The sequence below is a fragment of the Ovis aries genome, chromosome 7 (genome assembly GCF_016772045.2).
Source record: "Ovis aries strain OAR_USU_Benz2616 breed Rambouillet chromosome 7, ARS-UI_Ramb_v3.0, whole genome shotgun sequence".
In the NCBI taxonomy this organism is placed as follows: domain Eukaryota; kingdom Metazoa; phylum Chordata; class Mammalia; order Artiodactyla; family Bovidae; genus Ovis; species Ovis aries.
This window is the reverse complement of record NC_056060.1, coordinates 24964671-25106995: the sequence shown is the minus strand read 5'-3', so window position 1 is coordinate 25106995 and position 142325 is coordinate 24964671. Positions and strand designations below refer to the sequence as shown.

Below are 142325 nucleotides of genomic sequence, written 5' to 3'. Positions count from 1 at the left end.
ACCACCTCTTAATTTTTCCCAAGAAAAGGAGTGACTGATGTAAAATTACTGTTGAAACTTTTGAAGGATGAATTTGTGGAACATTAATATTTTTCACCCTTACTTTTGTGCTGTCTTGGAGATACTTCTTAGATGCTGGATGTACAATTTTTGAGGATGGAAAATTGTGGAAAAAGATAAAACCTGTCACAGTGAGAATTCTCAATAACATTCCTCCTTTGTCATTTCTCCACTTTAGCTTTCTAAATTCTCTAAAACCTTAGCCCTACAAAATTTCCTTTTTCCATGTCTTTTTGTGACTTCTGTTCCATAGCCATTTGTGTTTTGCTACCTTCTGGTGGTCATTGTACTTCCATTGTATGACTAAGTATAAAACAAAAAACTTCAACCCACCCAAGCATTATATGTGAAGGAGGATAATGGTTAATTGAATCTTCTAGTTAATCAGAAAAATCCTTTTGATATTGAGTATTAAAATCTTTCTAAAATGTGTCTGCCCATTCTTAAACCTTGGTATGCTAAAAATTATTTAATCTTTCACCATACAAAAACACAGCAAGTGTAATATGTTGGGACAGGCAGTGAACAGGCAGACCACAGGCAATCCAATCCCATTCTATCACCAGCTAGCTATGTGTTATGTAAATCACTTCCCCTCTCTGGCCTCAGCTCCTCTATCTATAAGAAAGCTAAGGTGAGTGAACCTAGGATGGCCTACACTGATTTTTCTCTTGATATATGACAAGTCTCATAGTACTTACTCTGTAGGAAGACACAGATACGTGAACAGTGTGCTTTAATTTAGTGTGTGTGAAGCTCTATCCTGGAGTAAACACAGGGATCTATCAGAGCATATGAGAGGAGCACTGGGCCTAAGGGTATATGGGAGGTGGCAGGAAAATAAAAATTGAAGAGAGGGGACTGGTTATAAGGGTACTGTAATAATCTAGAGAAGATACTATGATGACCTGATCTAGGACAGTGCTTCTCAAAGTATGGTTCACAACAAGGAAACAACAGAAATTATCACAGATTATGTCCTTGTATCTGAGCAATTAGACATCCCTCGGAAGTGCTTTATTTGGATTAATGGATTAATACAGTTTTATCCTTAATTATACATTTTTCTATAAAACAGGCAAGTACAAACATTAAGTATGTGAAAAACTACAATTAAAAATTAAATCTAAGTGCCTAAGGAGAATGGGCACTGTACAAACTAACCTTAACTATTAGAATTTTAGTCTTTCCTGCATTCTCTTCATGGGTTTAATTAAAAACACATAATTCCTTTTGCTTTCTTACTTTGACATAAAGTGAAGTGAAGTCGCTCAGTCATGTCCGACTCTTTGAGGCCCCATGGACTGTAGCCTACCAGGCTCCTCTGTCCATGGGATTTTCCAGGCAAGAATACTGGAGTGGGTTGCCACTTCCTTCTCCAGGGGATCTTCCTGACCCAGGGATCGAACCCGGGTCTTCTGCATTGCAGGCAGATGCTTTACCCTCTAAGCCAGAGTAAACTCTTCTCCTTTGACATAAGAAACCCCATAAAACAGCCTGGTTCAGTGTCAAAAGCATCAGTGTGTACTCAGTCATGTCTGACTCTTTGTGGGTGGCCCCATGGACTGCAGCACACCAGGCTCCTCTGTCCATGGGATTTTCCAGGCAAAATACTGGAGTGGGTTGGCATTTCCTCCTCCAAGGGATCTTCCTGACCCAGGGATCAAACCTGTATCACCTGCATCCATGGGTGGACTCTTTACCACTAGTGCCACCTGGGAGTAGACCCAGATTAAGCCTGGATTACCACCTATTATATATGACTTATTATGTATTTTGTATGAATTATGTATGACCTTACTCATCTTAAATCTCTCATATTGCTATATCCAATGCGAGAGCAGGTATTCAGTCAACAGTCATGAATTTAATCAGGAACTGAGTCTAGGAGGAACCAGTAAGGTAGTAAAAGAGATCTCTTTACTTGCCAACTTATGAATTGGGCTACAGCAGTAGGCAAGTAAATAAAAGAAAAACTACAGTCCTCCAAAATGGCAACCCATTCCAGTATTCTTGCCTGGAGAATCCCATGGACAGAGGAGCCTGGTGGGCTACAATCCATGGGGTCACAAAGAGTCAGACATGACTGAGTGACTTCACTTTCTTTCACTTTCTTTCCTAAGTGGTCAACCACCTGGCACAGCATAGGAAATGGCCTGCACCAAGAAAGGAGCACAAAAGAGAAGCAATGCTGGACAGGGTGAAGACTGGTAGGCTGACACCCTGACTAAGATTCCTTATCTCTTGGGAAGCATGATTTTTCCTGACCCCACTGGTAAACCATCTACCATCTACTCTACCATCTAGTGGGGCCATACCCTCAGATTCCAGCACTCTCGATCTACTTCTGCATTCATCTGATGGGATTCTTGTTTACACCCTCTCTAGCCATCCTGGCCTGACTGTGTAGCCATTTTATTTACTTTCTCTATCCACATAAACATGTAAATACATGAAAAAACATGTGACAAACTGATTTCTAAATATAAGCAAGCATAAAAGTGTTCAGAGAATGGTAATCAACAATAGAATAATGTTTTCTTATTCAACATTTATTGAATGTGTACTATAAATAAACACCATGGTAGGGTTAGGGACACATTCTAGAAAGTCACTAGAAGAGATCTCTCTAGAAGAGATCACAATCTCGTGGGAGAGATATATATATAATAATTTACACATCACATATACTACATAGTGATATAATTATATACATATGTTTGCTTTATCTAGAATGCAGTTCTCAATGAACACTGATGAAACTATAGACAGATTTCTGTGTCTTTCTTGGTCTTGTCCTAAGATGTAGCCTTGTAAGCAAGTTTATCTGTAGGATAACAGCTACCCCCTCATTCAGTAAAAAAAGTCACAATTCAGCCCTCAACGAAGTGTTTCCTATCCTGGATGATGACTGTGGCCTGGCCAAAGGATGTTGGTAATAAATCTCTCAAAGTCAAGTCTACTACTATTGCATTGCTTCTCCAGAGGTGAGTTGGTACAAGGACAGTTTCCTTTAGCAGTATCCATTTGTTCAAAAAGAAGTCACACAAATTTGCTTATGTTTGCAGAGATATATGTATTCTCCATCATAGCTTTAAAACCATACTAAAAATAATTTTTAGATGTCATTTAAAACCATAATGCATGAAGCCAACCTGAAAAGGCTACATATTCTTATGACTCCAAGTATATGACTTTCTAGAAAAGGCAAAACTTATGGGGACAGTAAAAAAGATCAGTGGTCATCAGGGGCTAGGCAAGAAGAGAAGGATGAACAGGTGGAGCACACAGGATTTTTAGGGCACTAAAACTATTCTGTATGATACTATGATGGTAGAGACAAGTCACTATACATTTGTCAAAACCCATAGAATGTACAACATCGAGTGAACCCTAATGTAATCTGTGGACTTTCGGTGATAATGATATGTCAGTGTGAGTCCACGGACTGTAACAAATACACCCTTCTGATGCAGAATGTTGACGGTGGGAAGCACATGTGTGTGTCTGTGTCTGTGTGAGGGCAAAAGGTATATGAGAACTTTCCGTACTCTCCACTCAGTTTTGCTGAGAACCTAAACTGCTCTAAAAAAATAAAGTCTATTTGAAAATACTTATTAAAAATGTAACCCAATAATGATTATTGCAAAAACTGTGCAACTACTGTTTGTTTAGGCAGTGACAAACAAAAGCAGACAAAGTAAGTTTTCCACAAGGCTTTTTGCTATAGAGAAGCAATCTGTGAACCAAAATGGACTCACATTCCTCAAATGATCAATTTTTTCATCTACTCCCATCATTCCCCAGACCCATTTTAGACACCTCAACTAGAAATCTTCTCCCTCTCTGCCAGCAAGAACAAAAAACTTCAAGTCAAACACAGCAGTTGCCAAAATCTAGAAGAGTCTGGCACTGTTTAAGCTGCTTTGGTGAAAGGACTCCCCCAAGGAATCCTATACCCCCAGGCCTAATCCAAAGTTATTTTAATAGATTAAAAAGAAACTTGGAGAGTCATAACAGAAAAACCTAGAGTCCCCAAGGTCCCAGTTTTAGACTCTCTGCAGAAGCTATGCTTTGGTTGATTAAAGCAGAAGTTGGAGGCCCCTGAGAGCCAATTAGAAAAGGAAGTTAGGATGAGGGAGGGAGAAATGATTCTAGCAACTACCAATTAAAAGTGAATGGATCCCACAGTATCAAGGGACCATGATTCAAACTGTTGCATCATCCAAGTTCCAGCACCAACTCCCTGAACATGAAGAGAGAGCAAAGAGGAGGGGCAAGGGAGGGAAGCAAGGGTGCCCCACACTTTGGCAAGCTTCCACTTCTCATCTCAAGTGAGCACACACCTGACAACCAAGGCGCAGGAGCATCTCCTAATTAGCCACGCAGAGAACCCCAATACCAGGGACAGGACCTGCAGGCAGGGAAACACGCCCAAAAAGCTCAGCAGGACGCTGCTGATGCAACAGACCTGCCACCCACTCAGAGTTGCTCCTGTTAAATCAGGTCACACGTGATTCACCGTTCTTGCATAGACCAGTACTACTTCCACCACTACTCTCCCCTCCATCCTGTACTTGTAAAATACGTGATGATTTTCAAGTATATGCACAAATACTGCTTCACTGATGGTCACAAAATCCCTGTGGATTCTAGTGGCTATGTATTAGTATTTCCATCTAAGAATTTTTAAAAGTTGATGCTAAAATTCAAGAGATCTGCCTAAAAGCATAAAGGCAGTATTATTTTTATACTTTTAAATGATATACCACGAAGTTTATATACACATAGAATATCCCCAGAAAAAATGTAAGAAAATGGAGTGGTTACTACAGCAGAGGAAGGAGTCAGGAGTGGAAATGAAGCTTTCTATTCTCTATTTTTTGGTAATTTTACACCGTTGTATATACACTTTCCTAAAATTAAAAGAAAATAAAGTTACAATTAGGGAGCAGAAAACCACAATCCAGTTCTCTTTCCCACTGTATAGTGCTGTCTCCCACGCTGGGTAAAGAGAGAGGACAGTTCTCTTTCCTTTATATCTTCCCACTTATTCCCCATTCCATCCTCACCATCCACATGTTCATGTACATATACATAACACAACTTTCTATGAGAATTTTCCCATGATTGCCTGTTCTGTGCAAATCTGCCAAGGGCTGAGAGTATGCTGAAAGCCAACCAAGTGATAAAGAAATTGAATTCCAGCACACTTGAATGATCTTGCTTAGAGTGATTCTAACAATACATTTTATTGGGGGGTAAAATAGCATTTTTGTTCAAATATTTTGAGAGAATAGAAAAATAAGCTAGCACTTCAGTATGGAGGATCCGTTTTAGAAAGAATGAAGGCCATAATATCTGCCAGTTTTGGGAATACAATTCCCTAATACTCAACAGCCTGGCAAGTCACTGACAAAAAGGGGGAAAGCTTCCTTTCCTGAATATCAAGAGATACGACACAATGGGAAATGCAGCTACACACATTTAAAGATAATCTATATATTGATAGAGTATTGGAAGAAATTGCCTCTCAGGTCACTTTCAACAATGAAACACTGACTCTACAAATCACAGATGTATGTAGATCAGTAAATAGCCAAGGAAAATGTTAACAGAATCCTGGCACCCAGGGGCAGTCATTACCACGGACTAAAACAGGAGACTATCAAGGAGACAGCATAAACGCTCCCTTAGTAACTGATTTCATGAAGACTCATCAAGCACTTGTGTCAGGTACTGAGCCAGGATTTATGACTGCTGAGTACCTTCAGAAAGCTCACAGCCTGTAGGAAACTGGCAAATAATTAAAACACAAAACTGCTCTGAGAGTATAGCAACAAACACTTCAAAATTGAATATGCTCAGGAAGACTTCACAAAAGAGGTAATGTCTGAGCTGAATTTCAGAGGACAATTAGGAACTCTCCAGAAGCGATGACAGAAAGAATCACATGTGCAAAAGTACTGAGGTATGAAAGAGCATGGAAACAAACAGATACTAAACATGTGCTGGGGTTGCCATGCATTAGAATTATAGGAGGGCAGAAATGAGGTAATATAGGTAAGCCCACTGAAACAGGAAGGCTGTGGCCCATGTGAAGGGAGTATCGTATTGGAATTAAAGAATTGCTGAGGGCTTGCTTGAGGGGTGTGTGTGTGTGTGTGTGTGTGTGTGTGTGTGTGTGTGTGTGTGTGTACCATTTTTAAAGTCTTTATTGAATTTGTTACAAAATTGCTTCTGTTTTATGTTTTTTGGTCACCAGGCATGTGGGAACTTAGATCCTCAGACTAAACCTGCATCCCCTGCATTGGAAGGGGAAATCTTAACCACTGAACTGCCAGAAAAGTCCTTTGCTGAGAGTTTTTGAACAAGGAAATTAAATGATCAGGTTTGTCTTGAGAAGATGAAACTGTTGGCAACATTTCCCACTTCAGAAATAGCAGAAGAGCGTGTCAGCATAAGGGTAGAGTATAAATTTTAGACTCGGGAGAACTGGGTTCAAATCCCAGCTCTAATACAGCTGGAATTCTAGCATAAATGAGCCCTGCTTGTCTCTGTACCACGTGTAGGACATGTGTTAGTTCATTAATCCTCATAATAATCCTACAAGGTAGGTTGTAACATTACCTCCGTTTTACAGATGGAGACACTGAATCTCAGAGAGCTAAGAAACTCTCCCACAGTCTTAGAGCAGAATAATAGTTAAAATTTCAAACAATAGCTCTGTTAGTTACAAGCTTATAAACTTGGGACAATACTGCTATTATGATCATTATCACTAAAATAATACTAGATAAGCAAAAATAACATCTATTCTTGACTCCGAGATGGCAGAGGAGGAGGACATGCGCTCACCTTCTCCTGGGAGAACTCCAAAATTACAACTTGCTGCTGAACAACCATTGACAGGATGATGTTGGGTCCCACCAAAAAAGATACCCCACATCCAAAGGCAAAGGAGAAGCCCCAGCAAGAAGGTAGGAGGGGCAAAATTGCATTTAGAATCAAACCCCATACCTGCCAGAGATGCTCGGAGGGTTCAAACATACCGTGTGCACACCAGGACCCAGAGACCCCACAGAGACTGAGCCAGAACTGCGTTTGAGTGTCTCCTGAGAAGGTACGGGTCAGCAGTGGACTGCTGCAGGGGCAGGAGCCCTGGGTGCAGTAGATCTGGGTATGGCATAAGCCCTCTTGGAGGAGGTGGCCATTAACCCCACCATAGAGCCACCAGAACTTACACAGGACTGGGGAAAGATGCTTGGAGGGCACAAACAAAAGCTTGTGCACACGAGGACCCAGGAGAAAGGAGAAGAGACCCCACAAGAGACTGACCCCAAATTGCCCATGAGAGTCCAGGAGTCTCCAGGGGAGGTGTGGGTCGGCAGTGGCCGGCTGCAGGGCTGGGGGCACTGAGAGTAGCAGTGCACGCATGGGACCTCTTGAAGGAGGTCGCCAATATCATCATCACCTCCACCATAGCTTGGCAGAGGTCAAACAACAGGGAGGGAACACAGCCTCCTCCATCAACAGAACATTGGATTAAAGATTTACTGAGCATGCCCCATCCATTAGAACAGACCTAGTTTCCTCCACAGTCAGTCTCTGCCATCAGGAAGCTTCCATAAGCCTCTTATCCTTCTCCATCAGAGGGCAGACAGAACAAAAACCACAATCATAGAAAACTAACCAATCTGATCACATGGACCACAGCCTTGTCTAACTCAATGAAACTATGAGCCATGCCATGTAGGGCCACCCAAGATGGACAGGTCATGGTGGAGAGTTCTGACAAAATGTGGTCCACTGGAGAAGGGAATCGCAAACCACTTCAGTATTCTTGCCTTGAGAACCCCATGAACGGCATGAAAAGGAAAAAAGACAGGACACTGAAAGAGGAACTCCCCAGGTCAGTAGGTGCCCAATATGCTACTGGAGATCAGTGGAGAAATAACTCCAGAAAGAATGAAGAGACAGAGCCAAAGCAAAAACAACACCCAGTTGTGGATGTGACTGGTTATGGAAGTAAACTTCAAAGCTGTAAAGAGCAATTGCATAGGAACCTGGAACATTAGGTCCATTAACCAAGGCAAATTGGAAGTGGTCAAACAGGGGATGGCAAGAGTGAACATCAACATTTTAGGAACCAGTGAACTAAAATGGACTGGAATGGGTGAATTTAACTCAGATGATCATTATATCTACTACTGTAGGCAAGAATGCCTTAGGAGAAACGGAGCAGGCATCATAGTCAACAAGAGTCCAAAACGCAGTACTTGGATGCAATCTCAAAAACGACAAAATGATCTCCGTTTGTTTCCAAGGCAAACCATTCAATATTACAGTAATCCAAGTCTATGCTCCAATTAGTAATGCTGAAGAAGCTGAAGTTGAATGGTTCTATGAAGACCTACAAGGCCTAGAACTAACACCCAAAAAGATTTCCTTTTCACTATGGGGGACTGGAATGCAAAAGTGGGAAGTCAAGGAACAGGCATATTTGGCCTTGAAGTACAAAACAAAACAGGGCAGAAGCTAATAGAGTTTTGCCAAGAGAACCCAGTGGTCATAGCAAACACCGTCTTCCAACAACACAAGAGAAGACTCTATACATGGACATCAGCAGATGGTCAATACTGAAATCAGATTGATTATATTCTTTGCACCCAATAATGGAGAAGCTCTATACAGTCAGCAAAAACAAGACCGGGAGCTGACTATGGCTCAGATCATGAACTCCCTATTGCTGAATTCAGATTTAAGTTGAAGAAAGTAGGGAAAACCACTAGACCATTCAGATACGACCTAAATCAAATCCCTTATGATTGTACAACGGAAGTAACAAATAGATTTAAGGATTTATATATGACAGAGTGCCTGAAGAACTAGGGACAGAGGTTCATGACATTGTACAGGAGGCAGGGATCAAGATCATCCCCAAGAAAAAGAAATGCAAAAAGGCAAAATGGTTGTCTGAGGAGGCCTTACAAACATCTGAGAAAAGAAAAGAAGCAAAAGGCGAAGGAAAAAAGGAAAGAAATGCCCATGTGGATGTAGAGTTCCAAGGTATGGCAAGGAGAGATAAGAAAGACTTCCTCAGTGATCAACGCAAAGAAATAGAGGAAAACAACAGAATGGGAAAGACTAGAGATCTCTTCAAGAAAATGAGAGACACCAAAGGAATACTTCATGCAAAGATGGGCACAATAAAGGACAGATATGGTATGGAACTAACAGAAGCAGAAAATATTAAGAAGATGTGGCAAGAATACACAGAAGAACTATACAAAAAAAGATCTTCATGAGCCAGATAACCACAATGGTGTGATCACTCACCGAGAGCCAGACATCCTGGAATGAGAAGTCAAGTGGGCTTTAGGAAGCATCACTATGAACAAAGGTAATACAGGTGATGCAATTCCAGTTAAGCTACTTCAAATCCTAAAAGATGATGCTATGAAAGTGCTGCACTCAATATGAGAGCAAATTTGGAAGATATAGCAGTGGCCATAGGACTGGAAACTGTCAGTTTTCGTTGCAATCCCAAAGAATGCTCCAACTATTGCACAACTGCACTCATCTCACACACTAGTAAAGTAATGCTCAAAATTCTCCAAGCCAGGCTTCAACAGTACGTGAACTGTGAACTTCCAGATGTTCAAGCTGGATTTAGGAAAGGCAGAGGAACCAGAGATCAAATTGCCAACATCTGCTGGATCATTGAAAAAGCAAGAGAGTTCCAGAAAAACATCTACTTCTACTTTATTGACTATGCCAAAGCCTTTAACTGTGTGGATCACAACAAACTGGAAAAGTCTTAAAGAGATGGGAATACCATACCTGACCTGCCTCCTGAGAAATCTGTATGTAGGTCAAGAAGCAAGTTAGAACTGGACATGGAACAACAGACTGGTTCCAAATCAGGAAATGAGTACGTCAAGGCTGTATATTGTCACCCTGCTTATTTAACTTATATTCAGAGTACATCATGCAAAATGCCAGGCTGTATGAAGCACAAGGTGGAATCAAGATTGCCAGGAGAAATATCAATAACCTCAGATATGCAGATGACACCACCCTTATGGCAGAAAGTGAAGAACTAAAGAGCCTCTTGATGACAGTGAAAGAGGAGAGTGGAAAAGTTGGCTTAAAACTCAACATTCAGAAAACGAAGATCATGGCATCTGGTCCCATCACTTCATGGCAAATAGATGGGGAAACAGTACAAACAGTGACAGACTTTATTTTGAGGGGCTCCAAAATCACTGTAGATGGGGACCGCAGCCATGAAATTAAAAGATGCTTGCTCCTTGGAAGAAAAGCTATGAGCAACCTAGACAGCATATGAAAAAGCAGAGACATTACTTTGCCAACAAAGGTCTAGCTATTCAAAGCTATGGTTTTTCCAGTAGTCATATATGGATGTGAGAGCTGGACTATAAAGAAAGCTGAGTGCTGAAAAATTGATGCTTTTGAACTGTGGTGTTGGAGAAGACTCTTGAGAGTCCCTTGGACTGCAAGGAGATCCCACCAGTCCATCAAAAGAAAATCAGTCCTGAATATTCACTGGAAGGACTGATGTTGAAGCTGAAACTCCAATATTTGGCCACCTGACGCAAAGAACTGACTCACTGGAAAAGACTCTGATGCTGGGAAAGACTGAAGGCAGAAGAGGATGACAGAGGATGAGATGGTTACATGGCATCACCGACTCGATGGACATGAGTTTGAGTAAGCTCTGGGAGTTGGTTATGGACAGGGAAGCCTGGTGTGCTGCAGTCCATGAGGTCAGAGTTGGAAACAACTGAGCGACTGAACTGATTTTTTAAATGTGAAAAAAATTAGAGAAAGTAAGATTTCAACTATAGGGAAAAAACTACTGCCACAGTCAAGCAAGAAATGCAGAATTACTGAACTAAGACAATATGAACAGAAAGAAAATAAAGACATGTTAAAGAGATATGATCAACACAATACCCATATGACAGGCTGGAAATTACAAAGAATCAGAAGTGACTTCCCAAGTTTCTAGCCTGGATAATTGAATACATGGCGATGTCAGCTGCTCATACAGAGATAACAGGTGGCTGCTAGAGACAATGAGTTCTCCTTTAGATATGTTGGATTTTAAACATCTGTGCACATATTGCCTGGCAATCTGATGTAACTTGATCACTAGTTCTAAGGAAAGAGATCTGGAAATACAGATTTAGGAAAATTAGTAGTTTGGTAAGTGAATAACACATGGGTATGAGTGAAATGGTTCAATGAAAATGTTTTGAGGGAGGTAAGCAGCAAGCCATAAGTAGAACTCTTAAGGCCAGCATCATTTGAAGAGAAGATGAGAAGTGTCCCTAGTAGGTCTCAATAAGATTTTGACTTCACCAGGGCTATGCTCATCGTATCCACAGTTAGAAACAGTTTGTGCTTTGGCACTTACCTGGATTCACTATGTTAACGGTTACCTTCTCAGATTCGACACTCTGGGTGTTTTTCCCTCCAGTTCTTCCCCTAATCACTGTAATTAGGCCTCTTTTCCTCCCCTGTAGAAACTAGTTATTCATCTTCAACTTCTGCTCTATTCTTGGGAGTAGCTTCCTACAAGTCCTACATGCTGGTTTGTACTTTGCCAACCTGCTAAGCTGAACTGCACAAGGTCTTTTTTATATAATAAACATATTATTACATTTGTTGTTCAGTTGCCCAGTAATGTCCAAATCTCTGCGACACTGTGGATGGCAGCAATCCAGGCCTCCTTGCCCCTCACCATCTCCCAAAGTTTACCCAAGTTCATGTTCATTGCATCAGAGATGCCACCCAACCATCTCATTCTCTGACGCCCTCTTCTTCTACCCTCAATCTTTCCCAACATCAGGAACTTCTCCAATGATTTAGCTTTTCACATCAGGTGACCAAAATACTGGCGCTTCAGTTTCAGCATCAGCCCTTCCAGTGAGTATTCAGGGTTTATTACTACATAAAACGTACGTAAAATATTGTTACATAAGACTTTGCATAAGGTCTAATTTACATAATAAACCCCTTGTCCCATAACTCATAAAGGTTCTGCTCCCCTGACTGAACCATAACTGATACATTCCATCCTCCTATTTCCTAATTCTGACCTCCATACCCCTCATTTTCTGATAAAGAATAGCACAATTTCCACTGTCTCTCTGAATGGCTAGAGACCTATGGGAACTACAAGAAGACAATTACCAGAGCAGGAGCCCTGTTTCAAAGGCTCTTCAAGCCAAAAGAATAGTTTCAAAATCATTGTTATTCTGCATACAAGGCATTATCACCCTCTATATTAATCTTATTTGCCTAACCCACCATTAAATCATTATTATTCTGATACAAGGTGTTAACACCCTTTATATTAATCTTATTTGCCTAACCCACCATCCAGTCAGCCAGCCATTTGTTAATGAGTCAGGTAATGTCTAACACTCAGAATTGTATATAGTTATGTCTAGAACTTAAAGGTAAGTGTAAGTTAGTGGCTTTCCTTTTAAAAGTTCAACTCATATAATCAAGAAATCATAATACAATAAAATATGTGCCATATAATTATAGTTTGCACAAAGTGCTATATCATTTCCTAAACATATCTAAAATTTTTTAATACATTTTCTTCAGTCTTGGATGCTCTCTTTTACATTTTATATCAAATTTATAAGTAGCTAACAGTATTTTATTATAAGATGTTCAACATCACAAATAAAGGAATGCAAATTTAAAACAATGAAATGCCATGTTGCCTACTGAATATAAAAACTATATCCCAGCTCATGAATAGGCACTCTTGGGAGAAAAAAGGATATTATGACGATAAAAATAAAAACTAATGAAACAGAAAAAATATACAAAAAATGACAATAAACAAAATCAAATTCTTTGAAGACCTGTAAGAGACAAAAGGCTGAAGGAGAAATAAGTTAAAAATAAACAATACCAGTAGAGGAAGAGGAAATAAAATGACAGATACCACGGAGAATAAACAAATAAGGAACATATTACAAATATTTGGGAGAGTAGATTTGGAAACTTAAATAAAATAAACTACTAAAAAATATATCAAGACTAAATCAAGAGAAAGTTTGAATAATTCAAACATTAAAGAATTTAAATCAGAAGCTAATCTTTCCATGAAGAAAATGCCAGGTGCTGATGTCTTTACAGGCAAGCTCTACAAAGAAAAAGATAAACTGATTTTATATAAACTTTTCACATACAGGAGAAATATTCTTTACTCATTACATGAGGCTAGAGTAAATTTCATACCAAAACGAGACTAGAACAGATTAAGAACTAGTGTACTTATAAACTAATAACACTTGTGACCCTAAATATTACCCATGTGAATCCAGCAATGTTAAAAAAAAAAAAACAACATATCCTTACCAACTAAGGTTTGTACCAAGAAGGCAAGTTTGGTTCATTAATCAAAAGCAGAGAATGCTAATTCACCACACTAAGGGATTAAAAGAAAAAAAATCATTTGCTATCTCAATAAATGCAGAAAAAGTATTAGATAAAATATAATCTGGCATGCTGCAGTCCATGGGGTTGCAGTCAGACACAACTTAGCAACCAAACAGTAATAAAAATATAATACCTTTTCATGATAAAAACTCAAAATGATACCTTTTCATGATAGGCTCGAAATCTAAGATTAAGTATATGTAAAAACCATATAACAAACATTTAATATTGAAATTTTGAAAATATTCCCGTTAAGTATAAGACTGCTTGCAATCATCACTTGTATTCAACACAGAGATCCTAACTACTGCAGAAAACGGAACAAAATAAAAGGTAAAGGGACTGAAAAGGAAGACACAAAACAGGTGTTATTTATAGGAAAACCAAAGGAATCAACAAATTATTAGAATGAGAGAGTTCTCATATGTATATGAGAACCACAAACATATGTATATATAATATATATATAATAGTCAATTGTACATCTCTTCTCAAGTACAGTTAGAAAATGTCATTTTACAAATTATACCATTTATAATAGCATAAAAAACTATGAAGTATCTAGGAAAAAAATTCTAATAAAAGATATACAGGGCTTTCCCAGAGAAAGTATATAATTATATTGAAAGACACTGAAGAAGACTTAAATAAATGAACAAAATCATGGAAAAGAAGATTCAGTGTTCAAACATGTCTATTCTTCCTAAATTGATCTATAAATTCAATGCAATCCCAAGCAAAATCCCAGAGGAATTTTTCATGAAAATTTAGATCCTAAAATATAAATAGGCTCATTCGTTAAGGATAACATGGCTGTTACTCTGATTGGATACTGACTTTTCATAAAACTTTAACACAATATGGTACTGGTATAGAAATAAAGAAACAGATCAGAAAAGATAGAAAGAGAAAGCTCAGAAACAGACCTACATGCTATATATGAAACTTTAAGACAGACTGGGCTTTAAAGATCAGTGGGTAAAGGATTGATCTTTAATAAAAGGTGCTGGACCAATCAATTACTCATTGGGAAAAAAATTATATACTTACATCACAACATAAGGAAAGGTCATAATAAAAGAAAGGGACAAAATGTTAAAATTTCATAAAAACAATAGAGAGGAAATGTTTTGATGACTTCAGGATAGGGAAGCACTTATTAAAACACAAATAGCGCTAATCATAAAAGAAAATATTGAGGAATTCAATAATGCTGAAATTAAAAATTCTGTTCAACAAAAGATCCAACATAGACTTAAAAAAAAAAAAAGCTAAAAACTCTTAGATGTTTGCAGCATATTAAATGACAAAAGGTCAGTACAGGAGATAAGTAAATCCTACAAATCAATTTGAAATCCAATGCACAAGTGGGCAAAGACACAAATAGGCATTTTACCTTGAAAAAGTATATGAAAGGATGCTCAAAGCCATTAATAGTGAGAGAAATGCACATTAAGGCCACAGGGAAATATTCAAATTTCCTATATTTGTGAACCCTAAAACATAATGAGGGAGCCAAACAGAAATGGGGATACAGAAGACTCATTAGGAAGACTCATCCACTGATAGCAGAGATATAAACTGGTATATAACCACTCTGAAAACATTTGATATCTCTCAAAAAAGCTGAGTATATGTAACTCCATGACCCAGCAATTCTACCCTTGTGCCAGTACTCTGAAACAATGGTTCTCACATATTGGTATGCATCAGAACTCTTTGAGAACCACCGTTATAAAAGAAAGTCTTGTACTTACTCATCAGGACACATAAAGAATACTAATAATGTACTGCCTTAATAGCAAAAAAAAAAAAAGAAATCCAATATCCTTTAACAACAGAATGAATGTATTGTGGCATAATCAAACAATGAGATATTTATCTGTAAAAACAAGATGAGATCATGAGTGGACATTTCTAATTACTCTTTAAACTGTACATGTATATTTTGTATACTCAACTGTACATATATTTTGTCATTAAATCTTTTAAGTTCCACTGCTATCACCTACTGCCCATCTTTCTATTGTCTGGCCCAACCTTGTCTCAGGACTTGAATAAAAGGGGTAGTTACTGGATCTCCTCTCTTCCCAGATGGCTCGGCAGGTAAAGAATACACCTGCAATGCAGGAGACGCAGGAGACACGGGTTCAATCCTTGGGTCGGGAAGATCCCCTGGAGAAGGAAATGGCAACCCACTCCAGTATTCTTGCCTGGCAGATACCATAGACAGAGGAGCAGAGTGGCTATAGTCCATGGGATCGCAGAAGAGTCAGACACAACCTAGCAACTAAACAACAATTGGATCTCCTCTACTGACTTTAACATACACATCTTACCACCCTCCTCCTTCCCAATCGTTCAACCATTTCTCCAGATATTTTACATTCCCTCAAGTTCCTGATCACTGTTTCATGACTATACACCTCACAATCAACAATCAGAACTGGATACAAGATTTCACATGTGGTCTGCCAGACAATATATTAAAAACTCTCTCTGGCTTGCAGAGAAAGTACAGTATAGCATCGTCTAAATAAAAGTGTTTTGCAACTATATCATACTAGTTACTCCTACTGACTTTATCTTATCTACTAAAATTCTGAGTAATTTTTCATATATGATGTCAAAGATACACCTTAGAAAACTGCCCTTTTGGGACCAAATGAATGGACTTCAAATTTTTATTTTAGATTCAGCCCTTATAACTTCTTTAGAGTGACATTTATTCTATCATCCATTCTCTAAGGACTTCTCCATATTTTACATTCTTCATAAACTGAATGAGTCATCGACAATATTCAGGAAGCAAGGACAAAGACCAGAGGCACAGCACTAGAAGTCTTCCAAATTAATCTGTATCCATTAATGGGCTCTCTGGATGTAACCATTCAGCTGGTTAATAATCCTCCCACATATTTCCCTATTTTCCCACAAGGATATTAAATAAAACTATTGTAAAACATATCACTAGAACCTAAAGGAACTGAATATCTAACTCTGTCTTGTCTTTCAGCCTAATAACACTGTTAGAATAGTACTGCTGTCCTGTTGGACATAAGGACCCCTCCCGAGGATGACATAATAGGGAAATGGAAGAAAGTTGGTTCACAATGACTTCATGGAACTGTCATTCCTGCCCCGAGCTGCTTATTGCCAGATTTCTTTTAACTGAAAGAAAAATAAACTATTTTGAATAAAGAAAAAAGTGGGGGACGGGTACTGCGCCAATGGATTGACGTGATCCTAAAACCAAGAATTCAAGCCTGGAGAGAATCAAACAAGCCAAACTACACAGTATTTTTCTTCCAAACAAATTTAATTCTGTTCCAGCCCCAAAGAAGGGGAAGAATCTAAATTTTAAAATAAAAATAAAATAAAAATTGCTTAAAAACTAAGTCATTAAAAAATTAAGCCCCCTCCCTTACCAATAAATACTGAAATGATATATACACATGAGGCTCAGGAAGGAGGCATAAAGGGGAACCTTGGGGACTCTATCCCATGGCAAGGTCCCAACCCTTCTACCAATTCCACACTCTTTGCCAAAACATAGAAGAGCAAGCAAAGAGGCAGAAGAGATAGACCACAAACATGTGTGGCCCCAGAGAGAGCTGAAACATAATACAAGACACAAGCGTCTTACAGGGCAGAGGAAGGAAAGCTGTAATCTAAAACATCCTCCCAATTCCAGTTGCATTACTAGAAGTGGCTGATGGCGCTGCCAAGTGCCCTTGAGCTTATCTCCTTGCCTCCACTCTCTCTTCAGCATGCCATCCAAGGAGGGTCATTCACACTGTGGCCTCGATGCCACCGTGGCAGCAGCCTGGCTGCTGGAGCCCTGAGGCTTCCCGTTCACCACCAGCAGGAGGGGCGTCTCCACACGAACACTGGAAAAGGAATAGTCCTGGAAAAGACAGATATACAGAGACTAATTACAGGTCCTAGGATGGAAGAAACTCCTGCACAGGGATATACCATATTGACTTTCTTCCCCTCCTTTCTACCTTCTTCAGTAGATACACCCCTTACCTCCATCTCACATTAAACAAACCTGAGCTTACATAAGGAATGCAATTTTCCCAAAGTTTTCAATCTTCAAAAGGAATATCTGGGGCAGGTAGATTGCCAGTACTGTTATTACAAGAAAGGGACAACTGGATATATGTACATATATAACTGACAACACTTTGCTGTACACCCAAAACTAACATAACATTGTAAATCAACTGTACGCCAATAAAAATTTTTTTAAAAAAAGGGACAATTCTCTAATTCAAAAAGGACAGGATCCTGGCAATGCCCAACAAAAAGAGTCCCACTGGCTCTACAAAATCTGCCCTTCCCACAGTGTTTATCAACAATTATAACTAAATACACACAGTGGGCAATCCAGAGCCAATGGAAAGTCTGAGGAACTCTTAGATCAAGTGTTTGTTAGGCTATAAATTAATCTGCCAAATATAGATTGATTTCCCCGGTGGCTCAGACGGTAAAGTGTCTGTCTACAATGCCGGAGACCAGGGTTCAATCCCTGGTTTGGGAAGATCCCCTGGAGAAGGAAATGGCAATCCACTCCAGTACTATTGCCTAGAAAATCCCATGGACAGAGGAGCCTGGTAGGGTGCAGTCCATGGGGTGGCAAAGAGTCGGACACAACTGAGCGACTTCACTTTCACTTTCTCCTTTTATATAGGGAGGAATTAACAGAAGGTAGGTTTTAAACATTCTCCTAATAACAGAAAATACCAGCTCACTTTATCAGTTCAAATGTACTTTAAGTTGTAAAACATGTTGCTAAAAGATCTTTATCCAAAATATACTGTTCCACTTGGAGTGTAAAGGAGGTTCTTTTTAAGTCAAAGTAGAGATTCTCATAAAGCAATTTTTTGAAACATCCTGACAGGAACATGAGTAAGTGACCCCAAAAAAAACAATTATAAAGGATTATAGTCAATAAACATAATTTTCAACCTCACCAATAATCAAGAAACCAAAGCCAAAGAATACTGATGCTATCCTTTTCATGAAAAATCAGCAAATAGTTCAAAGATTTCTACACAGAATTGCAAAGAAATACAACTACATTCACTGTTGGTTAACTGGTAGAACCTTCCAAAAACTAGTTTGGCAGTATATATCAAAAGCCATAGACTGCATAAGCTTAGAAACTAAGATTTTACCTTAGAAACTCACTTTATTTCTTTAGTCAATTAATTAAACTTAAGTAATAATCATGGATATGGGCAGATAAAAATATTTACTATGGAACTTTCAGAATAAAGAAAAATTGTAAATAATCTAGATCTGGGATCAGCAATTTTTTTGTAAAAAGTCAAACAGTAAATATTTTAGGCTTTGTGGGTCATATGGTCTCTGTCCCAAACCGTTCAACACTGACACTATAGTGTAAAAGCAGCCACATGCATGCTCAGTCGTGTCTGACTCTGTGACCCCTCGGACTGGAGCCAGGCTCCTCTGTCCAAGGGATTTCCCTAGCAAGAATACTGGAGTGGGTTGCCATGCCCTCCTCAAGGGAATCTTCCAAACTCAGGGATCAAACTGAAACTCCTCCACCTCCTGCATTGGCAGGAAAGTTCTTTACCACTGAGCCACTTGGGAAACCCCCAAAGTAGCCACAGATAACAGTAAACAAATGAGCATACTTTGTTTCAAAAGAATTTAATTACAAACACTGAAATTTTAATTTCCTGTAATTTTCACATACCATAAATTATTAGTCTTTCCACTGTTTTTATTTAAACATATAGAAACCATTTTGGGCTCACAAGTCATATAGAAACAGGCAACGAGCCAGATTTGGTCAGTCAGCCATAATTTGCTGACCCTAGATCTAAATGGTTTGAAAAAGTGGTTAAACACCTGCTCTTTAGAGTTTTATGAGGATTAAATGAGCCAGTGCCGGCAGTAAAACTCTAAATACAGCGTCTAGAGTCAGTTAAGTGTTCAATAAATTTTTACTATCCTCATCATCATCAGCTCCTCGGTCTTAACTCAAAACAAAGTTGTAGAATATGGAAAGCCAAAGGAAATGTTCACAAACATCTGCATATAATATTCCACTCATAATTTAAAATATACATACAAATGTGTATATATTTTTCTGAAAAGAAGAGACTACAGGTTTACATTTCAAACTGTTAACAGCAATAACATGTGAATGAGAATATTTCAGTCTATTTTTAGAATTTTATTTTTATTGAAATAATTGGCATATAACATTATGTAAGTTGAAGGTATACAATACAATGTGTTTATATGATATATTGATATATTGCAATGTGATTGCCACCACTGTATTAGCTAACACTTCTATTACATCACATAATTACCATTTCTTTTTTATGGTGGGAACAGTTAAGATCTAGTCTCTTGGTAACTTTGAAGTTTATAATGCCATATTGTTGTCTAAAATCACTATGCTGTGCATTAGGTCTCCAGGACTTATTTATCTACTGGTTGCAAGTTTGTATCCTTAAACAAAACCTCCCTAATTCCACCATCTACTGTTTTCACAAGTTCAGTTTTCTTAGATTCCACATGTGATATCACATGTATTTTTCTTTGCTCTGTTCAGTCCATTTTTTAAATTCTCTTTGTTTACCAGTAGTTTTTAGTAAAGAAAAAACAAAATAATAATCATAATCATCTAGCTTTTAGTAAAAAATAATTATATATATGTGTGTAGATATAGGATATCATACAACACATACACACATATATATGCATTACCTTACATATATACTCCAGGAGTTGGTGATGGACAGGGAGGCCTGGCGTGCTGCGATTCATGGGATCACAAAGAGTTGGACATAACTGAGCAACTGAACTGAACTGAACATATATATTTTTATAAGAGGTAAACTTGGTCCCACTTTGAGAGCCTATGAGCTGAGAAAGAATCCTAGCCATCACTCACCTTTCCCTTGTGCTGAATTCGGTGAAGACGAAGGTTAGGCTCAGGGATGGCTACAGAGTCCCCAATGAGCACTCCCCAGCTCTGCACCATATTATACACCATAACTGCATAGCAAGGTCCATCTGAATCTACCAGGCCAAATGTACTGCCAGGTTAAGAGGGACGGGGGAAAAAAAAGTGAGCAGCAAAGAAAAGCAGAAACAGTGATTTTAATAATACCAGCAAAATAAACAAATGCTTTCATAGTTACTTCCTTATAAATCCTATGGCAGGTACCATCATTCACTATGTACACCTGAGGGCTCATTTGTCTTAGATATGTATCTTTAAAAAACATCCCTAAGACTCATCAATCTCTCACTTTCCCAAGAACCTGGGAAACATGCACACTGAAGCCTTCAATGAATATTAATAATGAATTAGCTCAAAATGTTACAGCAGAACAGTATTCCTGCTCTACCAGTTTAACTATCACAATATCAAACTCTCTAACCATCACTGCCAATTTACTTAATTCCACAAACTTTCACTGAATACCTATCAGGTGTCAGCCACTGTGCAGTGAGACATCAATCCAGCTATGACTGACTTTATTAGTTTAGTGGATGTCAGACAATTAAACCATCACTTACAATACAACTGCAAAAGGTTCCAGACTAGCTCTTTCCTTGTGCTGAATTCAGTGAAGCCAAAGGTTGGGCTGTGGAGGCCCAGAGAAATGTCTAAATCAATGGAAAGCCAGGAAGGCGGCCGTTTAGACAAGACCCGCAAACTGAATCTTAAGGAATGAAAAACTACTTGGGTTAAAACAGGAAAATTAATCCTCAGTGGAAATTAAAAAAACCTCTGCAGGGAAGGGAATAGGGCTTGACAAGAAAGGAACATGAGAAAACTTCCTGAGGTGGTGGTACTGTTCTCTAAAGGCATCTGGGTTATATGAGAATATCCATTTGTCCACTAAGATTTTCACATTTCATTGTATGTAAATTTTACATAAAAAAGAAGAAAACTATGAACAAATACTGAACTCTAGTTAATGATTACATGCTGAATACATACTAATGTCTGCAATTACTTTGAAATGCACCAAAAATAAGAGATCAACAGATGAATAAGGGAATAGACAGATGTGATAAACTAAGTATAATAAAATATGAATAGTAGAATATATAAGTACACAAATTTCACTGTAAAATTCTTTCAATTTTGCTGTACGTTTGAAAAATTTTATAATACAATGTTGGAGGAAAAAATGTAATCTATATCAAGAAGCAGCAAAAAGATTATCCAGGTACAATAATTGTGTGTAAAGACAGGCATGAAAATAGCTGTTCTAAAACCTACAAAATAATCCTAAGGTTGGAATAAAATGTACAAGAGGAAAAATGACAGAAGACAGTAGACAGGGGAAAAATCATAAAGGGCTTTGTGTATTAAACTAAGGAGTTAAAACTTCATCCTAAAAGTTACACAATACCAGTAAGACATTTTAAATACGAAATAGCAATGGTCAAATCTGTATCTGGGGCATATTTCTTCACACTGTGGAACACTGGAGGAAAAACAGGGAATAAGGAGGCTTGTCTGGAGAAGTGCTGAGGCTGAATTAAATTAGTAGACACAAAGAAGTAGGGACTGAAAGATATATCTATTGATCTTGGTGAATGCTTCAAGGCAAGAGAATGGAGAAGTTAGAACCTAGAAGTCTTAAGTGACTGACTATAGCTGATACCATTGATTGACAAAGAATTCAGGGAGGTGAAGGAAACTGACAAGAGAAAGATGACATAAGTAATTTTGAACATAATGAGTTAGAGATTTTATCAAAGCCCAGAGGCAGCTGAATACAGGAATCCAAAACTTGGAATTGAGGCTTGGGCTGGAGCTAGACCTGTGAGCATACAGGAGGCAGCCAAAGCCTTGGGTTTATATGACATCACCAAATGAGATGACCTACAAATGAGATGGTGAGGAATCAGTGCTCATGCTCACTTGGCACACTCGAATTCACAGCGAACACTGCAATCAAGCACAGCATCCTCTCCTGGTGAAAAAGCCTCAGAATCCTTCTAACCAGTAAGTCATGCAGCCACTGCCAAGTGATCAAAGTTGGCACTTATTTGCCATCCTGGTAGAGAAAGGAACAGAGAAGGCAATGGCACCCCACCCCAGTACTCCTGCCTGGGAAATCCCATGGACGGAGGAGCCTGGTGGGCTGCAGTCCATGGCGTCGCTGAGAGTTGGACACAACTGAGCAACTTCACTTTCACTTTTCACTTTCATGAATTGGAGAAGGAAATGGCAACCCAACTCCAGTGTTCTTGCCTGGATAATCTCAGGGACGGGGGCGCCTGGTGGGCTGCTGTCTATGGGGTCACACAGAGTTGGACACAACTGAAGCGACTTAGCAGCAGCAGCAGCAGAGAAAGAAAAGAAACAAAAACAGAGTCTACCTCGAACTTAACATTTAGAAATTAGGCAGAAAAAGAGAAACCAAAGAGTAGCAAAATATGTGTTCCGGAGCCCCTAAACCTATCTTTGTTTATACTTCCTCATTCCTCTTAACTCTGAGGTCTGCTCTAGTAACTGAACTTTTCTCAACTGTCTTCCTGTTCTTCAATTCTTCAAATACATACACCACGAAAAAGCCATGGAGGAAAATCAGGTACATAGTAGGAGCTATATTTTAGTTTGAATGAAGCAGAAGGAATTTGAAAGGCAATAGTGAGAGAGAAGTCAGAACGCTGTGGAGCCATGTAGCAGAAGCTACTGGGTCAAACACTGGTGACCCAGAAACAAGAAAGTTTCAACAGAAAAAGGAAACCAGTCAATGAGGGATTGGGAAGTGAGCAAAGGACCAAGGAATGATGGCACTGACTGAACCCTCATTTTTCAAAAGTTAGAATTTTCTAAATGAATATTATTAACTCATTTCCTCTGCTCAACTATTAGAACCGTTCACTTGGGTGTGTTATATTTTTTTTTAACTCCCTACAACACATATAGCAGATGCTCAATGAATATTTGTTGAATAACATCTGAGAGAATCTCTCCAACAGGCCTTAAATTCAAACTCAAAGCTCACCTCCCAGAACTGCTTAGGCATACCTAAGTTCAAACAGGATTTAGAATTCTTTCTCCTTTTACTTCTATGATCATGAAAACACAAAGAGGTAGGAGAATTTTAAGGTTTCCATCTTATAAAAATACTTCCTATCTTATTAAAAAAAAACGTAGCTGTCAAATTTCAGCTTCAGATGTAAGAGTCGACAGAACACCAAACTCAGAGAAAAACTGGGTGGTAACAGAATCTACAGAGAGACTGTCAGACATGACTTAGACAATACAGTGTCTCTTGGGACAGTCACAGGAGGGAAAGAGAACTCACTGATCTCTGACCACTAACAATTATCTTCACGTTTCAGAGAAAGGCCAGCAAATGAGAGCAACTAGTTTAAAAGGATGAAAAAGAGAAAAGGCAAGAGAAACTCACAAGGGGACTTTCTCCTCCATGGTGAGGCTGAACACCACCTTTCCCAGGACCACAGCTCCACTATTTACACCAGGGTGCAGAGCACTCAGGGGCTTGCGCTCCAGAGACACCTTCTGCCCCGAGGCTGACTGATAGCGCCCATCACCACAAGGGCCCAGGTGGGCTGGGCGCAAGTTTCCCAGCATGCTCTGTAACTTTTTGGCCTTCACCTTTCCCTGCAAAGAAAAAGGAAACAGGTAAGAAGCTGGAAACCAATCACTCTCCTTGAGAGTCTAGTCCTCCCCACCACCTACCCACTTCTGTAGGGTCACTACTACCGAGACCTACTATTTTATTGACCTACAGCAGAATAAAAAAGCAGGATTCAGTCTTCAGACATCTTTACCTTGCTCTCAAGGAGGCTGGTTAATCTAGTCAGGAAATCCAGGAGCTGTTGCTCTCGTTGCCGGGGCTCTGGCCAGGCAGGGTCCAGTGCTGCAGCCCGAGAGAAGCCCTCCAAAGCCTCACCATAATTCTCCTCATATTTATGTAACTGCACAAGAAGTAACAAAAACCCTCCCAATTAAAGTATGTTTAACACAACCTATGCAGAAGTGGGCTAGCACAGTGGGCTAGGAATCTTGAGAAATAAACTGTTTTCCTATTCCCAATTGTTTTCCTACTCTACAAACATTCCCAGTTTTTTTCCTGTTCTACAAATGAACTGCATGAAGAGCTGGTAATACCTTATATCCTTTTTCCTGGCCAAGGTGATCACAACCTCAAAGGTGAAATCATTTCAAAGAAGCTAACTTCCAAACTCTAAAACAGTTAAGCTGCATATATTGGGTGATTCCATTTTTATGTTTATAATGAAGATTTTAGGAAAGTCTTATAAACTGTGCCCCCATCCTCTATTCACCCTCACACCAACTCAGCCCCCTTTCCTTTCCCTTTGGATACTTTAGTCAAACTAAGCAAGCTTTTCCCAGAAATAATTTAGCTTTCCTCTAGCAGTTAGTACCTAACTTTGTCCCTGTGAGTACTGTTATCCCCACAGGCTAAGACCTAGATAGCTTATGTATTTGACTTTCAGGTGACCACTCCCCAATATAAATGATAATTTCTTTTTGTTTTTACCGTTGCCCTGTTCAGATGAAGATCAGGATTGCTGGAAGCTGTCCTGTCAACCTTCTCCTATAGTGGAATAAGAAGACCATCAGCGGCTCTTGTCTCAGTCTTAAGGATGGCCATATACAACATGTCCTAAACCTCGTCCGTCTCCTTGGAAAAATTTAAGTTTTTGCTTGTCAAATTGTTTCCTGTACCCACACTATTATACAGTAAATGCTTGTATGGAACATATTACACAGTCCCTGAAACCTCAAGGATGTAAGGGCTTTGTATGTACATGGAACTTTGAAATATGATTATAATCTACCCAAGTAATAGTATAAAGATTGAAGTAATATGTGACTAATATCTGATAAAAAATTTTAATTAATGAGATGCTAATATAAATGAAGAAAATCTAGAAAACAAGTGATGCTGATTTAACACATTTCCTCTGCCCCTGAGTCCAGCTTCAGACACAAACGGAATCATGTTACTACATCTAAGCCCCCTTAAAACACACAGAGAGAGCCAATTCTGATTCACTAATTTAAATAGCTGGCCAGGAACCATACAACAGTATAGACAAACATATCTGCAGCTATCTTCGTGGCTATGATCACTTTATTTTTTAATTCTATTCACTGCCTGGCACACTGCAAAAGCACAAACAACATGAATTAAAATTATTTAAATGACTGGCTGAAATATGTTTAAAAACGCAGGTCTGATGAAGAAATTAAGAGTTAAAAGCAATTATTTAGCAGAAGCCAAACATAAAATTTTAAACGAGTACATCATATTATACCTTAAAATGTAAGCAGTTACCAGATTAAGAAATCAGAGTAAAACAAAATACTTCTCCCTAAAAAGTTCCCTGATTGAATAAAAACCAAACCTGCTGACTACACAGGTTGGGTTGAGTTAAATGCCACTGTTAAGGCTACAGTGAGAAGCACAGTGTGTGAGGAAGTCGTCTCTGTCATTTTTTAAAAAGCCATCTTATTACTGCATGTTCCTCTGTCGTGAGTGTGAGTCCTACCAGGTGAGCTGCAGTCATCAGCACAGAGGCAAGAGAAAGAGCCTGGTATACACATCTGTCCCCACAGCTTCGGGGTATGGCTGCACCAGAGTATACCAGGGTAAAGCCAAACAAATAGTATGAGAAATGTACTTTTTAAGAAACTAACTTATTTGAGTTAAGATATGTTTGAAATACAAAAATTGGTTGTATATTTTAAAGCAATAATTCTTGGAGACATTCTGTGATTAAAAATTTGACTGTGCTTATTAAAAATGGTTATCTATGTTTCAGAATTCAGTTTTGTGAAAAATAAAGTTTCTGTGGGATGGTAAAAAAAGAAAAGAAAAAAGAACAGTCCCTAAACTGCAAACATGAATATAAGGTAGCTATATTCCTTATTCTGCCACTCAGAGCAAAATAAATTGAAAAGTGAGTCTCTATGTCAAGAGAAAACAAAAGAAGGTGAATACGAAGTCTAAATAAAAAGTACTCAGGAGGCCAAAGTAAACTTTGTTAACAATGAGCAGCCATGGACTCAAAGCCTGAAGGAAACCCCCCTACAAGTGGATATTAATATAAACAGCCCGAAAACCTAAAGCAAAGCATAAGCTCCAGTGAATTGATCCCTCGGATATAATGTAGAATGGACTACATGCTATTTTCTATTTTAGCCTGTGGGAAATCCAGATTCATACTATTTAATGATTAATCTGGGGATACTGCTTAATTTATACTTAAGTAGCAGAGTTTTAATTTTTTTAAAAACTGTGTGTATATATATATATATATAAATAAACATTATTTTTAACATATACTTTTTTCCCCATTCAAAAAGATGAACATATTGGGATGGGTTCTGTGATTTGGTTACACAAGCCTATATAAGAACTCTAGACAGCTCAAATAGCTACCTCGCACTGAAGCGCACACTGCAAGCAACTGCTAATACTCAAGTTATAGGAAGAAATACCTCACCTCTGCAGGACTTGCTTCATAAAACCACACCCATCAGATGCCAGCAAACACTCCCCATGCTCCTTGCTAAAACGTTACAAAGAAGACTGAACAACATTTTTGCTTCTGTTGCTGCCTCTACATATCCAGCCTGGGTGACCATAAATACTTACTGCTTGGGCATAAGCACTGAGGGCTTGCTGGGAGATCTTAGGGTTCTGGCCAGTATTGAAGTAAAGAGAAAGGTAGGCATTCCCCAGAATATCTGAAAGAAAAACACAGATTTCTGGTTCTGCATGTAAGGAGCTTAAAGTCACCACTCTATCCTAACAAGTAAAAAGCTGAACAGACTGAAAAATCCACAACTCCTCTTGGATGCATAATAAAGGGGACAATAGGGGTAAACCACTGCTCCAAAATTACACAGACAGAGCTGAATATAGGGAGTTATCACTTAGCAGAAACTCAGGAGCTACCACAGCAACAGTGCTGGGCTAGGAAAACCTAAACTGAAACTGATGAATTCTGGAGCCTCACTGTGGACAAACCTGGGAGTTAAAAACTCCAGGGGTACCAGTCATAAGGGACCCCCAACAATACTGTAAGATTTACCTCCAAGAGCTCAACCAGATTCCCATAGCAAATATCGAAGAATACCCTTGTACTTCTAGCAGAAGGAGGGGACAAAGAAACTTTTTTGAAATATGCCAAAGCACGCCATTCTTGTTGTTGTTTGCGTGGGTTTTTTTGGCCACACTACGTGGCTTGAGGGCTCTCAGTTCCCCAACGAGGGACTGAACCTGGGCTACAGCAGTAAAAGCCTGGGATCCTAACCACTAGGCCACCAGGGAACTCCTGAACATTCCATTCTTAACAAGTACCCCCAGGAGAAACTAGTTAACCAGAGCCTAACCTGCTAAGGTATTATCAGAAGGTAACTGACCTAAGGAAGGGAAATATCCAACTCCAACCAACTCTAGCCATCCTGTGCCTCCTAAGTGGGGCTGGAAGGGCAGAGAAAAAACTAAGAAACACAGTGATGGACCATCTCAGAGCCCAAGTGCTAAGTACAACTATTTTGGTCACCCTCAAAAGTCTGTATGAAAGGCCCCACATCTGAAACAAACCAGTAATGACACTATACTCAGGGTATACCCAAAATTCCTCTGGGATAAAGAGGCAAACATGAACCCAAAGGAAACAACAGGAGACTGCACAAAAGCCCCACTTTGCTTATAGGGAAACATAAGCCTCCTCTCTTCAATGAAAAGGTCCAAGAGGTACTAGAATAGTGGTTCATCAAAATACCTTTTGGGCTCCTTCAAAGCAAAGATGCCCTGGCTTCACACTTAAGAGTCAGACTCAACAGATGGGCTCCAGATGATCCTGGTGTGCAGCCACGGTTGAGAACCACTGCTCTAGAAACCTGCTGGAGATCTTTTGAAAGCACTCACACCAGGAGCGGCCATCAAGGATGTCCATCTGCACAGCCAACTTAGCCTGTCGGACACTGTCCATGACATGGCGAGAATGTTCATCTCCGGAGTCAGTCCGCAGCTGGCGAAGCACCATTGACAGGTTTTGAAGGGAGACTTTGTTCTTGCACTACAAATGGAGAAGCCACATACTTAACCTTCATGGTTCTCTTTCTCCTTTCCAGATCTATTTTATTTCAGGCTTCTAATTTTTCATCTTAACTCTTACTGCCATCTGTATCTAAGACTCCCATCTACAAGGATCAACTTGGTTACTTTTCACTTCTCATCTACCTCTGAACCTGGTCCCATCATCTTCTTCCTCATCCACCTCTGCTCCGCTATCCTTTCTCCCCTCTTCTGATTCTGTTCTCTTAGTTCCCATGCAGTTCTACTCTGGTATTCATGGCCTAGGGAAACTCACAAAACCAGAGAAATCCCATCCTCCCCATCTGTGTTTTCTGGGGGCACAGTGGGCAGCTCACATGGGTGAGGGCTCCTGAGAAGCAGGTGTGGGCAGCTGCAATATCCCCTTTCTTCCAGTACACCTCACCCAGCTGGTTCCAGGCTTCTACCAGCTTGGGCTCCAGCTTCACAGCCTTTGACAGAAGCTCCTCAGCCTTGGGGCTATAGTCAGGAGTCACATTCAGTGCCTTCCCGGTCAGCATCAGAACCTGGGCATTGCCCTGGACAGAACCTAGGAGGAGGGGAAAAGATAAAGGAAACCCAGACAGTTTTACAGGTGAGACCAGGGTACTTTCAAGGAATCATGCTATGCAAGTTCTAGCAATCAAATAATTAAGGAAAATCTTCATGAACAAACAATTTATTGAAAACCTATTATGTTAGAAAACAAGGTAACAAAGAAAGCATTATCTCTACCTTTGAGGGGCTTACAATCTAGTGGAGAGGACAATGTCTATCCATGGAAAATTAAAACACAATGAAAAAGAGCATACCGCATACACCCAATAAATGGACTTTACAAAGTGAAAGGGAGAAAAGACAAGACACTCCAGGGAGAAAAATGATGTAAACAAAGACAAAGTAGCAGAAAGGAGAAATACATGTGGCATGTTCATGGGAGGATGGATGGTTCAACCTGAATGAAACAAAAGGCTCCTCTGTAAGTAGGTAGTCAGACATAAGGGTAGAGGGAAAAAAGTCAGACAATGAAGACTTGAATAACAAAGGGCTGGTTTAGACCTCAACCAGTCAAGAGTAGGAATCTTTGAAAATACTTGAGCAAAGAGGCAGACAAGAGATGAGATTAAATTCATGAAGCAATTATTTAGAAAGATTATGGCCACGGTCATTATTTCAGTAGATTTGAAAGTAAAAGAAATTAAGAGACAGAAAGGTCAGTTAAGAAGATTACTGCAACAGTAATCAAGCAATGAGCATGCTCTTTTTCATTTCACAGCATTTGGAAATGGAGTTTAGGGAACGGAAAGGCTGCCATCCTGCACAGGCACCCTTAGAAGAAACATTCTGTTGTACTAACTTGTAGCAGCCACAAACAGGATACCAAAGAGTCTACAGAGAGAGCAAAGCTCCATCACATTTCAATGAGGAACAGCGGGTTGTGTGTTCTTTTGGGACTCATACCCACTACTTCCTCCATCTGCTGCAGGGTCTTCTCCATCTCTTCCCGCACATCTTGCTGCTTCCTCCCAGCATGCTCAACACTATGTGTCTCAAAATAGCACTCGCGAAATGAATACAGCTGATCCACCAGTTCCTAGGAAGATAAGAATGAGACCATTATAAGAACGGTCTCCATTAAGTGGAGAGGATACCAGACAAGTAAACTTTGAGACTGGCTAGCCATACCAACTTTTGGCCTAGAAATGCTGATCCTCTACCTCACCTAGGAATGACACAAGAGGCAGGTTGCAGACAGGGAAGGAAAGTTGTTCAGCCCCCTCTCACACTGTCCCAAGTCAATCTGTACCATGATGACAGTCTCTCCTCTTAGACCCAGGGGAGCTTCCAGTATGATTAAGCACTTCACATACCTTAGTCAGGAGAGAGGAAATGCTTTGCACCTTGAGATAAAGTTAATAAGATCATCCTATCTAGTACTGGTCCCTAAGTATAAAATTTTGAAATTTACCCTTAAAACTGGACTTCCTAACAATAAAAATCCCTTATCCCTGATATTTCCTATGCCAATATCTGAAAACATGTGACATTTGTGAGTATGACAAACGTGAGAGCCATTCTCTACGACAAACAGGCCAATTTAAGCTTGATAAATTTTGTATTTTTGCAGTTTTGTTTCTTTAGATATTTGTGTTGTTTGTTTGTTTAGTTTTTATCAAGTCATCCTTTGGCTCGCCTACATTCTTTCCAAGTAAATGTTCTCCTTCCTCTTTAAATATCTCTGTTTGAGTCTTCCTGGGACATCAGTCAAAGCTTTTCCATTATCTATTCTTTCCTAAAACAAAACAGCAGTAGAAAGGTATAATCCAATCCCACCAAGTCTTACCAACTACCTCTGCATCACATCCCAAATCCATCCACCAGTCTCCATGTCACTATAAGGACCCTCAACTAAATCAGCATCGTTACTTGCCTGAACTATTTCAACAGCTTCTTAACTGGTCGCTCTGCTTCTACTCTTTCCCATTCTCCTCATATAGCTGGAGTGGTCTTACAGAAATGTAGGTCATGTCACAAACACTCAGATAGTTTCCCACTGCAGACAGAATAAAATCCAACTCCTTATTATGACCTAGAAGACTGTGAGATCTGACCTCCCACCATTCATCCTGCCACAAACTTCACTTCTTATCACTCTCCTACACTATTCAAGCCACACTGGCTTTCATCCAGGTCCTCAAATCCACTCTCAATCCTGCCTACACACATGCTGTTCCCTCTGCCTGGACGTTCCTTTTCCAGACCTTTGCATGGCTCATTCCTCTTCATTATTTAGGTCTCAGTTCAAACACCAATTTCTCAGAGAGGCTTTCCCTGACTACCCAAACGAAAGTAATTCCTTCCTCCTCCACCCTACTGTTAAATCACACTCCTACTTCTCTTCACAGTATTTGAAATTAAAATTCTACCCAGAATGATGAAATTAGATTATCTCCTTCTATAACAGTGCTTTTTCAAGTTTTATTGTATTATTTCCAGGACCCAGCCTACAGAGATTCTGATGTTAGTGGTTTTAGCAGAACTCAAAATTCTGCATTTTAACAAGCACCCTGCATGACTTTAATAGAAATGACCTGTAAAATACACTTTGAGAAAAATCCTTAATATATTCCTTCTAGCCTAAAATGTCTATAACAATGAAATAAAGTTTACCACCATTCCCATGAATAGCAACATCACCATCCTTTTCCTCTCTCTACTCCATTCTCCCATTCCATCCTTGCGCCTTCCCCACCCACCCCCAAGATACCCCAGTATCCTCTACCTCGCTGCTTAGGGCATCTACCACAAATAAGAGCAGGAAAAGACAACTCTCAGCAAATATTACAACCCATTTCCTTTCATCATGCAGTCAGCAACAGCTACATATTAAGAATTATAGAGAAGGTCTTGGAGAAGGCAGTGGTACCCCACTCCAGTGTTCTTGCCTGGAAAATCCCATGGACAGAGGAGCCTGGTGGGCTGCTGTCTATGGGGTCGCCCAGAGTCGGACACGACTGAAGCAACTTAGCAGCAGAGAAGGTCTTACTGTTTGCTTCTACTTGTAATAGAAAACATACAAGAAATTGTTTGGCTTTGTTGGTTTGTTTTGCTACAGTGAACATTTCTAGTAACTTTTGTCCTGGCAAAAATCAATATATGTATGTTGTTAAAATTCAAATAGGTACATGTAAAATAAGCAGGGTAAAAAATTCTTCATGATCATCCCAATAACCCCAGAGATAACCATGGCTTAGTTTACCTTTTCAGGTTTTTTCTATACATATACAAACATACATACACAATGTTTGTAAATACAGTGCTAGATTTGAGAATCTCTGATTTCAGACAGTCACACTAGGGAAAAGAATTACATCCAAGTCAACCGGATGTGAGGTAAAGCTCACACTCTAAAAAGTGTTATTAGTCTAATCTACTAAAGAAACAAAGAAATCTCATCAATTTTGCTGTAGAAGCCTTTAAGAAAGTTACAAACCTGTCATAAGTCTAACATTTACATTTCAGGCTGCCTTAGAATACAAAAAACTCAGTTTCTGATATTTAAGAAAAGTCTTGGATTATTAAAAGAAAAGAGTCAAGCAATTAGTTAGCTCCTATCTACCAAGTACAAGACTGTCCCAGTTACCACAGTCAACTGTGGACTGAGTGCAGTCTGGAGCCTTCTGCATTAGACCCCAAACTGGAATTGTGGAGTACACAAAAAAATCAAAACTGTTAAATTCTAAGGAGAGTAACCAGAATGCAAGCGGTGCAAGCCATTACTGTGATTGTTGCCAATTTGAAAGCATGAAAGTACTGAAGAAGGGGTCTTATCAAAACTACAAGCAATAGGTAATAGCTCCTGCAGATGTGCCAAACTCACGTGTATACTATTTGTTATGGGTGAATCGGGAGGGGGGGGCGCGGGGGAAGGAATACAACCTCCCAACAATGTACAGGAATAAAGTTAGGAGCAATAAATCCTCTTCCCTACAGGACTGAAATTGACTGCAGTCGGGTCAGCACCACGGGATCCCAACAAACTGGCTGCGCCTGTCGCTTGGCCCCGAGGGGGTCCTCTAGCCCGTTGCGGCTGCACCTTTGGGAGTTGTTATAGTAACCACGGGGACACAAGTAGCGTCGGGTATGTGTCAAGAAATTCGCAGGCAGTGTATAAACTGGGCTCTCTACTTCTTCCCAAGTAACAAAAGCAGATATGTATTTTAATCTATGACCCCACCTGCAATTTCTGCAAGACCTCCTTGACTTCTTCCTCTTCAACAGCCATCATTTCCCAGCTTCTCCGCCCCCGACCTAAAACCACAGAGACGCATACCCGTCCCCAAGATAGAGCCACAGCGACATCTAGAGCTCTGGAGGCTTATGGCACCTGAGTGAAAGAGCTGGTTTTCTAGGAAGCGCGCCGCTCCAAACTTAACTGCTAAGTGGATTTACCTGGTGGCTCAGACTGTAAAGAATCCGCCTGCAATGCCTACAGCCCAGAGAAAACGGTCTGCAATCACTTTCAAATTCATAAATTTGTCTTTTCCAAGTCCTGCAAACAAAATATTCTCAGATTAAGTACCTGCGTATTATTGTTTTGTCTATTCCTATTTGTTTATACCAAGATTATAATACCCCAGGAGAAAAGCACTAAGAAAGTGGGTGCCTGTGTTATAACCTTAAAATTTTGAAGGAAGTGTAGTAGTGGTAAGGTAACTTGCCTGAATGTTTTCCAAACTTTACAGTGATTTTCTACATATGGGAGGAATTTTATAATTTTTAAAACACTATCCTAATAAATTGACTACACTTGGAATGGTATTAAGAAAGCCACCACTAATACACTAACAGTGTGTGTGTGCTATGTGCGGGCACACTGGATCCCTGGGTAGAGTGTGTGTGTGTGTTCATGCACGCTGGATCCCTGGGTAGTGTGTGTGTGTGCACATGCGTGTATGAAGAGCCTGGTAGGCTAGTCCAAGGGGTCACAAAGAGTTGGACACAGCACACACACATATGTATCAGTACACTAATAATGTTTATATATTGAAAACTATATCCCAAAGGGTATTTAACAAACAATTGACTGTGTCTGAAGAGGGAAATAGGGGGACTGAGAGCTGTCTAGGAAAATAACTTTCTTCTCATTGTGTACACTGTTGAATGTTTGTCATGTAAATGTATTACTTATTCAAAAACAACATAATTAAAAAAAAAAAAAGGATTTGCTTCCACCAAGACTATCTCTGTTGGAGAAGGAAATAGCAACCCACTCCAGTGTTCTTGCCTGGAGAATCCCAGGGATGGCAGAGCCTGTTGGGCTGCCGTCTATGGGGTCGCACAAAGTCGGCCATGACTGAAGTGACTTAGCAGCAGCAGCAGTAGACTATCCCTGCATGAGAAACAAGACACTACAAGACTAACTGCTTCCAGAAAGGAAAAGTGAGCAGTTCAGGAATAGGAGTGAAAGGCAAGAGTTTTCACTCTATGAATTTTTTGTACCTTTGGAATTTGTACCATGTGAATGTATTAAACTCTTATATTTTTTTAAAAGTAGAATGCAACCCAGCAATCCCACTGGGCATACACACCGAGGAAACCAGAATTGAGAGAGACACGTGTACCCCAATGTTCATAGCAGCACTGTTTATAATAGCCAGGACATGGAAGCAACCTAGATGCCCATCAGCAGACTAATGGATAAGAAACCTGTGGTACATATACACAACGGAGTATTCAGTTCAGTTCAGTCGCTCAGTCGTGTCCGACTCTTTGCGACCCCATGAATCGCAGCAGGCCAGGCCTCCCTGTCCATCACCAACTCCCGGAGTTCACTCAAACTCATGTCCATCGAGTCAGTGATGCCATCCAGCCATCTCATCCTGGGTCGTCCCCTTCTCCTCCTGCCCCCAATCCCTCCCAGCATCAGAGTCTTTTCCAATGAGTCAACTCTTCACAATGGAGTATTACTCAGCCATTAAGAATACATTTGAATCAGTTCTAATGAGGCAGATGAAACTGGAGCCAATTATACAGAGTGAAGTAAGCCAGAAAGAAAAACACCAATACAGTATACTAATGCATATATATGGAATTTAGAAAGATGGTAACGATAACCCTGTATGCAAGACAGCAAAAGAGACACAGATGTATACAAGTCTTTTGGACTCTGTGGGAGAGGGAGAGGGTGGGATGATTTGGGAGAAAGGCATTGAAACATGTATAATATCATATAAGAAGCGAATCGCCAGTCCAGGTTCAATGCAGGATACAGGATGCTTGGGGCTGGTGCACTGGGATAACCCAGAGAGATGGTACAGGGAGGGATGAGGAAGGGGGGTTCAGGACGGGGAACATGTGTACACCCATCGGATTCACGCTGATGTATGGCAAAACCAATACAATACTGTAAAGTAATTAGCCTCCAATTAAAATAAATAATTTTTTTAAAAAAATAAAGTAGAATGCAATCTTTAAAAAGTAGCATGTAATAGGGAGAAGGCAATGGCACCCCACTCCAGTACTCTTGCCTGGAAAATCCCATGGATGGAGGAGCCTGATAGGCTGCAGTCCATGGGGTCGCTAAGAGTCAGACACGACTGGGCGACTTCACTTTCACTTTTCACTTTCATGCATTGGAGAAGGAAATGGCAACCCATTCCAGTGTTCTTGCCTGGAGAATCCCAGGGATGGGGGAGCCTGGTGGGCTGCTGTCTATGGGGTCGCACCGAGTCAGACACGACTGAAGCGATTTAGCAGCAGCAGCAGCATGTAATAGTCCACCAGAGTTTTTCTTTAGTTTTAATTATAGCTTACTTATACTTCAAATTGATTCTGTGAATCTAACAAAGGAAGCAAAGGTTCAGGACAGAAATCATGAATGTACAAAAATTATTTCTTCACATCACTTTTCAACAAATTTTAAAACTTCATAGGGAAGAAAAAACCCTTCAACCTATAAAATCTGTGTAATTAGCAATGAAATAGAAAGGGGTGTTTTTGAGCTTTTAAGTAAAGATTTTTTCATCCTCTTTCTCAGATACCATTTTAACTTTGGGGTACTATAGTTGGCGATGGACAGGGAGACCTGGCGTGCTGCGATTCATGGGGTCGCAAAGAGTCGGACACGACTGAGCGACTGAACTGAACTATAAAATTTATTTTTTAAGAGATTTGATATTCTATACCCTTAAAGAAGAAAATGTTACTTGGTTGCTATTAAATTAGGTAAAGCAAGGGTATTTACTTGCCTTTCTACAATGACTAAATATAAAATACACTCAAATGATTTTATTATGACTTTTACTACCTAAAAAACAATGGAACTTGGAATTTAGGTAATTCCATGGCAGTTCTTCCCAAGCCAGTAACAATAAATCACAAAATCTAAGAATTAGAAAAGGCTGTAAGGATAATTTAATTCAACCCCTTACATCACAGACATAGAAACAAAGGCACCAAAAGTTTAAACTTAAACTTGTACAACTAATATATGGGGAAAAAAAATAACTAGAACCTTGATGTTCTGGCTCCTCAACCAGTATGATTTCAAGTCTTACCTCTAATAGGATGTAAAGTTACTGAAAGTATCCTAAAATTTCTTTATTGGTTCTATATTTTACTGTGATAGTAGTCATAAATGACCACTATTTAATAAAGAAAAACAAGGAATAAATCATTATAAGTATTTTAATTACTATAATCTTGAGATCAACAACATACTGGCAAGTTTTCTGCAGTAGAAGTGCATTCCTAAATAAGTAGATCCAGGGAAACAGCTAGCAAAAAAGAAGTAATTTTATCTTAAATGCCAAAAAGTTAGCTTTCAACATAGCTTTATCAATGTGAATTACTCTTAAACAGAAATAGGAACTAAACATACATGCATCAAACTGTACCTTCATTCAATGATATGATACCTCCAAACAAGTTCATACATGGGCAAATACATTAAGTATATACAAATAAATGTATGCTCCCAAATAACAAGCTACAGGCTCACTCACTAGTTCCTGAAACCAAAATTTTCACATAAACATACTGTCAAATGTGACAACAACAAAAAAAAATGTAAAGAAACATATATACACCAGAACCCAAACTGACATGTAACATAAAACAGAGGTGCTTATACAGTATACTTAAACATATGGCTCAGCCAGAAATGGCTCAAACATAAACAAATGGTGATCTACAAATACCCCAAAATATTGCAAGCTTTTTGCTACCAGTGAAAACTCAACAGTTCACCCTAAAATTGAGTTTAAAATGCTTATGCCTCAAATAAAAGAAAATGAAAAGGAAACCTGAAGCCACCCCCCGCCCACTGCCACTTAATCTCCTGTAAGTTGGAAATGTGAAGACACTTTTGAAGACTCAGTACAAACACAAAAGGCTGGTGACTCCTATATAAAACAAAGATTATTTACTAAGTGAAATCACTGAAAGAGAACAGAGAAAACTGTGTGAGGTCAACTAAATTCTTTTTACTTTAAAGGCCCTGCTAGAGACTGGCTGCTGCTCTAATTCATTATTTGGGGAGGCAAAACTAAAAAAGCTGTTGGCAGGTTCAGGTGCTGTGGGAGAACCCACAAAAAATGGTCTGAACTGAAAATCTCCATCTCCAACACCCCGATTTCGAACTGGTGTACTGTCCAAAGGAAACCTGGAGTTGTTCCCTAGAAGAAAAATACGGGAAGAACTTAAGTATCTATTTCCTTGGATCAAAAAACAAAGTCATTCAATAATATTTTAACAGAACTCAACACTTACGACATGCGTAAAACATAAACCTTGGATAAAGAAAAGATGGCCCCCTCCCCTTACCACAGTATATACACATATAACCTTCTTCTGTGTGCAGTTTCCAGTGATAGCCATTACCTCACCACCAAAAGTAATTTAACACAGTGAAATACTTTTGTCGAGCTAGAATCTACAGTATCATAATTTTATTCATTATCTATTCATCTACATCCAAGAAATAGCATATATATTCATGTGTGTGTGTATGCATGTGTATGTCTTTTGTCCCAGGTTCTTTAAGAACAAATTTCTTTGTTACAATTTCCGTAAGCACTCTGGAAAATATATGACTACCATGAAAACCTGGCACATATTCATGTCCCAAGATTAATTAGCACACCCTCAAGAAAAATTATACAATAGATCTGATATAATAAACATTTAACAGCTTCCACTGGGGCTTCCCTTGAGGCTTAGCTGGTAAAGAATCCGCCCGCAATGCAGGAGACCTGGATTCAATCCCTGGATTGGGAAGACCCCCTGGAGAAGGGAAAGGCTGGCTACCCACTCCAGTATTCTAGCCTAGATAATTCCATGAACTGTATAGTCCATGGAGTTGCCAAGAGTCGGACACAACTGAGCGACTTTCACTTTCACTGAACCCATCCTTGGCTTTAGTTATATAACTAAAGGAGAATGCTGACTATATCTACTTCAAGCCAACAATGGTGGCAAGAGGTGAAAGGAAAAGATATGTGTGTGCAAAAAAAGGAACAGGTAAGAACTGGTAAAAATGGAAGAAACTGAAATAAATGTGGATAGTCACAAGGAAAAAATAAGAATATATATAATGCCCATATACAATAATATTTTGATTGACTAAATCATATGATTAACTGAAAGCTAAGTTGAAACTTATTTTTGTTTCAGTTCTATCTGATATTCTTCATCTCACTACTTCATGCCTTTTCTAGGATATCATCTTCTCCTCAACAATAAAATTCAAAAAAAAGAGGTTTTATAAAAATCCAGCTCAAATAAAAGTTCATCTCAAGAATTTTCACTTTTTTGTGTGTCAAAAAAGTATATTAATAGCATAGTAAAAACTATTAGATTCTGTCATATCAAGAGTGGTATAAAGGAGAGAACTCAGGAAGAGATTCACTGCCATCTGCCAAGTAGAAAAAGCTAAACTGTATATTTCCAGGAGGCAGAAATCCTATCTGGATAATCCTTACATCCCCATTGCCCAAAATTTTTTCCAGCAGTCTGGCACATGAAACATGCTTGATAAATATTTGATAAATTTATGGATGAATAAACAGAAGAACAACCAATAATAACTTAAGAACTGTGCAATCAGTATTGTCATGTGAAAGAAACTAAAACATGGTCTTCTCACAGGATAGTATATAATTAAAAGAGTATGGCTCTGAAGATAGCTCTGTGACCTTGACCAAATTACTTAACCTCTCTGTTCCTCAGCTTTCTCATCTGTAATATAGGCATGAAAATAAACACCTACCTCATAAAGTTTTATAAATGACACAAATACATGTGAAATTATAATAGTTTCTAATACTTAGTAAGGAATTAATAAATGGCAGCTAATATTATTATTATTACTGCAACTAAATAGCTTTTCATTTGAAGTGGAAATTTGCCAGCTTTAATTTTGGAATTATTTACTCTGTTCAAATAAATTGAAGATGTAAATAAAAATGTAAGCAAATAAAACAGATAAAAGTAAGGATGTGCTAATCGAGACACAGATGAAGAACCTAGAGCCTACCACTAATACTACCACTCTAGGCCTCTGGAGTCTCCACTAACTGCATGGAACTATGCAGGGCACAGTGTGAAACATCACTAATTTAATTTAAAGAACTGATACTGGATATTACATGTCCTTTCTTACCTAATGGGAAGCCAAAAACACCAGACTGTGCAATCATAGATGGTTCAAGAGTACTATCTTGGTTAGCAATAGTAATATTTCGTAGCCTAAGGCTATCATAGAGGCCTTGGAGCTTTTGATACTGGCGATTTCGCTCCATAAGTTTCTCAGAAATGTCACTGAACTTTTTCTTATATTCTTCTAGCACTTTCTTCATGGAGGTGACCTCCCCTTTCATAGAGGTCAATTCTACATCCTTGCTCTGTATTTGCTGAGTATATATCTTCTCCATCTGTTTCAGATGGCCCTCTGCCTTGCTGAAATTGTATTCTTGATAGAGACGCTCCTGGTGTACCTGTCCCAAGAGAGAAAAGATTTAAGGTAATAAATGCAAAGTTGTTTATTTTAACTGTTTACAAACACAGAAAGAAAAGAAAGACACACATACCGGAATATTATTACTTTAAATTTTAGAACCAGATTAAGAAGAAATTAGGATGTACAAAAGAATAATTATGTCACTAAATGCAAAGAAAAAAAACTGGAGGAATACTCTCAAAGCATGACCATTACACCAACAAAAAATGTGAATATTTGTTTAACCTCAACAAGTGACATGTAGACCAAAGGTTTCCAAGAAATCTAACACTATGTTTCAAGTAATCCATAATGTGGAGAACATATTATAAAACAGTCCCCAATTATCCCTGCCTTCTGACACATATCCTCCTCTTGATCTAAACAGGACCTGTGACTAGATTACAGGAAAAAGGACAGGATATCGCTTCATCAGTACATTACATAAGAATATAGTTTCTCTTACTAGCATACTCTCTCTCTCTTGCTGGATTTGTGGAAGCAAGAGACCAAGTTGGAAAGCCCAACAGGCAAATGACTAAGAGCAGTCTCTGGGCAACAGCCAGCAAAATACTAAGGTCACAATGACTTTAAGGATAGACTTTACAATAATACCACATGTTCATGTTCAATCAATACTACCCCCCAAACTGGGATCTACTTTAAGATATACTGTCTATTCATTTCAGTCAGTAAGTATTTACTGACACTTAAGACCAATAACTATGATGGCCACTGAGGACCCAAAGATACACAGGAATCAAACATGACCTAAAGAACTCTCCTAACTAGAAAAGATGAGCAAATATATAAGTAATTATAATATAGTATAAATAATACAACAAAGTAAGCATAAGATGATATAGGAGCATATAAAAGGAATATTTTACCTAGAAAAATATAATGAAAATATTTACATGACAGATGACAGACATTTTAGAAGCATTATTATAATTGCATATATAACACTATTATACTCAAGGACCTGATTAAAGTTCTCCACAGATAAGCCTTTCTAAAAAGAAGCCAAAGGCAAAAATCAAAAAAGGAAATAAGGATATGAATTTGAAGATAAGAATGCTCATTATAGCATTTTTTTAAATAACCTACAATTTATGATATAATTCAATCATTAAAATTATGATTTCATCAAACACACAAAAATTTTAAACCTCTGTATGTCAAAAAAACTAATGAAGTCTAACAAAAGTGAAAAAAAATTCTCGCAACATCTGAGTTAAGTATATGTATAGAGAGAATTCTTATAAATCAGTGGGGGAAAAACTACAGCAACTGACATAAAACAGACAATAAAAGAAAAATATACTTAAAATACAGGAAAATGTATTCATCTAAAGGTCATCCAACAAATGCATATTTAGAGAGCAATGAGATTCTACTGTAACCATACCTAATTGGCAAGCAGAAAGTATGGTGAACAAGCACTCTCCTCCATTTCTTAAGGGAACACAAACTGACATAATCTAACTGGAAGGCAACTTTTAATACTACAATTTTTAAAACTTTGAAATGTTTCACTTTCAGGTATTTAAAGTTAGCAAAAAATTAGGATATGAATTTAATGAAAATAGTACTCATCCCAGCATTTTAATAACTTGGAAATAAATTATGATACATTATAACCATTAAAATTATGATTATAGAATGGCTAATTTTTAAATATTTAATAAAATAGTCATAACAGGCATAATCTACTGTCAATTTACCTGGCCACAAAAATGGTATCTGTGGTATTATCCTATGTTTGTATAGACAAAAATATATATAAGCATATATTTATACACAGGAAAATCTAGTAATATACAAACAAGTATCAAGAGTGGTTATCTCTGAGTGATGAAATTATGGATTATTTTTATTTTCTTCCTTTTGGATTTTCAACACTAAACATATTACTTTTGCAAAAAAGAAAATTAAAAAGAACATTTTTCCATACATTTATTAAAAAACAAATACAAACACAGTGAAGGAAAAATTTTAGGAGCACTCACATACACCTCAAAACATACTCTCCAGAAAAACTAGCCTAAGCACTAACCTGGTATGTCCAGAAGGCCAGCGCTCGGGAGCTGATGTCCAACACAATCTCTGGTCGAAGTCCCGCTAATACCATGGCTTTATATTCTTCTGATGGACTGAGTTCTGTGCGGACAATATCTAGCTTTCCAGAAAGAGTACTGTTGCAGGCAGGGCAGATAGCTGGTGAACGACTAAACTCACCACTACCATGCTGATCACAGAATATATGAGAGCAGGCAGTGACCCATGCATAACCAGAGAGTTTGACACGACACTTGCGATAATTACAAAGCAGCATGTCTTCACACAAAGACATAATAGATAATAAAGTCTCCAGATACTGAAAATAATCCTAAAAAAGGATAAATGAAAAAGTCAATTTGCAGTAAAATTAAATAAATAAATTAAAATAAACGAAACATGTTTTTATTTTACTAAGGCAAAATAATATACCTTTTATTATGCTTTCGTATTACAATCAATATATAATATTGATTTCAGCCACCCAACAATATTGTGCTCCTTCTTTTTGCAAACCACTGCTAAGGCCATGAAAAAAATTTTTAAGGAAAAAGTTAAAGACAAAGGTAGTTCCACATCTCACTTATAAGTTTAAAATAATATGTTCATGCAAAAAAAAAAAAAGGTTTAGGAATATTTACAAAGTACAGATAAAAATTAAATTCGTGCTTTTTGCCACTTCTCAATACCTAAACAAAAATCCAAATGTATTACCCTCATAGTTTGCTAGAATATTTTAGTATCACTTCCACACTTGGCAGATATAAAAAGTCCAGGCACTAATTTTAGCCATTTTTTAATGCAAAGTATTTTAAGTTACATTTTTAGGTTTTCATATATTCTGAGATTCCTCAGATTGTTTAACTGTGTTGCCTTGACTAAAAGACTAGTAGTAACCTATACTATTAAATAGAAACTAATTTAATTCATTCAAGTAGTTGACATTATAAAGCCTGAAAAATCTATATAAAAGCAAACTTTATCACCAATTAAACAACTCACCTATTAATGTAAATACTATTCAATGCTATGCTTCTATTCCATTATTTTTCAATATAGTGTCTACTGTCACTGGAGTTTAATCCAAACTAGGCAACAATATCCTGAACACATCAAAATTAGTCATTACTGTATAAAATTGGTCTTCTCTTGTGCCTCAGACAGTAAAGAATCTGCCTGCAATGCAGGAGACCTGCGTTTGACCCTGGGTGGGGAAGATCCCCTGGAAAAGGGAATGGCTACCCACTCCAGCATTCTTGCCTGGGGAATTCCACAGACACAGGAGCCGGGTGGGCTACTGTCCAAGGGGTTGCAGAGTCAGACACGACTGAGCGGCTAACAAATAAAATTATAGTGTCACTAATAAAATAAGTGACACACCAATTACACACCAAGGGAAGATGGTCACATTTAGAAACAGATAAATTCTGTCGAGACAGTTGCCTGGGTCACAGGGGTAGGACAAGGATGCTCCGACACTTTTTACCCCAAATGTCCCTGCTGAAGGAGTCTCCACAGGTACCCGGTGGCCGCAGTTACAAGGCCTGTGTCCCTCCGGCAGGATAGAGTGCAGACGGGAAGCAGAAGAGCTGGGAACAGTTTGGAATCTGAGTCCCTTACCAGGCAGAGCCAATGTTAGTTGCTCAGTCTTGTCCGACTCTTTGCAACCGCCAAGCTCCTCTGTCCACGGGATTTCCCAGACAAGAATACTTGAGTGGGTGGCCATTCCTTTCTCCAGGAGATCTGCACCAGGCAGAGCGAGAGGTACAGCTAGTTCAAAATTTTCCACAAGGTCGGGGAAAGAGTCAATTTAGTGAGCTGTCCAATTTAGCGAGGACCAAGTTTTGAAGATTAGACTCACGGAAACTTCAAACTAGCAGCGCTCTCAAAAGAAAATACTAACAAGATTAATACAAATTAAAAAAAAAAAAATCTAACCTGAGACTCCCAAGAAAAGCGCGGGAAAACACCGTTGCTTCCTTAACTCCACCACAACGACGACGACGACAAGCGAGGATTCTCCACTGGCGTCCCGCTACGTCTTGGGGCGCATGCGCGGGGTCGCCCCAGAGCCTGCCGGGTGGTGGGCGCCGAGTCACGCGGCTCAGGATCCTGGGACCCGAGGCCTTTGGCACCCAGACTATGGGCCTTGCACCCCCAGGCGCGCGAATCTTTGAGCGAATCTGACTGAGCCTGGTCTAGGTGTCCCACTTGGGAGCCTCGCAGATACTGTCATTGTGTGCCGTTTTCAGCCCTCGACTGGCTCAAGCTGTTAGTTACATGCTAGTCGTGTCTTTGTAGCCGCATGGACTGTAGCCCACCAAGCCCGTCTCTCCTAGCTGTCCTCAGCCTAACACTTGAGGTCAGAACAGAGTGGGGACAGTTGAGAAGCTAACAACAGGAGTGAGTCCATGCAGGTGTTTGTCCTGGGAAATTTTAGGGAGTACTGGCTGGTCAACAAGACTTTGTATTTCAGCAAAGTCCCCCAAATTGTGTGATATCTATAACTTGACACCTACCACCTCTGTTATATTTTCTGCCATTTTTTAATCCGTCTTGAGATAGACATCTTTCCAGTTTTTCACATCCTCTATATAAAGAACTCGATTTAGAATCTGCATATGAACGTTCATTACAGCTCTTAAGCAATAGGGTTAGGTGTCACAGCTTTTCTGAGATCATCTGCCTGTGTACATTCCTGGGCCTGCTTGAATTATTAATTGTTTAAATGTTTGCACCCATTTTATCCTAATACTTTTACCTATTACATTTTCTCTTCTGTACTTACTGTATGACTTTCTGCTCAATCTATGAGTCTATTAGAATTCATATTAGAAATTAAGCTGAGAGCTCCAGGGGTCCTCAGAATATAAGCCTATTTTGTAGCCACCTTTCCTGAAGATGTGACACTAGTATGAATTAGAAACAAACAATCCAATAATTCAGCAACACAACGAAGACACTAAGCCCTGAAAACCCCTTATAGGTTGTGAATCTGGATACTAAACCTTTCTCCTTCAGACAAAAACCTACCGTGATTAAACAACTTTCTCTAGTTTTTTGTCTATCTGTAACTGGTTCACAGTAATCAAGGTCATCTTGGCCTTTGTATACACTTCCTAAAATGTCTTCTGAGAGTTCAAAATGGAAATTCAATCTAGAGTTACAAAATGGGTTTGAAGAAAATAAGGGCTTCATATGTAAACCATGTAATCCCTAACATGTTTTGGTTATCTGAGCCTTTTGTGCATTTTCTGGTTTTAACTATGCCAAATGTAGAAAATATTGGAGTACAATAAAAAGGTACACTCTCATGTCAAGTTATAAAACACAAAACATTTACATTTGACCAGTACCTAACTTTGTGATTCTAGCCAAGTCACCTTTGTGCTACAATATGATCCCTTCCTGCTTCTTCAGCTTCACTGTTTCCCCAAAGCTTGGTGTAACTCACACCATTTTTAAAGTCAGTTTCCAATTTCCAACCCATTTGACTAAAAACCTATATGAATTGTGTGTGTGTGTATATATATATATACAGATAGATATACCTACACACACATACATTTGGTGCAGGGGGTCGGGGGCGACAGGGGACAACAGGGATATGTTTTGCCAGATAGGAAAAAGTGGGGGGAGCTACAAAGTCTTAATATAATATCCCACTGGTCTGGAATACCAGGAATTGACTTAACCTGTTTCTTGGTGGATTGCGTCCTGTTCTCTCATGGCATAGAAAAACCCTTCCGTGGCTCATTTCTAAGGTGCTCCTGAGGATGAAACCACTGAAATCAATCAAGGCTAGGATACAGAGACCTAACCACCAAAAAGAGCATTTTAAAATATTGGTTTTTTGAACTTATGGTTCCTGGGAGGAAGGGATAGTTATGGACTTTAGGAAGATCATGCACACAGTGCTACATTTTAAATGGATAACCAACAAAGATCAATTGTATAGCACATGGAACTCTGTTCAATGTTATGTGCCAGTCTGTATGGGAGGGAGTTTGGGGGAGAATGGATACATGTATATTTATGGCTGAGTCCCTTCACTGTTTACCTGAAACTACCACAACATTGTTAATCGGCTGTACCCCAATACAAAATGTTTTTGATGTTAAATGAATAAATAAACAAAACGCTAAAAAAAGACAGGTTTTTATTATTAAATATTAAACATAAAGAATATGTGGAGAATGACCATCACTCAATCTAATAAACCCAAACTTTTCTCAAGTTTGATGTTTTTTAATGAGGTAACAAGTTAACAGATATTCAATCCATTTTTCTTTTACCTCTCCAGAGGTAAACAAGCCAGGATTTGGGGGTTTATCATTCTCATACAGGTTTTTAACATGTATATACATCAAACTTTGTTTTCATGTTCTCAAACTACTAAATCTCACACAATACATATCAGTTGGCCATTTTTAAGTCTTTTTTTTTTTTTGAGGTGTAAAGTTAATACACATACCTTATATTAATTCATTTTTAACAGCCAAATTCTACAAACCACAATTTATTTATTCATTCCTCTAATGGACATTGGTTCCAGGCTTTTACAACTAAAAATATTTTACTGCAATAAACTTTCTGTGCCCATTTCCTTGAGTATACATGTCAAGAACTCCTTAAGAATACCCAAAGATTGGGTATAATCATCTTCCAAAAAAATGATGTTGCCAAACCGTCTCCAAAGTAATAAATTAATTTCACTGCAACCAGCAACTCCAGCCTTGACAACATGTTTAAGTGTCAGAGTTCGTCTGTTCTGTTTCAATTTTTGCCCATCTGATGGCAGTGAAATGGAATCTCAGTGTTGTTTTAATGTACAGTTATTTTATTAGTAGTTAGATTAAGCATCTTTTCATGTGACTACTCAGGGATCCTCATCTATGAATTGCCCATTCATATCCTTTGATCATCTTCTTAATTTAAATAGAGCCTTTGTCAGTTACATGGCATGCAAACAAAGTTTGAATTTTAGTGTATACAAAGTTATCAGTCTTTTCTTTTGCCTTATGGCTAATCCAATGTCACAGTGCCATATTCTTTGCTTTTATATAGGCTTGAAGTTTTGCTTTCAATTTACAGATCTTTAATCCATTCTTCCTAACATAAAGTCTGGATAAACTCTGACAGCACAATTTGTGCATTCATTATCATATACCATTTAACTGGAATTTTACCATGAAATTTGATTTTGATCTTGTTTAGATATTATAAGTACTTACTGGCTATATTATATGCCACATTTCTCTAAGAGCTTCAGAAATAATAATCTTCCTATTATGTTTGAATCTAAGACAGCATCATCTACTCTAAATCTAATTTGATATTTATATTTGCTTTAACAGAAGAATAGGTTTCATATTATAGGTTTCTAAAGAATAGGTTTCATATTATAAGAGAAGTTATTATTCAGACTCATTGCTATCCAGGTAGTTTATCAAGTCAAAATTTAAGTCCCAAGTATTCCATGTAGTCTTGTCGAAATGCCATTAAAATGGTTATCATTTCCAGAGATTCAAAAAAAAAAAAAATTCTACAGAGATTTTCATTAACTTCAAGTATTTCTTGAGTATCTATTCTGGGTCAGGCATTGTAGATAAGCAAGTTATCCTGCTTTCATGGAGTTTACAATCTAGCAAAGAATCAAACAATGATAGAAGAAAATATTTTACTCTTTTACTGCCTGTTAAATTTTTGCAAGTTGATTCTTATAAACCATTTCTGGTGAGAAAAGTCAGTGTCCACGTTTAATTTGAAGAATCATCCACCTTCATGCTGCGGAGAAAAAGATATTTTTAATATTTCCCTGAAAAGTGAATAACTACTCAATAGAAAATTGAGTAAACCATTTAAAATTTAAACATGAATGACTTCAGGTTATGTTTTAATAACTCCTAGAATCAACTAACTAGAGTGCTTCCTCTCATAGTGTTAGATCAGTGCTATTCAAATCTGTTACAATCAGGGTGTTCTCTATATATTAGATCCTCATGTTTTAGAATTAATGGAGTTGTTTAATCCCAAGTATAATTCTTAATCTAGAGTCACCACCTGCTTCACAATTGTTTGACTCCGCAAAAATCAGAAGGCACTAACGGACAGCCAACCCATCCCCATAGTGCCCTGAGTGAAGACAAGTCAGTTTAGCTATATGATGGACTAAAATCCCACTACTTAAGGCTCCAAGCAGTGAGAGGAACAGCCATCAAAGATTATCTCCAGTCACTTCAATAAATGTTTTAAGAAATATCACTATCACTTCTAAATTTTTTAAGGGTCAGTCGAGAACTATAAGAACCACTAAGTATCAACTGGTCCAGCTAGTAGACAGACAAAAAGAGGAATTAGATGATAAATAAATTAGTGTCAAAAAGAAGATTAATTAAGAAAATGCTATTGAAACAATGATATTGGGATATACACTATAGGCCTTATTACCGTACTTTGCCTAACTCTAGAACCAAACTGGAGAAGGCAATGGCAACCCACTCCAGTACTCTCGCCATGGACAGAGGAGCCTGGTAGACTGCAGTTCATGGGGTCGCTAAGAGTGGACACAGCTAAGCGACTTCACTTTCACTTTTCCTTTCATGCATTGGAGAAAGAAATGGCAACCCACTCCAGTGTTCTTGCCTGGAGAATCCCAGGGACGGAGGAGCCTGGTGGGCTGCCGTCTCTGGGGTCGCACAGAGTCGGACACAACTGAAGCGACTTAGTAGTGGTAGTAGTAGTAGCAGAACCAAATTAGACTCTGTGTGCTAAGGATAAAGATAATGAGCCATAGCCCAACTGCCAGAAAGATGCACATAAGCAATAAAAACAAGGAATTGCTCATAACTATTATGCATGTCAGAAATTGCTAGGTAGTACAAAGTCTAATATAAATATACACATGGACTCCAGTGATAAAATAGCTAACGTCTATTTAGCACTTAGCATATGTTAATAATGTTCTAAGCCCCACACATTTGTTATCTAATTTAATCTTCTAAGTCAAGTATTATTCCTTTGAGTTAGGTACTATTATTATCACCTTCTAAGATATAAAGACCCTAAGACATTGAAATATTAAGAAACTTGCCAGGGTTACATAGCTGCTTAAGTGATAGAGAGTGGGTTTGAACCAAGTCTGACTTCAGAGGCATGTATAGCTACTATGCTATGCCACCTTTCAACATTTTCAGTTGGCTTTTTAAAAAATAAAATTTGTAGCACCTTAAAAGCTAGCCATGAAGTCACTAAGCTGAGTTTTCACAGATTCATATGTATGTCAAAGCTTCTTAATTTCAACATAAGCCTTACCATAAAACAAAAACACCATTATTATCTACTGTATATCCAGGATTACAGCTCCCAAGAGTTCCGGGCTGGGAAAGAAGTGAGACTCCAGTCTAGTTTCCTGAAATTTCATTTCTACAAAAGATAAAACCGAAAGTTAAAAAGTTATTTCAAGTGCTGATGTTACTTTGAACATTGCTTTTAAATATTTGTATTTCCTATATTTCAAACTCATATGTTGCCCCATTCTCTGTTGAAACTTGCAAGTACAAGAATACAAGCCTGTCCTATCTAGACTGCTTTAAATAACTTAAAATTATAGACGAATGTAATAAAGTCAGAAAATATTGGTTAACAAGATCATCCATAGAACCCAATCTAAAGACAATAATCCCTGGTATTGGAATATATCCTTTCAAATGATTCCTCAAGTAAACATAAGCACATAAAACTGTTTAAACAGAAAAAGGATTATGCATGTTGCTCTGTAACTTGTTTTAAATTAATATATCATAAATACTCTTCCATTTCAAGAAAGATAAACTGGTATCATAATTTTTAGTGATTACATAGTATTGCATTTTATTATCTTGATTTTTAAATTGATTTAACTAACTCTGGGGTTCTCCTAATCTTATGTATAAACTAACAAAATAGTGACTCGTTTAATACTGTCAAGTCAAGTGGTTAACAGAATTATACCAGTCATCAGCGTTTTTTCTGTAGTGTTTGAATTTTTAGATTAAGGATTCTTGACCCAAGTTCTATCTCAAAGAGATACAACAAAAGATCAAAGCTCAACCAGGTATTGTAGTAGCAAACTCATAGTTCAAAGATTTAAGAATTACCTAACATCATGGGCTAGATCCTAGTAAGAATTTCAAGAAATAGAATTCAATTCCAAGTGTTTGCGCTAGCTATAGTCTGCTTAGAGCATGTGTTCAGTCAGGGCAAGCAGGACTTCTCTGCAGGCCAATGGTTAAGCCTCCACTCTACCAATGCAGGCAGCATGGGCTCAACCCCTGGTCTGGGAACTAAGACCCCACATGCCACATGTGCAGTCAAATGAAAAATAAATAAATGAAACAATCAGGGCAGCCAGCTGAAACATAGGCTCAGGATGTGTTTCATCACAGCAAACTGCAAATGACTGACTGCTGAAGAACAAACCATCACCAGGTCCTTATCCCCAAACCAGGGAAACTCTCAGCACTGAGCCCCTTCAACTACCAAATTTCAACCACTAAGAAAACTCAATCTCGAAACTTGCGAGGTGGTTAGAAACTCAAATGAGGTAAAAATGAAGGTTTTGTTTACACTTACTTCTGGTATCATATGAACAGCTTCTCTCTAGGAATCAAGTTGAACTACAGGATCTATCAAGCATCTGGCATCTCTGGAGAATAAAAAATTAAATAATAAACAAATACACAAAGGTTATGACTACAAGACTTGAATGTACACCAGCCTACTCCACACCAAGTCACACCCATAAAGCCTCAAGGAAAATTAACTCAAACAAAACTATTCATTCTTTATTTGAATCTCCATTCAGCAATATAAATGGACCCATCTACTTGGAGAATGTCGTCAAATGCCCAAACTCATTATCAGACTAGGACAAGACTTCTGTACAAGCTCTGCTATTTGTATAAATTTAAAAGTTTGGGTAAAACTATACAGTAAGTCTAACCAATCTCTGAAAGATTACATTAATAAAAGTCAACAGTCTAAAAAGAGAATAGGTATGCAAAGAGAAGAAGCTCCTTGATGGCTGCAACCAAAGTATGGCAGCCATGGGAACAAATTCAGGGAGATGGGGCATAAATGGTATGAGTTACTGCCAGTCTCTCCGAGTTCACAGGGTATGTGATGACGGAAAACACTTGTAACCACAGGGTGACCACAATCATTAAGTTCACAAAATCCTTTAAAGAAAAAATAAATAAATAAATGGAAGGAGCTAAGAACTGATAGGGCTTCCCTGATAGCTCAGTTCGTAAAGAATCCACCTGCAATGTGGGAGACCTGGGTTTGATCCCTGGGTTGGGAAGATCCCCTGGAGAAGGGAAAGGCTACCCATTCCAATATTCTGGCCTGGAAAACTCACAGTCCATGGGGTCGCAGACTCAGACACAACTGACCGACTTTCACTTTCAAGAACTGGTTAAGTGTCAGATAAATGAGAAGGCAATCTAAAATAGTTTTTTTTTTTTTTTCAAAGTATGTTTCACTTTCATTTGAGCCAGTGTCAGTTATATTTAACCTCTACTTCTGTTAAAGTATTTATCACAATAAACTAAAGAAAACCTTCCCTTGATGTAGCAAAATTGAATTAGCATCATTTGGAGCACAAGTTGGCCAAGAGATGGCAGTATAAGAAAGAAGCTTCAATTTGTTCTTCCAGAGGTTGAGTGTAATCTGAATTTTTAGTTGAAACAGACTAGACACAAAGCTCATCTGGAAAGTAATCTTTATATTATTCCCTACTCTTCACTTAATTACTAAGTAAAATTTCTATTATATTTAATGATCATATAAAATCATTAACTACAATATTACAATTATATTTTTTTCACGTTCCTTTTCATGAAGCAATGGGGAAATTTAAAACTCCATAATCTCAAATACAACCCTAGCTAGAAAGACAACACACGAGAAAATTAATGTCCATGGTAAGTACCAAACAAGTCGGAGAGAGAGCCAAGTTATATTTAGAAGAATCATTGGTCAAGGAAGGCTTCATGAAGAAAAAATAGGTCTTGAATGAGTCTCAAAACTGCACTTAGAAGAGTATTTGCTATGTATCTGAAGGTTGCTAAGAGAGTAATCTTGAAAGTTCTCATTACAAGAAGAAAAAATTTTAAACTAGATGTGATGATGGATCTTAACTAGATGTATTGTAGTAATCATGTCCTAATATCAATATATACAAATACTGAATCATTATGTTATACACCTGAGATTAATATAACATAATACATGAATTATATCTCTAAAAGAATAACTGCATTGTCCAATAGTTAACACCTATTACAGCCTAAACTTAAATTAAACTAAACTAAAAGTTAAATTCCTCAGTTACATTTTAATTGCTCAGTAATCTCATATGGCTGGCTATCGAACTGGACAGTACAAATATTCAACATTCAAGTTCTGTTGAAGAGCAGTGCCTTTAACAGTGGGTATGACTAAAAGTAAGCTGACAAAAAAGGAAGCAGTAGTTATCATTCTCAAAGTCCTACCTATAATCTGTCAAGAACTACTGAAATCATTTCAAACTTTACAACAGAAGTTTTCTCCCATATTTATAAGGAAATTTTGTGGCTCAGAGAAGTTAAATAAGTTTTCTAAGTTCACTTAGCTAATAAGACCCGGGATATGAGCCCAGTTCTGTCAAAATTCCATATTTTCACTTCACTATGCCCCTTACTACCTGAACTAAGAAGTAGAACTGCAAACGACAATTTGCTTTAAAACATATTAAGAATGGCATACTGGGGGGAAAAAAAAGAATGGAATACTGGTTCAGTAGGCCAGAAATAAACAGACCCACTCATTTTGTTTCCAAAGGCCATAACTTCTTCAAAAAACAAAAGGTACATTTTATACGTGAACAGATGATTCATAAGGCTTGATATAAACCACAAATTTTTAAGTAACTCAGAGATATAATCAAAGTGTTATTTTACTTGTTCTTGCCCTATACTTGAATAGTGCTTTAATTATTCCTAATGTTTTGGATATCAGCAACATGTGAGATTAACTAAGGGAACATAGGAAGCATTCAGACACTGCAAAATTTTACCATTTCTTATTGTAAGAGTTTTAACATTATCCACCTCAAAAGTCCACATCCAAGTACTTCTTATGGGAAAAATAATTATGGATTTAAAGGTATACCTTGCCTATTTGGCTTATCTCACAAAAATAAAACCCAGATTGCAAAGGGCCTGGTCTTTGTTTCCGTGGCACATAGCACAAAGCCTGCCTGGTATAGCACATGATGCCTTTCCCAATGTGTGATGCTCCGTGCAGGATTTTGGTTATGCTTCATAAAGTGTCATTTCACCACATGAAGACCACTGTACATTTACTGAGTTGCTTAGGGAGCTAAAGTAAATATTTTGTAAATATCCCATAGGCAATCAATGACCCACTCATTTTGCTTCCTGTGGAAATGGGTTCTTCAAAGGACAAAAGCTACATTTTACATGTGAACAGATGATTCATGAGGCTGGATACAAAACACATATTGATCATGCTGATGAGCTGAGGCTTCCATTTTAAGATCATACTATCACTCAGTTTTGCTCAGTCCCATTCCAATTTACTCAGTGCCTACTGTGTACCCCACACTACGGGATACAATGATAACTCAAGGAACCTCCTGTCTCTTTTGGATAGAAAAGACACTTAGACACATGTAAAACAGAACACTTTAAGGCGTCATATCTTAGTCAAAGTTCAAGTACTTGCCTCTATGGTCCCATTAGCCTTTAACCATTCCTACTAAGAATGTCCAAATCAAAGTCTTCTTCATTTTTAGGGGTCTGCAGATGTTATCGAGGTTTTCACACTGCCACTTCTGGGCTGGCACATGTGGTGCTGAAGACCTAGGCTTTCCTTCCTCAGTAGATTCCATCTTCAACCTGAAGCAAAAGGAAAACAATACAAAACTTTGTATATGAAGTAAATGCTAAACTAATTGCTTGGCAGAGTCATCTTTTAGCGACAGCTCTCTAAGGCTGAACAGACCCTCAAGTTTTATTTCCCACTTAGTGTCAGTTATTTTAGCTAAAAATTCTGATTGTTTTAAACTCTCAGGGCGGGAGGAATCTCTAATTTTCTCGAAGAGACCTCTAATCTTTCCCATTCTATTGTTTTCCTCTATTTATTTGCATTCATCACTGAGGAAGGCATTCTTATCTCTTCTTGCTATTCTTTGGAACTCTGCATTCAGATACATCTATCTTTCCTTTTCTCCTTTGCCTTTGAGCTATTTCAAAACCTAAAAGGTGATGCTGTTAAAGTGCTGCACTCCATATGCCAGCAAATTCGGAAAACTCAGCAGTGGCCACAGGACTGGAAAAGGTCAGTTTTCATTCCAATCCCTAAGAAAGGCAATACCAAAGAATGCTCAAACTATTGTACAATTGCACTCATCTCACACACTAGCAAAGTAATGCTCAAAATTCTCCAAGCCAGGCTTCAACAGTACGTGAACTGTGAGCTTCCAGATGTTCAAGCTGGTTTTAGAAAAGGCAGAGGAACCAGAGATCAAATTGCCAACATCCGTTGGATCATCAAATTAGCAAGAGAGTTACAGAAAAATATCTACTTCTGCTTTATTGACTATGCCAAAGCCTTTGACTGTGTGGATCACAACAAACTGGAAAATTCTTAAAAAGATTAGAATACCAGACCACCTGATCTGCCTCCTGACAAATCTGTATGCAAGTCAAGAAGCTACAGTTAGAACTGGACATGGAACAACAGAGTGGTTCCAAATAGGAAAAGGAGTACATCAAGGCTGTATATTGTAACCCTGCTTATTTAACTTATATGCAGAGTACCTCATGTGAAATGCCAGGCTGGGTGACACACAAGCTGGAATCAAGATTCTCAGGAGAAATATCTATAGCCTCAGATACGCAGATGACAGAAAGTGAGGAAGAACTAAAGGGCCTCTTGATGAAAGTGAAAGAAGAGAGTGAAAAGTTGGCTTAAACTCAACATTCAGAAAACTAAGATCATGGCATCTGGTCCCATCACTTCATGGCAAATAGATGGGGAAACAATGGAAACAGTTAAAGACTTATTTTTTGGGACTCCAAAATCAATGCAGATGGTTACTGCAGCCATGAAATTAAAAGATGCTTGATCCTTGGAAGAAAAGCTATGATCAACCTAGACAACATATTAAAAAGCAGAGACATTACTTTGCCAACAAAGGTCCGTCTAGTTAAAGCTATGGTTTTTCCAGTGTCATGTATGGATGTGGTAGTTTGACTATAAAGAAAGCTGAGCGCCAAAGAACTGATGCTTTTGAACTGTGGTATTGGAGGAGACTCTTGAGAGTCCCTTGGACTTCATGGAGATCCAACCAGTCTGTCCTAAAGGAAATCAGTCCTGAATATTCATTGGAAGGGCTGATACTGAAGCTGAAGCTCCAATACTTTGGCCACCTGATGCGAAGAACTGACTCAGAAAAGACCCTGATGCTGGGCAAGATCGAAGGCAGGAGAAAGGGACGACAGAGGATGAGATGGTTGGATGGCATCTCCAATTCGATGGCCAAGAGTTTGAGCAAGCTCTGGGAGTTGGTGATGGACAGGGAAACCTGGCATGCTGCAATCCAGGGGATCACAGAGAGTGGGACACAACTGAGTGACTGAACTGAACTCCAAGAGGAATCCACTCAGAGCATATATGAAATAAAAGTAGGAAGATCAGAAACAGTGAATAATCATGCAGTTCATCCCAAGAGAATACTATTTCACCCAATCCTAGTCCTATCACTGGTGGAGCAAAATAAAAATGAAATTAAAAAATACAGTACCTGAGGGCTTTGGCTCAAAACAGCAGTAAGGAATAACTTCATATTTTATCTATTTCATAATAACTCTGCCTTAAAATTTATAAAGCACTGTCCTTAGAGTAAATCATTTCACAAGTACTATGTTATCTTTTCCATTTTATAGGTATACAGTTCAGTTCAGTTCAGTTGCTCAGTCATGTCCAACTCTTTGTGACCCCATGAATTGCAGCACGCCAGGCCTCCCTGTCCATCACCAACTCCTGGAGTTCACTCAGACTCATGTCCATTGAGTCGGTGATACCACCCAGCCATCTCATCCTCTGTCATCCCCTTCTCCTCCTTCCCTCAATCCCTCCCAGCATCAGAGTCTTTTCCAATGAGTCAACTCTTCACATGAGGTGGCCAAACTACTGGAGTTTCAGCTTTAGCATCATTCCTTTCAAAGAACACCAAGGACTGATCTCCTTTAGGATGGACTGGTTGGATCTCCTTGCAATCCAAGGGACTCTCAGAAAGTCTTCTCCAACACCACAGGTCAAAAGCATTAATTCTCTGACGCTCAGCTTTCTTCACAGTCCAACTCTCACATCCATACATGACTACTGGAAAAACCATATCCTTGACTAGACAGAACTTTGTTGGCAAAGTAATATCTCTGCTTTTGAATATGCTATCTAGGTTGGTCATACTTTCCTTTCAAGGAGTAAGCGTTTTTTAATTTCATGGCTGCAATCACCATCTGCAGTGATTTTGGAGCCCAAAAAAATAAAGTCTGACACTGTTTCCACTGTTTCCCCATCTATTTCCCATGAAGTGATGGGACCAGATGCCATGATCTTCGTTTCCTGAATGTTGAGCTTTAAGCCAACTTTTTCACTCTCTTCTTTCACTTTCATCAAGAGGATTTTTAGTTCCTCTTCACTTTCTGCCATAAGGGTGGTGTCATCTGCATATCTGAGGTTATTGATATTTCTCCCGGCAATCTTGATTCTAGCTTGTGCTTCTGCCAGCCCAGCCTTTCTCATGATGTACTCTGCCTATAAGTTAAATAAGCAGGGTGACAATATACAGCCTTGACGTACTCCTTTTCCTATTTGGAACCAGTCTGTTGTTCCATGTCCAGTCCTAACTGTTGCTTCCTGACCTGCATATAGGTTTCTCAAGAGGCAGATCAGGTGGTCTGGTATTCCCATCTCTTTCAGAATTTTCCATTGTTTATTATGATCCAAGCAAGGTTTAAATAAGTGGCAGGCAACTTAGCTTAATGGTTAAGATAATGAAGTTGGACAGAGCTAGATTTGACTCCTAGCTCCATTGTTGTGACCTGGGGCAAGTTATGCAGCTTTTCTAAGCCTCAGATTTCCTTTCCTTTCCTTAACTCTGTTAAGATTAAATTATGTAAAATAGATATAAAATAAGATAAAGCATATCTCCATAGAAAACTAATTTTTCTCCCACTCAACGAAACCTCTAACTGAAAAACTAGTTGTTTCACAAGACATGATCTGGGACTTTTAAGACTTTTTAAAATAAATAGCTTTGGAGGAATTCAGTCTTCCTCTTTTATTTTGCATGTTTACAGTCCCCAGTACATTTCCATTTTTCCTAACAATGTAAAATACAAGTTTACTTGCTCAACACCCTCTACCTGTAAAGATAACTCATATATTAATGTATAATACTCAAGGTCACTGGGCAAAACTTTTTAGGAGAAAAATAATACACAAAATATATTTACTGCTTATTTCTAGAAGGTATGTAACATTTATTATACATCCACCAGTGCTTGGACTTCATATACTTTGATCTTCAAAAGCTAAGCCTCAGAATCGTTCACTGACTCACCTAAGATCACTGGAGGAGTAAACTGTGGTGATGGAATTTCATTTAGGCTTGCACTAAGCTCAGGCCCTCATCTTTTTCAGTACATCCTAAGCTTTTGAGGGTATCATCACCACAGTGCTGACATTAAAATTGGGAGCTCCTCCTGAAGCTTGTTAAAACCATGTGACTTCAGAGTTTGTAGTGTCTTTCCCAACAAGAAAGATGAACTGCTCTGAGCAAAGTGAAGTGAAGTGAAATGAAGTCGCTCAGTCATGTTCGACTCTTTGCAACCCTGTGGACTGTAGCCTACCAGGCTCCTCCATCCATGGGATTCTCCAGGCAAGAATAGTGGAGTGGATTGCCATTTCCTTCTCCAGGGGATCTTCCCGACCCAGGGATCGAACCCAGGTCTCCCGCATTGGAGGCAGACGCTTTAAACTCTGACCAGGGAAGCAGACCGGGGCAAAAACAACATCCAATGCAGCTCCCACACGCCCAGTAAAAACCTGAGCCCTGCAGACCCAGGAGAATTAAAGCTGACTGGTCTAAACTTCTCTTCCAAGATCTACCCTCTCGCTAAAAGACACAAGTCAAAACAGCATTGAGAAAATAACAGTACCTTTTCTTCCAAGCAAAATGAATCCAGGTATTTTGCAGAAACACTAAGCACATGAAGCAGAGTCTATTGTTCCCAGGTCACCCTGTCTCAGAAAAGGAAGGCAGACTGGGTCCTGCAGAGGCCCACGTGGAAAGAAGCCAGGCAGATCATTTCACTGCCTTCCTCCAATTTCCACACAGCCGAAATTAATCTCTTAGTAGCTCACAAACACTCCAAGGCTAGCTGGAAATTAAGGCTGTCACAAGGATACAGTGGCTCAAACTGACGAGAAATTCAAAACAATTAGGAATCAAGATTAAATGCACACTCACCAGCCCACCACCAAAATGAAAAGAGAGAAAGTGGAGAGACGGGAAGTGACTTTGAGAAGTGACCTCAGGGCCTGATTGGCTAATGATGATTCCCTCCCTCCTTTACCTTAAAAGGCTGGAAAGATGCAACCTGCCCCACCCCCACACCCTTCAGGTACCTGTCTCTTTAAGGACCAAAGATGCTACTTGCACTGTTCTTAAACTTTTTAAACCAAGCTTCCTTTTGAGTTAATATACTTAGCACGGACTAATTCAAGGTATTTACACACATTCTAGTTTAGATGGACTACTTCAATTTTCATTCTTTTGGGTTAGTATTCTAGATCTACTCAAGTTAGAACTTACCATCAGGGAAATATTCAAGTTAACAAGCTTAGTAAGAAAGATACCGGAAAAAGACAGTCACCTGCAATCCAAGAAGAAAGGCCTTAGGGAAACCAATGCTGCCATCACCTTTATCTTGGGCTTCTAGCCTTCAAAATTTTGAGGAAATAAATTTTTCTTGTTTGAGGAATCCAGTCTGTAGTTTTTAGTGATGGTAGCCCTAGCAAACCAATACACTGCGACTTTGAATAAATTACTCTTATTTTTCTAGAGTTCAATTTTCTCAACTGTAAAATACAGCCAATAATACCTACCTAACAACAGGGTTGTTGTGAGAATTAAATATGTGTAAAGCTCATAGCACTGTTGATGTTGTTTGGTCGCTAACTAGTGTCTCTTTTGCGACCCCACACGGCCCCCCCCCCCCCCCCCCCCCCCGCCCCGCCATGGACTGTAGCCTACCAGGCTCCTCTTGGCTTTCTGCCATTAGAGTGGTATCTTCTGCATATCTGAGGTTGTTGGTATTTCTCCCAGCAATCTTGATTCCAGGTTGTGAATCATCCAGCCCGACATTTCCTATGATGTACTCTGCATATAAGTTAAATAAGCAAGGTGACAATATAAAGTCCTGAAGTACTACTTTCCAATGGGTTCAACCGCTGGGTGCGGAAGATTCCTTGGAGAAGGGAATTGCAACCCAGTCCAGTATTCTTCAGAGAAGGCGATGGCACCCCACTCCAGTACTCTTGCCTGGAAAATCCCATGGACGGAGGAGCTTGGTAGGGTGCAGTCCATGGGGTCGCGAAGAGTCGAACACGACTGAGCGACTTGACTTTCACTTTTCACTTTCATGCATTGGAGAAGGAAATGGCACCCCACTCCAGTGTTCTTGCCTGGAGAATCCCAAGGACGGAGGAGCTTGGTAGGGTGCAGTCCATGGGGTCGCAAAGAGTCGAACACGACTGAGCGACTTCACTTTCACTTTTCACTTTCATGCATTGGAGAAGGAAATGGCACCCCACTCCAGTGTTCTTGCCTGGAGAATCCCAAGGACGGGGGAGCCTGGTGGGCTGCCGCCGTCTATGGGGTCGCACAGAGTCGGACACGACTGAAGCGACTTAGCAGCAGCAGCAGCAGCAGCCAGTATTCTTGCCTGGAAAAATCCCATGGACAGAGGAGCCTGGAGGGCTACAGTCCATGGGATAGCAGAGTCAGACAGGACTGAGCGACTAAGAGCTCACACAACTTCCGTAAATACTGTATACTTCTTATAGCACTGTTGCTGCTTTTGCTTGTGTAATTACTTGATTAATGTCTGTCCCCAAGACATGAAACATGTCTATTTTGGCTGAACTACCATATCCCCAGAACTCGCCACGGTGTCCAATAAATATGTGGCTTACAAACAGGGGGATAAAAATCTGTATGAAAGTCACCAATATTTAGTTGTTGTTAAAAACGCAGAATCCACCCATCCCCCACGGTGGCACCCACCCGTTCTAAAACTCACTTGGCCTCCTTAGTTCATTACCGTTCTCATTTCATTAAAAAAGGACGGGCGGGAGAGTAGTCTGAATTGGGTTATGAGACCCCCACGCGGGGTGGGGTACCTCACCTCAGCCATTGAACTCACTTCGCTGGCCGTGAGTCTGTTCCAAGCTCCGGCTAAGGAGGCATCCGCCAGGCCCCTCCGCAAGGGCGGGGTCCATAGCATCTCCTGCCCAGTCTGCCCTCGCGCGGAGCCCCGTTCTCTGGGAACTCACCTCCCCGAATCTCAGGGAGGGCCCTGTTAGGGCCGCCCGTGGCCCTAGTCTCAGACCTTCCCAAGGGACATCGGATAGAGTGACTAAGCGCACTCAGCTCGTAGCCCCACTGATGAGCTTCCCTCCGCCCTACGGCGAACAACGCGCGCAAACAGCATTTATAATGAGCTCATACCTAAAGCCACTTTACGGTTACGGTGACTTCCCACAAGACATTGCGGCATGCAAATATTTTAGTGCGTCCCGCCCCTGGTAGTTCCACGCTAGGACGCACACGCACTACGGTTCCCGCCTTTAGACTGCGCTGGCGATTCCAGGAGCGGACTGATGACGTCAGCGTTGGGGCTCCATGGCAGCTCGGCGGCGGGGGACTGCTGGCGGCAGAACGCGAGGTTCGGGTTGAACTATGGGGGCCAGAATACTGGGGGCGGGAATTCAGAAAAGGAACTGTGCCCTCTACTACAGCCCTTCCTATTTCCATCGCTCCCTGAACCAGCGCTTGTTTTGATGCCGAACTTTGAAAATTTCGGTTGTCATAGCTTTTGAGGGTTACAGAATTGTGTCTGACGGCCTGTTGACCTGTTACAACTTAGTGCCACCACGGTTTTACATACCTAATACAAAACAGTTTAAAAAATTAAGTGCAAGGTGCACCATTATTTTATGTACCATTGAGCAAGGAAAAACGCTTCCAGTTAAAACGTGATTCGGAGCTTCCAAGTCATCCCTTGTAAAATGCATCCCAGTTTCAAAAATGCAGCTCTTTTTTTTTTTTTTTTTTTATTATATAAAAATGCAGCTCTTAAAATTGACTTATGACAGACATATCATACTCTGTGTATTGTGTTCTTAAATGTGTTGTCTTCGTCTAGATTTTTCGGTTAGGGCAACTGAAGTACGAAGAGATGAAATAACTTCTACACTGATTCTCCAGTTAGAAGAGACAGGGCACAGTCTCCAGAGCACTCTATTAACCTATTTCATACCACCTTTAGTAGTTTGAGGATAGGTATTTGGAGGGTATCCGGGCACAAGTAAACAGAGAAGCAGTTTGAGACTGATGCCTGAGTCCATGAACTCACATGATCTGTGAGTTGCTTTCGTTTTGTTTGGCTGGAATAGCAGTTCAGGAACTCAGACTGTTTTCTGAGTGGTATGGCAGTTATTATTCCTTTGTAAATTTACAAAACCATCTCGATCTGTTTTAAAAAGATGTTTTTGCATAGTAGCATCACATTCAGTGTGTACTCATTCTTTTGCTTCTTTGCCCATTCTTCTTGCCTATTCTGAATGAAGCTGAAAGAGTTAATAATGGCAAAACAGTTGCAGAAGCCCCTCCTCCTGCAAAGAAAATTCGAAAATGTCACAGGGTGAAAAAGGAGCCTGTGGCTGAAGGAAAGGCAGATAATGACGGGACTGAAGACAAGCAAGGTCAGCCCCAGACATACCCCATGGAGAACGTGGACCAGCAAGAGGGTCCCTGGGAGGGCTGAGGGTGGGAGAGTATTTTGTTCTTTCAACTCTTATTTTTTCTTTCGTTGAAGATATAATTAACTTTCTATCTTTGGGGCATACCATAAGACTAACCTAATTTCTCAAAAGCTTTAGTTTCACATATTTTATTACAATAAACTGAGACTTGAGCAGATCAAGCTTGCTTGGGAAGGGCAGAGTGAATCGACAGGTTTCTATCTAACCATGGCAGCTATTTTTGTTTCCCATATGAGTAGATGTAGTACTTATCTGTCTTCCCTCAGAGTCTGTGAAGACCTTGCTGTTAAAGGGCAAAGCTCCTGTGGACCCAGAGTGCACAGCCAAGGTGGGGAAGGTAAGAGACTCCCACTAATTTCTCAAAGAACCATTGTTCTTATTGGGATTCTTGTCTGGAACATTGCTATTATCCATTTTAGGAATCCTCTCCAAAATTTTCTCCAAGGCTAAGGGATGAACAGCATGGGGTTTGGGAGTACTAATCATGATATTTTCTAGCATGGTTAACTTAGGAGTTGTCATCAGCTTTCCACACCTCTTTCCCAATTAGAAAATTGTATCATTATCAGTGTTCTAATGAGAAACTGTGCACTGGTATGTAAGAATACAGAAGAAAGGCTTCCTCTGGAGCAGGTTTCCTTTACTGAGTTAGACTCATTTGTGTTTCTGTAATTACATAAAAGCAACATGTTTTCATTATAGGATTGACAGGTTATGTTTAGAAGAACATATTTTTGCATTTTTTCCCCTGGAAGATGCATGTTGGTAATGTGGGAGAGTGATAGTTTGGGGCATACAAAATTTAGAACCTCACCTATGATCTCATCAGGGTTGGGAACCTACAAATGTCAGTTTTTTCTTTCTCTCTAGGCCCATGTGTACTGTGAAGGAAATGATGTCTATGATGTCATGCTAAATCAGGTAAGGGAAGAAACTGAGAATTTCTTCTTGATAATTATTGATGACAGTGTCCCAAAGCCCAGATCTTTAATTCTGAAGTCCCTTATATTAGCCCCATAATCCCAAATACTCAATTCTAGTGCACTCTGCCTAATAGTGGAGTCTCTATAAGAAGCAGATCCTTTAGCAGATTTTTATGTCTTTATTGAACCTGTGAATCCACTGTTCCTATGATTTTGCACATTTCCTGATAAGTTGTTGGTCATTTTTCTTATGGGCTTTGAGGAACTTTATATAATGTGGAGGATAGTCCTTCATCTATCATATAAATTGCTTATATATTTTCTAAATTTTTCATTTTCCTTTTGATTTTCTTTATAGTATACTTTTTGCCCATATTGAAGTTTTAAATTTTTATGTAGTTAAATTTATTTTTTTCTTTTTTAAATTTGTTTTTATTGAGGTAACATTGATTTATTACATTCTATAAGTTTCACATGTAAAACATTAGATTTCTACTATGTAGAAATACCTACTACAGGATGCTCACCACCAAAATTTTAGTTCCCATCCATCATCATACAGTTCTCCATGCCCATCAGAGTTATGGGCCTCTAATTTCCTTTTTGTGTGTTGTCCTTGTCTGGTTGTGGTATCAGGATAATGTGGGCCTTGTAAAATGAGTTAGGAAGGATTCCCTCCTCTTCAATTTTTTGGAAGACTTTGAGGAGAAGTATTGAATCCTCTTTGAATGCTTAATAGAATTCACCTGGGAAGCTGTCTTGCCCTGGGCTTTTGTTTGGGGGAGGTTTTTTATTACTGCTTCAATCTCTTTACTAGAGTTTGGTCTATTCACATTTTCTATTTCTTCATGATTTAGTCTTGGAACATTGTATGATTCTAAGATTTGTCCATTTCTTCTAGGTTGTCCAGTTGTTAGAATATAGATAATTATAATATTCTTTTATAATTCTTTGTGTTTCTTTGGTACCCATTCTTATTTCTCCTCTTTCGTCTCTGCCTATATCAAAGTCTTACCTCTTTTTTTCTGAGGCCAACTAAAAGTTTGTCAATTTTATTTATCTTTTCAAACAGCCAGCTCTTAGTTTCATTGATCTTTACTATTATCTTTTTAGTCTAGTTCATTTATTTCTACTCTGATCTTTGTTATTTCCTTCCTCTTACTGACTTCGGGCTGCATTTATTCTTTCCTGGTTCCTTTAGGTGTGAGGTCCGATTATTTATTTGAGATTTTCCTTGTTTCTTGAGGTAGGACTGTATTGCTTTAAACTCCCCTCTTAGTGATTCTTTCCCTGCATCCCGTAGATTGTGGCATGTCGTATTTTCATCTTCAGTATTTTTGATTTCTCCTTTGATTTCTGTGTTGACCTCATAGTTATCAGTTGCATATTGTTGAGTAGCGCATTGTCACTTTCCACACATTTGTGATTTTTCCAGCTTTCTTCTTGATTTCTCCATCATTGTAGAAGTTTCATGCCATGTTATCAGAAAAGACTTTTGATAAAATTTCAGTCTTCTTAAGTGTATTGAGACTTGTTTTGTATCTCAGCACATTTTTTGAGAAAGTTCCATATGCACTTGAGAAGAATGTTTATTCTGCTGCACTTGGATGAGATGTTCTGTACAAATCTGTGAAACATCTCATCTAACGTTTCATTTAAGGCTGCTGTTTCCTTGCTGACTTTCTAGCTGAATGATCTATCCATTGATGTAATTTGGGTGTTAAAAGTCCCCAACTATTATTGTGTTGCTGTCAGTTTCTTCCTTTAGGTCTGTTAATATTTGTTTTATATATTTTGGTGCTCCAAAGTTGCATGTGCATATATTGAAAAATGTCTTCTTAATGAATTGTTCCTTTTATCATTATATAATGTCCATCTTCGTCTCTTGTTACCTTTGTTTTTCTTTTTCTTTTTTTTAATTTATTTATTTGGCTGCAGCAGGTCTTAGTTGCAGCACTTCCATCTTCATTGCAGCACATGGGCTCTTTAGTTGTGACATGCCGGATCTAGTTTGCTGACAAGGGATCAAACCCAAGCCTCCTGCATTGAGATCTCGGAGTCTTAGCCGCTGGACCACCAGAAAAGTCCCACTGTTACCTTTTGTTCTTATCTCTATTTTGTCTGATAGATGAAATAGGCCTTTTAGGGCTTCCCTGATAGCTCAGTTGGTAAAGAATCCGCCTGCAATGCAGGAGACCACAGTTTGATTCCTGGGTCGGGAAGATCCACTGGAGAAAGGATAAGCTACCCACTCCAGTATTCTTGGGCTTCCTTTGTGGCTCAGCTGGTAAAGAATCTGCGTGCAGTGCGGAAGACCTGGCCTCAGTCCCTCGGTTGGGAAGATCCCCTGAAGAAGGAAAAGGCTACCCACTCCAATATTCTGGCCTGGAGAATTCCATGGACTGTATACGTACAGTCTGTGGGGTCACAAAGAGTCGGATGCAACAGAGCGCCTTTCGCTTTCACTTTGTCTGATAGGACTGTTGATTACACTCACTGTCTTTTGGCTGCCATTTGCTTGGAGTATCGTCTTTCATCCCTTCACTCTGAGCCTATGTTTTTCTTCAGAGCTGAGGTAAGTCTCCTGGAGGCAGCATATAGTTAGATCTTATTTTTTAATCCATCCAGCCACTCTGTGTCTTTTGATTGGTGAGCCATTTACATTTAGGATGATTATTGATAGATGAAGACTTATTGTTGCCATTTCATCTTTTGCTTTCTGGTTGTTTGATATCGCTGTTTTTTTCTTTTTCCTTGTGTTTCTATTTTCCAGTTTGGTTTGGTGGTTTTCTGGGACATTTTTCCGTTTCCTTTCTTTTTTTACTGTTTAGTATCTCTGCTCTAGGTGTATGTTTTGTGGTTGCCGTGAGGTTTGTATAAGCATCTCTTGGATAACTAGTCCTTTTTCTGCTGACACCATCTTGCCTTCATTTGCATGTACAGGTTCCATCCTCTTCCCCTCCTATGCTTTTGTTGTCTCAAATTATTCCTTTTTATGTTGTGAGTTTCTTTTTTTTAATTTATTTATATTTTAAGTGAAGGATAATTGCTTTACAGAATTTTGTTTGTTTCTGCCAGACATCATTATATTGTGAGTTTCTTACCAAATTGAAGTAGTTATAGTTGTTTTTTCTGTTTTTGTTTCCCCCCTTTAACCTTTATGCTATAATAAACTGTTTAAAATCTATTCTGATAGGGTTGCAGTTTTCTGATTCTGTTTATCACCTTACTCAAAGATTTGTGTACTTTTGCTCTTTTGTTACAGATAGAAGAGCTCCTTTCAACATTTCTTGTAAGGCAGGTGTAGTGGTGATGAACTCTCAACTTTTGTCTGGGAAAGCTTTTTTCTCCTTCATCTCTGAATGATGACTTTGGTGGATAGAGTATTCTTGGCTGATAGCTTTTATCTTTCAGTATTTTGAGTGTCATTCCAGTCGTTCTTGACCTGTAGAGTTTCTTCTGCGAAATATGCATATAGCCTAGTGGGGACTTCTTTGTAGGTGAGCATCCTTTTTTTCCCTGGCAGTCTTTAAAATTCCTATTCTATCATTGACGTTTGTCCTGGAGAAGATCTTTTTGTATCGAGGCAATTAGGTGTTCTGGTGGCTTCACAGAGTGGCAGCACCAGTTTTCTTCTCTAGGTTTGGGAAGTTCTCAGCTATTATTTCTGTAGATAAACCCTTTGCTCCCTTCTCCCTCTCTTCTTCTGAAATACCATTACCTAATGTCGCCCTTCCTAAAGAGTCAGATAGTTCTTATAGAATTTCCTCCTTCTTTTTTTACATCTTAATTCTCTTTCCTAATCTACCTGTGTCTTTTCTAGATTTCTGTATTTGGGCTCACTTATTCTGTCTTTTATATGGTCTTCCCTGTTTCCAATGCTTTCTAACACATTGTCTTGTTTATTGAGTTCTTCAGCTCCAAAATTTCGGCTTGGTTTTTTACAGAGTTTTGATCTCTTCAGTAAACATTCCTTCTGGTCATTAATGTTATTCCTGAACTCACTAAACTGCCTTTCTGAGTTTTCTCGTAGCTCACTGAGTTTCTTCATGACAGCTATTTCGTATTCTGTGTCATTTAGATCACAATATCCCGTGACATTGTTTCATTTCTGAAAAATTGTCCTTTTATTTTCACAGTACACTGTAACTAGGATTATTCCTAGTGTTTGATGAGGTGTTCTTCTGCCAGCACATTTGAAGTAATGAACACCTTTGTTCTTTAGGTAAAGCTTTTTTTTTTAATCTTAATTTTTAAGGATTCAATAGGTTAGAAATTAGAGGGCCTTCCTTTGTTTTCCAGTAGGTGGCGCTCTAGCACAAGTTTTTGGTTTCTCTTAGCTGATCTGCCCCTAGTGGTATTTGAGAGCACTTTCCACCCTCTGTCAGAGGGATCCCCTGGTGCCCGCCTTATCACAGTTGTGCCTCCAAGGCTGTTGGTGCTTCGCTGCTGCTACTGTCACTGGCATCACCGCCTGGAGCACCAGGGTGGTAGGAGCTTCCATGCATCTGGAATCTCCAAAGTCATAGGCTCCACCTCAGGAGGAAGGGGAGCAAGAAGCCAGGTTGCCTCGCCAGTGCCTCTGGGATCTCTGGTATTGCTGCTTTCAGCCAGGAGCTGCCAGGGAGGGTGAAGGTGAAGGAGCCAGTCATGGGCCCTCCGTGGCTCCCATCACTGCTGCCACTGCAGCCGAGAGGCCAGAGTCGTGGGCACTGTGACACCTGCTGCTGCCGGGTTCCCTGCCGGGACGGGATTGCAGGCAGCGCCTCCACTCCTCCCCTGGTCCCACTTCTCTGTTCCCGTCCACCCACCTTTAGATGTACAGATGTGTGGAATTTTCTGGTGTATGGGCACCTTTGCTGAGCTGTGGATTTTTTACTTTCATAGACTGAAGGGGAGAGATGAAGGGAGCATTTTTTTCTCCATCATGCCACTGACCTCCATTTTTTTTCTTTTCTGTCATTTCCTCTTTGCTTATTTTTGCTGTTTTGGATAGATACATGCTTGGTATTTCCTGAATATGTCTTCATATTTGAATTTATTGATCTATCATATATACTTCTAACAGCTACATTGAATTCCTCTGTTACCATTTTTTTCCTAAAATATCATAAGCAGATAGAAAAGGTCTTAAGGCCTTTTTGTTCTACCATTCAGCGAATTTATAATGTGAGCAGGCAGAACAAGTAACACGCTTAACAAAGCAGAGTGACTGGGTAACCAGGACTCGGCTTTATAGCACAAGCTGCCGTTCCCTATCATGGACTGCTCCCTGTCTTCACTGGAGTAGGTTACTCACAGGATACCTTTTTAGATACTGGTCATATTTTCTCTGAGTGTCTCCTGGTCATGTTAGGTATGGGGTAGGGGTGGCAGTGGTTTCTGCCTATCCTTTTTCCCCTCCTAACATTGTCCTACTCTCAACTCATGGTCAAATTGTCTCAGGTGACAAGCCAAAATTGTAAATAGTACTATTAAAGAATAAGTTGTCTAAACAAACAAGCATGATGGTTACAGATCTTAGGGGCATCAAAATTGTTTTCATTTGAAAAATAATGACTGCAAGTGCATTGGGAGCTGAAAAACACATACGGCCTCTGTAATATCTATGGAGGGAGGTAAGGCAGGAAGAAACAGAAGGAGCCAATCAATATAGGATATTTGAGGTTGGGTAGAGGTTTTAGGCCGGAGAAGGCAATGGCACCCTACTCCAGTACTCTTGCCTGGAAAATTCCATGGACGGAGGAGCCTGGTAGGCTGCAGTCCATGGGGTCACGAAGAGTCGGACACGACTGAGCGACTTCCCTTTCACTTTTCACTTTGATGCATTGGAGAAGGAAATGGCAACCCACTCCAGTGTTCTTGCCTGGAGAATCCCAGGGACGGGGGAATCTGGTGAGCTTCCGTCTATGGGGTGGCACAGAGTCGGACACGACTGAAGCAACTTAGCAGCAGCAGCAGAGGTTTTAGAAAGCCAGCCTTTAATTCCTAGGAATTCAAAGTATAATATAGAAACCCTTTTCTTCTTTTATTATATCCTTAATCTTAACTCAACCTGATTTTCTTGTCCCTTGCTGTCCTTTCCTCATGGCAATTACTGTAACCTTTGACCAAGAGTCATTGGTTTATGTGGCTTCCATTTGCAAACCTGTCCTTTTATGTTCATATTTCTCATATCATAGACCAATCTCCAGTTCAACAACAACAAGTATTACCTGATTCAGCTGTTAGAAGATGATGCCCGGAGAAACTTCAGTGTTTGGATGAGATGGGGCCGAGGTAATTGCTTTTATTGTGGATTTTGTGAGTTGTTATTTAGAAAGCCAGAAGCAGTTTAGTGAGTAGTCGAAGGTTTCTCTGGGTTTCAGTAGGTGTAGTGGAGTTTCTATAACCTGAGAGAGGCTTAGGAATCAAATTGTGCTGCTCGAAACTGGGGCATGGCAGGCATCCTCATTAGCACTGGAAAAACTAAGAGCAGCCTGTTACGGCTGAGAACTCTACAGCGATTGGGCTGCAAGTGCTGCTCAGAGGCAACGGGGTCGGTTCCCTAAGCCCTTTCATCTTTTCCTTCTTTCCTTCTTGCCCGTGTGTCAGATGCTAAGTGGAGAGACCTGAGAGATCTGGCTTGTTACTATCAGAGAACTCTTGTTGGGTTGAGGGGCAGGGAACCACCTTACATGTGGCATTTACTTTGCAGTTGGGAAGACAGGGCAGCACAGCTTGGTGGCTTGTTCCGGGGACCTCAACAAGGCCAAGGAAATCTTTCAAAAGAAGTGAGTGCTAAGAAATGAGTACAGAATAGTATCTTTCATCTTCTTGGATATATCGTCTTTAGGAATTTCATAATAAGTGTGAGTTGGCTTAAATGATAATGTCTTTCCACTGTAACATCTTTCCACTGGAACACCAAACTGATCCTTAGATAGTGATTAAATCACTTGGAACCAGAAATTGATTAAAATCAGAAGCTAACATATTCAGCACATGACCAACAATTTAGGAAATTTGGGGAGAATGAGATGAGACTATTCAGCTCCAATTTTAAAGCGTATGGGCCTTCCTTGGTGGTCCAGTGGCTACGACTCCATACTCCCAGTGCAGGGCGCCCTAGTTTGATCCCTGGTCAGGGAACTAGATCCCACATGTCACAACTAAGAGTTCGCATGCCGTAACTAAAGGTCCCACATGCATCAACCCAGCACAGCCAAATAAATAATTTTTTTTTTTAATTGTTTTACTGCTGCTTCTGCTGCTGCTAAGTCGCTTCAGTCGTGTCCGACTCTGTGCCACCCCATAGACGGAAGCCCACCAGATTCCCCCGTCCCTGGGATTCTCCAGGCAAGAACACTGGAGTGGGTTGCCATTTCCTTCTCCAATGCATCAAAGTGAAAAGTGAAAGGGAAGTCGCTCAGTCGTGTCCGACTCTTCGCGACCCCATGGACTGCAGCCTACCAGGCTCCTCCGTCCATGGGATTCATGAAAAACTTTCTGGAGTCCCTGGGAATGTTTCTTTCAGAGAAAAGGATTGGATAGTAATCTTTTGTCTTAAATCTTAATGACTTTAGTGATGATTGGAGCCTTTGAGAAAAGTTCAATGACCTTTTTTACCACTTTTTGTTTCCTTTTTCTCTAGAGCTTTTCTGTCGATTCAGGGTCCTAATTTAGAATCCAGATTTATGGAATATTGACGGTGTAAGACATAAACAGTTTTAGAGATATTCTTAGGGAAAAGCCCATCCCTAGTAGTAGACCCTTATTTGTAAGATTTTCTCATCAACTTAAATTCTACAGATTCCTTGACAAAACAAAAAATAATTGGGAGGATCGTGAGAAGTTTGAGAAGATGCCTGGAAAATATGATATGCTACAGATGGACTATGCTAGCAGCACACAGGTAAACTCTGTATGTTTAGGGAAAACCCTTTCCTCTTAACCAGAGTGAAGTCTAATAGAGTGGCTTGGATGAGGTCCTAGTCTCTATTATTTACTAAAGTCCTTATAAAATCTTAGGTCCTAAAATTAAAAAAAAAAGTTTTGTTTTTTGTTTATTTTAATTTTGAATGCTGAGGTACAACCAAGATGCTTTCCTAAAAGGATCTTTCCTGAAAACTGTCACAAATTTTTCAAATTTGAAAAATGGAAAAACCAATCTTTTTAAGGTGAGATTTGAGAAGTGAAGAGAAATTGAAAAGCCTCTTGATGAAAGTGAAAGAGGAGAGTGAAAAAGTTGGCTTAAAGCTCAACATTCAGAAAACGAAGATCCTGGCATCTGGTCCCATCACTTCATGGGAAATAGATGGGGAAACAGTGGAAACAGTGTCAGACTTTATTTTTTTGGGCTCCAAAATCACTGCAGATGGTGACTGCAGCCATGAAATTAAAAGACGCTTACTCCTTGGAAGAAAAGTTATGACCAACCTAGATAGCATATTCAAAAGCAGAGACATTACTTTGCCGACTAAGGTCCATCTAGTCAAGGCTGTGGTTTTTCCTGTGGTCATGTATGGATGTGAGAGTTGGACTGTGAAGAAGGCTGAGCGCTGTAGAATTGATGCTTTTGAACTGTGGTGTTGGAGAAGACTCTTGAGAGTCCCTTGGACTGCAAGGAGATCCAACCAGTCCATTCTGACGGAGATCAGCCCTGGGATTTCTTTGGAAGGAATGATGCTAAAGCTGAAACTCCAGTACTTCAGCCACCTCATGTGAAGAGTTGACTCATTGGAAAAGACTCTGATGCTGGGAGGGACTGGGGGCAGGAGGAGAAGGGGACGACCCAGGATGAGATGGCTGGATGGCATCACTGACTCGATGGATGTGAATCTGAGTGAACTCCTGGAGTTGGTGATGGACAGGGAGGCCTTGCGTGCTGCAGTTCATGGGGTCGCAAAGAGTCAGACACGACGGAGCAACTGAACTGAACTCAACTGAGCTGTCTTTACAAGCTTAATGTCATCATATTAGGAGGACCTTGTAGACGTATTCTGAGTGTTTAACTACGGGAAGCAGAAGTAAGACTAGAAGGTGGAAATCACGCTGAGTACTCTGACTAGGTTTATAATGGGATGGGCCTACTTTCTTTGTTTTTTTTAGCTAATCATTAGCTTTTATATATATGTGTGTATATATATATATATATATATATATATTTTTTTTTTTTTTTTACTTTATAATACTGTATTGGTTTTGCCATACATTGACATGAATCCACCATGGGTGTACAGGAGTTCCCAATCCTGAACCCCTCTCCCACCACCCTCCCCATATCATCTCTCTGGGTCATCCCAGTGCACCAAGTAAAAGCTGGTGTTCTTCTGCCAGGGATATTGTATAGCCAGTCCTTGCAAGGAACATATAATAAATCTTTTCAGAGTCTATGATTTTTTTCCTTTTTTTTTTTCTTTTGAGCTACAGAATGAAGAGGAAACAAAGAAAGAGGAATCTCTTAAATCCCCCTTGAAACTAGAGTCACAGCTAGATCTTCGTGTACAGGAGCTGATAAAGTTGATCTGTAATGTCCAGGCCATGGAAGAGATGATGGTAGAAATGAAATATGATACCAAGAAAGCTCCACTTGGTAGGGCTTCAGATTCTATCCTACATGCTCACTTCATATTCCTAGTTCATTTAACAGGATATTTTATCACCATCATGATTTAAAGCTTACTGATATTACTGAGTAAAGGAAGAGAGAATTGGGGTGAGAAGTTGTATGGCGGGGAGGGAGAGCAATTTTGAAAGTTGAAAGGTGAGAGTCTGTGTTGGGCAGGGTCACAAATACAGTTTCCAGGATGTACCTGTAGTTGTGGAGTCTGATCTCTCTCTGGGTCTGCAGGGAAGCTGACAGTGGCACAAATCAAGGCAGGTTACCAGTCTCTTAAGAAGATTGAGGATTGTATTCGGGCTGGCCAGCATGGACGAGCTCTCATCGAAGCATGCAATGAATTCTACACCCGAATCCCACATGACTTTGGGTATGCCCTGTGCTGTTACTTCACTTTGGTATTCTGCCCAACAATATCCCCTACGTCACTCAGCAGGAACTGTCATCTTTTTAATTTGTCATTTCCAAGGAAATGATCATCTTGAATAGATACAGAGCCAACATAATTTATAAATAAGCTATTTAATCAATTTACGAGTATGGGATGCAGTCTCCTGCCTTGACCTACAGCCATATTCTCTGACCAGGCGAGCTACCAACGCTAGGGAGAGTGGGTCTAGCCATCCAAGCAGCGTGTCAAACACCTCAGGCATGTCGCCCAGTTCTGTAAGGTGACTAACACACCAACGTGTCTGTGAACTCAAATGATGCTAGGTTTATAGAATATATTTCATCTTCGTTGATTCTGCATTCTGTTGCTTCCTTTACTTTTGTTCCTCTGTTGCTTTATAGAGGCCTGTGACCTAGAGATAACCCTGAGTGGTCAACAGGTACATTTCTACCTGTGTATTTCTAGATAGGACTTCATCCAAATTGTTCCTTATTGATGTTGGTACATGTCACAGGTCAAAGTCTATGTAGTTTGTTTTATCCTACTCAGAATATATGCATAATATCTCTTCATGTATTTGAAAGCTAAAAATCTCATACAGATCTCTTTGAAATGGAAAACTGCTGTTCTTATACCTGTTTTCTAAAGGACCTATATTAATCTGTGTTTTTGGTCATATGCCTTTTGGCCACACCTCAGAGAATTAATTATTGGCTATATCTCTGCCCTTAGACTCCGTACCCCTCCATTAATCCGGACAGAGAAAGAACTGTCAGATAAAGTACAACTACTAGAGGTGAGATACATGCGGATTGGAAAATATTAAATCCCTTGTCCCAAGTTTCTCCCACATTGATTCTCTGTCTCATCTTGTCAGGCTTTGGGAGACATTGAAATTGCAATTAAGCTGGTGAAGACAGAACTGCAAAGCCCAGAACACCCATTGGACCAACACTATAGAAAACTAAAGTGTGCCTTGCACCCTTTAGACCATGAGAGTTATGAGTTCAAAGTAAGAAAAATGATCATTTATTTTTACCATTAAGATCCACCCTCCCCATGCCACTGTTCTCTGACTGCATCTGGTTAAGAGAAAACTTTAGGGCAGAATTTCTATTTACTAAGAATTGGGAAGGTAAGACTCTTTCTGGCTGCCCTTGTGAGATCACTTAGGCCAATTTATACAAGAAGCCCAAGGTTCTTCAGTTCAGCCTGGTCTCTTACAGAGTCCACGTCAACTTTATCTTTCATTCTTTTTCACAGGTGATCTCCCAGTACCTACAGTCTACCCATGCTCCCACACACAGTGACTATACCATGACCTTGCTGGATGTCTTTGAAGTTGAGAAGGAGGGTGAAAAAGAAGCCTTTAGAGAGGACCTTCATAACAGGTCTCCATTTAACTTTCGGTTTGGGAAAACAGTCCCTTGCCTGAAGTGCAGTTAGGGAACTCATAAAAAAAGATAACCCAGACAGCTGTTGGCTTTTTGATGCTTATGGCCTGTGTCTGTAGGAGAGCAAGAGAGAGTACAGTAATACTGGCTTTTCCTTAGGATGCTACTCTGGCATGGCTCCAGGCTGAGTAACTGGGTAGGAATCCTAAGCCATGGGCTTCGAATTGCCCCACCTGAGGCTCCCATCACAGGTTACATGGTGAGTAGAAATTGGAACCCTTTTTTTTTTCTAGATTAGGATTAAGTGGTGACATTCCTGAGAATTAAACCAGCTCACTCACAACCCTGGCATTTACTGTGACCCTCCTTTCTTAAATTCCTAAAGGTATCTCACCTTCCCCCCAGAAAACAGATTTATCGATGCTTCTGCCTCCTCTTGGAACAGAATTGGGAGAGGAAATGGAAAAGGGTCTTTATTGTGTTTAAGATACTAGAACATAGGGTAGTGTCATGAGCCTTTCTTGTAACACACTGGGTTCGGCAGTTGACCTTGTTGTTTATTTATATATTTCAGTTCGGAAAAGGAATCTACTTTGCTGACATGTCTTCCAAGAGTGCCAATTACTGCTTTGCCACTCGCCTAAAGGATACTGGGCTGCTGCTCTTATCAGAGGTAAGGCAGGAACACATCTATGATCTCTAGTTAATTATTAGTTCCTATTTTTCCAGAGAAAGGACTGGCCACAGAACCAAGAGGTTCACCTGGGAGAACTTGAGAGGGAAGCCAAACACAGTTTGCATTGCGTTCGGTGCTTCTGCTGGAATAGGAGAAGGAAATACTGATGGGGTTTCTGTTTGGCTTTAGAGGATGTGGTCACTTAAAGATGTTTCGCTTTGCAGGTAGCTCTGGGTCAGTGTAATGAGCTACTCGGGGCCAATCCAGAGGCAGAAGGATTACTGCAAGGCAAACACAGCACCAAGGGGCTGGGCAAGATGGCTCCCAGTCCTGCGTGCGCCATCACCTTGTAAGTACTCGGAGGCTGGAGGGCAGAAAACTCCTTTTGGCCAGATAAGACTCCACTTTCTCTATTCCAGCCTTTGAACCAGAGGCAGATGTTGACACACTGTCTTCCATTTGGCAGGAATGGGAGTACAGTGCCATTAGGACCAGCAAGTGACACAGGAATTCTGAATCCAGAGGGTTACACCCTCAACTACAATGAATTTATCGTCTATAACCCCAACCAGGTCCGTATGCGGTACCTTCTGAAGGTTCAGTTTAATTTCCTGCAGCTGTGGTGACTGTTGATATTAAGATATGATAAGCCAGAGAAGATGTGACCTTCAAGCAAGAAACAGGCAATGTTGTACTTTTGATTTTTCTCATATTTTCTGTAATAAAGATTACAAGGCTTCTTGGGGCTTTACTTCTGCAAGCACGTGTTTCTTCTGATGTTAGGAGACAGAAAGTATAGCTTCTCTACATATCCTGCAGCTAGCTGCAGGATACTCAGGATTCTGTTCTTTCACAGAATAGCCTCCTCTGTGCAATGAGGGAGACAAATGGAGATTAAAGCTTTTCCTCATTTAGCACAGTTTTTCTGCAAACTAGAGTTTGTTGGGTAATATTATAGGAAGGGTAGAGGCAGCAAAGGCTGACTTGTTTCCCATGCAAATCTTCTCATTTGCCTTTTTCCCCTGTTTACCATCTGCAGACCCGGTCTCCCACCACTTGGCATCCTAGATCTCAGCAGATGTCCAAAATTTGGGAAGTACCTGGGGGACTGTCACTAAGCCTAAATAGATCTCAGGGAGCAAGAGAGAGAAGTAGAATGATTTTGATGTACCCCCCATCTAAGAAGTACCAAAGTCAAATCCACAGGCTTTGTAACTATTTGTAAACACATGTAACACAGATAAACACACACATCTAACATACTTCTGGTAACAGTGAAGGTTATTTAAATGAAAACAGTAGCTTGTAACTTTTTAGAGACCAGATTACCAATATCTATCAAAAATTTTAAATATACACACCCTTTGACCTAAATTACAGATATACAGGTTTACATAGATGATGTTACTGCAGAATTGTTATATACAAAAAGCCATAAAAAAGGAACTGGTTAAATGTATTCTCTCTTTAAGAAAACACGTGGAAATCTTGTGACCTTGGACTAGGCAATAGTTTCTGAAGATAGGACATCAACAGCACAATTAACCAAAGAAAATAATAGTCTTCACCAAAATTTGAAAATTTTATCAATAAATAACAAATATCATTTCTAGGAATATATGTCCCTTCTATGATTTATATTATCATAGTTCCCTTGATTCTGATATACTGTTTCCCCCCAGAGTTGAAGCTTTTGTTAATCAAAGGACAGTGTCAAGAAAGAGAAATGACAACCAAAAATAGGAGAAAATATTGGCAAGTCATAATCTGATGATCTAGTATCCAGAATATATAAAAAACTTAAAATTCAGCAGTAAAAAAGATAACTCAGTTAAAAATCAGAATTTGAAGAGAAATTTCTCCAAAGAAGAAACAACAAATGCCCAATAATAAACACTTGAAAAGATGCTCAACATTATTAAACATTAAGGAAACAAAACCATGAGATACCACTTGACACACACTAGAAGGGCTACAATTAAAATGACCAACAATAACAAGTAATGGTGGAGATGTGAACCAGTTAGAGCCCTCACATGTTACTGGTGAGAATGTAAAGTAGCACAGCTTCTTTGGAGAATAGTTTGGCAGTTCCTCAAATAGTTAAACATATAGTTACTATGTGATCTACCAGTTCCAATCCTGAGTATATAACTAAGAGAATTAAAAAGAAACATTTATATAGAAACTGGCACATGACTGTTGACAACAACATAGTAATAGCCAAAAAGTGGAAATAACCAGAATGCCTATCCACTGATGAGTGGATGAGAGATGTCTTGAATAGGCAAATCCATAGATATAAGAAGTAGATGAGCAGTCGCCAGTAGCTGAAGCAAGGAGTGGAAGGGGAGTGATTGCTAATGGGTACAATGCTGCTTTTGGGGGGTGAAGAAAATGTTCTGGAATTAGTGGTGATAGTTGCCGTGTTGGAATATACTAGAAAACATTGAATTGCACACTTTAAGGGGGTGAGAATGAATTATACCTCAAAAATGCTGTGCTGAATTTCTGTGATCTATATTTTTCTTTTATAAATAGTGGCCAGAAAAAGTTGCACTGATATATACATACTGTGGTGTTGGAGTAATAAAATACAGCAGGCCCCCCTAGATATTCATGAGTCCAGACTGATACGTGAATGACTCAACCAGTATATAAATAAGTAGGGAAGAAGGCATAAATATTTATTTCAGAAGAATTTCAATTAATACAGAAGGGGGAAATAGAAAATCATCACTAGAAAATCACAGTAATAATCGCTCATGGATGAATATAAAACAGTGAAACAGGATATTTGCATAGTCTTAAAAAAAAACTTACCTCAAAATGTATTGATTTTGTGGCAATTATCACATATTCTCTGATACATCTCCCTCTTAGTGGTTTAGTCCCCTTCCCCTTGAGTGTGAGCTAGACTTAATGACTTGCTTCTGACAAACAGATGAAAATGGTACAGTAAGAAAAACCTGGCAAATATCACCTGAGCTTTAAAAATGATCAAAGTTAACATCACCAGTAATAAATCATGTTGATATGATTGCTTTTGATATGATATAACAAGAAGGGCATATCATCTTTTGTATTCTTCCCTTAAATTCATAATTTTAATCTTTTCATGAGAAAACAGCAAAGCCAAACTGAGAGATTCTACAAAACACCTGACCAGAACTCTCCAAAAATGTCAAGATTATGGGAAGTCTGAGAAAGTGGCACAGTTGCAGGATTAGACTAAGGAGCCATGATGACTAAATGCAATGTAGTATTCTGGATTGGACCCTGGAACAAAATCATGATATTAGCGGAAAAATCCAAATCTGTACCCAAATTAATAATATATCAACGTTAATTTCTTGGTTATGTAAGATGCTAACAGAGGAAGCCGAGTGAAGAAAGGTATGTGAGAAGATTCTCTGTAAATCTTAAATGATTTTTTTTTAAGGACTACAAGCCATTCTACTGGAAAAAGCATCAACATGGTTTCTTTGGGGGATAACTGTGTATCTGGTTCCCAGTTCTCCTCCCAGGTGTGTGGTAGGATGATACTTCCCTCCCTTTTGATATTCGGTAGAGCCATGTGACTTGCTTTGCTCATGTATATAAAATATGAGTGGAAGCAATGTTTCGTTTCCAGGTAGAAGATTTAGCACTGACAAGTGGTTTTTTCCTTTTTTAATAAAATACTATCAGTTCCCCATATATATTATTTTTAACTGAAGAATGGAGTCCAGGTTTCATCTGACATTAAATATATACCAATAATCTTGCCTGGGAAATCCCATGGACAGGGGAGCCTGGCAGACCACAGTCCATGGGGGTCAGACATGACTGAAGCAACTTAGCACACATGCAGGAGAAGAGACTGTTCCAATGTGCTGCTATCCTATAATCCAGTGACTGTAATTGCAACTCATCACAATCCTGAAATTCTGTTTAGTGATAAGAACCCAGAAAATATTTAATGTGAGGACTTCCCTGCTGGTCCAGTGGTTGAGACTCTGGCTTTTCACTGCAGGGAGCCCAAGTTCAATCCCTGGTCAGGAAACTAAGGTCCCACAAGGCCAAAATATATAATAATAATTTTTTAATGTCCTCTTTAAAATAATTATTTTAAAATATTCAGTGTAAAACCTAAGCTGATTTTCCTTTCAACTCCCTTGGGTACATATTTACTGTTAACTAGAGTCTGTTCTTATCTTCACTCACAGCAATTATACTTTGGCCTCACTGTGTATCTTCAGGAAAGAACACACCCTTCATGTGGACCTGGCCAACAAGCCTGAGTCTTAAATGAGCAAGTAGACTTTACTTTCTCCAGCCCCACACCTCCAGATTCAGCTGGGGCACTTTGATAGAAGTTTTAGAACTCGGAAGACAGACATCTAGGGCTTCCTCCTGTCCTTGGCCCATGCTTTCAGGGGAACAAAAGGCAAATGAAACCATCGACTTTCTGGATGGTGCTGTGTCATGGTTCTCTGTAGCATTTCTGGATAGTATTATGAATCATAGGTTTCAAATTACCTTAACCTAGACTTCTAGTCACAAGGTACAAGTGGAACAGTTGGTCTATAAGGCATATTTAGAGCCCTTGCATGAGGCTCATGAGAAATGACAGAAGCATGGCCTATAATTAAGACATCAGCTGTTGGCATTCCTCATGTGTTTATCCTCAGGTTGAGGATGAATATGAGGCATCGATAAAAATAAGATAAAATTCTTCAGGTGATTTCAGAGCAAAGTAAGAACAAAACTGAGTACCCCTCGAATCCCTAAGTCCTGAAAACCCTACATCAGAGTGCAGTGGTATTTCTCTGAAAGAACCCTACAAACCCAGGATAAAATCCTGTAACAGCACTAGCTTATCATTTGTAAGTCCTCAAATTCTTGGACACAGAAGACCCTAAACCCTTCCTTAACCCTTAGAACGAAAGGGCCTCGGGTAACTTCCTCGCCCATAAAATAGATGATAAGAATATAAGGTTGGAGAACTTTTACTTAAGAGGGTCACAGTCCACAGCTAGTCCGTGTGTGTGCACTGTTTCATCTTTCAACTCATTTTAATCTTTGTGCAGTTTGAAAGATAACCCTTTTGTGATCTCTTCCGAGAACGCAAATTACGATACTGACTAATGCTTACAGGCCAGTGGCTGCCGCTGGTCCGTTAGTGTCTGAGAAAGCCAGAAGACTCCCTCTGCTCTCGGTATCCTGGCTTCTCAGCTTTCACCTGGACTGTTGGCTCTGAGTAGACAGGCTATTTCTGAGAGGAACCTAGTGATGTCCTGGTTCAATCCTAGTTCTTTCCCAGTGCCCTAGACAGGAGACAACTGACTCATTCTTCCTTCTCTTCCTCTTTGAACAAGTGAGAGGTCCTCAGATATGTGTTCAGACTAAGTGCTCGTCAACATCATTTTCATACCTCCTCCTGGGAGGAGTCATCCCTTAGGGTTCTGGGGCCAGCAAATGACACAAGAATTCTAAAGCCTAATTTCAAAGAATGTCTACCAAAGATCTGCTCCACTTTCTTACAGTTCTAGTAAGGATTAATGTTAATTCAGAAAAGAAACAAGAACATCCATATTCTTCCCTCTTGGTCCAAATCCACATGAGAACACAGACAGGACTACACTCTGAGATGTTCTGTCCCTTTATTTATATAATTATATTATGAAAGTAGCCACTGGTGTCTTCAGGCTTTGCCTCTCTAGCACCAGCATTCTCCTTGCCCTGAGTTGTGATCTTCATTCCCAGGAGAGGAAGTAGACATTGCCCTGTGTGTCTCCCACTGCGAGTCGCAGGGTAGAGTCAGGACCCAGCCATGGCTCCAGGCAGCTCACTGCCCCTTCACATCGGAACAGGCCCAGCTACAATGGAACAAAAACGGGAGATGAGGGCTACAAGCCTAGGGCCTCCTTACTAACTTATTTGTCTCCCACACCAATGACTTTTATTTAGAAACAAGTTAGTTACACATTATTGCAAGAAGGAGAGAAGAAAACAATTTTGATCTTCTGACTTTCCTTACCCCAAGTTTGGTCTCTGACATCCCTTTTGTCCTCCTTACACACACACACACACACACACACTTACCAGCTGCATACTGGGTCTCTCCCACAGTTTAACATCTCTGTCCTTTGAAGCTGTTACCAGCAACTCAGGCAGCACATGGAGGGCTGTGACAGGGCCTGAGTGAATCTTAGAGGAAGAGGAAGAGGTGTGGTGAGTTCTAGAAGGACCCTTCTCAGTCAAGGGAGCAGAGAAGTTTGCTGGATCAGACCTAGAGCCTCCTCCCCAATATCTTGTGACCTTTCCCTCAAACTCACCTTTCTACGTTGCTGCGTCTTTAGCTCTGTGACTGTTGACCAGCTGTAGGTGTCAGTACATATATGTGACTCTGTCTCTGAAGTTTGAGTTGCAGGCATTTCTGCTTTCTTCTGCCAGATATTATCTGTGATCCATTCTCCTTCATCGGTGCATCTGGCTAGGTTCCACAGCATCCCATCAGAGCTGGCACACAAAAATGAGGACTCTGCCATTTCAAGGGCAGAGTTTGAGCCAGGTCTTAGACTTTGAAGAATCCACCATCCTCCCCGAGGCCATCTCTGGATTCCTTGGGCCTTCCCAACACCACTCACCAGATCCAGGTTTGGCCTGGGTTACTGATATGAGGGTATTACTGGGATTCTCTAAATTCAGATCAAATCCCAGGCACTCTTCAAACTCTCCTGATTCCTTTTGCCCCTGTGAAAGGACAGAGCGTTTTGTTTAGCCTACTTGTATCACTGCTTCCCAGACAAAGTAACTGTTTTCTGCTCTGAGCTGGTCAAGACTTTTCAAAATTGTATCTGTGATACAGTAAAGTACACAGATCTTAAATGGACATCTTGATAAAATTTTACACATGTATCCATCCATGTAATTACTACCCAAATCAAGCCATAGTACATTCTACCATCCTGGAAAGTTGCCTCCATGCCCCTTATCCTATCACCACCCCCAGAGTCGACAATATTCTGACTTCTGTCACTATCAATTAGTTTTGCTTGTTCTTGAACTTCATTTAAGTGAAATTATATAATATGTACTCTTTTGTGTCAGGCTTCTTTCACCGGGTATAATGTCTACGAGATATGTCTGTATTGTTCCAGACTACTGCCCATAGTGACAAGAGACATGAAGATAGTGCAATCAAGAAAATGCCTAGGTCGATCACTTCTCAGCCTTTTGGCTAAGATGAAGTGTAGTTTAGGGGCTTCCCAGGTGGTGCAGTGGTAAGGAATCCAACTGCCAATGCAGGCTTGATCCCTGGGTCAGGAAGATCCTCTGGAGGGGGAAACAGCAACCAGCTCCAGTATTCTGGCTAGAAAAATTCCATGGACAGAGGAGCTTGGTGGGCTACAGTCCATGGAGTCTCAAAGAGTCAGATACGGCTGAGCTACTGAACACCCACCTAGGTTTATGATTTCCCACGATTCTTTTAAACAATAGAATCCTCTTTTGTATCAGTGAAAGCATACAAGGAAACCCAATATAAAACACTCTTCAGTAGAGTTCCAGTTGAAGGAGGAGAAGGGGATTTGGAACCAACTGAGAAGGCAATGGCACCCCACTCCAGTACTCTTGCCTGGAAAATCCCATGGGCTGTGGAGCCCGGTGGGCTGCAGTCCATGGGGTCACTAAGAGTTGGACAAGGCTGAATGACTTCACTTTCAGGGATGGATGAGCCTGGTTGGCTTCCATCTATGGGATCGCAGAGTCGGACACGACTGAAGCGACTTCGCAGCAGCAGCAGCAGCAGCTTTTCACTTCCTTCCTCTTTTACTCAGTCATGGCCTCAAGACTTTAAAATAGTAGTCCAGAGCAAATGGTTGTTTTAACACACACCCAAACAGAACTTACTGAGAAAGGAAGAACTTGAAGTTTCATGGACTGCAGGACAAACACACCATAGTCCTGGTGGGTGGACAACATCATAGGATCTTCTGAATAACTTTGCCTGGTTTATGAGAAAGGAAGAGGCTAAGCCCAGGAACACCCCTCCATAAGACCCGAATGTTTGTTTCAGTTAGACCCAACCTCAGGGTAACTGCTAACCCACTTTTCCTTTTTCTCCAGCCTAAGAGAAAACAGCACTTGGGGTCTTACCAGATTACAGCAGGCTCCTCACCGGGCTTCATGTGCAACAACTGCAAATCCGCTTTGGCCAAGATGAGGGAGTGAGCATCAGGGGCCAGGCCTACACTTGTCAGGAAACCTAAGTCCTCCTGAAGAACTCGGGTCAGGCAAAGACTGAAGTTCAAACAAGGCACATGGACAAGAAAGAGTCTACTTTAGTCCACATCTCTCGGGCTCCTCAGTTCCCCATGAATTCCTCAGGAGTATAGTACAAAACAAACTGTATCACCGTCCCTACAAATTGCCTTCTTTCTGATTCTCTCATATTAGTATTTATCATAGTATCACCTTAATCGCTCTAACGAGGAATCTCTAACATTTTTGTCCTTTCCTTCCCTCCTGACCTGATCGATAAGCACTGCAGAGTCAACTTTCAACATATGCCTAAATCTTTCTTTCCATCTCATCCCTGTTGCCCAGATTAGGGCCCATGTTATGTCTTCCTGGGACTATAGCATCATCTGTAAATGTGGTCGCCCTACCTTTAGTATCTCCCTACTACTATCCATCCTCCACATGGCCACTAGAGTTCTCTTTCTACGGTATTGTAAAGTAAAAAAATAAAAAATAAATAAATAAAAATTTTAATCAAAAATAAAATTCAGATAATTATTCTGCTCAAAATTCTTAGCCTGGCCCCAGTGTATTATTTCAATGCAATACCCCACGACCACTCGCACCAGGAACCCAAAGACTTAGCTATACTCAGAAAACATCATGTACTCTCACACCCCTGTGCCTTTTATTAATGCTACCTCCTCTTCCTAAAACACCATTCCCTGCCCTTACTTTAAGCCCAATCTCAAACAGCCACTCTTGTAAACAGTCAATTTCTTAAACTCTGCAACCCCAGGAATTTTATATAATTTATTGTAGCAGTGATTACTCCACATATTGTTGGCAGTTTACTTATATTCATATTCCTCTACTGTGAGCTCCCTTAAATACAAATTAATTTCAATCTGGTTCATGCTGCCTGGCCCAGAACTTAGCATACAGTAAAAACTTGATAATTATTTTAATTGACATAATGAGGAGCAGAAAACAATTTCCCAGGGACCTTTTCCCTGCTTACTAACTAATATCCTGTTGACCGAGTTCAGAAAGAAAGAGGAGAGATTTAAGCAAAATCCCAGGTTTAACCATGTCCATTAACCCAGCCGCCTCATTTCACCTGACATTTCTGGGTGTTGAACTCTTCTGCAGTTCCACGTGCCACTCGCTGACTTTTTCATTAGCACTGACAACAATCAAGGTGTTTACTGAGTACCAGAGCAGAGCACTGATGCAGCCCGGTGCCTGGAAAACAGTTCAGTGCAGTTCAGTCGCTCAGTCGTGTCCGACTCTTTGCAACCCCATGAACCACAGCATGCCAAGCCTCCCTGTCCATCACCACCTCCCAGAGTTCACCCCAACCCATGTCCATTGAGTTGGTGATGCCATCCAACCATCTTATCCTCTGTCAGCCCCTACTCCTCCTCCCCTCAGTCTTTCCCAGCATCAGGGTCTTTTCCAATGAGTCAGCTCTTCGCATCAGATGGCCAAAGTTTTGGAGTTTCAGCTTCAACATCAGTCCTTCCACTGAACACCCTTCTGAGGAACCAGGATTAATGTGTCCACACCCACCACCCTCTTCTACACAGAGGCTTCTACACAACCTCTGACCCTAGCACATGCCACCAGATACACAACCAGGGCAGAATTCACATAAAACTGAAGTTTACTCCACTCACCTGTACTGTGACCACAGCCTTAGCTTCCTGCCACAAGGTCAGTTCCCCAGCTTGATTCCCAGACACTGCTGCAGAACCGTCTGGGGCCCAGGCCACAGCAGTGATGGCTGCAGGACTCCTGGGTCTGTATGTGTCATCTGGAGAAGAAAGGAAGTGATTCATTAGGAGCTGGACCACTGCTGGGGTACAAGAGGAGAGAGCAGGCTACTCTTGAATTTCTTGGTCCCACTTACACACACCACCCCCCTTTCACACCTTGCCTCTCTCCACACCTCACTCACCTGCCTCTTCGGGCACCTGCCAGAGCCGTAGGGAGCCATCCTCTGAGGTGGTCAGCAGGAGGCCTGAGGTCTCTGAAACAGCAGCTGCACTGACTGGGCCACTGTGACCCAGCAGAGTGTGTGTTTGAAACACCTGAAAGAAAAGGATGGAGATAGAAGAGTGAAGAGTTGACACAACAGGAGGCTGTCCCACTACCCCCTCCCATGGCCCCCAGCCCAGTCCTTTCAGGGAACTCACCAAGAGTGGATGCCACAACCGTGTGGCCCCATCCAATCCAACAGTGACCACCAGAAGCTCCGACCCCGGCTGACCTGCTGGTAAGATGCAGAGGCTGAGTCAGAAGAAGGGGAGGAGGGAAGAGGCAGCAGGGACTGGAAAGTGGCTGATATCCCAGTACCTGCACGGGGCTCCAGAGCAGCCACACAGTGGCTGATGGGTGCTGAGTGAGCGGGGATGCTGGTCATCTCCACGCCCTGATGGTCCCACACTTTCAAGGTCCCATCTCGGCCCACAGATACCACGTGCTCCTCCTGCCCCAGGAAACAGGATCAGAGAAGAGTCACACTGAGCAGGATGTGGGAATTATGGTTCCCATCACAGAGGTGCGGGCTGAGCATTAAGAGCCTAGAAGCTGCTGTCAAAGAAAGAGGACAACATGGCAGTGGGGCCAGGGGGCTCAGGGCTGCCATCCCGCCGCAAGGCCGTGACACTACGGTACCGTGTCTTCATGCTCTCCCTCCCCTCACACCGAGCCTCAGCCTCAACACCCTAACCCTGCCCTCATTCAGGCCCATGCATCTCACTCTTGGTACTTCTTCTGACTTTAGGATTAGATACCCTGTGCATCCAGTCTCCCAAAGTCCCCTTAACCTTCCCAGGGACCCCCTGTGATCTCTCCACCGCCTTCTCACCACGGCCACCACGGCGCTCACAGCATGCTGATGACCCAGGAAGTGACCAAGCTGCTGTCTCGACTCTGGGTCCCACAGGGCCACGGAACCATCGCTGGAGCAAGAGAGCTGCAGAGCCAGAGGGTGGAGGAGCAGACTTAACCAGCACCCCTCAGGCATCTCTCTGTGCTTATAACGTAGGAGGCAGGGCAGTAAGCCTTGTGATTAAGAGCAATGGTAATCCTGCGTTCTCATCCTAGTTCCACCATTCATTACTTGGTGACCAGTTCATCTCTCTGGGCCTCAGATCTCTCATCTATTCAACCAAGATAAGGACAGAATACCTAGTGATATGGGGCTGAAGCATCTATATACAGGACTTAATACACTGCCTGGTACATAGTGAGCAGTGAATAAATAGTAGCTACTGTCCTTGTTATTAACATAGTGTCAGTCAACAGCTCTGTCGCATCCTGACAAAGGTGAAAAGTCTGCAACACCCAGGAGAGATCTGTGCCTAGAAGGCAGGGGCAGGACAGACTATGACAAGTCTATTCAACTGTTACTCATTTCTTTTTGAGAACAACAGTGATTGTGTGTTGGGAAACTAGGCTTTACCAACCCTGAGTGCATAAATTGAGACTGATTTTTCACTTAAGACCAAAGAAATCATAGCAATACACGTCTCCTGCAGGAACAGGGCATCCTAAGCCCTTAGAAAGACAGCTCCGTGTTCCTGTTAAGAGCATGGGCTTTCTTATCATAAAGTTTACTGGCTCACCTTCTTCATTTACATGACCTTGGAAATGGTCTTTAATCTATCTGAGCTCAATATCCTTGTCTATGAAATAGAAAGAACAGCAGTAACTTCTTTACAGGGTGTTGTAAAGACTACATGAGGCGACACATGCTAAGGCCTTAGTCCAATGTCTGACATATACTAAGTGCTCAAAAAGTGCTCTATTATATTGGGTGTTAGAAAACTATATTAATACTATATTATTATAAATGAGCGTTAGGAATAGAATGAGGTAGAAAGTGTTGACCTCCCTCTCCCAGGAATCCTGCTGAGCCCAATACCATCCCAACCCCTTCACTCACCAGGAGGCTGTCTTTGGTCCAGGCACAGCCAGTGACCCAGTCTCGGTGACAGGCAGAGAAGCAGCAAATCAGAACAGGGGCTTTAGGTGTTCTCACATCCCAGCAGAGCAGACTCTGGACACAGGTATCAAGAGAGGAAGTCGTCAGGATAGTAGGACAGAGGTAGGAATAGCAGGGCCATCTCAGGTAAGAAGTTTCAAGAAAAGAAGGAATAACAAAGGAGGGCGGGTGGGCAGATCCAGTACAGGAGGTTTAGGAAAGCAAAAAGCCAGAGGAAGCGGTAGGAAGAAAGCTACTAGGGAATCCAGGACCAGAGGGGCTGTGGGCCCCCAAGGGGCTGGAGGTCCATGGGGAGGGGCGTCCAGGGGTGCATCCTCCTGAGACTCACCCGATCCCTGCCCCCGGTGGCCAGCCTGCATCCCTCAGAGCTGAAGCTGCAGCAGCTTACAGGGCCCTCGTGCCCCCGGAGCTCAGTGCCGTGAGGAAAGTCTTCTGTCTTCTGCGGCAGCATCAGCAACTGCCTTGGCCACAATCGCACTGTGAAGTCCTCTGCATTGGAAATGGGCAGAGAGGAAGATTTCTTGAAAAGAGGAAGTGAGACAGGCTGGAAAGCCAAAGACAAAGGTGATCCTGGGGGCTGAGGGTGATGTCTCAAGGCACAGCTCCAATGGAGGGACTCTGTGAATCACACTGAGACCTGGGACACAGGTCTGTCCCACGGGAGGTCACAGGACAGGAATGGCAGGACACTCAGCTCCAGCCCTGCAGTTCTCTCTAACCACACCTCCACACTCTCCTCTGCTAAAGTGCCCAGTGTCACTCTGACCAAGCCTCCAACCTAGAAAGAACTAAGGCCATCCTGCATTTTCACCTCAACATTTCCTTCTCTTCTCCTAAGGGAAACTCTTCACATGGCAAAATCCCCACTGGGCAGAAACTCACAGGGTTACAGGGTTTACAAACGCATCCAAGAATCAGGGTTAGGGAACAAGAAGAAAACAGCCTAGACTGATTATGCAAGATAAATCCATTTAAAAACACTCTGAACACAGTCAAATATGGTTGAAATGGTATGTTTTACGTTATGTGATTTTTACCATATTAAAAGTAAAGTTTAAAAAATAAGTAAATAAAAGCACTTTGAAAGTTGGGAAAAAACAGTTATACAGGTGCATTTTCACACACACATATATACATATGAATTGAAGAAATGTATTCATATATTTAAAAGAAACAGTGACTCACAACCCTGCCCACTGTACCTGAGGCAACGGCCAAGAGTTCCTGGGAGGTGGCCAGTCCCAGCACAGGCTTCCGGTGTCTGGACAAGAGCCAGAGGGACTGAAGGGAGCCCCCCTGGAGCAGCCAGCCCTGCAGGGCCCCATCTTCTGCACCACTCACCAACAGCTTAGGGCTGAGCCAGGTCAGGGCAGACACTGCCACATCAAGCGCTTGACCCTGAGCCCCCTGGGAAGCTAGAGAATAAGAGACAAGAGAATAAGCCGCTTGCACAGGGGGCCAGAGTTGGGCAGGGGCAGAGGTGGGGGTTTCTTTCCAGGCTCAAAGACTCCAGCCCTCCTCCCTTCGGTACCTGAAGAAATTCTGTAGATCCGAATGCCATCTGCTCGGTACCCAACAGCCACCTGATCACCATCTGGGCTGAGAGCCACGGAGAGGGCAGGAGAGAGGTGTGGGGAACCAAGGCACCCACGGGGCCGACCCAGAGACCCGGACCACACCTGAACCTGCGGGCCGAGAAAGGGGCTTAAAGATAACCCACCCTCTTCTCCGCCCCTATTAAAGTCCTCCCTCCAGAAATTCATCTGGAGAGCTTCTGTGCACACACCCACAGCCCTCTCCATGTAGCTCTCCAGCCAAGCCCCTCTAGACTCCTCGACAAAGGCCCCACCCTCACACAAATATTTCCATTTGCTGCCCCCTCCTCATACCCCACCACCAGCTCTCGGTAACCTGACCTTGCCGTCCTCTCCAGCCGTCAGTAACTGGCACCCAGCTCGCAGGAAAAGGGCGGCAGCAACAAATCCTTGGTGGGCAGGGAAGGCAGCCAGCCGTGCCCCCTCCTGCCAGGCCCACAGCTCTACCATCCCGTCCAGCCGGCCCACAGCCACAACCCGCCCAGGCACACCAAAGGCCAAGGTACGGACAGAGGCTCCAGGGGCCCCCAGTTCCTACACAAAGAGATAGAAACTGGAATGGCAGGGCCTGCTCTCAGCCCAAACCCAGAGTGAGCCAGGATGCCAGTGCCTGCCATTCCCCACCTTCCACTCCACTCTCCCGTGCTTCCCGCCACAGGGCCACCTAGCTCCTCTCACCTTGATGACTCTGAGCCCATCCACATGGAAAAAGCTGAAACTACCATCCCAGCTGCCAACGGCTATCACCTGTCCTTCTGGGTGGAAAGCAACGCAGTTCAGGGGCTTGGGACAGGGGTGCTGGGAGGCCAGCTGCCCTCGGACTACGTCCCACAGCTGGAGGAGAGAGAAGGGGAAAAGGACACGGGATGCTGAATAGACGTCTGAGCTGCTGGGTCCCAGAGCTCCAGGGGCCACCTCGTCCACTCCCCAGCCCTCAGCAGGCCAAGCAGTCAGAGCCTCTGCCCCACTGAGAGAGCCACCTCATGGGGCTGACACCACGTTTAGGGCCCTTTTCACCACCACAGGCCCCTGGCTGTTACCTTCAGGCTTCCGCCCAGGCACACGGTGGCCAGCAGCCGGCGGTCTGGGCTCAGGCAGCAGCCAGTGATCTGGTACTGGTGAGCTTGGATCTGGAGCACCCTACCCCAGGGAGATAAGGTCAGAGTCCGCTGGCCACAGCCTCCCTCCTCATTCCCTTTCCCCTGGGCTTCCAACAAACAGGGAGGGCCCTCATGCCGAGCACGGGGACCCCTTACCGACAACCGTGCTGCAGGTCCCAGAGCTCCAGGAGCCCATCAAAGGCAGTTAGAAAGAGGGCGTCATCCGAGAGGAATGAACAAGAGGAAACCCCATCACCGCCACTCACCATCGACCTCTCCTCCTGTGAAAGTGAGCAGAGAAGTCACTCAGGGCACTCCCTTGACCACCCCATGTCCAGCTCCCCCAAGCCCCAACCAGCAATGAGGCAATGGCTAGAAGAGCTGAAGCCCTTGGCTCTCTACAGTCCCTGCTGAGTCTCAAATTATGGCCCTCTGGCCCCACAGCAGGGACACTTGTGAAAAGTGCAAAGCTCTGGGCCCCACTCCAGACCCAGGCCAAGCTCGAACAGGTTCAAGTGGGACCTCATGATCCAAGTGAGGTCACATCGTCTCCCCCATTTCAAACCCCATAAGCATCCCCAAGTCACAGAAGATTCTGACTGGTCTGAGTTGGGAATGACCTTATACACATACATATATTTGGGGGAGAAGGGTTGACACGGGTGGAAGAGGAGAGAATGACTGGCTGGGGGGCCCACCTCTCCAGCCTCATCTACTAGGACCCTCCCTTACCTGCACTCCATTGCAATCACTGCCAGCAGTTTAAGGACACATTCCCCCTGATGTTTGTGCCCAGGCTCCACACTCAACCTGGAACGCCTGCCCTTCTCATCCTGTGTCCTCTAGTACCTACACAGTTCACTTAGCTCTTATCTATGTCACATGGCTACATTCTGGTTCCCTTTTTAACCTTCTATGCCTTAAATTTCAACAAAACTGACCACTTGGTGGGCAAAGACAATGTCCTAAGTCCCGTGTTTCTTTCAGTGCTTAGTACACTGCCTTCAAAGCAAAGTCCAGAGCAAGCATTTGCTGTAGGATTGATTTTTTGACCAAGCCTTGGGATCTGATGTAAAAGTAAAGTTGCTGAATCAAACAGGGTGATAACAGGTAGGTTTGGCTTGTCTTGGGCTTCAGGGCAGGCCGGGAGGCTTTTCTGAAGGTAAACTCTGCCCCGTCTTGAGTGTCATACCTGCCAGGTTCTCAGGTCCAAAAGGTAAACTGTCCCATTGGCAGTGCCCACGGCTGCTCTTTGCCCGTTAGGGGAGAAGGCCACGGCTGTGGGGGAGGAGGAAACTGCCAGGGACAGGCTGGATCTACAGAAAAAATATCAAGAAAAGGTGGAAATGAGGGACCAGGGGCAGGATGTGCACTTCTCTGCCTGAAGTCCCCTCTCACTGTGACTCCAGTCTGTTCTTTATTCTCTAGTTTCAGAGAGGGCTACAGCTCACTCTGGTAGGGCTTGTCAGCATCTGGGATCAAGGGTTTTACCTTTGCTGGTGCCTCAGGGTCTGAGGTTTATTAAGCCAACGCAGCACACACTGGAGGTGCTGTCGCTGGGAGAGCCGGGGGGCCTGGCAGCAAAGAGGCGAGTCCAGAGGCTGGTTGGCTACCTGCTGGTGCAGGAGCAGTGGGTACTGGCTGAGGATGGGAGCCTGCTGCCTCAGGAAGGTGTGAAATGCAGCAACATCAGCCTCAGGAAGCTTCTGTTCCCCGCCAGGGACTGAGGAAGCTAGAGAAGAGATGCAGAGAATCACTGCAGAGTCAGCCTTGACTTCCATGAACCCCAGCACCAAGCCAATCATATGATGTGTCCAAAATGCTAAGTCTTAAAGTGTGGCCCTCTGGTTCCAGATCAGGCACATCTGTTAAAACTACAAAGCCGGGCTTCCCTGGTGGCTCAGTAGTAAAGAATCCACCCGCCAACGCGGGAGACACGGGTTCGATCCTTGATCTGGAAAGATCCCACATGCCGCAAAGCAACTAACCCCGTGCACCATACTATTGAGCCTGTGCTTTGGAGCCTGGGAGCCTACGCGCCCTAGAGCCTGTGCTCCACAACAAGAGAAGCCGCCGCAGTGAGAAGCCCGTGCACAGCAACCAGAGAGGAGCCCCCTCTCACTGCAGCTAGAGAAAAGCCCAAACAGCGATGAAGACCCAGCACGGTCAAAAATAAACAAGTAAACAAAATTATTTTTTTTTAAAGTACAAAGCTTTGGGTCTCACTCTAGACCTAGGAAACCAAATCTGAGGACCCAGGTATCAGCAGTTTGAACAAGTTTCCCAAGTAATTTTATGCCCACTAAGATTTAAGAGAGCTGAGTAAAAAGTCTCCTAAGAATCACGTGCTTACCCTCATGGCACTTTTTACCTTGGACTAGAAATCAACTGCTCCTCCATTACAGCTCCCTCTGAGCAGGACCCCACAAACACACCCAGGACCCCACAGCTTGGAGAAGACTCCAGCCCGTAACTCATCTTACCGTAGAGGGCATGGGCCTCCAGGAGCTGAGAGGTCAGACCCTGTTCCAGGTGTGCAGCCACCACATGCAGACTGGTGAGGAACTTGGCAAGAAGGCCACGGTTCCCGCTCTGGAGCTGGAAAGTCAGACTGAATTCATTAGGATTGTGACAAGGCTGGTGAGGAGGGACAGTCTAGTCTTGGACCCTGCCCATGCAGCTGATACTTAGACTTAGGAGCTGGGACAAAGGACCTGAAGGAGGAGGGCTGGAAAACTGAAAGAAGAGAGGTACAGAGAGTGTGGAAGGCAGGTAACAGCCGTGGGGATGATGGAGGCAGTTGGGGGAAGAGGGGGCTCAGAACGGCCAAAGCAGGTCCTTGGGAGAAGGTGCCGATGGGCTCTGGGGACTAACCAGGTGGTAAGGCAGGTCTGCCAGGGCTTCTGGAGGGCACCTTCGGAAGGTACCTGAGGCATCAGGGTCACACGTCTTCCAGAGCTGAGCTGCAGGTGTGGGTCACAGGAAGAGACACTGAGATGAGCTCGGCCCTGAAGCATCTCCAAAGATCACATCCCTCAGGCTACAGTGAGAACCATCCTCTCACTGGGGTGGCAGGTGAGGAGGCCAGCCGATGGGGAGCACCAGGCCCCACGCTCAGTGCCCCCGGGGGTTAACCAGGCTGCAGTCACCTGCAGTGAGGAGGTGCGCCGTCTTCTCCAGCTCCGGCCTCTTCCCATAACGACACCTGGCGGCCGTTCTCAGGGGCCCATCCTGGAGGCAGAGCCGGGCTCCTGGGCGCTCCAGGGGTCCCTCCCCTAGCAAGCTGACCCCGTGTGAGGGAAAAAAGGCAAGAAAAGAGGGAGAAGGCCTGTCAGTAAGCAGCCTGGCACAGAGGTGGGCTCCCAGTCCCACCTCAAACAGTGGTAACTTGAGTGACAGCCATGCAGGGTCTGGAGACAAGAGTCAGGGGCTATATATACCAAGAGAGGAAGAGGATGAAGAGAGAGGGTCACAGGGGCCCTGCCTCAAAGACGGGGAGGCACAGGTCAGTGGGAGCTCAGTGAGGGCACTTGTACCTGCGCAGACTCTGGATGAGGTAGGCAAATGGGCCCATGGGGTAGGGGTCCCCGCTGTTACTAGCAGCCACTGCTCCTTCCCAGGTCTTGGTGCCCCTGGGAAGGATCCGCCATGCACTCAACACTCCATGCAACTGGTCCACGGTCAGACCTGAAAACCCAAGGTCACTCAGGCCCTAAACCAGGCAGCATACCCATCCCCACCTAATCCCTAATCACTCCCTGCACAGCTTGCTGAGACTCCAACAGAACCAAGGTCATCCAACCCCTGAGCCCACTCCAAGCGCTGACCGCTGCGTGTGGCCTCAAGAGTGGCCAAGGCTTGGGAAAGGACGTCGGGGCCATGCTCCTGCTCCAGGGTGCCCAGGACGTGCTGCAGCAGCAGAGGGACGGTGGCTGGCAGTGTCCGGAGCCTCTCGGAAACCTGGGGGAGGACGCGAGGGGCCTCCATCAGCGCAGGGAAGGGGAGAGGCAGCTTCGGTGTGGGTAGGAGATGGGGCAGCAGGGAAGAGCGTGGGAAGGGATGAAAAGGAAACACCGGTGGGAGGGAAGCAGGTTGGGGGTGTGGATGAGGAGTGGCAAAGGAGGAGGGTGGGAAGGGGTGAGGGATGCAGATGAAGAGGTTGAATGGAGAATGGGAAATGGGGTTAGGATACAGAAGATGAGGAGTGAGGGGTCACATCCTCAACCAACCTGCTCGTAGAGCGTGAAGAGCCTCAGGTGATCGGTGACCAAGCGCAAGTACAGCGGCAGCACAGACCCCCGTTTCACCAGCAGCAGCCGCATCTGACGAGACTCCGAGGGCTCAGCTCTGGACCAGAAAGCCGGCCCCCGGCCACCGCCCTCCACTCGGGCACCAAGCCCAGTGCGGGCAGCCTCTTCTCTGAGAGCCCTCACAGGGGAGAGACCCACCGTGTCGCTCAGGACACAGCCATCTTTGCCCGGCTCTGCTCTGCCCAGCTCACCCCACTCTCCCCCCACACCTGCTGGTTCAGCCCACCCAGATAGATAACCACAGCCATTCACCAGGGGAAAAAGACCAGGTAATATTATCAGCAATCACAGTCCTCTTCCCCTGCACAGACTTCCTGAGAAAATGAAGGAGCTGGTCTGTGCAGGGCAGCTGGTAGCTTCAGCACTCAGATCCTCACAGCTCCCAGATTCAGCCCTCACATCTATCAGCCCCAGCCTAGACCCAACCTGGTTGTTAAATGGTGACTCCTCCAGCCGCTTCCCATACAGGGCCAGTTCTTCTCGCACCAGCCGGGCCCGGGCAGATGGCTCCAGAGGCCCCAGGGCCACCACGTGGGCACCCTGACTCTGCTCAAGGGTCTCCCCCAGGCCAGAATCACTGGACACGCTCAGCACTAGGTGCACCCGCTGTGAGATTTGGACAAAAGGGTAGCGATGAAGAAGGAAAGCGGGGAGAATATTGTTGGAGAAGCCCCTCTCCCTACATCATCCCACCTCGCCTCCTTCTCACACTCACCCGGGGAAGGGTCTTTGGGATCCAATCCGAGATCAGCTGCCCACGCTGGTCCACCAGTCTGTCAGCCCCGTCGACGATCAGCACCAGAGGCTGGCCAGTTCTCAGGGACTCAGCAGACTTGGGCAGTAGCCTCTGCTGCAGCTCCCACACCAGGCCCCTGTGTGCAGAGGGGGAGCGCCAGCGTCAGCGGGGGTGGTATCAGGGGCTATCAGCAGGCCGGTCTAGGTGGGGGAGAAACACACCGGTAGGTGCTGGGGAGGGCACTTGGCTCCTCCAGTTGGCTATGGAGATAGGCACAGAGGCGTCTGAGCAGGGTGAGGGCAAGACTGTGGTCAGGGCGGGCCCCTGAAAAGTGGAAGAAGACTAAGGGGGCCACCGTGGCCCCATCCAGAGCCTGCAGGGCTGACACAAGGGATGCCTGAGGGGGAAGAGAACAGAAAACATGGTCACATACACCAACCTCCGGTGCCCCACCTCCTTAGCCCTCCTGAGCACACGCAGTCCTCCCTCCCTCCTGTCCAGGCCTCTGGGACCCTGTACCAGGAAGGCGGTCTTGCCCTGTCCCAACTGCCCGGTCACCAGGCTCAGCCTCCCCTGGTGCTGCGTGAGCTGCCGCACTGTGTCCTGAAGAAGGCGTGGCCGGGCAGGACTCGACGGCTTCTTTAGCTGCTGAAAGGTGGCCTGAACCAAGTCATCATCTGGGATGGGCACTGGCTGCTCCAGCTGGGCTCCAGGCTGAGGGCACATGGGGCAGTGACTGTCTATGTTTCCACACTCTTCAGGACCCCAGGCCTAAAACTTACAGCACCCCCACCAAGTCACTTCCCACCCAGGACCACCCTACCCCCTTTCCACCCCCCTGGCCACCAGCACTCCTGCTGACCTGGAGGTAAAGCTTCTGGATCATATTCCACACATCCTGCAGAACCAGCTGCCCAAACTCCTCCAGCCCCCCGACATAGGGCTGGCCAGCTGCCACACCGCCCCACTCGCAGCGGTATCTGTGGGCAGAGCGAGCACAAGCAGGGTCAGAGCAGGCCTGGCCCACCCCTCATCGCAGCTCTCCAGGCAGGTGCTCCCTACCTCTCCCAGCTCACCTGCGACAGGTGATCCCTTCCTGTCTGCTCAGATAGCTCTTCAGTTCTGAGATCCGATGGGCAGCCTCTTCAGACTCAGAAATGAAGTCCGATTTCCAGGCATCTGGCACAGAGCTGACCACCAAAGACACCCCAAGAGTGGGGCTGGATTCAGACCAAAGCACCGCTTCTCCGCCGGCCACCAGACCTGGCTGTGGTTCCCTGAAACTCCTCAAGAAACTGTTCCAATGGAGATCTCCCACCTTCAGCTGCAAAGCAAGCTCCCTGATTCCTGCTTCTCCATCCTAGGCACCCTCTCTTGTACTCTGAACATTAGGAAGAGAAGACACCCCCACTGAGCCCATCTGGCCTTCTGTGAAGGTACCTGAGGAAGCTAGAATCCCGGAAGTAGAGGAGAGGCTGGGCAGAAGGCTGCAGGCGGAGGCCCCGATTCAGGAACTGCATCACCTCCATCTCTGTCACAGAACGACCTGCAGGGTACTGCTGGGCCTGCAGGGAGAGGGCAGGGAGCAGGCGGGTTCAGTCCTGGTCACACTATCCCCTCCAGTGAGACCTGCCATGACCTGGGGCACTTCACCTCAGTAACGTTCCCCTCTCTCTCCAGACACTAGCCAGTAAAAATAGAGCTAATAGCTAACGTTTATTGAATGCCTCTCACAGGTTGGACATTTTTTTGAGCCTTCTTGAAATAGATTTCTGATTCTCATAATAACCCTGCAATGTAGACATCACTGCTTCTCCTTAATATAGGAAGAAGCTGAGTCTAGATTAGTATAAACCATTTTCCATTAAGCCTCACAATGACGGAAGAGTGATCAGAACCCAGCTCTGTCAGATGGCAAAGCCTAATCAGACCGACCGCCTACCTCTCGCATCCTGCGGCCAACCCAGAGGTATTTCCCAAAGGAATTCCCTCACCTAGGACTTGGTCACTCACAGAACCTTCTGCCTGTGTTTCACTTCAAGTCTCAAGGATCTGCCTGTGCAGAGTCCCAGGGTTCTTGACACACTGTGACTTCTCCCACCTCTGCCCCAACCGTGTCTGTCTTACCCAGCGGAAGTGAGGATGGTCAGGGAGGCTGTAGTTGGAGGGAACATAGCCATAGCGGGAGCCCAGGATCCCCACAAACAGCTGCGAGTTCTCCACCTCCCCGAGGCACACTTCCAGCTGTCTGCAGGAAGGTTATGGGAGCACCGTGTCAGGGAGACTGGGCCTGGCTCACATCCCATAGCATCCAAAGAGCACCTCTGGCCCACAGCCCTCAGCCATCCTTGCAGCCCCAGCCCTGCCGTCACTCAAGCCCCTCATCTCCAACCCAGCCCCTCTTCTCAGCAGCCCCCACACCTGTTCCGACGGGTCTCCTCCTCAGTGATGCCCCAGCGCAGGTCGATGGCATGAAGGCTGATGCGGTAGGGGGCGGCTCGGGCCTGCAGTGCTGGCAGCAGGGACCTCAGCAGCAGGTCCCGCTCCCCATGCATGTCCCGGAAAGTGGAGGAAATGAAAAGCCGGATGCTTCGCCACCTGCGGGTAAACCAGGGGTCAGCCCCACAGCCCATAGACAGGCCTGTGACCAAGCCTCACCCTGCTGAGCCAGGTACAACAGATGGCAGCGGGTATCCAACTGGCCTCCAGTGAATAACAGGCTTGTAACCTCAAATGCAGAGCCTGGAAATTAAATCCCACTGGCTATTTCTCGTGTACCCCTCCTGTGTCAGCAATGATTATTATGCATCTATTATTCTGCCCATGAAATGGGCCCGAGTTGCACTGTGAGGTAAGCACAATCATTCTCTCTGATTTGCTGATCAAGAAACTACAGCTTGAACTTCCCTGGTGGCCTCGTGGTTAAAAATCTGCCTGCCAGTGCAGGGGACACAGGTTCAGTCTCTGGTCCGCGATGATTCCACGTGTCATGGGGCAACTAAGCTTGCGTGCCGCAACTACTGAGCCCATGCTCTAGAGCCCATAAACCACAGCTACCGGGCCCACACACCACAACCACTAACGCACGTGTGCCTCAAGTCCGTGCTCCACAACAGGAGAAGCCACCACAATGAGAAGCCTGCATACAGCCACTAGAGAATGGCCCCACTAGACACAGCTAGAGAAAGCCCACGCCCAGCAATGAAAAAGCCCAGTGCAACCAAAAATAAATAAACGAAAGAAACTGCAGCTTAAGACATCAAGCAACTAGCCCAAACTTCAGCTACTATTTGGCAAAGCTAGGATGAGAAAGCCACGGCCCGTGCCAAGAAGGCCTCTGTCTGAGCCCTGGTGCCCAGTGCCTGCCTCACCTTCTAGCCCCCTCTCCCTAGTACAGTAAGGGACATGCTCACCATCTGTGTTAGACAAACCCCTGCCTGGGAAGGAGAAATGTTCCTCAGCAAATAGAGCAAGCAGCATCTCAACAGCCAGAATTTCAGTCACTTGAGTTTCTCTAGGTTTCGACTAAAGCCCCTCCCAGTTCACAAAGGCATCAAAAACAGACTGACCCAAGCTGGGAAACGGCAGCCAAGGGGCTTGGCATATTCTCTTCCAGTGGCCGGAGAGACTGGACCCCTGTCTTCCCTGGGGGTGGTGGAATCTTGAATATTTTGTCCATTTGGCCTACATGTTCTAGAAGCCGGGAGGCCCCACGCTCTGCAATGAACCTGAAATAAAGAGTGACAAAATAAATGAGAACAAAATAGCAGAGTGAGAGGAAATCAGGAAGGTCTTCTGAGGAGGCAAGGGACAAAGATATGGCTAAATTAGGTCAACCAGTTAATTGGAGTTTCTTTGGAAGATTACCATAAACATAGATTTAAAATAAGGAAGGAAGAAGAACCAGAGGAATGAGGGAATCGAGAAGAAACCCAGGCATAGCCCCTTCTGTGTGCATGGTTATCACAGGCTTTCTGTTGGACCAGGGGCAACTGGGCTGAATGAAGATGTAAAGATTAAGGTTGATCAGCTCTGGGCTTGATTAGCTCTGTACCAGCCATGAAAGCTCCCTGGGAAGGGAGGAGCATGAGGCTTCCTAACATCAGGCAAGGGGTGGCATCCAAAGGAAACAGAAGAGGAGAAAACAAATCAGTGGGAAGCCTAATAGTGGAGAAAAAAACGAAGAACAAAGATTTCTGTAGATCAGGCATAAATAAATAAAGTTAACATGGTATTTCCTCTGAAATGGAATGGAACAAAGGCCTCAGAGAATGAATAGAAATGATGGGACCAACTCCTGAGTTGTACCCTTAAAAGCAAACAGTACAATCTCCTATGTTCCCTTTTCTCCTTTCCCACTAGATTAATACAAAAATGATGGCTGGAGCTGTTGCAGCCAACTTGAACTATAAAGTAGAAGCAGAGTATTTGAAAATGGTGGAGCAACAGATAGAAGATGACCAGGTACCTGTAATATCGTGTTGCTGCCATGCCTAGACAGCTGTAAAAGCAGAATAATCTTTTATCTTGCTTAAAAATGGAGTGGTTAGAGCAGAAGCCACAGATAGTCTCTAAAAGATGTTCTAACAAAGCCCCCAACCTCTCCAGTGTCCGTGCTATACTCACTTCAGTATCCCATCAGTACAGCCTGAGAGTGTCACGTCATTGGGATTCAAATCGGTACATCTGGCAAAGAAAGAAGAAATCACTAGCAGTCAGGAACAGTGCCAAGGACAGGGAGTCACTGCCCCCAGCACCCTAGGATGGACCACCACCCTGACCTCTGCACCTTCAATAGGGTTCTGTGCTAGACTAGAACTGGGGTGGACCGTCACAAAGGGGTACGGGGCCGGGCTGAAGACTTCAGAGAAGGTTCCGGCACTAGAAGCGCAACAGAGGTAAGAGGCAGAAATGGGGAGGGGCCTAGAGAGTGGGAGATCCCCAAGCTTTAGTAGGGACAGACAGGAAATACGGATCACTATCTGCTGGGACTGAGCAAGGACCATGAGCGCCCTTACAGGTAACTTGCCCTTAGGAGAACACCAACAAAGAGGCACTTGGGATTCACATGCTGCCAGAAGAGCTGTTTGGCTGCATTTATCAGTTTCTCGTTTGTAGTTTGGCCAAAGACAATGACCCTGTCCACCTGTAAGATGAAAGGGGAAGGGCTGAGACCAGGGAGGTGCCAAAGAGCTCAGCATATCAAGAGACAGGATCTCTGAGGGCAGAGGAACAAGGAGAACTCTGAGGTGGGTGTAAATGGCCTTTCTGGAGCATACTTAGGGTGCAAAAAGTCATTTCACCCTGACTTGAAGAGCATCAAAGTGGATTAGGGGTTGCCAAGATATGAAAGTAACCTAAGTGTCCATCAACAGATGAATGGATAAAGAAGATGTCACACACACACACACACACACACACACACACACACACAAAATGGAATACTACTCAGCCATTAAAAAAGAAGGAAATTTTGCCATTTGCATCAATATGGGTAGACCTGGAGGACATTGTGCTAAATGAAATAAGTCAGACAGGACAAAGACAAACACTATATGGTATCACTTATGTGTGGAATCTGAAAAAAACAACAAACTAGAGAATAAAACCAAAAAGAAGCAAACTCACACATACAGAGAACAAACAAGTGGTTACTGGTGGTGGGCAATATGGGGGTGGGGGGTGGGAGACAGAAATTACTGGGTGTAAGATAGGCTCAAGGATGTATTGTACAACATGGGGACTATATTCAATATTTTATAAAAATTGTACTTGGAATGTAACCTTTAAAAATTATATTAAATTTTTAACAAAAATAAAAAATAAAGTGGAGTTTGGGGTAGGGGCGGTGTGTAGCTGGCACATTTAGGCTCACAAAAGCTGACTGCCAAACTTATAGGAACTCTGTGAGCCAGCTGTTAAATATGGCCACCATTAAATATTAAATTGTATAAGCTCACAGTCAAATAAATTACATTAAAAACAAAGGTAATAAATACTAAAACATCATCACTACCTAATTATTTTACCACATTTCACCATTAAATGCTCTTGACCTTATTTACATCCATGTTATATATATTATAGAATTGCTATAGAAAGGTGTGCTACTGAGCAGCTCTTTCTAACTCTGTGGTCAATGAAGCATGTGGATAGTTTGAAATCAGTCATGGAAGGAGTATTTATACCATGGAAATTAGCAAAAGCTATTAACTAAGATGATTTTTCCAGATTGCTATTTGAGGCAAATATCTACCAGCATAAAAAAAATATTTACCAGCATACCACTGAGTAGGGGGTTGCAGTCATGAGGGTATTGTGCACAGGTTACAAAGAAGCTTTGAAAAATGAGATACATCCATGTGGAGGAAAACGTGGAGGAAGGGAGAGTTTCTCAGGGAAGGAGCAGTACTCACAGGGACCCTTTGGGTAGCCAGAGACAGCAAGTGCTTCCCCAAAGTAGTCAGGGACTGTTCACAGTTTTCATCTGACTTCTGAAGGAAAGAAACTCATGTCATGCAGTTGCACAGGAGATGGTCAGTAAACAACAAATACTGTAGTCTGCTAATCTTCAGAACTGAGTAGATCCGAGCCTTTCCTGAAGTTAGCTGTTCCCAGGCATCTGTCTAGTTATGCAGTTTTGCAAGGTAGGGGTGAGTATCTGACCTGAACTTGAGCTTGGAGTTCGGCGGCAGTTTTCAGGATGCCTTCCTCTGCCTTAATCACAGCAGTCTTCACAATGCCCCCTCCACAGAGCAAAAGCTCCACCTGCTCCGTCCGTACCATCATCATCGCAATCAACAGCAGCACATAGTTCAGAGGGGGCTGATTGGACAAGCATCAAGGTGAAATCGGCTCCCCTATTTTAGAATCCACTTTGCCCACCCAAATCTGGAGACCAAATGTCTCCGCTGGTTAGGGAAAAGTGGACAAAGTCCCCAACTGAAATAGTTTCAAAAACTTCTCTGGTGATGGACTCCATGCTCCCAATTCAGGGGATCCAGATTCAATCCACGGTCAGGGAAGTAGATCCCACATGCCACAACTAAAGATCCTGCATGCCACAACTAAGGCCTGGCACAGCCACACAAGTAAATAAACAAATCCTCCCCCCACAAAAGTAGAAGGGCTTCGCAGGTGACTCCGTGGTAAAGAATCCGCCTGCTGAGCAGGTGACTCCGTGGTAAAGAATCCGCCTGCCGAACAGGAGCGTCTTACCCCTTGTGGGTTGCTCTTGGGAAGGATTCTGTCTGCACTGGCATCTGTCAGATAGACCAGGAGGGTACGGCCTGGCAGTGGGGGCAGGCTGTGTCTGACGGAGAGGTTCACAGCTGTCTCCAGGGCCTGTCGATACCGAGCCAGCATCTCACGGTCACATTTCCACTGTCTGCAGGCAGGAAAGAAACAGACGGAGGGCTCAGGGGCTTCTCTGTTTGCCGCTTGGATGCAGACGGGAAGATGAGAACTTACCACTCAAGTATCAAGTTTCCACCCATCCACAGCCCGTCTCCAGTGTCAGTAGAAAAAATAGGGACAGAACTTCCCTCGGCCCCATTCTACAGGACTCTGCTAATCCATCCCATGGAGTAGACCCACTCTCAGACACTGCTTGCCATGCTTACCACATCAATCCATATTTACTTCATGAGGCAAGATTTAACTGCAACTTTTTTGTGGGGTGGGGGCTGTGCAGGAAAGCTTCGGATATATGAGCTGCCTAACCAGGGACAAAACTGGCCCCAGTAGTCAGAGTACCAGGAAATTTCCAACTGCTGCTTATTTTTAAATTGCAATTTGAAGAACAAACACTAACTTCTTACTCTGAAAAATGGCAATTAAAGGAAAAAGAAACATTCATCCCACCTTTCCAAGACAATCTCTATTTCAGAGTAACTAAATAGCTTTAGTTCACAGAGGGTGGTTCTTTTCAGAGCTCCAGCTAGTAAATATGGGGAATGATAGAAAATGTATCATATTATTTGGCATTTGTTTTTAAAAACATTTTCAAAAAAAGAAAAGAGAGGGATCAGGAAACGAAGGCTGGTAAAATCTTGATTTTTCACTGAATGGGAGTCCATTATGTTATTCTCATTACCTGTGTACATGTTTAATTTTTTTCATCATTTTTTTAATCTAGAGAAGCCAGCAGTCTCTACCATTGCCTATCCAGTAGAAATAAATTACAATTAATGAAATGAAATTGAAATTATACATGTAATGTAAGTTTTTCTAGTAGCCATATTTTAAAAAGTAAAAAGAAACAGGAAAGATTAATATCACATTTAATTTAGTCTAATGTATATATGTATTTTTCACTTCAACATGTTAATACAAAAATTAAAAATGAGATATTTTGCATCCTTCTTCACACTGCCCTCAAAATCCAGCACATCTCAGTTCCCACTAGTCACATTTCAAGTGCTCAAGAGCCACATGTAGCTGGTGGCTACCAAACTGACCAGCAAAGACACACTGTTAGGACTACACCCTCAGCTTAATTCTTTAACGGCCCCGTGTTCAGCCACTGATCCACTGACGCAGGCGAGTCCTGGCCACTGAGTCCTATTAGAAGGTTAGATGAGACCTGCATTTGTCTTGAATGAAAATGAATGAAGAAGTATCTAAAAGGACAACATACTGGGAATTCATCAAGCTTACTGAACCAGTTTTACACCTATCTTTGAGTCTGCTTGAGGATAACAATCTTTATATGTATCAAAAGAGAAAGGAAAGTGAATGGGTCAGAAAATTCACAGAAGAGTGAAACAAAAAGAAAAAGAAACAGATAAGACAGAGAAGAAAAAGAAAGAAGAGTATGAACCAGAGCACAGGTGGAGAGGCACTATCGTGGACAAAGGGAAATGCTACATAGGCTGACAGAGTCCACAGAAGCCAACAAGGCAACCACAGATAACAGAGTGAGGCCAAACACTGGTTTTGTTTCACGATCTCTCTGCAGGACAAAGTTAAAGACTAGGTTTTCTATGCAAAAGACGATTGGGAAACAGTCAAGTTTCAGCGACTGGGATGACTGACAAGCATGTTTTCACAGAATAAAAGCTAGGTTTCCAGATGACTTCCAAGCCCTTTTAGGGTGCCTCTCAAGCCCACCCTTTGCTCCCAGATAGCACATAATCACGCACACACCTGGCCTTGTGTATTTTCAGCTTCTTCCGCTTGAGCTGTTCATATATCACAGGGATCATCATTGCTGTCCGAAGTTCCCGACGGCTTGGTTGGCGAAACTGCCAGGAATAGGCATGCTTCTTGCCATATTTTGTGTTTTTAATTATTATCTGCTTTATCAGTTGTGTGTTGGAAGGAAATGGCAACTCTGGGTGGCAACAGGTAAGTATCTGAGTTAGGCAGCTTCTATTCCCTCCTCTTATCTTCCCATCAATGCTGTCTTGAGTCCTGACTCCTGAGGCTGGCCAGTGTCTGACCTCTGCCCACCCCATACACTGTGAGTGGAAAGTAAGAGGCTGAAAATACCAGTGCTGCTATCTCATCTGTTCTCAGACATGAGAGATAAACAGGAGTTGGACGAAGAGCTATATTACCTTTCTTTTCGAGTTGAGCCTCAAGGTCATTGATGGAATCATGAGCATTAAGGAATCTGAATGGAAACTGCCGACTGTGGATCACCGTCTTCTGCAAAGCAAGAGAGGGGTCATGAGCAGAGGACCAAGAGGGATGGGGAGCATCACAGGCTTCAGGTGCCAGGAAAATGAGATAACCCCTCTATTAGACCTGTGGGAAGGTGGGAAAGGACAAAATAGATATTAGACAAAGGTAGAAAAGAATAGATGTCCTGAGAGACGATGAGGAAAGAAAAAAGGAGAGGAAGTAACAGAAAGTTCCGTTTCTTTTATATCAGACTCCCTCCTAAGTGAGCTAAATCACAGAAATGATCTCAGAAGATAAAAAGGAACGTTCTCAAACAGCATAGTGGCTATGACCTTCCCCAGCCACTCGGAGAAGCCTGGCTCCCCGCCCCTCACACGTACAGCATGCTGGAGTCTCTGCAGCACAAGCTCGTGGTGACGGGCGCTGATTCCAACCCGCAGCAGGTTGCGCAGGTTCCGAAGCATGGCCATGAAGGGAAGCTTCCCACTGTCTGCCAAAGGTAGACCCAGGGTGACAAAAGCAAACAAAGGATGAATGAGAGAGGTGAGAGGTCAGAGATCAGAGCAAGATGATGAGAGGCCGGGTAGAATATTCACGTTAGAGGAAATGAGGTACTAATAAGTGATCTATTGTCCACAAAGTGTTTTAAAGGCCTGGAAAGATAAAAATTGGGTTGCCTGGTCTTGGAGCAAAATCTGTACGTTTATGGAATTAGCTATTTCAACAAACAACTTAGGTCATCACTTTGTTGGCTCCAGTCCTGAGACTGGGCTCAACTGGCAAAATACATTCTCTACAGTAATGATTTCCACACTTTTTAGATGGCTAAAAGAGAAATTTCCAAGTGTAATCTTATAAATTATATACATGGAGTACTAGCAACCATGTAACATGGACTAAGTGATTACAGGGGTTCAACCTGTTTGGTAAATATTGGAAACACTCTTTCGATAAAGGTAGACATAAACAGGAGGTGTGATATTTTTCCTGGGTACCCCCCCCAAAACACACTCAGACCACATTACAGCTCTGGCCTATGAGGCCCCAACCCACATCCCAGTCACTAGGCCTACCATCAACAGCTTTCATTAGGAAAGTGGTGGTACCTTTTTCAAGGTTACATAAGTCTCATTTGAATTATAGCTAGAAAGCTTTCAGCCTCCTGGAAGTCCTGGGGTTCTCCAGTCATCAGTCTTCTGAGTTAGATTGTGTAAAACAGTTAAGTTGTATACACAGTGTAAATGGTATGTGACAAGTCATGGCCTATTGCATCCTTTGTCAACTCATAAGTTTTGCTCAAATGTTGCTGTATATGAAAAATATACCAGATCCATTTGATATGAAATTAAATTCAATATCATATTCTTTGATACACTAGAAAATAAACTGAATACTCATTCTATAGATGAAGTAGTTCACTGATTTCATTCTAAAAAGTTTGTTAATGAATTACTAATGAGTCTCTGAGGACCAAAGAGGGATCTGTATATCTAATTATATTTTATCTTATATTGTATACTTTATTTTTTACATTTATCTTCATAGCTATATTTATATAAGTTATGTAGTTCCTAAAGTACATAATTTATTAGTACACATATAAAATTTTTAAAAATACATGTACATATATTCTGGTGTATCCCCAAAATTATCTCTGCAATATATAATCCAGTGGGCTGGGGACCACTGGATTAGATTATGGGCATTTGTCTCAACCAAGATAAATGGCACAGTTTTAATTTTCAGGGTCAGAGGGAGGAAGTGGAGATGATGCATACTAGAATCACTAAAACATGCTAGCTGCCATCCAGGTCTCTTTATCCCACTCTACCCAAGTTGTACCAAATGTTGGGGAGAAGGTTGTCAAGCCTGTGTGTATGTGTGTGTGTGATTCTGATATATACACCGTCAGTGACAATTACAAAGTGAGAGGGATGATAAGCGGCTGAGCTATTTGGTCTGCCCTGAGTACAATCTCTAAGTGAGAGCTCACAGAGAAAGAAAAGCTAGCTTGGGTTTCTGAAGCTCCAAAATATGAAGTCCATAAAACTCAAACAGCTAGGACTTTCTCGTGGTCCTTTCTGCTTGTCCAGTGGATGGATAAGAGTCCACCTTGCAATGCAGGGGACTCGGGTTCAGTCCCTGGTCAGGGAACTAAGATCTCACATGCTGTGGAGCTACTGAGCCTGCATACAACTAGGGAGTCGGTGCAACACAATGAAAGATTCCACGGGTGCAAGGAAGAGCCCACTCACCGTAACTAATACCTGACACAGTCAACTAAAAACCAAACAAATGAAAACAAAACAAACAAATGCAAGAAACCCGCAAGCAGTCAAAAAGTCTACAGTCTGATATTTTTCAACAGAAAGAAGCTGATTTTAAACTTTCGAAGATGAAGGAGGAAGTAAAAGAAAACATGGAGTAAAAAGGGCCTTCTATAGTTAAAAATAAACTAGCCAGACAACAGACTGAGAGTAAGTTGGTCCTCCCCACTGAATTCTTTTTACTCATGTGGGCGTATGACCTGGAACATCTGTGTCCTAAAAACGGGCTTTGATGGAGATTTCGGTGCGCCATGTCCCAGTCCTACTTTGTCTGGAAGAGTGACACAGGCATTGACACAACTGATGTCAGAGAGAAGGTAATGCTTTCGTCATGTATTGATAAAGGCTTGTATTATATCACCTGACATATCACCTAGTCACGTCTGAAATTATGACCTACCTACGATGTCAGTGCTATTCAAAGCAGAGGCCACTGGCCACTTTGGTGTGGTCAATGGCAGACCTGTTAAATCCAATCATTTCCAGTGATGGAACTACCAAGTGAGAATAACTGTACCATGCCATGGAAACTTCTCTTTCAGGGGCCAAAATGTAGAGGCATGAGCGAGGAAGACAGGAAGGGAGCGTGATAGTCAAGGCCACTCTACCGATGAGTTCCTCCCAGACGGTGGCCTTGTTTCCCCGTGAGCTCAGCTCCCGCTCCCAGGTCTCTGGTCGAGCGAGCTTCATCCGCTTCCCGGCTCTGCTAGAATCCCAGGGCCCTGGGAGCTGGCTTCGAGAAAAGGCCTGTAGGTTGGAGGGGTATCTGAAACAGACAAAGAAAAACATCATTTCAAAGGAATCTGAAAATAACTCGGAAAGGAGCAGTGAGTCAGTCAAAGCCAGTAAGTCCCGGTTAAGGCCAGGTCTGCTCAAACTATAAGGACGGGGGCTATGGGTGTTGAAGGTTCAGGGGGTTATCCAGATGGAGTGTGCATCTTCTCACCTGCAGCCCAGCAGGGCCTGGACAAGCTGTGCAGGCTCATGGATGTGCAGTCTCTGCACCAGCTTCTTCAGGGTGAACCTTTGCTCACTCTTTTTCTCTGACCCGGAACCGTAGGTTGTCTCAAACTGTGGAAATATTCCCAAGTCCCACAGGGGTCATTCAATCTATGACATGGTCATTTTCTTCAGAAAACAAGACCATCCTACACCTAGATTTGACAAAGAATAGGACTAAAGAGTAAAACGCTTCAGCGGCAGGAGCTTCTGAGTAGCTGTGTGGGGTCACTGTGTTTCACCTATACAAGTTGGACTATCAATGGTTAACAATGGATGAATGGCTTGTCAAAAGCAAGATGGGGATTGACTAAACAGAGAACAGCCGGTTCTTAGAGGCAGAGAGAGGGAAAGCAGCTCTTATTTAAATCATTGATGGGCTTCCTAGTGGTCCAGTGGTTAAGACTCCAGGCTTCCACTGCAGGAGACATGGGTTCAACCCCTGGTTGGGGAACAAATGTCTGACACTTGGAACATGCAACTGGAGCACAGTGTAAGCTGTGAGGAGTTTAAAAATGAAAGAAGCTGGCTTTCAGAATCTTCTGTCTTAGAAGAGCTAAGTTTGGGATATATTAATAGGATGAAAAGACCAGTGGACCAACTGAAGATGTGTTTTCTTGTAATACTAATATATTTCCTTAATAATCTTATTTTAATGACGATGATATCATCATTCAGATCCAGGTATTGCTAGAAATCCTTACTGATTTAGTTAGTCCTCACAAAAAACCCAATGAAGTAGGTCCTGCTATTATTCGATTCATTTTATATGTGAGGAAAATGAGGCAAGAGAAGGTAAGTCATTTGACCAAGGTTGCAGAGCCAGCAAGTAAGGAGTGGGGACGGGGTGGGATTCAAAACTAAGTGGTCTGGATCCAGATTCTATGCTCTTAACCACTAAGCGTGTATATGTGCACATGCTAAGTCACTTCAGTCGTGTCTGACCCTTTGCGACCCTATGGCAACCATAGCCCACCAGGCTCCTCTGTCCATGGGATTCTCCAGGCAAAACTACTGGAGCGGGTTGCCATGCCCTCCTCCAGGGGATCTTCCCAGCCCCATGACTGCACCTGCATCTCTTGTGTCTCCTACGTTGGCAGGTGGCTTTTTACTACTAGAGCCACCTGGGAAGCCCTAACCACTAAGACTAGTGTTATTAAAGTAAAAAAGAAAATAAAAAATTTTTATTTGGCTTATTTTTTTAAATTTGTAGAAGGTGGAGATTTCATGTTTTTAACTCGCTTATCCAGCTGGACATGACATCTGTCAGTAAAGAATGATACCAAGGAGAGCAAAATGGAAACAAAAGGAGCCTTTCCCAGTGTTCTCAAAGCCCCAAAATCACAGCTGAGAATTCCAAGGACACTGGCATGTGCCTACTACACACATCTCTAGTATTTCTAGACCAAATGGAATTCCATTCTAAGTATTAATTGAGAAAAGATTGTACATGTACATTTAGAACCCCAGAAAAGCACTCACCATCCTCTGTTCACCTCGAATAGGCCAAATGAACCTTGGCAAATAGGTCTGTGTCTCAGAAAATGTATGTTCCTTCTGTAAGGACAGAAGAAACCATTTCGAAAGGGGAGGCGATGGTTGTCCCTAGAGAGACCCATTCCAACAGCCCATCTCTATCCAAAGGAAGCGGCTGGGAAAGAGGAGGGCCCCGCTCTCTGCTGCCTGAGCGCTACTCAGCTCCTCTGCATTTCTCTGACTCCCTCTGTTCCTGGTGGTAGAAACATGTCAGTTGTTCAGAGGAGGTTGGGGCGGCGGGGGGGAAATCAGTGTGTTCCCTCACCTTGCCCCCCCTCCCCCACCGCCAACTTTCTGGGGAAAAAGGGGCCAGGCTGTAAATGACCAGGGTTGAGGCAGGGACTGACTGGAGGGCGGGGTGGCCGTCGGGGGCGCCGCTTGGCCCGGTGCTTCCGAGGGTTGTACTTAGCCAGCTGGTACTCATCAAACTGGGAAAATTTGTCCCTCATCGCAGCACGCAGGCAGGCAGGCAGGGGAGCAAGACAGTCTTCCCGTTCTCCACACAGGAGCTGTCAAAGAGATGAAAAACCATCAAGGGTGAGACCACTTCATGGGGTTCAGTGACAGCACAGGATACCAAGTCCCCATCCCCAGCTCGACAACGACAATTTCTGTGGTCCTGGACCTGTCAGCGGACTTCTCAGAGTCTCCTTCTCCTCACTGTAAACACGAGGTCCAGAGTAACACCAATTTTTCTCAAACTCTGCCCAGCCCTTCTCAATCACGCCCTCCCTGTTGGGCAACCCAGCCTGGTACTGCAAGAAACTGTCCTGTCTGGGCACCGGGCTTGAGACAGCAGGTCAAAGTGTCTGAGAGTTTTCTCCAGGGATGCAGTGAGCAAAGGAAAGGGAACCAAGTGAGAATCCAAGCTCGGGAAACTGAATGCCGTACCTGGTAGAACCTGGCTACCTGGATCCAATCGGAAGGCAACTGGACGATGGCACAGAAGTACCGTCGCAGGTAGGGGCGGCAGAGTGGCAGGAAGGCAGCAATAGCCAAGACTTTGTTGGCCACATCCCGGACATTCAGCTGCTGCCTGGCGTACAGAGATGCCTAGGGAACAGGGTAGGTAGCGCTGGCCTCTCAGCCACCTCTTCATAGCATCGTGCCATAAACTAACTTCCTTATCTAACCTGCCTGCATAAAACCTTTCCTGAGCCCTCCATATTGTCTATAAAGTCCAAGCTTCTTGGTTTGGCATTCTACATGCTCCATAATCTAGCCCTTATTCACCAGTCTTCTACTAAGTCTCCATACCCCCCACTTAAGGGCCTTTAACCCTTTCCCTGTTTGGAGGGCTTTTCTGGCAGTTGAGACAGTAAAGAAACTGCCTGCAATGCAGGAGACTCAAGTTCGAGCCCTGGGTTGGGAAGATCCCCTGGAGAAGGGAATGGCAACCTACTCCAGTATTCTTGCCTGGAGAATTCCATGGACAGAGGAGACTGGAGGTCGCAAACATTGGACATGACTGAGTGACTAATACTTTCACTTTCCCTCTTTGGAAGACTCCTCTCACTTTTCAGACTGTTGATTTATCCTGCCATCTTCCAAAGTCTAATAGGAAATATTTTCCCCCTCTTCTCTGCTTCTGAGATATTTGCTATCTACGACTCCATTTGCATTTACATAATATCTGGGATTGCTTTTGTTTCCCTAACAATACCACACATGCCCTAAGAGCCAGATCCAAGTATCATTATATCTTTTGGTATAGCCCTCAAGGCATTGTGTATTTAGCCTGTGAGGCTTCCCTAGTGGCTCAGAGATTAAAGCGTCTGCCTGGAATGCAGGAGACCCGGGTTCGATCCCTGGGTCGGGAAGATCCCCTGGAGAAGGAAATGGCAACCCACTCTTGCCTGGAGAATCTCATGGAGGGAGGAGCCTGATAGGCTACAGTCCATGCGGTCACAAGGAGTCGGACACGACTGAGTGACTTCACTTTCACTTATTAAAAAGCAGATATATTACTTTGCTGACTAAGGTCTGTCTAGTCAAGGCTATGGTTTTTCCAGTGGTCATGTATGGATGTGAGAGTTGGACTGTGAAGAAAGCTGAGTGCCGAAGAATTGATGCTTTTGAACTGTGGTGTTGGAGAAGACTCTTGAGAGTCCCATGAACTGCAAGGAGGTCCAACCAGTCCATTCTGAAGGAGATCAGCCCTGGGTGTTCTTTGGAAGGAATGATGCTAAAGCTGAAACTCCAGTACTTTGGCCACCTCATGCGAAGAGTTGACTCATTGGAAAAGACCCTGATGCTGGGAGGGATTGGGGGCAGGAGGAGAAGAGGACGACAGAGGATGAGATGGCTGGATGGCATCACCAACTCGATGGACATGGGTTTGAGTGAACTCTGGGAGTTAGTGATGGACAGGGAGGCCTGGTGTGCTGCAGTCCATGGGGTTGCAAAGAGTCAGACATGACTGAGCGACTGAACTGAACTGAACTGAACTTACTAAATAAGCAAACCCTAGTATACTCTTTCTCAATCCTCTCTTCCCCTCCTACTCAGAGAACCCAAGGGACTGGGCCTCAGGCTCACCCAGAGATCCTACTGTCTTCCTAAGTAAAGCTCCTCCCACCCCTAATACAAAGCTGCCCACCATCCCCCTCATACACCATAACCAAATTCCCTTCCTCCTAGCTTCCCACTCCTATCCCTTCCTTCACGTCACAATACCTTGAGGATAAATTCAGGCTCAAAGCGGGCAACTTCGCTACAGACTTTGAGGAGGAAAGCCTGGGTAGAGTCCGCTGCGTCATCTGTGTTTACATTTGCCACCAGCGAAGAACACAGAAAACTCATGAGAACCATCTGGGAATTGAGAAAGAGAGGGAAGAAAGAGGGGAAAGGGGTCAGAAGGACCAACTTAAGCATCCACTCAGACCAACTTACAAAGGCAAAGACAGACAGAAAGAACCCAGATTCAGGAAGATGGCTAAGAGGTTCAAAAGACGATTAGCAAGTGAAACACCAGAGCTCCTGCCCTCTCTTTCCACTGAGGGGATCTGGATCAGCCTTTGGTGATCATTCTTCTAATCTTCCTCATGCCCTCCCCTCCACCACCACCAACCTCTCCCAGCTCCGGAACTTTTACCTTCACTTCCTGAAGGACTTGTTCAGTAGGCTCAGGATGAGATTCAGAGTCCCCAGGGGTGAGCTTCAGGGCCAGCTTCTCCATCTCTTCCTCCTCTCCCAAGCTTAGGCTATAAAAAGGCATTTGAGCCTCTGCCCATTCCTTCTCTTCTGGCTTTTTCTCTCGTGAAGATGACCACTGACCCTGGCGATAGTGGCAGTTATTAATCCCAGCATACACCAGAAGCCCCTCAAACAGACAGAGAGCTGAAAGCAACATCCAGGGCTAGGAAGAGTCCACATCTACCTTCTAGCACCTAAACTCCTCTCCCTTCAACCCTAGCATGGATCTATCCTGTCTGATGGAGTGAGACACACACACCCTTTCCCAAATCAACATTCTGAGTATTTGCTCAGATGATTCATGATCTGCTTTCATCTTCTTATTGATTTCATAGCCTAGAAACCTGGGGCCCCTCACAACACATCTTCTAATTGATATTAAGGTATTATGGAGTTAGAAGGAAAAAAGACCAAGTCCCAGATTAATCCCCCAGCAATCGTGATCTTACTCTCTGAGCCTCAGCTTCCTCATCCTCTGCCACCTACTTGTTGGGGCTTTTAGAAGATTAAATGGGATGTGTATATGACTCTTTGCAAATTGCAAAGCCCTAAATAAATGTAAGGTGGCAGTAGCTGTAATCCTGACAATGACCCTATGAGGTGGACTTTCACTGACTTCATCTTAAAGGTGAGGAAATTAAAGCTTCAAAGGGTTAAGAGTCTTGCCCAAGATTGAGTGGCTTGTAATAACAGGCAGAGAAGGGGGAAGGCTCAGATTCACCTTTCCCTCAGTCCAAATCTCAAGTCTCCACAGAAGGAATGTGTATCTGTCTATCAATCCTGACCTGTATACCAAGGGTGTTTATACAGATGTGTAAGTGGACGTGTGTTTGCACATGCACACACAGTGAAGTGATCCAGGGTAGTACAGCTGTGTCTCTGACTGACTCTGCTACTGCAATATAATGCCAGCTCTCCTCCCATGCAGAGGCTTTCTAAGAACAAAATCTACTTTTGCTCTATTTTCAGAACCTCTGAACTATATATGCAATAAGAGTATTGATGCTGATGAAGAGAGCCTTTGGGTAAAGGGCACCGCAGGAAGAGATTGTGAGGAAAGAGGGTACACAGATGCAAAACAGAGGGACACTGTGGCACTGAAAGCTAGTGACTAGGGCATCTAACACATACGGCTGCAGTGAACACAACTGCCTGGAGCCATTACCAGAACTGCTTCCTGAACTCTCTCTGGGGCACAGATGGTTTTCGAGACCCTGGAGCAGGTCAGAAGGCCTCGTCCGTCAGAGAGGCACTGCGCCCTCGAGGCTGGAGGCTCAGAGAGCAGGTGGTTGCTGCTGTTCAGGCTGCACAGATCAGCTTGAGCCAAGGGAGATATCTGGAGATTCTGGACCAAGGGGCTGATAGACACAGTGCTCTTTAAAATGGTGAGTGTGGCCAGGCACCGGTTCTCCAAGGAGAGGATGTCTGAGTGGGCAGACACATGCCCGGGTGGTTTCTCCAAGGTCTTCAGGTCAGGAAGGGTGGCCAGGCACCGGTTCTCCAAGGAGAGGATGTCTGAGTGGGCAGACACATGCCCAGGTGGTTTCTCCAAGGTCTTCAGGTCAGGAAGGGTGGCCAGGCACCGGTTCTCCAAGGAGAGGATGTCTGAGTGAGTAGACACATGCCCAAGCGGTTTCTCCGACATCTTTGGGTAAAGAAATGTGGCCAGGCACTGGTTCTTCAAGGAAAGGATGTCCATGTGGGTAGATGCACACCCATGGCATTTCTCCATGACTGGGGCCCAACCTGTATATAGCTAGAAGGAGAGAAAGACAGATGATGAGCAGCTGGCTGTACTGGGAATGCATGTGTACTGCAACTAAATCTTTCCCATAGTCCTCCTGGTAATGCCAGCGACCTGAAGGTAGAGAACAACCATCATTTGTTTTTCTAGGACTGGGTTCATTCCAAGGATATATTCAGGGAGTATTCAATTCAGAGTATACAGGGAGTATTCTAAGGAGGAGGAATAGGGAAAAGATAAGGCAGAAGTTTAAGAGTAAGAAGTCTTTAAAAAAGAAAAGAAAAAGCAAGGGCTTGACAGGAAAGGAACATGTCTTCACATGAAGGGGTGAGGAAAACTCTAGAGCTATCAGTATGATCCCAACTTAGCACAGGAGCCATACTGGTCATCTGGACTGGATTCTTGGTGAAAGAAAACAAACATCTTGATCAGGTATCAATACTCACCACCTCTATTGCTTTTTTTCTCCCAAACTCCAGATGTGTTTTTAATGAGCTGCTGCTGCTGCTGAGTCACTTCAGTCGTGTCCGACACTGTGCAACCCCACGGACTGCAGCCCACCAGGTTCCTCAGTCCATGGAATTTTCCAGGCAAGAGTACTAGAGTGGGGGTGCCATTGCCTTCTCCATTTTAATGAGCAGCCATGTTTAAAAACCAGACTATATGATGATCTTTTACTTTTATCTAGTTTCACTTTTTAAATTTCATATTCAGTGCTTCATTTCGTTTATGTCTTCCAATTTCTTTGTCTCTCCATTTTTAAAATGTTTTAATGTTCTTGCTCAAGCTTTTATCAAGCATAGCAGAAAAGGCTTTGTATACATATATATATTGTATGTATAATATATATTTTAGAGAACATGAATTTTTGCCTAGCTAAAAAAATTATGACATTTTGATTCTACTTGTTTGACTCAGTATGAATAGAATGTTAAGATTCTAATTTTTTTTTTAATGGATACAAACAAGCAAAGGTTTACTGTATAGCACAGGGAACTATAGTTAATATCTTGTAATAACCTATAATGGAAAATAATCTGAAAAATAATATATGTATAACTAATCACCTTGCTGAGCACCTGAAACATTGTAAGTCAATTATACTTCAATAAAATATATAAAATTTTTTAAAAAGCAATTTTAAGCAGAAAAAAAAATACCACATCAACTTCTTGCCTCTTACTCACTCTTTAACCAACTACATAGGATTCTATCCCCACTAGTTTTCCAAGGCTATCCTCTTAGGTAACTAATAAAATTCTGGTTACTACAAGAATAGACATATCTTGGCCCTTATTTACTTTATCTCTCAAGTATACTATGACACTGTGATCACTCTCTCACTGAAACTCTCCCTTTGGCTTCCATGGTGCCATCCAGGTTTTCCTCTTAAAACCCTGACTGCACCTCTTGGGGATTCTTCCTCTGCCATTCCTTGAATATTGATATTCCTTAGAATTCTTTTCTAACCCTTCTATATACTACTTTTTCAAGATGGTCTCACCTACTCTGTTGCTCCAAATAACTGCTACATTGGCAACTCACGTATTTACTCCATGACCCAGGTCTCATCTGAGCTTCATACTCATTTATCCATTCCCTTGTTGGACATCACCACTTGGATGACCCAAAGGTACCCAATACTCCAGAGATCCCAAAGGCATCATTTTACTACGTCTTCCCCAAATCCACTTCCCCTCATTGCCCCCTCTGCTTACAGGGGTTTGAATAAAATAGGCTTGAGTTTGAATGCCGATGAGACCTTGGACTCGTTCCTTAAACTCTGTGCCAGTCTCCTCATCAACAAAACTGAAATAAATTCCTACCTCATAAAGTTGTACAGGAATAAGGAAGAAAAAAATATATGAAGCACTTAGAGTAGTGCCTGGAGCTTAAATGCAAGTTGTCGTTTATTATTATTATCATCCAATAAACTACCAAATCCTATTGATTCTACTCCTTCAATATCTCTCAAATCTAATTCTGTTTTGCCTGTCACCATCTTTGCTGAAATGCTCCAGTCCACATGGCACACAGTACGTAGCTCTACCTAAAGGAGCTCCCAATACGTACCCTGGAGAAGCAATGGCAGCCCACTCCAGTACTCTTGCCTGGAAAATCTCATGGACGGAGGAGCCTGGTAGGCTGCAGTCCATGGGGTCCCGAAGAGTCGGACACGACTGAGCAACTTCACTTTCACTTTTCACTTTTATGCATTGGAGAAGGAAATGGCAACCCATACCAGTGTTCTTGCCTGGAGAATCCCAGGGACGGAGGAGCCTGGTGGGCTGCCGTCTATGGGGTTGTACAGAGTCAGACACGACTGAAGTGACTTAGCAGCAGCAGCAATACATACCGAAGCCACCATTTACTGCATCACTTTACTTCATCAAGGTAAAAATTTATCTTGTTAGGTTATCTGCCTCCTTGTTCACCATTTCTCCTTAATAAGATAAACTTCCCTGAGGGTCAGGGCTCCTTTGTCTGGTTCACCTCTGTATGCCCAGCATCACACACATAACCTGGCTTCTAATCTCCCAGTCTCATTTCTTCCTGCTACTCCCATCTAACTTTATGCTTGAACCATACAAACTCTTTTCAGCTTATGAATTGCCAAGGTATCTCTTGACTCTCGATCTTCGCACAGGCAGAGGCCTGGAACACTCATCCTTCTACTGAGACCACCCCTCTTCCCCAGCCTCTTCTTTACTAGGCCAAATTCTACTTCCTTCTCACTCTGAAGGCCTCAGTTTAATAGTCGGAGCCTCGGGTGAAACCCAGCCCCCAGCCTGGTACAGGTGGTCCTTCTATGTTCCCACGCTGTACTTCCTCAAGCAGAGAACACATCTTTGTATTGTAATTGTCTGTTCATTTGTCTTTCATCCTCCTAGACTATGAATTCCTGAGGACAAAGACCCTTCAGCCTTGTTCACCATTGGTGGAACAGTGCCTAGTCCATGGGATTCAGAAGTTTTTGAAAATCTGGTGAAAGCTATGGAGCTTTTTCACATGAGTATACACTAGTTTGCATTCAGTTTTTAGGAAGTCCACCCATGTATCTCCTAGAATCTCCATTAACTGCCAATTAAGAACTTCCATTGGACAGAATGCTTGAATTAATATTATTGGGAATGTATATACTCTCTTTTCACTTTCATGCATTGGAGAAGGAAATGGCAACCCACTCCAGTGTTCTTGCCTGGAGAATCCCAGGGACGGGGGAGCCTGGTGGGCTGCCGCCTATGGGGTCGCACAGAGTCGGACACGACTGAAGCGACTTAGCAGCAGCAGCAGCACATATTCTCTTATTTGGACAAATGCTTATCTCCTATTTACATTTAAGTATTTTAGGAAAAAAGTATGTTGTTAGGATTAAGTCAGTCACTTAATCCTTAATAAGTAAGCGTTTCTGTATTGAAATATAGAATACTTCCAAGAAAACTTGAATGGACTGACAATCCAGAACCAGAAAGGACAATGGATATCTCACGGGACATCAGTGTGGGCAAATGGAATGAAGAATGATGGCCTGGATGTCCCTGGTGACTCAGTGGTAAAGAATCTGCCTGCCAACATAGGAAACACAGGTTCAATCCCCAGTCAGGGAAGATCCCACATGCCATGGAGCAGCTAAGCCTGTGCGCCACAACAATTGAGCCTGGGCTCTAGAGTCCAGGAGCCGCGATGACTGAGACCACACACCACAAATCCTGAAGGCCACAAGCCTTAGAGCCCGCGCTCCGCAACAAGAGAAACTACCGCAGTGAGAAGTCCCCACTCACCACAAATAGAGAAAAGCCCTCACAAAGTAATGAAGACCCAGCACAGCCAAAATTTAATTAATTTACAAAAAGAACAATGGCCTGACTTGCAGCAACAAGGATGTAACTAAAGATCATCATAGTAAGTGAAGTAAGTCAGAAAGAGAAAGACAAATACCATATATCACTAATACATGGAATCTAAGATATGGCACAAATGAACCCATCTACAAAACAGGAACTGACTCACAGACATAAAGAACAGATTTGTGGTTGCCAAGGGGAAGGAAGGGAGGCAGAGGGATGAACTGGGATTGGTACATACAAGCTATTGGGGTTGGTAGAAACAAACTATTACATTTAAAATGAATAAGCAAGGTCCTAATATATAGAACGGGGAACTGTATTCAATATCCTGTGAAAAACCATAATCGAAAAGAATATTTTAAAAAATGGATATGTGTATATCACTGAGTCACTTTGCTGTAAAGCAGAGATTGGCACAACACTGTAAATCAACTATACTTCAATCTTTAAAAAAAAAACCTAACAACAACAAAAAGAATGACAGCCTGTATGCTTTGTACATTTCCCTCATGTCTTTGTGCTATATAAGCCCCCAGCAAAAGGAGTGGGGAATCTCAGAACTGACTCAAGATTTTAAAAAGAAGTCCCATAATAAAGTTACATGTTTTTCTCACCCTGGTGTTCGTGAAGGAGATTCAACTGACCTACAAATGAAAGTAAAAATCCCCATTTCGAAGTCCATTCTCCAGGGACAACCACTGCTAAGTTTTATACGAAGTTTCAGAAACTTTCTATGCATATACAAGTACATGTAGGGTCTATGCTTCTTCTTCTCCCATATCCACCACCCCCTCCTTTCTTTTGCTTTACACAAAGAGGATTCTTCTTTGATGGTTTGATGTCAGCACCTTCTATCATTGTGAAGCAGAATTCATCCAGTCACTGGACTGTAATCTGGGGGCTTCCCAGATGGCTCAGCGGTAAGGAATTCACCTGACAATGCTGGAGACAAAGGTTTGATCCCAGGGTCAGGAAGATCCCCTCAAAAAGGAAATGGCAACCCAATCCAGTACTCTTGCCTAGGAAATCCCATGGACAGATGAGCCTGGCAGGCTATAGTGCATGGGGTCATAAAGAGTGATTCTGTTCAGTTCAGTTCAGTCACTCAGTCATGTCTGACTCTGTGACCCCATGGACTACAGCACACCAGACCTCCCTGTCCATCACCAACTCCTGGAATTTATCCAAATTCATGTCCATTGAGTCGGTGATGCCATCCAACCATCTTATCCTCTGTCGTCCCCTTCTCCTCTCGACCGCAATCTTTCCCAGCATCAGGGTCTTTTCAAATGACTCAGTTCTTTGCATCAGATGGCCAAAGTATTGGAGTTTCAGCTTCAACATCAGTCCTTCAATGAACACTCAAGACTGATCTCCTTTAGGATGGACTGGTTGGATCTCCTTGCAGTCCAAGGGACTCTCAAGAGTCTTCTCCAACATCACAGTTCAAAAGCATCAATTCTTCGGCACTCAGCTTTCTTTACATTCCAACTCTCATATCTATACATGACTACTGGAAAAACCATAGCCTTGACCAGACAGAACTTTGTTGGCAAAGTAATGTCTCTGCTTTTCAATATGCTATCTAGGTTGGTCATAACTTTCCTTCCAAGAAGTAAGCATCTTTTAATTTCATGGCTACAGTCTCCATCTGCAGTGATTTTGGAGCCCAAAAAAATAAAGTCTGACACTGTTTCCACTGTTTTCCTATCTATTTCCCATGAAGTGATGGGACCGGATGCCATGATCTTAGTTTTCTGAAATTTGAGCTTTAAGCCAACTTTTTCACTCCCCTCTTTCACTTTCATCAAGAGGCTCTTTAGCTCTTCTTCACTTTCTGCCATAAGGGTGGTGTTGATTCCAGCTTGTGCTTCCTCCAGCCCAGCATTTCTCATGATGTACTCTGCATACAAGTTAAATAAGCAGGGTGACAATATGCTGCCTTGACGTACTCCTTTTCCTATTTGGAACCAGTGTGTTGTTCCATGTCCAGTTCCAACTGTTGCTTCCTGACCTGCATACAGATTTCTCAAGAGGCAGGTCAGGTGGTCTGGTATACCCGTCTCTTTCAGAATTCTCCACAGTTTATTGTGATCCACACAGGCAAAGGCTTTGGCATAAACAACACTAAAGAGAATCATACTTTAGAAGCTGTAGTGTTAGGTTGTTTCAGTCCTTTCGGATTCTTTGCACCCCCGTGGACTGTAGCTCGCCAGGCCCCTCTGTCCATGAGATTCTCCAAGCAAAAATACTGGAGAGAGTTGCCAAGGAGAGATGCCTTGGAGAGTTGCCTCCTCCAAGGCATCTTCCCAACCCTGGGATCGAACTGGCATTTCTTATGTCCCCTGCGTTGGCAAGCGGGTTCTTTACCACTAGTGCCACCTGGGAAGCACGTTAATAGCCACCACACCTTTAAGTTGACTGTGTGACACTCTACCCTGCTTAAGCACAGCCCAGGTTCCCTTCCAAGGAGTATACAGAACAAGGAAGAGGACCCATTCTCATTTGGCCTCTTCCTCCCTCCTCCAGTGTCCCTCCCATCCCCGGGCCCTCCCGTTCCTTCAGCCTTCTCGCTCCCTCTTTCACACTCCACCTCCGCTCCCAGAGGTGTCCGAGTAGCCCGGCCGAGGCACCCCAGGCGGCGCCCGCCCTGCCGCGTCCGGGGAGGTCACTACCTGGCCGCGCTAGGCCCTTCCCGCTGGCCCCGGCGGCCGAGCCCACGCAGAGATCCAGGCCGGGGCGAGTGTTGCCGGCGCTCGATCCTCCCGGGAGACACCCGGGCCGGGAGCAGCCAGCTGCCACGCGGGACGCTCGGTTCCGGGCAGCAGAAATAGGATCCGGCTCTGGGCTCCACTGGTAGGAAGAGTGGAAACCCGAGGCGGAGCCGGGCGGGGAGAGACTGGGCGGAGACTGTGCAGGACTAGGCGCGGCCCGCGGGGCGGAGAGACGAGCGGCTGACGACGAGGATTGAGCGAGCACTTTGCAGCTTTTTCTGGGGCTTGCGGTTAGTGCCACTCTCAAGCCGCACTTTATTTTCCCCTTCCTCGCCCTCTCTTTTCCTGTCCCTCAGGTTTCCCCTGCTACCAAATTATCTTACTTTGCGAAATTTCCTCTTTTGTCTTCCAATGTTCGCTGCTGATCTGGACACATTTTGTTCTGGTATCAAATATAGTGAGACTGTTAATTCAGGAGCAAGTTACTTGGTAAAAATAGAAGTAAAAGGAAAGGGAAGGTCTAAAGCAATGGCCTATAACAGGATGTAAATATCAAATGATCAAGCCTGAGTGAACTAAGAGCATGCCTATGTCCATCTGGGAGAGGTCCTTGGATTACAAAAAAAATTTTGGAGCCATTCTGAATGAGTGATGCAGAACTGTTTCCCAAAAGGTGGGACCAGACTCAGGAAAGAGACAAGTGACCTTTACGATGGTAATGCTAGTGCTGTTTCATAAAGAGCAGAGCCAAACAGATTCCAGCAGGAGAAAAATGCTTACCTCATATAAAACAGATTATGATTATCTGTCTCCAGTAAAATATCCCCTTCCTAAGGGAAGAAAAGTTATGACCAACCTAGATAGTATATTCAAAAGCAGAGACATTACTTTGCCAACTAAGGTCCGTCTAGTCAAGGCTATGGTTTTTCCAGTGGTCATGTATGGATGTGAGATTTGGACTGTGAAGAAGGCTGAGCGCTGTAGAATTGATGCTTTTGAACTGTGGTGTTGGAGAAGACTCTTGAGAGTCCCTTGGACTGCAAGGAGATCCAACCAGTCCATTCTGAAGGAGATCAGCCCTGGGATTTCTTTGGAAGGAATGATGCTGAAGCTGAAACTCCAGTACTTTGGCCACCTCATGTGAAGAGTTGACTCACTGGAAAAGACTCTGATGCTGGGAGGGATTGGGGGCAGGAGGAGAAGGGGACGACCCAGGATGAGATGGCTGGATGTCATCACTGACTCGATGGACATGAGTCTGAGTGAACTCCGGGAGATGGTGATGGACAGGGAGGCCTGGTGTGCTGCGATTCATGGGGTCGCAAAGAGTCGGACACGACTGAGCGACTGAACTGAACTGAACTAAAGGGTAGGCTTCCCTAGTGGCTCGTCGGTAAAGAGTCTGCCCGCAATGTGGGTGACCTGGGTTTGATCCCTGGGTCAGGAAGATCTGCTGGAGAAGGAAATGGCAACCCACTCCAGAATTCTTGCCTGGAGAATTCCATGGACAGAGGAGCCTGATGGGCTACAATCCATGGGGTCACAAAGAGTCGGACAAAACTGAATGACTAACTTCACTTTTCCTAAGGATGGGGAGTGGGGGTCCCAGGTTGCTCAGTAGTAAAGAGTCCGCCTGCCAAGCAGGAGAGAGGGGTTCAGTCCCCAGGTGGGGAATATCCCTTGGTGGAGAAAGTAGCAATCCACTAAAGTATTCTTTCCTAGGAAATTCTGTGGACAGAGGAGCCTGGTGGACTACAATTTATGGTCTTGAAAGAGTCGGACACAGCTGAGCATGCATACAAGCCTGGGAGGGCGCTTGCATTCTCAGGTGACAACTGAGCTTCATCTCAGAATCGAGGGCACCAGATCCCACCTAACTTCCTTGGTTGCCTCTCTTACCACCTATCCCATTAGTCCCAACACTCTTTTTATAAGAAATATTTTTATATTCCCTGTTTGATCCTGAGCTATAAATTATAAATAGTGTGCTTTAGCTAGATACACAGTCCAAAAGTTTATAAAATGTCTAAAGAGATATTAAAAAACAGTAGAGAGAAGGTAATTTATTATAAAATTATGTCTATACGTGTTTATATACATAAGTAGTTGGACACGATAAGAAGACACAATGAGATACTTAGATGTATACATCTCTCTATAAAATCACCTTGAATTTAACAGTTACAGATGCAGCATGATACGGGGATGTTCAATGGTGATTCAGATATCACAAACAGAATTGCTGATGTAGCATGATTTTCCAGAATAATTTTTAGCAAATTTTTGAATGAAACAAGGTATAGTCATCCCACGTTGTTCATGGTAGTGGCATTCCTAGAAATTTTAGTGTATATTAAACTATGCATAAAATGCCTTATGTTTCTATTTGAAATAACATTAGAGCCTAATTGTGTGTGTGTATGCTCAGTTGCTCAGTTGTGTCTGACTCTTTTGGATCCCATTGACTATAGCCTGCCAGGCTCCTCTGTAGATGGGACTTCCCAGGCAAGAATACTGGGGTGGGTTGCATTTCCTTCTCCAGGGGATCTTCCCCACCCAGGGATGGAAGCTGCCTATTCTGCATTGTGGGTGGATTCTTTATGGCTAGCTACCAGAGAAGCTTCTATTCAATCTATGCAAGTCTATGCAAGTCCACTTGCACTGGACAAGTGGTTTATGAACAAGCACCTATTTGAGAGCACTTGCTATCAACCAGGGATTGAACCTAGGCCACAGCAGCAAAAGCGCTGAGTCTTAACCATGGGACTGCCAGGGAATTTCGCCAGATTCTTTTCCATTATAGATTGCTAGAAGATATTGATAACCTTTAACTGTTTCCACTTTTAGAGTCCACGTAAGAGTTTCATCAATAAGTTTCATCCATGGAGGTGAATCTACACTGGAGATGTGGTATGATAAAGAAAGCAGGCTCAAAGTCCTTCTACTTGTGTTTAAATAATGCTCAGCATTTATAAACTCTATGACCTTGGGTGCATAAATTCATGCCTCTGAGTTTCAGTTTCCCTATCTGTAAAATGAGGGTAATAATAACATCAACTTTTTATGGGTTTTATTGGCATTTAAATGAGATAATGCATGTAAAGCACTTAACACACTGCCTGGCACATAGCAAACATTTAAACTAGTTCTTTCTCTGTTATGAGAGTTGACGTTCATCAGTAAGTTGTTTGAAAAGTATGTAATGCATTGGGGCTCAGATTACCTGTCTGCTGATGAGTCAAACTGATATATAACTAGAAGACCTCTAGCCCCCTAAGTGCCTTACCCTCAGCTGGAGTCCAGATGAATCCATATCCCTATCGCAGGAGCAATGTTAGTCTGCATTAGCTGGGCATAAACCTGTAACCCTCTGTATGGCACTCGTGGTCTCAGGGGGTGCTGCAGCACACTGGCCCCTTTTTTTGGCATCATCTAGCTCACTAATCTAAAAGGATGTAGCCTGGAAACTGAATTTACAAACTATCAGCTAAATTCTTTTCAAGATGTGCATAGAGGTCCTTAGGACTATCCCAAGTTCTGTAGCTTGTGACTATAATAACCCTATGATGTTCATATATAGGTGTTATCCCTGTTTTATGGATTAAGATACTGGCATTCAAAGTGATTAAGGGATCTACTCATGATAACCAAAACAGTAATTGATTTGGAGCTTGAGCTCAAGTTACTATTTCTAATTCAGTTCACCCTCAAGCTGTACTTTTTTCACTGTTCTGATGAGAAATACAAATGATTGTATTTTGAATCATCTATAAACGTCTATCAGAGGAAATAAAGACTATAAAAGACAATAATCTCACCGCTAATGACATACACATGTATTCATGCTTGTATATAGGCATATGTATATATATATGTATTTTTTTTGTAGTTGTATTAGCAGGAGTTGTGATAAATTCACACTTTTCCAGCTATGATCCTTTGATCCCAAGAGTTAGCTCAGATTTGGAATGTAGTTTGTGGCCCTAAAAGAGTAATTATGACTGTCCTGCATATAAACCTAACCTGTGATGCTTGTCCCAGCCAGTCTCTGGGTCCCCATGTTATGTCACTTGGAGATTGCACTCACTGAAAATGTTCCTCTTCATTATCCAGACTGTGCCACCTGCCTTGGCTTCTTACACTGTGTAAAGGAATTACACTCTCTCCAAAATCTCTTCATTCCATGTACTACTGAACAATCTTTCTATGTAGTTTTTCACTGTTTAGAGTTGGATATTGTTGCCTCTATATCCTGGACTGTCAGTCTAGATAAATAATGGCACTTAGTTTTGCAGTAGGATATTTTTTTTTTTGGATGCGCTGGAGGGCTTTTGGGATCTTAGTTCCCCAACCAGGGATTGAACCCTGACCCACAGCAGTGAAAGGGCCAAGTCCTAACCACTGAACTGTCAGGGAGTTTCCTGAAGTAGGATTTTTATGTGATATTTACTCTTTTGTATATATTTTTCCTTTGTTTTTTAAACTTCTCTGCTATCAGATTTCCAGATGCCCAGGACAGTATATTTGACAGGGAAAATACTGGGAGAAGGAATCAGTAAAGTTCCTGTTTCAGTAGTACAGAATTCCATGATGAGTCGAGTGCAAATAAGAGGAGAACAAGCTCAAGGTGATATGAAACAAGCTCTAAGAAAAATGATAGCACCAACAAAGCATGATTGAGTCCGAAATGATGATAGTGGTAAATCCAAGTGGAGGTGAGGGCTGCTAAAAAACAGAAAAATTTAACCAGAACCCAAGTGAGTCATTAAGGCCTAGGATAGAGGAGAAGTGAGCTTTCTGAAGAGCACTATGAAGCAAGGTAAGAGAGGAACATGGACAACCCAGAATTAGGTGTGTGTGTGTGTTAGTCGCTCAGTCCAACTCTTTGTGACCCCATGGACTGTAGCCCACCAGGCTCCACTGTCCATGAATTAGGCATAGGAGACTCTTATAGTCTAACAGACTTAACGGTACTGAAACTGCACACTTCCTAGTCCTATCCAGTATCAACCTGGAAAAGATGAGAGCAAGTATGCAAATTCTACCCTCATCCAGAAAGGAGTCTGAAGGAAGACTGTGGAGGCAGCAAGTAGGGGAGGATATACAACACTTTGGCTCATTATCTGATTTACCAAAATAAGAATCCTGCACCTCTAGGAATTCACCAAACTGTTGCCTAATTCCTGGATTGCCATGATTGCCCACTCTATAGGAATGATTTCTGTCCTAATTCCTGATTCTCACTCCACTTCCCTTCTGGAGGCGAAATATTGCCCTGAATCTCAGTGCACTTGCCCAAGGCCCCATCTTGTTACCTGGCTTAATCCAGAACCCTCTCACTGAAGAGTGGACCATTGGCCAGGGTCCCCCTTCACATCAGAAACCTTTTCCTCTCTTCTCATTCCAACCGCCGTTTCAAAACTAAGGCTAGCAGACTTCCCTCGTGGTGCAGTAGATAAGAATCTACTGCCAAGGCAGAGGGCACGTGTTCAATCCCTGGTGTGGGAAGATTCCACATGTTGCGGAGCAACTAATGCCTGCATCACAACTACTGAGTCTAAGTGCTGCAAATTCTGAGGCCCATGCACCCAGAGCCTGTGCTCCGCAATAAGAGCAGTTACTGCAGTGAGAAGCCTGCACAACGCAACTAGAGACAGCCTTTGCAAGGCAACAAAGACCCAACGCAGCCAGAAATAAAATTAATGAAAAATTTAAAAGCCTAGTGATAGAGCCTTCTGCAACCATCTGCCCCCATCTACATGCTTTTGGACTATCAGCTCCACCTGGGATGGCACCATACCCTCTTGGACACCATGATTTGACTTTCTGCAGCCTCTTTGGATCGGAGAAATAAGAATAGGAGAGTGCACCATCTCTGGAGACAGGGAAAGAGAAATTTTTAGTTTTCAAAAGCCAGTTTTCAAGCCAGCCAGTTCCTACAGAAAGATGAAAGAGAATGAGGATGGCCTTAGGTTGTTTAATTTGGTGGGAAATAGGTCATAGTGACATGAGGGAGAATGGTTTGGGTAGTACAGTGGAGAAAACCAAATTACAAAGGATATGGAATGTTTTTTTAAAATGGAAAACACAGACAAGAATGATTCAGTCATGGCAAAACCTTTATTTAAGTCTGTCTTTGCATACAAATCACCAAGAACTTGATCACAGAAGTTCACCCTAAAGACTCAATCCTTGTAGTTTCTCAGTGCTTCCAATTTCCTTCTTCCCTGTCCTGTTTAATCTTTCTTCTCTGTTCTGTTATATATTCTACATATCCCTCCTCATTTTCAACTATGTTCCTAAACAGAGATACAGAAAAAAAAAAAAAAAAACCTTAGCAAAATAATGAAATCTCAAAACAAACAAAAACATGTCAAGATGAAGAAAGAAGCAAAGGAAGCTCCCTCGTCTTGACCTTAGCAGAGTAAGAATCTTAATAAGCAGTGGTAAGAGAAAACTGACCTGTACAAAGAACTGGCCCTCCTTCGCCCTAAGCGGCTCAGGGGTCAGAAGTGGAAACACCAGACAGGAAAGATGTAGGGGAGTTGTGGAGGAAGGGAACACACAATTGTTAACTGAAAGCCCCTGTCTTCAGGAAGCTTTCAGGGAAGACAGTAGGCTGGAATAGCAGCAGAATTCCCTGAAGAACCCCTGGAATACTGACTTCCCCTTTGCTGTGGAGACACAGGGCACCATACATCCCATTTGCCTCTTTCTTCTGACTGGAATGCCTCCTTCCTCAGACTGATGAGTTTCTAGGGAACCTTCAAGATCCAATCTATACCCATCAAATGATGCCTTCCCTCAAAGAAGGCTTTCCTGGACAGAGTTCCCTCTCTGTCCTCTGGGCTTTCATACCTTCAACTGTGAGGCTTGTGGAGTGTGAGGCTCTTGTGAGAACTATGAGGCAAGTGTCCATACCTCTAAGTCCACTGTAAAACTTGTATTTGCTTACAAGTCTGTGTTCTGGTCAAAATCCCTGACCTTGGGGTCCTTAGTGCCTCACAGTGTACCTGGCACACAGTAGATAATTTCTAACTGTGAGGGAGACAGGAGAAAAGATAGAGAAGGGGAAAGGGGATGGAAAAGCAGGATAGAGGAAGAGAGAGAGGAAACATCTGACTCAGCTTTCCCTGGCCAGGAGAAAGGGAAATGGATTCAAAAAACTCTGGAAGAAAGGAACAGAAAAATAAACCACTTTTCTGGGTCTTCTCTGCCTCTCTCCTCTCTGCCGCTTCCTCTCACAACTTAGGACCACACACCACAACTGTATCGTTTTCCATCCTGATCCCTCGATTCATCCCAAAGGGGAGGAAAGAAGCCAGTCAGCCCCTGACCTCTCCCACCCCATGCCCTCAAATCCTTCATCCCTTTCCACATGGACGCCTCCCTCTTTCTCCTCATCTTCCCCACCTGCAGCCTTCCTGCCTGGTTGCCCTGGCATCTCAGGCCCCTGTGCTATGCCGGGTCCGGAAGGGAAATTCATCCTCAGATTAAAATCCAAGAGGCTCTTAGGGGCAGCCTGCAGTGTGTGGCTGCACAAACGCTAGACTGGGTCTACCAGCTACCTGAGAAAGAACATCATCAAGAGGGTTTGGGTGTCCCAGGAATTGGAGAGTAAAAAGAAGCAGCAGTTACAGTCCTCCCAACACACTCCTCAACTCTTTTCACAGATGACCTTTCCTCATTTTTCTCCTTCATCCATTGGTCAGAATCATAATTTTCCTGACTGTTCTCTCATGGCCCCTACACCTTTGCTACCAATGCTTCATGACTGTCTTCCTAATTAGATGCACTTTCCCCACCAAGAATCGAGCCAGGGTCCCTAAACCTTGTAGAGTTGCCCCTAGGTCTCTTCTCCTTACCTAGATATTCAACCGCCTCTCCTTCCCCCATACTCTCCCTAGGAATTCCAGAACCACCTTTTCCTCAACGCAGATCATATATACAAAAGTGATTTATGAGTTGTAAAGCACTGCGCTAGAATGAAATGCTGTGATGAAAAAAGCCTTCTCTTTCTCCCTGCACTCATCATCTCTGTCCTCTCTTATCCCTTCCTCCCTCCATCCACCACTGCTTCCCTCTCACCCAGCAGGTTTAGTTTGATGCCGTGTAGGAACCAAAGCCACGTGCTGCACAGCGGGCAGAGTCAGGATGCAGGCAGGCATCTCAGCCCGAGGCCTCGGCAGAGTTCCCAGGCACAGCCAGCGGCCCAGGCCAGGACAATAGGCATGGATAAGGTGCGAGGGGGCATAAGTACGGTGGCTGTAGCCCCCCAGCACCAGCAACTCCCCCTGCAGCACGGCACCTGCAGCCCCGACATGGGGGAAGGGCAAGGGGGTCAGGTGAGTCCAGCTGCCAGTACTTGGATCATAGGCCTCGAAGCTCAGCAGATCCCCAGTCTGACCTAGCCCACCTGCTACATACAGCCGCCCACCCAGAGCAGCCATGACGTGGCCAGCCCGAGGCACCCCCATAGGGCTCAGAAGTGTCACCGGCTTCTCAACTTTGGGATCGTAGTGCAGCAACGAGGCCTGGTACTGGCCAGTCTCACTGCAGCCACCGCTCATGTACAGCTGGCCCTCCAAAACAGCAGCTGCATGGGCAAAGCGTGGCTCGGGAAGAGGAGGTGCTGGCCTGTGGAGAACAGAGCACGTGGTCAGGCATCAGTCATCTTCAGCTCTCCTCTGCCAAGACCCCTGATGCCTGAAACACCACCTTCCCTGCTCACCTCCAGACATTGAGCTCAGGATTATAAGTCTCCACAGACCTGAGGGCAATACCACTGTCTCGTCCACCCAGGGCATAAAGCAGTCCATCCAGCGCCACGAGGGGGAAAAGGCTCCGAGGCTGGCACAAAGGTGCCATCTCTTCCCAGTCCTCTTGACTGGGGTCCCACCTGGAGACAGTGGGACAAGAGATGGGAAGAGTGACCCTGGGAGTCTGCTGTTGGCTGGCCCACAAACTCCCTCAGCTGCCCACCTTGGGACCTGCCACTCTCTGGAGCCCATCCATACCTGAGAGTCGAAGCCAGGGTGTTAGAGTGGCTGTAGAAATCCTGTCCCCCACACACGTAGAGCACACTTCCTGCTAGGCTCGCAGCCCCGTGCCGGAAGCGCCCGGGGGCAGGCAGGGCAGGCAGCTGCCCCCACTCCACAGTTCGAACCAGTCCTATGCCGCAGCGAAAGGCCCGGGCCCACCACACTCCTCGGGATGGCTGTCTGGCGGCCATGTCTGATCTGAGCCCGTCCCCGCCAATCACCACCAGTGCCTGGTCAGGCTCCCTCCGTCTCTCTTGTCCTGGAACCTCAGCCTCCACCATCAGCTGATGCAGCAAGTCGGGGCTCAAGGGTGGAGGCAGCCCAGCTGCCCTTACCCTCCGCAGCTCCCTGGTGGACATACGGCCAAAGCGGACGCATCGAAGCAGGGCCTTGGCCTCTGACTCCTCGGTGTCAGGGTTGGCAGCTAGCCAACGCCGTGCAGCCACGAAGGCCTCGAACTCCTCCTGCAAGTGTAGCTCATCACTGTCCAGGAGCTCAGCCAGGCAGGCTGCCGGCAAAGTAGGGAAACTGGAGCACAAAGCCACAGCCGGCAGGTGCGTGAGGAGGTAGTGACGGGCTTTGCTCCAGAGCCTCTCCAACCCTGGGGCTTCTGCCATGGGGATCAGGGCCAGGCAACGGGCAGGGCTGAGGCCTCGTGCCAAGGCTTTCTGGCACAGAGCCAGGCAGGAGGAGCTCTGGTACTGCAGAGCAGCCTGGGCAGCTCTCAGTAGTCCTGGCCACTTTGCCCGCACAACCCCAGAGTAGGCAAAAGAGACGAGGAGTCGCAGGTCCTGGGCAGAGATGGTGTGCAGAGACACCTCTGTGCCCTGGGATTCCCTCATCCCACTCAGGAGCATGGCCCCAAAGAACTCACTGCCACAGGCGAGGGCTGCTCGGTGCACTGCAAGAGGGAGAAGCAGAGGGGAATCCAGAGTGTGGCAAACCACTAGGCACTCTCTCAATTTCACAACCCCCACTTTGCGTTAACCACCCAAGACCACAGGCTAAACTGATATGCGCACCAGAACACCACTAGGTGTTTGTTAAAATTAAATTTTCACAGACCCACCCCCAGAGATTTTGACCCAGTAGCTCCAGAGGGAGATCCTACGAATTTTTGTTTTAACATTTTCAAGCACCCTGCATGATTCTCACGTTAGTGACCTGAAGACACTTTGAAAAACATTGTGTGCATGTGGTCCGTCGTGTCCAACTCTTTGCAATCCCATGGACTGTCGTCTGCCAGGCTCCTCTGTCTATGAGATTTTTCATGCAAGAAATCTGGAGCGGGTTGCCGTTTCCTCCTCCAGGGGATCTTCCCCACCCAGGGTTCAATCCTGTGTTTCCTTGTCTCCTGCATTATTAGCAGGCAGATTCTTTACCACTGAGCCACCCGGGAAGCCCCTTGAAAAACATTGCCTTAGTTTTTTTGATGCAGGCCAATTAGAAAAAGGGTCTTGACTGATTATGTGGAGAAGAGGCTATAAAGAACATTTGATAAAAGGGGGTAAAAAATAAACTGCAAAGACCAATGTGCAACTTATATAGGTCTTTCCATACTGTGCACAGAATAAAGTTCTTTCCTCTACAGTTAGAAGAGCCACTGACATCAGCCATTCTGTTAGTCAGATTTTACTTAGAAAATGGTACCACACTCAGGAATGGCTATGATTCAACCTCATCTAACTGTCATCTTCTCTTACCCAAGATTTAGTGCTTAATACTTCCCACGTGTTATAGTTTTTCTTTGCATATCCACCTCCTTGACAGAGTTATGGAATCACGACACTGTAAACTGGAGGCCTTCAAAACCATCTAGTTCAAATGCTCATTTTAAGATAAGGAAACTGAGTCCTAGTGAAAGGGAGTGACTTATTTTTTATCTCCGTGTAGTAGCTATCTGGGCAGAGTGTCATGCACTAGGACTGTTGCCAGGCTGCACTGAGGATACTTGCGTTATCAGTTCCCTGCTTATGTGCATGGCCCTCATGACACTGAAAATGTCCTATTAAAAATTAAAAATAAATAAATTATTTAAAATGTTGTTAGGGGACTTTCTTAGTGGTCCAGTGGTTAAGAATCCATCTTCTAGTGCAGGGGATGTGAGTCTGATCCCTGGTCAGGGAACTAACATCCCACGTACCACAGAGCAACTAAGCCCATGTTCTTTTGAGCCTGCACACCACAACTAGAAAGCCCTTGTGTAGCAGCGAAGACCTAATACAGCCAAATAAATATGTTTTTAAATGTTGTTAAATAACTAGAACTCATATGCTTGAAGGCAAAAGGAGAGGGGACAGCAGAAGATGAGATGGTTAGATAGCATCACTGACTCAACGGACATGAATCTAAACTCCAGGAGTTAATGAAGGACAGGGGAGCCTTGCATGCAGCAGTCCATGGGGTGGCAAAGAGTCAGACACAACTTAGCGAACAACAACATATGCTTCCTAATGTGACTCAATCTGAGGCAATTGGCATCAAGTATGAAGTATTCTGACCAAGATACTTAACTTTAATCTAACCTTTAGATTAACTTCAAGTTTATCTAGGAAATTGAAAGGATAAAAGAACAAGTTAAAAACAAAACACAGAAGGAAAATGCATACAAATCTAGAAATTGGAGCTTTCTATGGGAAAACTAATCTTGTTTCTTCAATAAGTCAAATCATTTAAAAAAAAGGGGGAGGAAAAATAAAGGGAAAGAGGACTGGACAAGAGTAAAGGAAGTTTCAGAGACATCTGAGTTCAGTGTAAATCTTGACTGGCTCCTGAATTGAGCAGAACAGCTCTAACAGACACTATTTTGGACAAGTGAGAACATTTCAGTGTGGATAAGGTGATATTGAGAAAAGGGCTTCCCTGGTGGCTCAGAAAGTAAAGAGTCTGCCTGCAATGCAGGAGACCCGGGTTCAGTCCCTGGGTCAGGAAAGATCTCCTGGAGAAGGGAATGGCAACCCACTCCAGTATTCTTGTCTGGAGAATTCCATGGACAGTAGAGCCTGGTGGGCAACAGTCCATGTGGTTGCATACGCATAGAGTTGGACATGACCGAGTGACTAACACATTAATTTTGTTAGATAGTGTGGTTATATGAGAAATGTCTTCTTTTAGAGATACACATACCCAAGTATTTATGAGTGAAATACTTTAAACTTCACCAAAAAATAAATAGATGAAACAAATATGGTGGTTTAGTTGCTAAGTTGTGTCTGACTCTTGCAACTCCATGGACCAGGCTCCTCTGTCCATGGGATCCTCCAGACAAGAATACTGGAGTGGGTTGCCATTTCCTTTTCCAGAAAGAAATATAGTAAAATGTTAATTGTTAAGTCTGGGTGATGAGTGTTTTAGTGGTCATCTTAATTCTCTCTTTTCTTTGCTGTGTTTGAAATGCTTCATTACAGAAAAGCGGGAAAATGCTGCTAGAAGTCCTCTGAGGCAGGTCACACAGACCCAAGCTCCCAGTGAGGTTTATGAACCTCAGGCTACTTTGACCAGCTGCAGCATGTCCACCTCTCTCAAAGGGCAAGTGATGTCAGCATGGCTCTCCATTGTCTTTTTAAGCAGTAGGTAGTAGCTCGGTGCTTCCCAAGCAGTAAACATTAGTGACAGCTTTCACATATATATTGCCCTGAGAAAATCTGCATTCCTCAAGTAAACCATCTCCTCTTCCACACCATCAATCAGCCTATAGCTCAGCCAACTGTCAAAGGAGTTACAATCACTTGTATTTTGTGCCCCTTCTTACTTATCATTATTCTCCAGAATTTTAAGTGACATATTCCCACCATTAAGTTGGAATGTTTCTTAAGGAAGTGAAAGCATCAATATAAGTATGTTTAAATTCCAAATCCTAGTGAAAACTTTATAACTATGAAATTTTAAATCCCCCATCCATCTAGCGCTATCAGAAATTATAACAAATACTTCAAAATCTGTTATGGACTAAACATTTGGGCCCCTCCCAAATTTATATTTTGAAGCCTTAATCCCCAACATAATGGTATCTGAAGGTGGAGCCTTTGGGAGGTAATTAAGTATGAGGGGTGGAACTCATGAATGGGATTAGTGCTCTTATAAGAGGAGACATGAGATCATCAATCTCTCTCCGCCATGTGAAGATATAGTGAGAACACAGCCATCTACAAACTGGAAAGGAGGCCCTAACCAGAACCTGACCATTCTGGCACCCTGATCCAGTCTCCAGAACCGAGAGAAATAAACTTCCGTTGTTAAAACACCCAGTCTCTGGTATTTTTGTTATAGCAACTCAAGTTGACTAAGATAGGATGCTTTTCCTTTGGGGAATCCCAGAAGCACTTTGGGTCCTAGTCATTTTCTAATGGGTAGTAGCTATGTGACTTTGGACATGTCTTAAAGTCTGATTTCCTTATCAGTAAGGTGTAAGCACTGAACTAGATAATATCTAAACTAATCCTTTTTAATTTTAAACTTTTATATGTCTACACTGTGGCTCCATTTGCCAGGTGCTATGTGCCTTTGGTTTGGCTGCAGAAGAAGCAATGTATGGACTAGTGAGAGCAGACTGGGCTAATGGATGTGGGCTTCTATCCTGATTTTCACCAGCCAGCATCTCTGAATTTAATATTCTTTATCTGCAGCTAGAAATACCTGAGATTAAAAGAGATGGCATGTGCAAAAAAAAAAAAAATTCTGTTACCCAGTACCTCACTAAATGTTAATAGAATCTGAATAATTCTCAACTTATTCAATCCTCTTTAGCTTTCCTTGGGGCTTCCCTTGTAAAGAATCTGCCTGGTATGTGGGAGACCTGGGTTCGATCCCTGGGTTGGGAAGATCCCCTGGAGAAGGGAAAGGCTACCCACTCCAGTATTCTCACCTGGAGAATTCCACAAACACGACTGAGCGACTTTCACTTTAGCTTTCCTAGTGATGAGCGGAGTTAACTTCCAAATGCCACAACCTGGTAGCCTTAGATTCTGGGAAAACAGTACCAGACCTTGCTCATGAGCTCCTTGTCTGCCATGGTGTCAAGCTCACTTAGGCAGAAGGACACACTATAACTTTTTCCACCATGTTCCTCCAGCTTTTCCTATGTCTTAAATAGAAGATGCCAAGAAGGGCCTTATGGTTAATCTCTGTTTGAGTCAATCACCTTCTGCTTGTTCTGCTGGCATGGACTATATCTTAGCGCCTGCCAGCTGAATGGAAGTTTCTTGTTTCTGGGCACTGGAAAAGCCACAGCATAAATCTGTCAGTGCGCCTAGGAAAACAACTCAACTGCGCATGCCCCATTCTCAGTGGGTCAAGAGAGGCGCCAAGGCCACGCCCCGGGAAATTCTGATTTCAGCAGGGATCAAAAGCACTATGCTAGGGATCGAATCAGCTACTGCTTGCACACACCATTCCAGGTGGCATATGCACCTGCCTCAATGCAGTGCCCCCCCTCCCAGGCCCTCACCCCGCAGCCGGCAGCCGCCTGCCTCCAGCTCCAGGTCGCACCCGATGCCTTCTTGGTACAGAAGCTCAATGCTGCGCAGGTTTTCTCTCAGTTCCTCTGCCTGGCTGGGCTGCTTTTCATCTTCCCATCCACTTCCAGTCCCCTGGCGTCCCCACTGGGCCGCAGCCTTTACCCGGGGGGCTCCCAGGGCTTCCGCGGCGACCAGCACATCCTCCCGTGAGGCGGATCCCAGCACCCCCTCGTAGGCAAAGGTCAGCACGGCCTCCCAGGCCGCCGGGGTTACGTCCAGGCTGAGGGGGGGTTGCGGACCTCTGCCGCCCAGCAGCCTGCCTCTGAAGAGGCTGCTAACTGAGGCCAGGATCACCCGATGCACCCCATACGCTCTCCCCGCGACTGACACCTCTTCGTCCAGCAGCAACCCCTGCTCTCGCAGCCGCTGTGCCTCCGCGAAAAACTGGCTGGGATGCTCCTCGCTGCACAGCCCCTCGGGCTCCGCAGAGTCTTCTCCACCCTCCTCATCTTCCTCCTCCTCTTCTTCCTCCAGGGACAAGGGTGGAGAAGGGAGGCTCCCTGGGGTCATGGGCCTGGGGCCAGGCTCTTCCAGAGGAAAAGGGGGCAAACCAGGATCTTCATCCGGGGACGGAGGCCAGGAGGAGGTTCTGTGGGTGGGCAAAGGGAGGTCAAGGTCGTCCTTCTGGACCAGAAGAGAGACTTCCTCTGCCGCAGAGGGATGACGTGTGGAGTCCGAGAGGCTCATGGCCCAAGTTCGCTGGATTGCTACAGACAGAAAGAGGAAAGAGAAGATAGGGTAAGAGCTGGACCCACAGAGGCCAGAGGAAGCCCTGCCTCCAGCCTCCTTTCCTACTTCAACCGTCTCCCCCTATCCCAAGGCTCTAGCATCTAGGCTACACCAGGCAACTACGAAGTGCACTGGGGGTGCAAAGGCCAAAACAGTGAGTAAAGATCCAGTGCCTGCAACTGTACCCCACCCATCTCCCCGCCATCCCTGCAGTCACCCTCCTAAGACACCAGCGTCCCACTTATCCTCTCACTTGGGCCTGCTCTACTTCTGACCGAGTGGCAGAGGGAATGCAACCCTGTCCCTGTCAGTGGCGGCACCCGGCTAATTATAGCCATTGCTGGCAGGCGAGGGGCTGGTCTCCGGGTGCCCAAACTCCAACACCCAATCCCCTGGGCCTGGCCTGAGATTACCTCCTCGCCTCTTCCACTTGGAGGTCACGTCCTGGTGCTGAGCAAAGCAAACTCGGAAGCCAAGGAGGATGAGGGGATGTGGTGGAGTGAGCCAGCCCAGTGTCCACTGGGCTGGGCTGGAGAAGCGGGTGAAGAAAGTCTGGACTGATACGGGGGAAAGTTGGGAGAGAGTGAAGGGTGAGTTTAGGGGTCAGTCCTGGCCTTTGTTGATTTTTCTGTGCATGCTAAAGCTGAGACCCTGGGGCGAACAGTACTGGGGTGAATCTCAGGTATAACCCACCGGTCCAAGAAGGGCAGAGGGGTGGGGGAGGTGAAGGGGTATGGGTCAGGGCTACCAACTGTGACCTACCCTTAGTGAGGGATTTCCTTGTCCTGAGGTGGAGTCAGTGGTGAGAAAGCCAAACGCAACCCTGGGGCTGCTCTCCACCAGATGGTTCAACAGAGAGGCACCCTCTGATTGTTCTGGCCTGTGAAATGGGTGATAGTGACTAACCTCCACGTGGATCCTCTTATGGCCTCCCCTTCACAAGACAAGGTGGCCAACACCTTGAGCCCCTACCAGGAAGAGGAGGAAGTGCTACCCAGCAGAGACAAACCCCAGGTCAGCCTCTTCCCTCCCCTGCCAACAAGGACAAGGACACTGGACCCTGAGTTCTCTGCCAACCCCATGGTCCTGGGACAGCTCCACCACAGCCGCATGTTTCAGGAAGCTCTGCTCAGCTCTGCCATGGTGAGACTCATAGCTCACAGTGAATCCACAAAGGTTGGATGAAAACCGCTCTTCTGGGTGATCCATCCTCCATTAAACTCCTTGGGACTGACCTCCCTCCGTAGCACCTCCAGGTCTTGTTGCTGACATGCTGGCTGGGGAGGGGTCTTGGCATCTCATTCAAGGGACATTATTTTTTCCACCTCTACTCAGGAGCCCCATGTGTAACCATGCTCCTAAGGAGATCATCTGGAGAATTCGGGACTGACAAGTCCAGACCTGGCAAGTCCCAGTTTGTGTTAGCTGGACCATGGAAGTCACGGTAACAGATTGGTGCTCAGGATTCTCAAAGGTTGAATGCCTGAGATGGGGGAGGCATGCATGAAAAGAGGGTCTTGCTCCAGAGGAGAGTCTCAAGAGTAGCTCTGAGGGTGAGAGGGCTGAGGATGACCTTGACTCCTTCCTCCCTACCCCGCTTCCTCAGATCTATTGCATGCTGGACATCCGGGGCACTAGCCTCTACCTGCTGCTGCCTTGGCTCACTGCTCAGGCACAGGTATGGGCTCATCACTCTGTGGGACAGTAGGAAGGGCTTTAGGACTCGGCCTGGGTGAATTAAAGGAGACCCATTCCTATCCCACTCCAGGGCTCAGATGGCTCATTATGATACTTCTGTCAGCTTTAGCCGCTAATATCACCAGCCTGTGTATCTCAGTCACCCCCACCAGTGGTAAGTCTCTTGTGACTCCATGATCTCTCAGGGCCCCCAGTCCCGTCGAGAGTTGCTGAGACTGACTGACTCTTCTCTGCTCTCTAGTGGCACCTACTTCCCTGTCTGGCACAGCCCGCGTTCTGAGTTTAGCAGTTCCACGGAAGCAACTTTGCTTTCTCCAATGCAGTAGCCATGGCTGTGTTTATGGTAGGCTACCTGAAGACCCTTTGGACCTGTTCTGGATAAAGCCCATCTCCTTCCTTGGTGCGCCCTTTGCTCAAGTCCACTGACCATCCAGCTTATACTTTTGTGGCTTCAGCCGGGGCAAGTCAATTTTTTTTTTAAATTGAGAATAATTGCTTTACAATGTTGTGTCGATTTCTGCCATACAATGATGCGAATCAGTATATAAATACCCCCTCTCTCTGTAGCCTCCCTCCCACCCACTCCTTATCCCACCCCTCTAGGTCATCACAGTGCCCTGGGCAATTCATTTTAAGAATTAGATGGAGGCATCCAATCAGCCAATAAAGTCTCTGTGACCCCCAACCTCTGTGTTCTGCCCTTCCAGGAGCATGGAGCACAGCTACTAAACACGGATCCTGTAAATGAGTTTTGGGTGGTGGGCCTGGTGACTGTGACTATCCTTCTGGGTGTGGCACTGGCAGGCATGGAGTGGGAGTCCAAGGCAGGTGAAGGGGAATTGAGTTGGGGGTGAAAAGACTAAGGGGATAGCAGTGAGAGCTAGACAGATCAGGAACAGACTGGATGTGGGGAGGTGTGTGTGTGTGTGGTTGACAGAACTGATTTCCAGGGACACAAGCCTGAAACTAGCCAGTTCTGCAAGGAGAGACTCCCCATGCCAGTTCTTGAAGGGGAAAGTAAAGAGTTCTCCTTCTAAGGATCTGTTGGGATGAGCCCTAGACATGATTACCAGGTGAGAGGTGCCCTGTTTCATGCTCCCAGATAATTATAATCTTCAGATTCACCTCTAGCATGGGAAGGGATGCTTTGCAGTTTGAGGCAAGAAGGAAAAGGACAACCATTCAGCCACAATCCTTTATGGAAAGAGGCTGGCAGGAAAGGGAACAAGAGGTTGGAGAGAACAGTGAAGATGAGATGCAGAGAGGGAGGAGGAAGAGTTATTCCTTCTCTTCCATCACCTCTCTCTCTCTCTATCTCCCTGGGGGACTGGGGCGTGGGGGATGGCACCCATCAGGTTCCAGGTGCAGATTATCTTCTGCCTCATCTTCCTCTCCTTTATCAACTACCTCCTGGGGACACTTCTCCCCACAAACCTCAGCCAACAAGTCACTGGCTTCTTTGGGTGTCAAGGGGAGACAGTGGGAAATTGACCGAGAAATGTGTACCCTCCTCAGAAAAGACCCTTTGACTTCTGATTCTCTATGTCACTCACAAGTTGGCCAGCAGACCATTCAGAGTCCTTGTTAAGTCCCTGGGCCAAAATTCCCTTATGCTTCCCAGCCTAACTTAAGTCACCAACACTCAACTGAGTAGAGGGGTAATACTTTGGGCTGAATGAAAGAAACCAGGAGGAGCTCCTCAAAACCTCATATCTTCTCTCTGTTCCTTTACACAGGAAGCATTTTCTTAGAAAATAAGGTTCCACAGTGGTGAGTGTGGTCTAGAGGGCAGTGTCCTTGGTGTGTTTTCCATCTTCTTCTCAGCCACTGGGGTACTCACCAGGACCAGAACCTCTGGGGATCCCAGGGTGAGAAGGATGTCCAGGTCTGGAGCACACTCTATTGCCCCTCTTCTTTCCACTAATGGGTAAACTTTTGTTAATATTACCCTACTACAGGTATCCCCGCATGAACTGTCCTTGCCATCTCATGGACCACACTTTCCTACCTGAGCATTTGTGCCACAATTGGTAGGTCCTCCACTTCTGCCTTCAGTGTACAATGACCTAGAACCCTGGTTTCTGCTTCTCTGAAGGTTTAGGTGATGAAATGAGCAAGAGGAATTCATCAATTATATTAAAAGTAGTTTGTATGCTAGTAGGCCCCCAGTACTTGGATGCCATCTCAAAAACAACAGAACGATCTCTGTTCATTTCCAAGGCAAACTATTCAATATCACAGTAATGATGAAGAAGCTGAAGCTGACCTGTAATGATGAAGAAGCTGAAGTTGAACAGTTCTATGAAGACCTACAAGACCTAGGACTAACACCAAAAAAAAAAAAAAAATGTCCTTTTTATTACAGGGGACTGGAATGCAAAAGTAGGAAGTCAAGAGATGCCTGGAGTAACAGGCAGATTTGTCCTTGGAGTACAAAACGAAGAAGGTCAAAGGCTAACAGAATTTTGCCAAGAGAATGCACTGGTCATAGCAAATACTCTCTTCCAACAACACAAGAGAAGACTCTACACATGGACATCTCCAGATGGTCAACACTGAAATCAGACTGATTATATTCATTGTAGCCAAAGATGGAGAAGCTCTGCACAGTCAGCAAAAACAAGACTGGGAGCTGACTCAGATCAGCTGGCTCAGATCATGAACTCCTTATTGCCAAATTCAGATTTAAATTGAAGAAAGTAGGGAAAACCACTAGACCATTCAGGTACGACCTAAATCAAATCCCTTATGATTATACAGTGGAAGTGACAAATAGATTCAAGGGATTAGATCTGATAGACAGACTGCCTGAAGAACTATGGACAGAGGTTCGTGACACTTGTACAGGAGGCAGTGATCAAGACCATCCCCAAGAAAAAGAAATGCAAAAAGGCAAAATGGTTGTGTGAGGAGGCCTTACAAATAGCTGAGAAAAGAGAAGCTAAAAGCAAGAGAGAAAAGGAAAGATACACCTATTTGAATGCAGAGTTCCAAAGAACATCTGTAAAGCATCTGCCTACAATGAGGGAGAGATAAGAAAGCCTTCCTCAGTGATCAATGCACAGAAATAGAGGAAAACAATAGAATGGGAAAGACTAGAGATCTCTTCAAGAAAATTAGAGTTACCAAGGGATCATTTCATGCAAAGATGGGTATAATAAAGGACAGAAATGGTATGGATCTAACAGAAGCAGAGATATTAAGAAGAGGTGGCAAGAATAGACAGAAGAACTATACAAAAAAAAAATACAAAAAAAAAATATTCATGACCCAGATAACCACGATGGTGTGATCACTTACCTGGAGCCAGATATCCTGGAATGTGAAGTCAAGTGGGCCTTAGGAAGCATCACTATGGACAAAGCAAGTGGAGGTGATGGAATTCTAGTTGAGCTATTTCAAATCCTAAAAAATGATGCTGTGAAAGTGCCACACTCAATATGCCAGCAAATTTGGAAAACTCAGCAGTGGCCACAGGACTAGAAAAGGTCAGTTTTCATTCCAACCCCAAAGACAGGCAGTGCCAAAGAATGTTCAAACTACTGCACAATTGCGCTCATCTCACATGCTAGCAAAGTAATGCTCAAAATTCTCCAAGCCAGGCTTCAACAGTACGTGAACCATGAACTTCCAGATGTTCAAGCAGGTTTTAGAAAAGGCAGAGGAACCAGAGATCAAGTTGCCAACATTCACTGGATCATCAGAAAAGCAAGAAAGTTCCAGAAAACCATCTACTATTGACTATGCGAAAGCCTTTGACTGTGTGGATCACAACAAACTGTGGAAAATTCTTAAAGGGAAGGGAATACCACCTGTCCTGCCTCTTAAGAAATCTATATGCAGGTCAAGAAGCAACAGTTAGAACTGGACATGGACCAAAACTGGTTCCAAATCTGGAAAGGTGTACTTCAAGGCTGTATATTGTTACCCTGCCTATTTACATTATATGCAGAGTACATCATGAGAAATGCCAGGCTGGATGAAGCA

At 43.1% G+C, this 142325-nt stretch overlaps 5 protein-coding genes, 1 long non-coding RNA gene and 1 other non-coding gene across 22 annotated transcripts; 2 read left to right on the top strand and 5 right to left on the bottom strand.

The window, feature by feature from the left end:
- Positions 1-12738: 12738 nt before the first annotated feature.
- Positions 12739-33479, bottom strand: TTC5 (tetratricopeptide repeat domain 5). Of its 2 annotated transcripts, XM_004010393.5 has the most exons (10): positions 33415-33479; positions 30138-30270; positions 29015-29226; positions 28509-28659; positions 27228-27319; positions 25104-25160; positions 24370-24516; positions 23985-24199; positions 20492-20636; positions 12739-17458 (listed from the first exon to the last, which is right to left on the bottom strand). In XM_004010393.5, the coding sequence occupies exons 1-10, from the start codon at positions 33463-33465 to the stop codon at positions 17339-17341; spliced, it is 1323 nt and encodes a 440-aa protein (XP_004010442.1). In that variant the 5' UTR covers positions 33466-33479; the 3' UTR covers positions 12739-17338. The 2 variants fall into 2 exon arrangements, with proteins under 2 accessions (XP_004010442.1, XP_012036484.1); XM_012181094.4 differs by lacking the exon at positions 25104-25160.
- Positions 33480-36848: 3369 nt separating this feature from the next.
- CCNB1IP1 (cyclin B1 interacting protein 1) lies at positions 36849-58875 on the bottom strand. Of its 3 annotated transcripts, XM_060418574.1 has the most exons (5): positions 44176-44263; positions 43858-43980; positions 42236-42568; positions 39841-40174; positions 36849-37855 (listed from the first exon to the last, which is right to left on the bottom strand). In XM_060418574.1, the coding sequence occupies exons 3-5, from the start codon at positions 42530-42532 to the stop codon at positions 37653-37655; spliced, it is 834 nt and encodes a 277-aa protein (XP_060274557.1). In that variant the 5' UTR covers positions 42533-42568; positions 43858-43980; positions 44176-44263; the 3' UTR covers positions 36849-37652. The 3 variants fall into 3 exon arrangements, with proteins under 3 accessions (XP_060274557.1, XP_060274556.1, XP_012036481.1); XM_060418573.1 differs by adding an exon at positions 58512-58875 and having other exon boundaries at positions 42236-54179; XM_012181091.4 differs by lacking the exon at positions 43858-43980.
- LOC114115091 (small nucleolar RNA SNORA79) lies at positions 48310-48457 on the bottom strand. The gene has a single exon (XR_003589589.1). It is a non-coding gene; the product is annotated as a small nucleolar RNA SNORA79 (small nucleolar RNA).
- A 2355-nt stretch (positions 58876-61230) lies between the features above and the next one.
- Positions 61231-76136, top strand: PARP2 (poly(ADP-ribose) polymerase 2). Its single transcript, XM_027970061.3, has 16 exons — positions 61231-61301; positions 62206-62340; positions 62667-62737; positions 63271-63321; positions 69506-69602; positions 70021-70096; positions 71115-71217; positions 72735-72897; positions 73156-73294; positions 74048-74111; positions 74193-74327; positions 74579-74706; positions 74869-74968; positions 75284-75382; positions 75610-75734; positions 75852-76136. The coding sequence occupies exons 1-16, from the start codon at positions 61259-61261 to the stop codon at positions 76009-76011; spliced, it is 1689 nt and encodes a 562-aa protein (XP_027825862.1). The 5' UTR covers positions 61231-61258; the 3' UTR covers positions 76012-76136.
- A 4877-nt stretch (positions 76137-81013) lies between these two features.
- On the bottom strand, positions 81014-121507 carry TEP1 (telomerase associated protein 1). 5 transcript variants are annotated; one of them, XM_060418568.1, is made up of 55 exons: positions 121316-121507; positions 114214-114804; positions 112948-113130; positions 112530-112664; positions 110745-110906; positions 110201-110362; positions 109800-109874; positions 108265-108389; positions 107927-108084; positions 105372-105481; positions 104925-105015; positions 104512-104698; positions 102583-102751; positions 102031-102189; positions 101781-101858; positions 100383-100510; positions 99991-100050; positions 98934-99092; positions 97786-97962; positions 97492-97612; positions 96805-96929; positions 96441-96554; positions 96227-96344; positions 95884-96078; positions 95586-95761; positions 95344-95500; positions 95055-95234; positions 94548-94640; positions 94146-94278; positions 93855-94005; positions 93474-93601; positions 93193-93287; positions 92802-92916; positions 91810-92050; positions 91511-91634; positions 90475-90599; positions 90259-90358; positions 89897-90052; positions 89540-89752; positions 89155-89308; positions 88826-89038; positions 87952-88112; positions 87564-87677; positions 86484-86591; positions 85970-86102; positions 85810-85886; positions 85572-85704; positions 85291-85427; positions 84732-84856; positions 83528-83671; positions 83282-83378; positions 82018-82123; positions 81706-81911; positions 81473-81577; positions 81014-81246 (listed from the first exon to the last, which is right to left on the bottom strand). In XM_060418568.1, the coding sequence occupies exons 2-55, from the start codon at positions 114778-114780 to the stop codon at positions 81124-81126; spliced, it is 7881 nt and encodes a 2626-aa protein (XP_060274551.1). In that variant the 5' UTR covers positions 114781-114804; positions 121316-121507; the 3' UTR covers positions 81014-81123. The 5 variants fall into 5 exon arrangements, with proteins under 5 accessions (XP_060274551.1, XP_060274552.1, XP_060274553.1 ...); XM_060418569.1 differs by having other exon boundaries at positions 85810-85883; XM_060418570.1 differs by lacking the exon at positions 89540-89752.
- Positions 121508-127455: 5948 nt separating this feature from the next.
- Positions 127456-136940, bottom strand: KLHL33 (kelch like family member 33). 3 transcript variants are annotated; one of them, XM_027970068.2, is made up of 5 exons: positions 136858-136940; positions 135842-136618; positions 130372-131296; positions 130086-130253; positions 127456-129991 (listed from the first exon to the last, which is right to left on the bottom strand). In XM_027970068.2, the coding sequence occupies exons 2-5, from the start codon at positions 136596-136598 to the stop codon at positions 129439-129441; spliced, it is 2403 nt and encodes an 800-aa protein (XP_027825869.1). In that variant the 5' UTR covers positions 136599-136618; positions 136858-136940; the 3' UTR covers positions 127456-129438. The 3 variants fall into 3 exon arrangements, with proteins under 3 accessions (XP_027825869.1, XP_027825868.2, XP_042108157.1); XM_027970067.2 differs by having other exon boundaries at positions 136894-136940; XM_042252223.2 differs by lacking the exons at positions 135842-136618; positions 136858-136940 and adding an exon at positions 135260-135710.
- On the top strand, positions 135753-141273 carry LOC105613565 (uncharacterized). Of its 7 annotated transcripts, XR_009601349.1 has the most exons (6): positions 135753-137230; positions 137484-137783; positions 137976-138084; positions 138247-138318; positions 138409-138492; positions 138580-141273. It is a non-coding gene; the product is annotated as an uncharacterized LOC105613565 (long non-coding RNA). The 7 variants fall into 7 exon arrangements; XR_006060334.2 differs by having other exon boundaries at positions 135753-136649; positions 136732-137783; positions 137976-138318; XR_001041501.5 differs by having other exon boundaries at positions 135753-136794; positions 137077-137783; positions 137976-138318.
- Positions 141274-142325: the final 1052 nt, after the last annotated feature.

What these genes read in the sequence shown, in the direction of transcription:
- TTC5 (XM_004010393.5), bottom strand. Translation starts at nt 33,465, where the DNA reads ATGATGGCTGTTGAAGAGGAAGAAGTCAAGGAGGTCTTGCAGAAATTG. An exon ending in ATGGAGGAGAAAGTCCCCTT is followed by an intron (nt 20,637 to 23,984) that starts GTGAGTTTCTCT and finishes TTAACCTGGCAG; the next exon opens with TACATTTGGCCTGGTAGATT. An exon ending in GAATTCAGCACAAGGGAAAG is followed by an intron (nt 17,459 to 20,491) that starts GTGAGTGATGGC and finishes TGTCTTTTCCAG; the next exon opens with GACTATTCCTTTTCCAGTGT.
- CCNB1IP1 (XM_060418573.1), bottom strand. Translation starts at nt 42,532, where the DNA reads ATGTCTTTGTGTGAAGACATGCTGCTTTGTAATTATCGCAAGTGTCGT. An exon ending in TGGCCTTCTGGACATACCAG is followed by an intron (nt 40,175 to 42,235) that starts GTTAGTGCTTAG and finishes CTCTTGGGACAG; the next exon opens with GTACACCAGGAGCGTCTCTA. An exon ending in TGTTTTTGGCTTCCCATTAG is followed by an intron (nt 37,856 to 39,840) that starts GTAAGAAAGGAC and finishes TTTTTCTTCTAG; the next exon opens with GGAACAACTCCAGGTTTCCT.
- PARP2 (XM_027970061.3), top strand. Translation starts at nt 61,259, where the DNA reads ATGGCAGCTCGGCGGCGGGGGACTGCTGGCGGCAGAACGCGAG. An exon ending in CGGGACTGAAGACAAGCAAG is followed by an intron (nt 62,341 to 62,666) that starts GTCAGCCCCAGA and finishes GTCTTCCCTCAG; the next exon opens with AGTCTGTGAAGACCTTGCTG. An exon ending in AAGGAAATCTTTCAAAAGAA is followed by an intron (nt 70,097 to 71,114) that starts GTGAGTGCTAAG and finishes TAAATTCTACAG; the next exon opens with ATTCCTTGACAAAACAAAAA.
- TEP1 (XM_060418568.1), bottom strand. Translation starts at nt 114,780, where the DNA reads ATGGAGAAATGCCATGGGTGTGCATCTACCCACATGGACATCCTTTCC. An exon ending in CTCCTAAGGGCAAGTTACCT is followed by an intron (nt 100,051 to 100,382) that starts GTAAGGGCGCTC and finishes TTTCTTTGCCAG; the next exon opens with ATGTACCGATTTGAATCCCA. An exon ending in GCCCTCCCCAGCACCTACCG is followed by an intron (nt 95,501 to 95,585) that starts GTGTGTTTCTCC and finishes CTCTGCACACAG; the next exon opens with GGGCCTGGTGTGGGAGCTGC.
- KLHL33 (XM_027970068.2), bottom strand. Translation starts at nt 136,598, where the DNA reads ATGAGCCTCTCGGACTCCACACGTCATCCCTCTGCGGCAGAGGAAGTC. An exon ending in ACCCTGGCTTCGACTCTCAG is followed by an intron (nt 130,254 to 130,371) that starts GTATGGATGGGC and finishes CACTGTCTCCAG; the next exon opens with GTGGGACCCCAGTCAAGAGG. An exon ending in CCTGAGCTCAATGTCTGGAG is followed by an intron (nt 129,992 to 130,085) that starts GTGAGCAGGGAA and finishes TGTTCTCCACAG; the next exon opens with GCCAGCACCTCCTCTTCCCG.